Source organism: Ambystoma mexicanum, chromosome 2q (genome assembly GCF_040938575.1).
Source record: "Ambystoma mexicanum isolate Mex_15411 chromosome 2q, UKY_AmexF1_1, whole genome shotgun sequence".
NCBI lineage: Eukaryota > Metazoa > Chordata > Amphibia > Caudata > Ambystomatidae > Ambystoma > Ambystoma mexicanum.
In genome coordinates this window covers 1094828840-1094973018 of record NC_090924.1, presented here as the reverse complement: position 1 = coordinate 1094973018, position 144179 = coordinate 1094828840, and positions in this window count along the sequence as shown.

Here is a 144179-nt window from a genome sequence, read left to right as displayed (position 1 = left end):
CATGTTCATCCTCTGACAAACTGGCCTGCCGCCTGCTCCAAAGGCAGTACCGGCTCTCCGTTCTCACCAAGAAGAGAGCCCTTATCCAAGCCCGCATCTCTGCGGCATCAAACAACTCCACCGAACTCTTTAAAATCTGCAAGGAGCTGGCCAACCCTGTTGCAGTCTCTACCTCTCCTGTCCCCTCCCAGGCCCTCTGCACTGCACTGGCCTCTCACTTCATCTCTAAAACTCAGGACATCCTGTCCTCGCTCTCCTCCTTTCACCTCCCTCCCTCCCTACCCGGCCCTTCCTCTGGCCCTTCTGCGGTCACCCCTCCTCCCTCTTTCTCTGCCTTTCCACCTTTCTCTGCTGACGAGTTGTCCGATCAATGAAAGTCTCGTCTAAACAGGTTCACCCCTGTTCCTCCAAAACTATCAAGGACCACATCGACTCCCTGGCTCCTGCCCTGGCTGACTTTTGCAACCACTCCTTCGCCTCTGGAGTCTTCCCTTCCCCCCTCAAGCACTCCCTTGTGCACCCTCTTCTCAAGAAACCCTCTTCTGACCCCTCCTGCCCGGCCAACTATCGCCCTATCTCCATCACTCCCTTCCGGGGCAAGCTCCTGGAGAAACTGGCCATCTCCCAGCTTAACCTCCATGCTGAATCTGCTGGTAGTCTTCATGACCATCAATCTGGCTTCAGATCTGCCAGAAGCACGGAAACTGCTCTCCTGAACATCCGTGAAGACCTGCTCTTGAACCTCGATTCAAACACTCCGTGTGTTCTCATTCTGCTCGATCTCTCCTCTGCCTTTGACACTGTCAACCATGCCATCCTGCTCAACCGTCTCCGGGAAAACCTGGGTATCACTGGTCAGGCTCTGGCGTGGCTGACCTCTTTCCTTTCAAATCGACCCTCCCAGGTCCAACTGGGGTCCTTCCTCTCCGACATCTTTTTCTCCACCTGTGGTGTCCCCCAGGGATCTAATCTCTCTCCCTGGCTGTTCAACCAGTATCTGGCACTCCTTGCCCACCGCATCGCCGCTCTCTGCCCTAATTTCCAGTGCTATGCGGACGATACCCAGCTCATTTTCAGGCTACCCTCAGCCTCCCCCTCTCCTTCCCTCATCTCTGACTGTCTGTCTGCTATCCAAGAATGGTGTGCCGCCAATGACCTCTGCCTTAATGCCAGTAAGACTGAGATTCTACTCATCGGTACTCCCACTCCCTCCTTCCCTGCAGCTCTCTGGCCTGCCTCCCTTGGCCCCCTCCCTGCTCCTACCTGCAAGGCAAAAAACCTTGGGGTCATCTTCGACTCCACACTCTCCTTCTCTCCTCATATTTCTGACATCGCCAAGAGGTCACACTACCAGCTGCACCTCCTCAGAGGTATTCTTCCCTTCCTCTCCTTCCCCCAGAAGCTCACTGTCTCCCGAGCCCTGGTTCTCTCGAAGGTGGACTACTGTAACAGCCTCTATCTTAATCTGCCTGCCTCCACTCTCCGCCCTCTGCAACTCATCCAGAACAGAACTGCGAGACTTGTCCTTGGCCTCAAGCCCAGGGACCGTATCTCTCCAGGACTGAAATCTCTACACTGGCTCCCAGTGGCTGCAAGGATAAAGTTCAAAACCCTCTGCATTGTCCACAAGGCCTTCTGGGGCCTGGGTCCTAAATACCTTCAACTCTCTCTTCCCAAACATCTTCCCTCCCGAGCCCTTCGCTCATCCGCCTCCAACTCCCTCAGGGTTAGCCGCTTCTCGAAGCAACGAGCTGGGGGTAGATCTCTCTCCGCGGCAGGGGCCTCCCTCTGGAACAGCCTTCCTGCCTCCCTGAAACTTGAGGAGAATCATCTCCGGTTCCGGAAGCACCTCAAAACCTTCCTCTTTGCTTCTGCTTTCTCTCTCCCTCTCCCCTGCTGAACAGCTAATTAATTCTTCACTGAAACTGCACTGATCCTGCAACTGGACCACTCTAAACGGCCTCGGTCCTGGGCCCAGCCACTCTCCACTTGCACTGATGCCCTGGAACCCCTCTGCACTGCGGGACTGTCTCTGTATCCCTACAGTCCCCCCCCCCTTCCCCAGCACTTGTTCTGCACTTATCTTGCACTTGCCACCAGCTGGCCCTATTTATTTATTACTTTACGCCACTTACCTTGTACTGCACTTCCCCCCCACCCCTTCCCCTTGCACTTTTCCCCCTCCCCCACCCCTCCACTTGCGCGATCTGAATGACACCTGGCCTAGTAGGATCGTTGTCTGTCTCCCCTTGTTCCTCCCCTCCCTGCCTCGTCGCGCCTTGAAACACCTGTGTATAGGCGCGTTACAAATACCATATCATATCATATCATATCATGCTAAGTGCAAACGATTCAATGTATCTGCATCCAGTCTGCTCACACCCATTTATGTTATTGATTTATTATGGTATGTTTTTTTCAATCAGTCTTAGATTTTTTTCCCAATGATTACTATGTTTCAAAGAGAACAACAGTATTCACATATGTTGTATCTTATATAGTGCATATGATGCACTACATTTGAGGGTAAAAAGAAAATGACTGTATTTAATTGTATTTCATAAAGTGTGTTCTCTAACTAATTATGTTTTCTTTTATTTACAGATAGAGATAGGATAGAACTGCCTCTCATTTTGTCAACATCCACTCGACTTCTGCCCATCCTCAGTATCCTATCCATTAAGTATACTCTGCCCTCTTTATACTCGACTAATGTATATAACCCTATCAGCAGCCACTTATGGTACTGTCACTTTTTTTTACTACCATTGTATTGCTGCTGTCTCTTCCCTTATTCATACACCCTATTCACGTTTTTGTTGTACTTTTTTATCATAGCCGTGGCTATAGGAAAATGGACACGATTGGTCTATTCATGAATATGCCTAATAACAGCAACAGCTGGCGTGTTGCCTGTAACTGCGGCTACAAAGTGGGCCCTGTGCAGCAGCGGCTACATACTGAAAAATTGCACTATGTGTGTTTGTGGGCATGTCATACCTGTAGCTTTCCAACATTTTGGGTGGAGCAGCATCATAGACAAATGGAGTGTTACAGAGTATTTGGAGAGAGCGGGGGAATGGATGAGGACCTTGGGGAGGAGGAGGAGGGCTGGTAAATATGTTTGGGGTAGTGGGAATACATTTTTTCCACTGTTTTCACGCATAGCCGTGGCTATCAGCAAACGCTCTGAAGGGGTTTTTCTATAACCACGTCTATACGGCACACATGCATAGGAGCATGAACGTTTTTGTGTTTGTAATTTTATTTGCATAGTTGTTCCCTTGTCTTATTTGAACTTTTGATTGTTGGCTTAGTTCAATTTGAGTTTGTATAAAATGTACATGTAGCCGCGGCTACAAGGCCCTGTTTGTAGCGATGCCGAATAGCCACAGCTAGAGATGAGAGATGCTGGACAGTAAAAATTAAAATTCAGTTTGTTTGATTGTTTGTTATTGGTTGTTGTTATTGTTGTACCTGTGTACTTGTCTGTGATTGGTTGCAGTGAAAATGTGTCATTCATTTTAGTACTTTGATTACTAGATGTATGGGCCTCATCACAAGGTTGGACTCAGCCCTTAAATGCGGCGGTAACGCTATTACTGCCACATTTAAGGGTTGGCCAAATCTCGAGTTGGGGGGTAAGTGTCAGTTTTACCACCAGCCTTTTGCTTGAGGTAGAAATCTGCACTTACAGCCTGTTTTCAGTGCTATTACCACTAGCTCAATTACCACTAGCAGTAATAACGCCTGCCAACCACATTGGGTCCTATGGATCCAATGGGGAATGGGGATTTACCGCCCTCTGCAACTCGGCATCTGGCAGAAATTGTGCCAGACTGAGTTGCAGTAACGCAAATTGTGTTGGGCGCCATCCCGGCGCAGTAACGCAAATTGTGTTGGGCGCCATCCCGGCGCAATTAGCGCCCAATTGCCAGCCAATTTGTGATGAGGCCCATAGTCCTCTTTTTGTGGTTTTGATTTTGGAAAGTATCAAAGCCACCATTTTGTGCAGTTGTGTCCTTTTGAATGCAGAACTCACTCTGTACACATGCTTAGAGTGTGGCTGATGTGAAAGTGTCAGTAAATATCTACATGTTTGAAGATGTATTTTCGTTTGTGTTTGTGTTACTTATATGAACTACTGCTATCAGATGGTATTTATTGCCACTTTTTTCCATCTGCTAGATTAAGTGACAGTTCATTTTTGATGTATTATTTTACCTTTACTAACATGCAGATAAAGATTTAAATGTTTCAATCAATGGTTTTATATGCAGCTATTTCATTTTTTGTATGCATGTTAGTGAGGTTTTAGCTTTATTTGATTGTGCGTGTTGTACATTGTAATGCACTTTCACTATAAAGTACCTCCATCTGTGTCCAGTTTTCTGTGAGGTGGTACAATTCATGCTGTTTTGGAAGTTCATCTGAGTCCCTTTTTTATTTTTGTACTTTGTTGTGGCAGCTTTTTTTAGCATATGTTGAAAGAAAGTTGGATTCTTTGCATATATATTCTCATTGGGTCTTTATTGTTTCTATGGTGGGCAGGTGCTTATAGGATTCAAGTATTTGAGGTGGTCTGTGGCTACTGAAGAAGTTGTTCAGTTAACTCTAGTGAAAGGCCAACTCATATTCAAAATGTAGGGATGGATGAAGAAAAACAGAACAAATAACTTGTGAAGTGAAAAGAGGATTAGGTAAAAAGTAGATGTTCCTCTGTTCCAATGTTCTGTTGTTGCAACTGTTATGGCAACCCATTTGTGGCTTATGCAAAACTTTATTTTCTTAACAGATACATTGGGTGCCTGTAGTCTATCAAGTGGTGGAATGGAAGCAGCACCCACAGATGTTGAGGGTTGAATGTTTGTTGGAGGTGTCGCACTGCTGGATGGAATTGCTGGATGAGCTGCTGATTGTCAGTGATGTAATGCATAAGGCCATTCATTTTCATTTTGTGGTACTGATGTGGTTTTCGGTAGTCATCATCCACATCGTCCCAGTGGACCTGCAGGAGATCATTTATTAACACTGATGTTACCAAGCTTTGAAAAGGAACATTTGAAATCTCATGTCTCAGTGTCTATTTGTTTCTACCTGCTTGATTGTTTTCTAACCGTTGCTCTCAAGTTCTCCAAGTTTACTTAACCTCCCCATCCTCTGTACTGCAACCACCGAGCATAATGTCCCTTGTTTATTCTCAACCGGTTTATCTGTCCCTGTTTTTTGATTGTAGTGACATTTTTTTAACCTTTATTGTACCATACTGTGTTTGTTAATATATCATATTAGACGGTGTGCTCTTTTAGTGCAGTTTGTGTTTTATTTGTGGATATTGCCACTATTAAAACGTATTCAGCAATGGCAATGCACCTGATGTTGGGAGAGAATAATTTCTCAATGGGTTAGTGTGGTATCTCCCAGGACATCCCAATTGTGGCATATTGTGTAAACAATTTTAAAATCTGCACGATTGGGTGCTGGTAAAATAGGAGCATGCAGGGGTTGTAGGCCTCTTCAAGAAGTTGTGCTTTGAGTGGTGGTGGCTTGAGTTGAAGGTGAATGAGTTGTAGAAGAATAGGTAGCTGGAAGTGATGACAAAGGAGATGCTGAAGAAGTAGACACACCTGTGGAAGTACGATAATGCATTTTATGAGTTCCATGCATTTTGATCTTTTGGTGTTCATGGGCTTTTCTATACTTGTTATCTACTCCATTCCAATGTCCATGTATCAGGTGATTTATTATTATAGAGGTTCTCAAGCTCTGTGAATGGATGGTTGATGGTTTTTCGTTGCAGAAGCTTTTTGCAATAGGTGTACTGCACGTTCTCTATCTCCAACAGCATATAAGAAAGGATCTGTTCTCATGGTACAGAGCTTTTTCTTGGTGGCGATGGTGTTGGCACTCATATAATGATATTGTCAATGCTATCACTTCTGCTAGATATGATGGTCATATTTTGGGAAGGGAGGAAAATGTTAAAAAAAGAAAAATGCAGAAAAGACAATACCATACAACTGAAAACGTTTAAAAAAAGATGTTTTCCATGTTGTCCAAGTTTACTTAACCTACCCATCCTCTCTTGTTCTCCCAGGTTTACTTACCCTACCCCATCCGTTCTATTGCAACTATCTAGTATAATCTTCCCTGTTTATTCTCACCCAGTTTATATTTCCCTGTCTGTTTATTATAGTTTGTATACCTTTATTGATAGTCTATTGTGTTTTATTATAGTTGTAGTATCTCCACATCCTGTCTACCCCTATCTAGTCTATCCATGTGTGCACACATTTTCATTCCTGTAACCCTTTTATGTGGTGGGTTTGGATTTGGAACCCACACTATTTTGTGATCACTCCTTTCAGTTGGGTCACACATACCACCTCCTACTGTATCATTACCTATGCATTGTACCCTTACTCTCTGTACTGCTGTGCACTATTCTGCATTCTTTGTGTCCAGCCCAGGCTAATTGGATTTGCGTTGTTTTATAGGACTACAAAGATTAATAAATGCCATGGTGTCATACGCTGAGGAAAATTAACTGGACATTAACACTAATAAAACGGTCATATTGAGGCTTTCCTCTCATGCAAATAAGCCCAATTAATGTACGCGGAACATCAATGACTTAGTAGTAACACCATCACCTGAAATTAAATATCTAGGGCTATCTTTCATTGTGAACCCGAGGTAGACTGGTGTTCTTGACAACCTCAAAATAAAGGCCTGAATAGGTTTCTCCCAGTTAAAATGGTTATATGCAAGGCATTGCAGATTCACTATCAAGCCCCTTGTCGAAATAATATGCATCACTTGTATACAGCCAAGAAATGTTATATCTGATACAAGATCTAAATTGGACAATGATTGAAGGGCTAATTAGGAGAAAAACCCGTGGGGTTGCTTGCTTGTGTCCCGATAGCTGGTTTACGGTTTGGATTGGGCATGGTTTCACTCAAGGCTTGGTATCAATTGAGGGTTTTGACTTTTTTTGGGACATTGCTCAAACCTTCAAGGGGCCCTCTGTTCATTTCTTTTGATGGATATGTGACAGCAATTAACATGCTGAGTCTGATTGGGTGATTCTGTCTGTATGCATGTGACATTTTGCGTAAGATTCGAGTCAGCACTGAATTACTAATAACTACAACACATCTTGTAAAGATATTCCTTTTTAGACCCAACTTGACAAACTCAGTGCCAACCCATTGAAACTCTACTCTGCTCTTCTTATTCACGCTATATGAGCTGCGCAATACCATCCCAGATTACTCCAGCGCTCAGAGCAGAGCTCTACATGGGGCATTTTCTTAACACTGCAGCACTTTCTATCTAATCTAATCGTTGCATTATGTACCTCAGCTATGCACAGTTTCCGCACTAACAACATATGAAATTGAGTCTAGCATTTCAGTCACAGATTAAAGTATGTTGCATCACTGCATTGCATCCAGAACAGCATATGTACCATACTTGTAAGCACCATTGCATGCACCGGAGCACAACATGTGTGGTAAACACAACACAATAATGTTGGTAGTACTTCATAAAGAATAAACAGCAACCATGTCTGGCACTTTCACAATCTGCTTGGAAATTGTGTGCTTTGGAGGGGCAGGGACCCACTTGGGTTCCATACTGTGTGATCGCATATGCTGTTACACAATGCACAGACATAGGGGGAAGTCAAACGAATGGGGGTGTATAGCAACTCCTACCATCAAACAAGCAGCATACCTCTACCCTTGAGCACAATGATTTATACAAAGGCAGTCCGACTGTACTAGACTTCTCTATGCTTGATGTTGAGTCAATAAACAAAAGCAGTGAAGGTAATTTACAACTATCTATTGCAGAAGGGAATAGTTTGTCTGATCATTAAACTATTCATCCTCTACACTCATGTGAAGTCATTGGCGACAGTTTAGAATTGTATCAAATGGAGGCAACGAAAGGTGCGCCAATAAGTGTCTGGGAAACAATGTTAGAAGCTTGTTGTTTCCTTATGCTTTTTCCTACTGGTACAGGAGGCTGATTGGATGATCGGAAAATGTTCCAATTTCTTCTTCATATAATCATTTTACAAGAATGTATTCTGAAGATTCCCGATTCCTCACTAATGTTGAATATATTTTTCACTTCTTGTATGAAAGTGAATTTTCAACATTATGTTATGCTGTTTCTCATACACTTCAGACCATAACTAGATTTCCAAATCTTTCTTCATCTGAGATGCTGCAACGGGTGAAAGAAACAAATGAAGTTTTAGAGGGTAAGTTTACCAATATTCTTGCCACAATGAGAGGAACCACGGAATATTGGTATAGGAGATGTTAGGTGTTAGCTGCATGATTGGAAACTTGATCCCTCCAACTTGGTTTGAGACTTTAAGTTGCCCTGAGTATGTTTGGGATGATCTTCCAGAGTAGATTTGTAAAAGTAATTCACAGAAAGAAGACATAGAAAACATGACACCAGAAAACGTATTTTCTATGGAACTTGTATGTGTATCTTGGTCCTTTCATCACAGATTTTTAGCCAAGTTAAACATTATATGTAACATTTTATATGAAACATTTCTTTTGGAGGAAAGAGTGCCAGCCATGTGGGGCTTCACATATACATATGATGTTGTGGATTAAAGATGCTCGTCAGTTTGGTGAGCAAAGGGATGGCTGTGTGATTTAGTTTATGGAAAAATATGTTACTTGTTCCATTCCTTCTCAACATGTGAATGTTGATCTATGGAACAAGATGGAAATATTTCAAAGGCCCTCATTTGGTAAGTACTGTCAGAGAGAATACAAAGGTAAAGACAAGTACTACACTAAGCGCATTCAATTCGAAGCACTCTGCATCACCCGCAAACCCTTGCACAGACAAGGAACTGAAATCCTCCAAGACAAGATTATCCGGTATCCCCCGAGAAGGTCCAGCAACTGCCTACAAATAGAGGCAAAACACTATGAAAAAAACAAAATTCAGTGGAACAGAATAATCACGTCTAATTGCTAATATCGGGAACACCATGCCAAAAGAAATCAGAACCACAAAAGACCACATCACCTTCAGGAAACAGCTAAAAACATGGCTATTCAACAAACAATGACAATCTTGAAGGACACCAGCAAAAACAACACCACAGACAAACAACTACAGTAGAGATCATATTGGCCAAAGAACCACAACCAAGAACAGGGCTAGATACCATCAAGCAGCAACCAAGAGCCGCACCAGAGGCTCCAACAAACCGACCGATTTACTAACCCACTCTCCCCTTCCTGCTCTTCCAACATTACTGACACCATACCAGACCAGGGGCTCGCCACACTGCACATAAACAAACCAAGAATCAATTCTACATTCACACCCAGCATCTCTAGATGCTGAAGCACACCTACAATGAAACACTCACATAGTCTATAAAACCATCAACAACGCAACTACACACCAAGACACCGGATAACTTTACAGCTACCCCACCAATGACTCTGGATCCCTTATGGGCAATATCTAACCAGTGTGCATAACGCACCACAACCCTACACAACACAACAAAACCAACACAAAACACTACTATATACCCGAGTCTCTGATTCTTGCCAATACGGTTACAACACAAGGCCTCCCACACAAACTCCCACATGCAAAACAATACTCACAGATGCCAGTGCCTCCTAGTTCAGAACCTATCCTCTCACCCTATCCTCACTAACCTCCCAACCGCCTAACTTGCAGAACCCTCAAGGCTGCCCATGAGTGGTAGCGGTGCGCAGTATAAATCAACATAACATAACTTTCCAAGGACTGAGACACCAGTTAGTTGAGTGAATAGTTTGATGTCATCTGTTCGACACCATGTTACTGGTAAATCACCAAGAAATACCTATCATTTAAAAATAGATAAAGAATGCCAATTCATTCATAATTACAATCCTGTCATTACTCAGCTTTGGAATGCAAATACTGATGTACAGTATATTTCCGATGATAGAACAGCTGTTGATCGTTATGTTACATTACAAAAGCTGAAAAAAGCAATGTAGCTGAAGTATGGGCAGACTTATCAGCAGATAAAAGTCTTAGGGTCTCATCATGGGTTGGGTGGAGTGGTAAAAATGAGGTGGTAATAGCGTTACCACCACATTATCGCTCTGCCCAATCCTGAGTTTGGGCAGAATGTTGGAGATTTACCTCCAGCTTCGAGCTAGAGGTAAATCTGACCAAATTTCTGAGAGAACTGCACCTTTTAGAATCCTGGCGTTTCTTTAACCCACAGAAGAGGGCATATACCCACTGCTCAGCGGTACACAGGGGTTACTACTCCCGTATCGATATGATACTCATCTCCGAAACAGTTGTCCCACAAGTCACAGGCTTAGAAATTGGGATGTGTTGCCTCTCGGACCATGCCCCAGTACTCCTGAATGTAGAATTGGCTTGCTCACAACAACGGTCTCACAAACCCTGGCGACTGAATGAGGTAATATTTAAGGACCAACTGGTCCGGACAAGTATTGAACAAACCCTGCAGAACTATTTCCGGGAAAACAAGACCCCAGGGATGGATTGGTCAACCATTTGGGATGCCAGCAAGGCGGTAGTAAGGGGGGAATTCATTGCGCAAACCTCAAACTACATTAAAAGTCGGGAGAGGGTAAGGCACAACATGGAAGCCAAGATACATGAGGCAGAGGTGGTCTACAAGGACAAAGGTTCACAGAAGGCTTGGCGGGATTTGAAAAAAGCCAGAGCCGCCTTAATAACTCACTTAGCAGATGACGCAGCACGCCTTTTGGTACAAACTAAACAATTTTATTACATACACGGGTGCAAAGCTAATCGGTTTCTTGATGCCAAATTGAGACACCAAACCCTTATGAATCGAATAACTCAACTTCGTAATGGCCAAGGGGAGGTAGTGAGGGGAGAAGGAGAAATAGAGGAGGTCCTGATCTCATATTACACCAATAACTTAAAGAAGGAAAACTTAAAGGAGGAGGAGCAGATTGCATTCCTAGACCAGATAGACTTACCACAGATTGGTGAGATGGATAGGCAGCAATTGGAAGGCCCCAAAACGGAGGGAGAGGTGGGGGACGCTATAAGAGCACTGAAAAGGCATAAAACACCAGGCCCAGATGGCCTCAGCAATGCATATTATAAAACCTTTAGAACCACGCTGATAGGCCCCCTTACCTGCCTATTTAATTTGATTAGAGATAAGGGGCGTACATCTGGAGATATGAGACAGCAACCACAGTATTATTGTTGAAACCAGACAGGGACCCATTGGACTGTGCTAGCTACCGTCCGATCTCTTTACTAAATGGAGATGCAAAGATATATTCCATGACATTGGCCCGGAGACTGGCAATGATATTACCTGAAATAATTCACTCAGATCAAGCTGGGTTTGTGAGGGGGCGGCACACATACGATAATATCTGCAGGGCCATAGATGTAATCGAATGGGGACGGAGGACAGGCCAGAGATTTTCAGTGGCAGCCCTGGACGCCTCCAGAGCTTTTGATAGTCTACACTGGGGCTTCTTACACCTGACCCTTGAAAAGTTCGGGTGTGGCCCACTCTTTATCCGCATGGTAATGGCCAACTTCACTGACCCATCCACTAAGCTATTGGTTAATGGAAATCTCACAGGGAGCATCCCCATCCAGAGAGGCACGAGACAGGGATGCCCATTATCGCCTCTGGTCTTTGCTATGGCTATGGAACCGTTTGCATGCCAAGTTCGTAGCCATCCAGATATCCAAGGAGTTGAAGTGGGCAATATAGGTCCGCAGAAGGTGGCACTTTAAGCGGATGACATTCTCTTATTCTTAAAAGATACCGCAAATTCTCTACCAGCAGCCATACACCTACTGAAGAAATTTGCCAATGTCTCTGGGTTCCACATTAATTATCCCAAATCTAAAGCTCTTAATATTACAGAGAGGCCAGAGCAACCTATACCCCCTGAAATGGGAACACAAGGCAGTTAAATATCTTGGAATTCAACTGACCCCCAAATATGACAGGTTATACGGAGCTAATATCCCAGACCTCCTGAAAACATTGGCGAAAGAATTAAAACATTGGCAATTACAGGAACTGTCCTGGTTGGCACGCATTACGGCAGTTAAGATGACCCTACTTCCTAAATTCTTATATGTAGTCGGCGTTCTTCCAATACGAATCCCAAACCCAGCCATCCAAACACTACAGAAAGAGGTGATGAATTTCATCTGGGGGGGGGGGGAACCGAGAGTTCCCAAGAAAATATTCTGGACCTCCGTAGGTACTTTTGGGCAGCACAGATAGCTCCTATGCTGCAATGGTCTGCGGTGGAAGCACCAAACCAGTGGGTTATACTTGAAAAATTGGCAACTAAGATAGCCCTGGGAGGTATCGGCTTCCTCGCCACACGACATAGGGAAAAAGGGGGCCAAATGTTGGAATCAACCAGAACTACCCTGTGGTACTGGGACAGGGTCCTCAGAAACAAGAAGATTAAAGGAGGGGAGGGCCTCTTACGCCAGTAGCTTAAAACCCAGAATTTACCCCTGGAACACATGATAACTTCTGGGCTAACTGGGGTGGCAGGAAAGGCAGCATGGTCCTAAGAGCTCTTTTTGCAAACGGAATACCCCTGACATTTGAAGAATACAAAACCAGATTCAATATCCCGGAACAGGAACAATTCCACTATGTTCAACTCAGACACTGGGTCTCAAATGCGAGGCTGAAGGAAGGGGCAGCTAGGAACCCTACAGGAGTGGAGTTAACCATACAGGAAGGCCACCCAGATAAGTGAATAACTAGATTATATCGACTGGTGGGAGAGGGGGACCCAGAAGAGAATCTCACTTATATGCGGAAATGGGAAGCGGATCTGGGAAGATCAATTGACTGCGACACATGGGGCCGAATTTGGCATAGAGCCGCGAAAAGTTCTAAATGCACCTTGATTAAGGAAGCAGCATATAAACTTTGTCTTCGTTGGTACATGACGCCCACACGCATGCATGCCATTAATCCAGAATACTTGCCTGAATGCTGGAGGAATTGTGGACAACCTAGGGACCTTATACATATGTGGTGGTCCTGCCCATTAACGGAAACTTACTGGAAAGAGATCCTAAGTCACATTAAAGACATAACCGGCGTAGAGCTCCCTCTTGACCCGCTAGTGGTGCTCTTGGGAGAAGCAGTGGAGGGTTGCTATGCAAACTCAGGGCCGACGGCCACCTTAATTACACATATGTAAAGTGCAGCCAGAATTACAATCGCCCAGGCATGGAAATCTAAAGATGGGCCAGTGGTGGCCATGTGGTGGATGCGGCTATGGGGGGTGATGGCCATGGAGAAAGTGACTGCTTTGGCCCACGGCTCTTATTCCAAATATCTGAACATTTGGCTACCATTGCATGAATTCACAGACGACAGAGAGCAGATGTACTTCAAGCCCAGATTGCTCCGTGCAATACCTGTTATCTGATGGAATCGAATACTGAACTTGAAAGGATCCATCTGACTGAAATAATTAAACAGATCAAACCACTTCTTCACCTTAAGTTGGGGAGATAACTTTGGGGGGGAAAGAGGGAGTTCAACATTTATGTTATTCTTTTATTCCTTTCCTCTTTATTGTTATCATAATTGAGCACTGGCATTGAAACGTGCTGAAACCCCAAGTAAGGGGTAATGAGGAAGCGACATGTAAGAAGTATTACATATATGCTATTGATCGGTTTATTATTAATGTATGCATGTCTATGTGCTCCAAAACTTAAATAAAGTTGGTAAAAAAAAAAATCAAAGAAAGGTTCTTATGTGAGAGTTATTATATTCTAATGTAGCGCCGGACATCAATGAAGACACATATATTGGTATTATTCCAAAATTGTTTATATTTAAAGAATTGCTCAAGATTGTTAGATTTGTCTGGTTACCTACGGTGCTCTAGAAGCCCTTTGTGATGAACATGTGTTTCGGCCAGCAGGCCTTTCTCAAATCCGGGTTAAGTTTTTTAATACATACGTCAAAATCTCAACTCAGTGGTTTACATTTCTAATTATCCATAAACATACAACACAAATAGAATAGACAAACAGAAATTTAGGATTGGTGTTTAGTAGGATTGGTAGGGAGAGAGAGACAAAGAGGTTGATATCTTGTTAGTGATACATTCTTAATGTTAATTATTTCGCAATTCTTATTTCAATGTTCACATTGGTCTTGCTTCTGAATTATTATTGGGTAGTTTTGTGATTGAAATTGTTTTTTCCATTGAAATTGTATTTTAGATAAGCAAGTGTGCTTGCATGATAATCACATTACATAATCAGCAATCTGGTGTGTATCCAAGTTTGTCTACTTTAATTCTCACAGTTGCTCGCAGGTATCCTGGGTAGTTCCCATTCTAAAATAAAAATGTTTAATTCAAATTATAGGATCTCATATTAGTCTGCATATTATAATATGAAGTAGCGACCCTTTATGATCACCAAACTGCATCATTCCAGAAGCACGCCACATCCGTTTTAAAGTTCCCCTCTAGATTATTTAAAGTAGGGGGACAACCTCTATGCTTCACCTGCTATTATTAATTAAGCAACCCTCCATATTGGGGTAAAGACCCCCGCTAACATATTCTCTCTGTGTGTATGGATTAGGCAGAAAAGTACTTGCCTTATTTACACAGCGCAGTCGCCATTTTGAAAGCATCTTTATACTATATGTCATTATTAAATACTTATGTGTATATGTGGCCAAACACAGGATGCACATAGATTTCAGAAGTATGAAGCTTGTGGTAAGTGTTAATACATTTACACACACAGAAGCTTTTATTGTCTTCCTATTATTTGAAATATTGGTATAACTAGAGTTTAAAAAGATGTATACTCAAAATAATGTTACAATGTTGCAATGTTGTCGTACATTTAATTGTAAAACTAAATACATACATAGGTTATATGTCTTGGGTTCCTGATTGAGGTTGCATACATTAATCTGCAAATTTGACATCATTTGATACTAAATGTTTTTACAGAATTGAAATTATGCTTCATTGTGTATAGTTACTTTAATTATAATATTATTTTTTTTTTAAAAATTGGAAAAACAATATAGTGAAACACCTTTGTAGGTGACAAACTATTGACATTGTGGGCAATTCTATTTAGCATTTGCTGATGCAAAACAAAGTTCGGAGTTACTTAAATGATTAGTGTTTTTGAGGTAACCATACTGCATTAATTGTAGCTATACTACACTCTAGATACAATAATCTAACTGTACTATGGGCTTATGTCCCACTGCGCTGACCACCCTCCTAATCAATTGAACCGCTCCTTTGTCAACCCTGGCACGAGTAGGCTGCAAAGGATTTGGAAAGTTCATGTCTTCAAGCCCAATGAAGCTAAATAAATGCAATATTAAACAAGTTTTCCCATTTGCGCCAGTGCCTGATTCATAATCAGCAAAACACTAATGGTGAATTTCAAAACCACTTAAGCATTGTCTTAAAATTATCTTTAATTTTCAATTTTCAAATATCAAGTGGACTTTGCCGACACGTGTTTCAACCTTCAAAACAGAGATCCTCCTCAGGGCTTTTGCCACCACAACAACAATGATTTGTCATACAAAACAAAAAATTATAATCACAGTTTATACAGACCATTGGCAAACCAGTGATGTGTCAAACTAGATACCCCTTCTCTTTGAAACTCTTATTCTTTTAATCTTTTTTTAACATACCATTCATTTATACAATTTTTAACATTCCTACTAAACCTGTCATATAGAGATAGTTGTAGTAAGTGAGATAGAATTTAACTTTGTAAATATATATTTATTGTTAAAAGAGAAGTTATTTTCCTCTGTAGCTTGATTAATGCATTCAACTCTATTGGTTGTGTATTAGGAATATATTCAATATTCACTTAATACCATTATGAAAAACATCAATATTCTTCTTTCATTTTATTATGAAATACATTTCATTCTGTTTCAAAATTTCTGTTATTCAACACATATGATACAAAGGTATTAAGTAAGACATTTTATAAATATAATATATATATATATATATATACATATATATATATATATATATATTTTTTTTTTTCAAAAGAACCGACTTAGCGTCAGTCATTTAAGGAGCACTCTCCTTCTCCTTCATACCAGGCTTCAAAAAATAGGCGGTTATCTTCGTGTCATTAATGGCTTCTTTATTCGTTTAAAATACATCTTCCATGCTTCCCAAGAGACGCGTTTCGCAGCATTACTTGCCGCTTGTTCACAACACCGTTTTACCACCACCATATTGTTTAAATACAAACATGTGCCTACAGACATAGAAATGGGACAAGAGAGTTCTACTACAGTAAACATAGAAGAAGGGACTTAATGTTGTTAACAATGCTGTCGGACATCTTTAAAGGGTTTTAAGTCCCTGTCCTTTTGAGTTGCATACATCGTGATCAAGTGACCATGTCGACACAAATGCTAACCTCCAAACGAATTGTCCTCATAATTTGAGCATTGCATTGATTTTAACCAAGGTCCTTCTTTAAAAATACTACGCTTAACAGAGTTACCATAAATCTGACGACAACCTTTGCCATTCTTTGAAATGAGAATGTGCCTTTTCTTCACACATAAAGTGCATAATGCATAATAAAGTGACTAGTGCTAGCAGCTCACTAAAGTGCCTAGTGCTTTAGTGTTTTTCAGCCTCTAATTTTTTATAAAGTGCTTAGTGCTAAGACTTGTATTGTATTCAGTGTGAAGATCTATTTCAATTGTATGGACTAAGTTGCAACTCTAATTTATTTCATCATTATCAATAGTCTGTGGCTATGTTTATTTTAAAAATACAAAACTTAATAGATAAAACTACACCTGCGTGGCGAAATTTAAAAATAGAAAAGTGCCTATAAACCCAATAACAGCATACAATAAAAGTGCAATTTAAAATAAGCAACAATCCAATTGTTTGCACTTATTTAAACCCAATTTATGAAATCACTAATTTGCATAAGTCAATCCTTACAGGTAAGAGGTGCCAAGTTTTCTTAACGATGTTTAGATTAGTGCCCTAACAAAGTGTACAGTTCTTCATCTATGTTGTGCCCTTTTGGCTGTTTGGTTTCGAAGTCTAAAATACAGCGGGTTTCTTGTTGTCTGAGCCTTCTTTCACGATCCCCCCCTCTAGGGTCATTCTCAATTGCACAAATACCAAAGAAAGCAAAACTATTCATATTGCTTTCGTGGCATTCAGTAAAATGTTTTGCCATAGGATAGTTCGCATCTTTGTTTTGTATGGCTCTAACATGTTGTTGGACCCTTATTTTCAGTTTACATTTAGTACTTCCAACATACCACTTTTTACATTTGCACATTAAAACGTAAACTACATATTCAGTGTCACAGGTAATTTTTTCATTAATATGTTCAGTTGAACTTGTTACTGGATGCTTGAAAGTGGTACAATTCATAGCAAATTTACATACATTGCATCTTGTGCATTTATGAAAACCTTTCTTCCGATTACTTAACCAGGCACTTGCATCTTTGGTTTCTTCTTTACCCATAAAACTGTGGACCAATTTATTTTTAATTGAAATGTTTCTTCTATAACTGATCTCTGGGTATTTCTTAAGCAAACCCCCGATATCTTTATCGATGGTTAGAACTTTCCAATGTTTCTGTAACACACGTTTGACCTCTGTTGTTTGACTGTCATACGTTAGTATGAGACGTACTTCCTCATTTGATTTATTCGTAGTTTTTTGTTCTTTGTCAACCAAAAGTTTAAGTCTATCATGACTTCTGGCTTTTAAATATGCTCTTTCGATGACTCTTTTAGGGTAACATTGTTGTTGAAAACCTCTCGCCGTGATTTTGCTTTCTTCATCATATGTTTTGAGAGTTGTACTATTTCTTCTTATTCTTACAAACTCTCCATACGGTATACTCCAGATTAAACTCTTTGGATGCCCACTCTTGGCATGTAGTGGCGTGTTGGATCCCGTGGGTTTCCTGTGTAATTCACACGTTAGATTTTGTTCCACTATTCTTAAATTCACATCCAAGAAGGTTATAAATGAATAACTGTGGGTTTCTGTAAATCTGAGATTGTTATTATTTTGATTCAATAGTTTCACAAAATCACACCAGGCATTTTCAGTCCCTTTCCAGATTACAAATAGGTCATCAATATATCGGAGCCAGATAACCACATTTTCGGTTAGTTCACGATTTTGTTCTGTCCATATTTCTTCAGCTTCCCAGGCACCCATAGTCAAATTGGCATAAGATGGGGCAAAAGTTGTGCCCATAGCCGTGCCCTGTATTTGCCTGAAATATTCTTCATTAAAGACAAAGATATTGTTGGTAAGACAGAGGTCAATCATAGCTATGATCATTTGTGTGTGTTCTAGATAATTGAGAGATCTAGTATTTAAATATTTCTCGCATGCTTTTTTACCAAAATTGTGGCCGATTGACGTGTATAAAGACACCACGTCCATTGTTGCCATCATGAAGTTGGATTCCCAGGGTATGTTGTTAACTCTTGATAGAAAGTCCTTTGTGTCTTTGAGGTAAGAAGGTAGTGAAGAGACGAAAGACAAGAGAATTTCATCTACAAATTTCGACATATTCTCCAACGCTGACCCTACCAGGGAAACAATTGGTCTTCCTGGTGGTTTTTTGCTGTTTTTATGTATTTTCGGTAGAAAATATATCGTTGGTGTAATGGAGTTAGTCGTTTGTAGAAATTTGCAATTTTCTTCGGTCAGCATGCCTTTAAGTTCCCAAATCTCTGTGAAATTCTTTATTTTTTCTTCTAATGCTTTTATAGAATCTTTTCCACATCTTTCATAGCATTCTTTGTCATTTAACTGTTTATAAGCCTCCTTCACATAGTTTTCTCGAGTCATAAGGACTATATTGCGTCCCTTATCTGAAGGCTTAATCACACAGTTGGGTAAGTTGCTCAGTTCTTTGAGAGCCATTCTGTCCTTCATAGTCAAATTGCTTTTTTCTTTATGGCTTTTCTTTCGTCTCAATTTTTTTAAATCCTCAATTACGAGTGTTTGGAATGCTTCTATATTATTGGCAGTATTTACCATAGGATTGAATTTCGATTTTTGTCTCAATCGACTCTTTACTGTCCAATCAGTTCTTATATCTAATTCTTCGAAATTAATAGATTCGATCTCTTTGTCCTCATTCGCTCCTCCACCTTTTTGGAGCTCTACTAGATCGGCAAGAACCCCAATTTCAGCAATGGTGATGTCAGTTTTTCCTTCAGAAACCGATTTTTTTTTTGTGTCTTAAAATCTGTGCTGGCAAAGAATTTTTTTAGACGCAGTTTTCTAATAAAATGGTCGAAGTCTATCCGAGTTTGGACATAGTTGAAAGTGGCTGTTGGGCAAAAGTTGAGACCCATACTTAACAACTTGGTTTGATCATTGGTTAAAGTGTGATTCGACAGGTTTATGATTTTGAAGCTTGTCCCAATATCTTCACTTTCTTTTCCTACTTGCCAGAGCGTAGCGATCTGCCCGGGGTAGTCTTCGGGGCATTTATTTCCCCTCTGCCCCCTCCTCGTTTTCTTCGACTTCCTCCTCCTCTGCCTTTTGCTGATATTCCACCTCTGGCTTGTTTTTGTTTTTTGCCATCTTCGCAGAGCAGTCTCATTTCGTCTAAAAAATTTAGCCTAATACTTGGCTCTTCATTTTCACTACCAGTCACATCTGATTCGGATAATGAGGAACTGGATCCACTATCTCCCTCTATTGTTGCTGATGTTGTTCTCACGACAGGTATTGATGTCTGTCTTAGTTGTTCAAATCTCTTGGCGAACGTATACACTCTACCTTTTTCATAGTCTTCCTTATCTCTCAAGAATTTCCTTTGTTTCCTCTGTTTTATCTCTTCTTCATAATTAGCCATGTTTTTCATCATGCTATTTTTTAGTTTTTTTGCCTCCTCACTTTCAGGTATCAACTTTAATTTTTCTTCCAATTCCTGAATTTTGTCCAACAGTGTAGCTCTATCCGTGCCGGCATACTTAACTAATAGCTTGAGAAAATTTTTAGAGCATCCGTTAGTTGCTTCACTCCATTCAAGCAGCATTTGCGGATCCTGTTCTTCAAAGGAAGGAATTGTTAAAATCCTTAACCCCCGTGGTATTCTTCCGACTTCAATGTAATTTTTCAAGGAATGCTCCTCCCACCATTTGCTAATCTCTTTCTTTTGTAGCTTTTCAAGTTCTTTGAGTAAAATGATTTCATTATTTTCCACAGCAGCCGGTGTACTTTTGGGTTGTTTATGACTTATGCTGAGTTTTTCATTAAATAAATCTAAGGCTTGTGCCTTTCTTGTTGCTTCTTTCTGGGCTTGGGAAGCCGCCATAATGTCCTTGGTATTTCCGAATTTAATTTATCAGCTGGTATAAATGGTATAATCAATTCCAAGATTGTCTCGGAAAAATATTTGCTTTTATGTTCCGTGAAGGATCCAAATGCACTTCTCACAATTGATCGTGCTGGTTGTGGGTTTATGCAAGGCTGAATAGTGTTATTTTAAATCTAGAAGTGTATCGTGGCCAAAAACAGCATTAGGGAAAGGGGGTGTGGGACTGACTCACCCGGCTTCTCTTATCCAGCGCGTTCTCCAACGTGCAGGTCAGTTTCACAGGGTGCGTTCGGCCTCCAATCCACCCACATCCAATGCTGCGTTTCAGCCTCACTTCAGTAAAACAGCCCGAGCCGCTCCGGGGCAATCGCCTTTCTTCTCGTGATGACAACCGTGCGCTCAAAAGGAATTTGCTTTCCCCACCGGTGCTTCCTCAACGTTGTCACGCTGCAACGTGAAATATATTTTCAAAAGAACCGACTTAGCGTCAGTCATTTAAGGAGCACTCTCCTTCTCCTTCATACCAGGCTTCAAAAAATAGGCGGTTATCTTCGTGTCATTAATGGCTTCTTTATTCGTTTAAAATACATCTTCCATGCTTCCCAAGAGACGCGTTTCGCAGCATTACTTGCCGCTTGTTCACAACACCGTTTTACCACCACCATATTGTTTAAATACAAACATGTGCCTACAGACATAGAAATGGGACAAGAGAGTTCTACTACAGTAAACATAGAAGAAGGGACTTAATGTTGTTAACAATGCTGTCGGACATCTTTAAAGGGTTTTAAGTCCCTGTCCTTTTGAGTTGCATACATCGTGATCAAGTGACCATGTCGACACAAATGCTAACCTCCAAACGAATTGTCCTCATAATTTGAGCATTGCATTGATTTTAACCAAGGTCCTTCTTTAAAAATACTACGCTTAACAGAGTTACCATAAATCTGACGACAACCTTTGCCATTCTTTGAAATGAGAATGTGCCTTTTCTTCACACATAAAGTGCATAATGCATAATATATATATATACAATGCACATATGTACCCACACAGATCTGTGTTTTTTAAATTTAAATATATATATAGCCACGGCTACGGCACGAGCCAACGGTATGCAGGTATTTGTAAACACTTCTAATGCCGGAACGACTGGCAGGATCCGATCCATGGCTACAGGACCCATCCAGCAACTGTCACGACCTTAACTCCAGGCCAAGGAACTCGGGCTCTCTGGCCCTCGCCACTGTATTTTAACAAGGCCCGAAGGGCCCAATTCTGCCCCTCTCGGGTGCCCTGGAGTCAGTCCTGGCGCCATTGGCATCAGGCTCACTTGGCAGGTGTGGATTCCAGTGGGCAATGGATTAAAATGGCTGCCCCCACAAGGATCAATGGGGAACTGCAACATGCAGTCTAGCATCCAGGGCGGGGCGCGCCCCGAAGGCACCTGGGATACCTGCTGGATATTTAAAACATGCCCGACTCGAGGCACGTGCTTCGCGTTATTCTGCTCTTGCAGCGTGACGTTCACCGGTCCTGCTTAGCATCTTGGCCTGCGCGGGCGAAAGGAGAAGAAGAAGAACCACTTTAGTCATCCTTACCTGCTCAGCATCCAGCTCCGCCATCCATCCGGAGTCTTCTTGGACATTCGCTGTCATCCTACAGCAACATCCCTGGGAAGAAAGACAAGAATAAGACAATTAGTAAGCTTACTTACCAAGCTCTCCTGGAAGTCCATCGCCACACGAACATCGTCCATCCGGCGTCTGGTTCCTTCGACCACTTTCTTCCAGGATTTCTTCCGCGACCTGCAAGGAACAACAGCACAGGTTAGCCAACTTACAAGGACGCTCACATCGCCGTGCCTTGCGCACCTTTACCTTCTCAAGCTCAGCCTCCCGTAGCAAGTCGACTTCTCCATCATCCCTTCGGCATCTGCAAGACAGAAGGTGAAGGTAATTCGGGACATCTACAATTACAGACATTCATTCTAAATACGAAAGACTTTCCTCAAAAGTGGAGTCGCAGCCGGTCTGGACTCCAGGCCCACGCGAGTGAAGTAACTAGACGGTATGGTGCCCAGCAATGACGCGCCCCTGACCAGCAGGGCAGGCCGGAGAGCGCACCTTAACGAAACCCAAGGTGAGAAAAGTCCCAAGGGGAATCGCAAAGGGGACACGGGAAGGTGGGCACCCGAGGGAAGGTGTAGTAACTAAAACCAAACTCCTGTCTTCTAGAACTGGCCCTTGGCAGCCCGAATCCCAGAGAAGATGCAGTGTTCCCAGAAGCGTCCCAGACCAGTCGAGTGGCGTCCCTGTGGATACAAGGTGAGCGTTACAGAATGCAAAGCCATACAGAATAATCCACCCAGGCGCCTAGTATGGAAACCTCGGAGACCGATCTGTTGGCCAAATTGTTGGGGCAGTTACGTGCAGAGGTCCCCTCAGACCGGCAGGAAACCAATGCCTTGCGGAGAGAACTAATAGTGGCTAAAGAACGAACTGATGATCTTGGCAGACAACTCCTTCAATCGCAGGCCGGGCAAGCCCAGTTGCCTGGAATCGGCTCCTCAACCCCATCTCCAATGAGCAATCCGGTCCAGATCAACCTGCCTGGAACAGTACCATTAGCTCCACCGGAGCATTTCTCGGGGGATCCTCGGCGATATGCGACCTTCATGAATCAGTGTCACCTCCATTGTTTGTGCAGACCTGGGGCGTTTCACAATGACCAATCGCGTGTGGCCTTTGTTTTATCCTACCTGAATGGAAGTGCAGCAGGTTGGTCGGTGCCGTTTATCAGCCGGGATGATCCCCTGTTAGAAGACTTCAGAGGTTTTCAGCAGGAGCTGGAAAAGCTCTTCGCCCGGCGCTCCCATGGGCAGGCTTCGGATAACGAACTTTTGTCCCTGCGTCAAGGAAGCCAGGATCTGTTGGCATACATCGCCACTTTTAATAGACTAGTGGTTGAAGCAGATTGGCCGGAGGACAAACAGACTACCTTGTTCCACCGGGGCTTGCAAGGGGAGCTAAAAGACATTTTGGCTCAAGTGGTGGATCCACCCCAAGACTGTGCCGAGTTCATTAACTGCTGCAACTGGACCGGCGATTGCAAGATAGGAAAAATGACCATAGCAAACCAGATTCTTGTCCCATGTACGTGCGTCCCAAAGATCAAGCCCAGCGGGGATCTGAAGCCGCCACTGAACCCATGCAGCTAGGAGGGGTTAGACCTCCCTTGACCAAAGCCGAATGAGAAAAGAAGAGAGAGCAGCAGTTGTGCCTGTACTTCGGGAAGGCCGGCCACTTGCTTAAGGAATGTCCTGTCAAGCCGCCAAGAAGAACCGTCAGAGCTACAGACAAGGAGACCTCTAGTGAGGAGTAGAAAAACTGCCAAGCCCGGCAATTGTAGGGGTCCAATTGTCGAGTGAAGAGATTCAACTACAGACCTCCCATTTTGCTCTACCCCTGATCTTAATCACCCACCAACAGCCATCAAACATGCATTCATTGGAAGCTTATATTGATAGCGGAGCAGTGGGGAATTATATAGATCAAGATCTCGCAGCAAAGATGGGGCTACCACTCTGCCCTAAGCCAACCACCGAGACTGTAACTACTGTCGATGGCACTGAGATCGCCTCGGGTCCTGTGTCCGAATGCATCACAGAACTCACTCTCCTGTGTGATGATGGTCACCACGAAATCATCACCTTTGATCTTATCAAGGCACTGCAGTTCCAATTAATCTTGGGGATGCCGTGGCTAGTCGCACATAACCCACGGATCAACTGGCGTGCCCGCAAATTGGTCTTCACCCATGGCTGCACGCACACTTGCTATCCAAAAGGACGGAAAGGGAAGCATGCTAGTTCTTCCGTTCAAGAGGGTATCGTAAGTGTCCTAGGGGGTGTCGCTACTCTACCAATGCAATACCAGGACTTTCAAGACGTTTTCCAAAAGGAGCAAGCAAACACCTTGCCACCCCATCGGCCCCATGATTGCCAGATCGACCTGCTACCTGGAGCCCGAATTCCATGTGGGCGAATTTACACGCTCACTGAACCTGAAAACCAACACCTGAAGACCTACTTGAAACAATACCTAACCAACGGCTTCATCTGCCCTTCTAAGTCATCGGCAGCGGCTCCGTTATTCTTCGTACCGAAGAAGGAAGGAGAATTGAGAACGTGCATCGACTACCGTGCATTGGACCAAATCACCATCAAGAACCGTTATCCCCTGCCTCTGATCCCAGAGTTATTAGATCTTGTCAAGGAAGCCCATATTTACACCAAGCCGGACCTTAGAGTTGCATACCATCTAGTGCGCATTAAAGAAGGGGATGAGTGGAAAACGGCATTCCGCACCAAGTACGGCTTGTACGAATATCAAGTGATGCCGTTCGGCCTGTGCAATGCCCCAGCAGCGTTCCAATACTTCATGAACGATGTTCTGAGAGAGCTAATTGATGTCTGCACTTTGGTTTACATCGATGACATCCTGGTGTATTCGGCATCTGAACAAGATCACATTAGGCACGTTTGGACGGTTCTGACCAAGCTCTGTCAACATCATCTCTACGCCAAGCTTGAGAAATGTTTGTTCCATGTTATGGAAGTAGAGTTCCTGGGCTTCATCCTTTCACCTAAAGGCATACGAATGGACGTTCACAAGGTCGACACTGTCCTCAACTGGCCACACCGAATTCAATCAAGGGAGTCCAGAGTATGTTGGGCTTTGCAAACTTTTATTGCGGTTTTATTCCCGGGTTCTCTCAAATAGTACACCCGATCACTTCACTATTAAGGAAGTGCAAAAAGACGTTTCGATGGACAGAAGAGGCTGAAAAGGCCTTCCAGGAACTCAAGGCAAAGTTTACCACCGCTCCAATCTTGCGACATCCATGCCCAGATCTTCCTTATACAGTGGAAACGGATGCTTCCACTATGGCAATGGGTGCTGTATCATCACAAAGGAACTCACACACCGGCCAATTACATCCAGTGGCCTTTTGGTCACGAAAGTTCTTGCTGCCGGAGCTCAATTATGCCATCACAGATAAAGAGTTACTGGCCATTAAAGCCGCCTTCAAGTCTTGGCGACACTTCCTGTTGGGAGCCAGACACACCATCACCGTGATAACGGATCACCGAAATCTCCAATATCTGAAAGATGCAAAGGCTCAATCATCTCGCCAGCTATACTGGGTCCTTTTTTTTTGCAGAGTACGACTATGTGATCACGTACCGACCCAGGGTTAAAAATGGCAAGGCTGATGCTCTCTCTTGCATGGGCACCGATTAGGTGGCGCATATACCTCCGGACCCTGTGGCAATCCTTCCAGGGGACAGAATCTTGGCCATCACAACCACCATGAATGCTATATGAAGTTTGGCAAGTTTTAACCCAGGAGCAACTACGAGAGTGGGCTTCCAAGGAGAACACTACTGTATTAAAGACCAACTGTCTTAATACAGAAATCGGCTGTTCGTGGCGGTGAAAGAACTTCAGGAACAGGTCATCTCGAGTACCATGACTCCCTCATGGAAGGCCACCCGGGGATTGCCAAGACCTTGGCTAAGGTGAAAAGAAGTTACTGGTGGCCGACGTTGTGCAAGGATGTAATTGATTTAATTTCTTCTTGCAGTATTTGTACCCAGAACAAATCTTTCAAGCAAAGACCCGCTGGACTCCTACAACCTTTGGACATCCCACCAGCCCCGTGGCACACGTTATCACTAGACTTAATTACCGATCTACCCTCCTGTCAAGGTTACAACACCATCCTGGTGATCGTGGACTTGTTTTCCAAGATGGCCCACTTCTTCCCATTCAAGGGTCTGCCTACTGCATCCGGTCTCGCCAGAACCTTCCTCGAACACGTGGTACGATTGCACGGATTCCCATCAGTTTTAATCTCGGATCGTGGTACCCAATTTGTGTCCAACTTCTGGAGAAAGTGTTGCTCGTTGGCCCAAATATACACTCAAAAGTCAACTAGCCATCACCCCCAAACAGACGGTCAAACGGAGAGGACGAAGCAGAGTCTCGAGCAATACTGGCAATGCATGCTCCAACAGGTGGAAGGGAATTGGAAGGATCTCTTATGGATCGCTGAGTATGCCTATAATAACTTGTTACACAGCAGCACTGGGCAAACACCGTTGTTTACAGTATATGGGAGACACCCTTGCACTTCCGAACTAGATGTCCCTACGACCCTGGAAATGCCAGTCGTCACGACCCTCCACATGACCATCTCACAGGCTTTCACGAGAGCCGAAGAATACCTGCATCAAGCCAAGGCGTGCCAGAAGAGGTACGCGGACCAGCATCGCACCAAAGCCCCCGACTACCAAATAGGGAATATGATGTGGCTAGCTTCCAAACATATACCCCTAAAAGGTACTTGGACATTTCAGCCATTGTTTTTAAGGCCGTACCCCGTTGAATCCATCATTACCCCAGCTGCAGTAAAGCTGACGCTACCAGCCCACATGCGGATACACTCGGTATTTCATGTATCCCTTCTGAAACCAGTGAAGCCGGGGACTCGAGTAACTACTCCACCTGGGCCCGTAATGATTCATGGGGAACCTGAATACGAAGTAAAGGACATCCTGGACTCCAAATATGTGAAGACAAAACTCTACTGTTTAGTAGACTGGAAGGGATACGGTCCACAGGACAGGACGTGGGAACCCATTGAGTATATCCATGCTCCGCACCTAATTCAGCGTTTTCACAAGAGCACCCCACCAAGCCGGGACCGGACAAGAGAACCACCCCGAGAGGGGCCTTAGAGGGGAGTACTGTCGCAACCTTAACTCCAAGCCAAGGAACTGGGGCTCTCTGGCCCTCGCCACTGTATTTTAACAAGGCTCGAAGGGCCCAATTCTGCCCCTCTCGGGTGCCCTGGAGTCAGTCCTGGCGCCGTTGGCATCAGGCTCACTTGGCAGGTGTGGATTCCATTGGGCAATGGACTAACATGGCTGCCCCCACAAGGATCAATGGGGAACTGCAACATGCAGTCTAGCATACAGGGCGGGGCCCGCCCCGAAGGCACCTGGGATACCTGCTGGGTATTTAAACCATGCCCGACTCGAGGCACGCGCTTCGCGCTATTCTGCTCTTGCAGCGTGACGTTCACCGGGTCCTGCTCTGCATCTTGGCCTGCACGGGCGAAAGGAGAAGAAGAAGAACCATTTTAGTCATCCTTATCTGCTCAAAATCCAGCTCCGCCATCCATCCGGGATCTTCTTGGACATTCGCTGTCATCCTCCAGCAACATCCCTGGGAAGAAGGACGAGAATAAGACAATTAGTAAGCTTACTTACCAAGCTCTCCTGGAAGTCGATCGCCACACGAACATCGTCCATTCGGCGTCTGGTTCCTTCGACCACTTTCTTCCAGGATTCCTTCCGCGACCTGCGAGGAACAACAGCACAGGTTAGCCAACTTACAAGGACACTCACAGCGCTGCGCCTTGCGCACCTTTACCTTCTTGAGCTCAGCCTCCCGTTTCAAGTCGACTTCTCCATCATCCCTTCGGCATCTGCAAGAAAGAAGGTGAAGGTAATTCGGGACATCTACAATTACACACATTCATTCTAAATACGAAAGACTTACCTCCAAAGTGGAGTCGCAGCTGGTCTGGACTCCAGGCCCACTCCAGTGAAGTAACTAGGTGGTACGGTGCCCAGCGACGATACGGAGAGCGCACCTTAACGAAACCCAAGGTGAGAAAAGTCCCAAAGGGAATCGCAAAGGGGGCACGGGAAGGTGGGCCTTGGCAGCCCGAATCCCAGAAAAGGTGCAGTGTTCCCAGAGGGTCCCAGACCAGTCGATTGGCGACCCTGTGGATACAAGGTGAGCGTTACAGCAACATTATAACTGTGGTTTTAAGTGAACATTTTGAGCGGGTTTTAGTGTTCGTGCAATTTCCAAGATGCATCTTCCACATCTTCCCAGTGGACTTGCACCAGATGATTCATGATCAATGATGTTCCCAGGATTTGTGACAAAACATTTGACGGTCCACGTTTTAGTGTCTTCTTGCACAACGTGCATTGTACGTCATCTACCTCTTTTTTAGAACAGTGTTCATTCACCTTGAAATATCACCATCTGACTGAAGTGGTACTCATTGCAGTTGCTTTCTTCCCGGTTGGCGATGGATGGACAGACAACTTCATCATCACTGATGGTAGTACTTTTAAACATGTTTAGACAAGGGAGGGAAATATAAAACAACAAAATGGCAAGACTAAAAAGACAATGGGCCTCATTACGACCCTGGCGGAGAGGGTTTTACGCCAGCGTAGTGCATGGCGTACCTCTCCGCCATACTACGAGTTCCCGTAGCGCCATGGCGGCCTTTTCCGCCTGGTTTTACCAGGCGGAGAAAACCATGGCGCTACGGGACCTCGTTGTTAATTACGCCACCGTATTTTACGGTGGCGTAATTAACTCCTTCCCCACTCCCATTATACCCTATGGGGCGAAAATGGGAATGGGGAAGGGCAGAATGGGGATTGGGGATTTACCGCCCCGCCAAGGTCGGAATGGGGCGGTAAATCCGCCAACCCCCATGGCGCTATCAGCGGCTTTCCGCCATGCTTCGCGGTGCATTTAGCACCGCGAAATCCGCCTGGGTCGTAATGAGGCCCAATGCCACAAAAAATGAAAACAGTTCTTAAAAAAAGAAATAAAAATGGATTTTGTCATATGGCGTGGGAGTAGCCATATTGATACACAGCAGCATGCGATTGGTCCATTTGTTTACTGTTAGGCAGAATCCTGTGCAGTTCCCTTGGGGACCACTGCAAAAAGATTAAGACTACAGGAGTAAGCAGTAAACCCAATTGGTAGCAGTCTGTATCACCCATATTTACCTGGTAGCTGGGGCTGAGCAGTCAGACTTCTCTCAAAAAGAGTAAGGCAGTATGTAGAGTATACACAATAGGGCTAAAAACACAGTGGAACAAGCAAACACTGACCAGAGCTTTGTATCAAAAGTATATAATTATTTATTTAACACACACTTTAAAAACACACTAGCACTCTAAATCAAAAGCAAATTCAAACACAGTCAGATAAAGTACAAACACCTCCCTTGATAACTATTACACAAGTCAGAGTTAAAACACCACTATTTGTTAAAACAGATGTGAGCGCGTAACCTAGATGGCACTCCAATAGTTAGGTTAAAGGGAGAGAAAAAGGCAGAGCATAAAAATAAAACAGTTCCCAACACTTTTATAAGTCAAAAGCAAGTCAGTGAAGGCAGTGAAGGCAGTATACACTGTAGAGTCAAAGTTCATAGGCCAGGCCCACTGTAAATGGAGCAAAGCGAAATGTGCCCAGGATCACACGGTTTAAAATGCACTAAAAGTCTTTCAAAAGAGGTTGGGGTGATTCGAAAAGGAAAGTTAGAAGGTCTGGAGCCAACCCAGTTGGAAAGCCAAGGATTTAAGAGTCACCTTTAGCAATCCGAAGAAAGGGAGGCAGGTGGAACACAGTACCTTAAAGAGAGAGGAAGCTCCAGCGGCAGCAGTTGTTCCTGGCAGTGGATGCAAGTTGTGGATTCGACTAGGGGAAGAGAAGATCTCGTCGAGGAGGAACCTTGTAGTCATTGCACTGCCCAGCAAAGAGACCAGCCACGGAGTTTGTCGGTAAGAGGTGCGTTCCTTTTATTTGCGGTCAAAGTGGTGAAGCTTGGCTATCCATTCGCCGGGGTGCTTGGCACGGGCGAGTCAACCAAGAGACGTCTTTGGAAGGTGAAAGGGGCGAACTGGTTGATCCCACCAGCTCAGAGGGAGAAGACTCTTCCAGCAGAAGATCTACTTTTGTCGTCGGGAAAGTGGTGAGGTCATTGCAGCAGGGTTCCACCAGTGGTGTCGTCGTTGCAGATGGCTCAGCTTCTTCCCTCTTCGGATTTCTTAGGTCCTGTGGCGACTTCTGAAGTTCCAGTCCCAAAAGCCCTGCTTTTATGCAGAAAACCCCCCATTCAACAGCCTAGCTGTCACTCAAACATGCTAAGTGGTGAGCCGGGCGGCTCACCACTGGGCCAATCAGAATAGAGTGCGACTTGAGTTGCTAAGGCAACTCAGTGCAGGGTGCCAATTCCCCCACCCACACATCCTGTGGAACCCAGACAGAGTGGCACCATTTGGAGGGCTTCTGTGGAGAAGCCTGCCAAAAAGTGGAACAAAGGGCTTAACCTTGGTCAGAGTTACAGAGACGGACACAAACGCCATTTTAGAAAAGAGTTCTGGCAAAAAGACCCAACCGTGGATTTAATATTAAATAAATAAACCGGCGGTATCTTTAATATTGCACCAAAAAGTGGTGCGTTTAAAATCAATGGGAAAATCCCTTAGGAAATATTCTGGTGGAATATTTTGCGTGGTAACCACTGCCACCAGCCAGAAACTCAACAAGGGGAGACTGGACAGTGCCCCCTTGAAAACAGACCCTGGGGCAATCGAATTAACCCCTTCCAGTACTTCCACAATATTTTGGTTTGTACTTTTTCTATTCACAATTTTGGACTAGTAAAGTCAATGTGATTTTACATGCCCTGGGAGACAGTAGTCAGTCCCAGGGTATGAGTCTATGTTTGGGGGTCACTATGACAACCCTGTATTACTGCACTGAGGGTGCTGTGTAACACATACCCAAACATTAGATGATACCCTAAGGAGTAAAAGACCCCATAGCCCAAAATCACACAAATAGTCAGAGACATGTCTCAAATCATGCCTAAGAGTGGGAGTAAAAGAGTCTCACTCTTAGGAGAAAAAAACAAACCCCAAAAATCCAGCAAAGCTGCTGGGGGACTCACTAAGTTGGGGAAATTATCCTTATAAGAGAATTCTCCCAAACATTTACGCAGCTAGGAGTCATGTGTAGGCGCATAGCCGCAGCGCATAATCCGATTGACTGGCACAACAGGCGCAAAGACACCTAGCCGCGTCAATGATACTCGCAATGTGATTGGACCTTTTTTTGATGCAGCTATGGCCATGTGCACTAACTGACCACCAGCTATGGTGTTTGGTGATGGCCAGTGACCACATCATTCATTTTGACCAAGTACATATCCTAAATTGTTATTAAGAAAATCCAAGTATTTATGAGCTAACTTAATGATGTTATGTCTTATGCCATGATTGATGTTATACGTTATATAAAATGTAATCAGTGTTATCACCAGTGGTGTCAACAGTCATGCAATTTGTGATGTCATCAGTGTTCTTCTACAACATGTTATTAGTGATGTGCTCAGTGATGGGATCTGTGATCTCATCATTATGATCATAGGCTGTTCAACTGGGGACGTGAAATTAAGGGGGCTTTAGCTGAATTTGCAGGATGCTCACCTTAACATGCCTGCAACTAAAGATTTTTATATTACAGTGCCTGCTGTGTTTTGCGCTCTCCAAAGTCTGCGAACAGTTCGGCTGTCCGGGCCAGCCCAGCAATATTTCTGCATTACAGTGTTGCTGAAAAGCAATTTTTGGATGGCTTGTAACTTTGGCGCTACTCAATGAAACTGCATGAACATTTGCAACATCATTTTGGACTTGACCCTGAATGGTTTTGTAAAGTTTGGTGCTGTTTCACCAAGAGGGAGCAAAATTTGAGTGTGGGTCCCAAAACATTTGAAAGGCTTAGAATTTTGGTGCCGTTTGACGAATCTGCACAAACATTTTGGGAAAGTCTAAATGGATTTTGTTAAGTGGGGGCAAACTTGTATGACTATTTTATGCATGTATATTTTGACACTTTTGAAAAAAATAAAACATGGACGGATTTGTAGCAAACTCGTACAAGGAGTATTGGCAAAGACCTGAAAGCATGGTTTTGCAAATGTGTATGTGTTTTATTTTTTTTAAAGTGTTATAATGTAAGTACACAAAATAGTGATATAACTTTGGTAACTGAGGTATAGCCTGTGGACATGGGCAGTGGCCAGATTGTCCCAGTTATGGCCAAAGACAATGGGGGTCATTACGACCCTGGCGTTAAGGGTTTAACAGTGCCGTAAAAGGTGTCGGCGCCGTTAAACCCTTAACGCCTGATTACGAGGTCCCTTTGCGGGACCCAAAGTAGGGTGCCGCAAATGGACCTCGGTGCTAATTAGGGTACCGCACTTTGCGGTACCTATTTAGTGCCTTCCCCAGTCCCATTGAGCCCTATGGGGCAAAAATGGGAATAGGGAAGGGCCATGGTGAAATGGGGAAATACCGCGCCGCCAACCTTGGAATGGGGCGGTATTTCCCCATTCCACCATGGCGGACTCGTTACAACACCGGCACCAACCATGGTGCTAATAGCGTCATGGTTTAGCGCCGGGGTTGTAATGAGGGCCAATGACCTGGACAATCTGGCTACTTGCCATGACCATGAGTGACTGGCAGCAGGGTTAAAGTGGGCATGGGCATCATGGACCAGATATGTGTTACAGTTCTTTGAAAGATTCTGCTTGCGGATACAGCAATGGATACGATTGCAGCAAACATTTGTGAGGAGCATCAGCAAGAACCTCAAAGCAGGGTTTTGCAATTCTGTTTCGTATTTTATTTTTTCTAAAGTGTAAAAAGTAAGCACAAAAAATGGTGATATTACTTTGGTGCCTGGGCAATGGGCCTGGCCCTGAGCAAGAACACATTTGTAGTCTGATTTGCTTACCAGGGCATGCAGCATGGCCAAAGCTATAGGTTTGAATGGGAAAGAACATTTTGCTTGTGGCTACAGCTTGAAATGTTGGAGTGGAGTTGCACGAAGAGTATCAGCAAGGACCTGAAAGCATGCTTTTGCACAGTTGTCTTGTGTTTTATTTTTCCGAAGTGTCTAAATGTAAGTATAAAAAATTGTGATATAACTTTAGTGCATGGACAGTGAGCTTGGCTCTCGGCAAGGATGAATGCCTACTCTAATTTACTTATTGGGGCATGAGGAAAAGCAGTGTGGAAATATATTTGAGGATATTTAGTGGATGAAAGAGGGTTTGGAAAGGGTGGAGGAGTGGACAAAAGTTGATATAGAGCTCTTTTATAGGTAAAAAATGTTGTGTAGGTGATGATGTGTGTGCTGTATATTTTTATGTCCATGGACGTTATTGGGATTGGGGGCGGCGGAGGGGTCTGGGTGCGTTTTGTTATTCAAAGGTTTATTGTACAGACTTGTTATATAGTTTAATTGTATTGTGGTAGTTGTGGCCAGTGGCCAGATTCTACGGGGCATGGCCATATGTCCTCCTAACCCCCATGAGGCTAGAGGTGAGGGGGACGCTAGATGGCACTAAGTGAAATTTGGGAGATGGAGGGGTCTAGGGATCGACTTTGCAAGACAAAGCTAGCAAATAGCCGACATCTGAAAGCAAACTGCGTCACAGAAACAGCACGTGTTGTGGGGGGCTAGATAGAGGGTAGAGGAGGTGAGGATGCCATGTGGGGGGTAGGTGGAGCTGGCACAGATGAGGGGAACACTTGGTCAGGGCCTTGGGGAGTATGGAAAGCATATCTGTTGCTATTTTCCTTATAGTTGTGGCTGTGTCAGAGGCTATGAGGGACTGCAGACACCCACGTGTGGGGGTTATTCCGTGACTGCGGCTGCATATTTTGGGGTGTCAGTGTTTTAAGTTATTTTTATAGGTACATTGATGTCGGGGGTAAAAATTCACTGGGGAGGTATTTGTCAGTCTCTTTTTATTTTGGGTGTGTGTTTTTAGAGTTTTGTATATGTGGTACTTTAGTTTTAGATGCCCCATACAATGTATTTTAGGTTGTGTATCCTCACTCATGGTATTATATTGCGTGGCTGTGAAATGTGTGCCTACCCAGTTTACTGTTAAGTACTATTCTCTGCTTTCTTTATCTTTAGCTACTTTACATAAGTACATCAGTAGTGTTGTATAGTATTGATCTTTTAAGTTGTATTGTATTATAAAAACCTGAAGGGAGCACCTTTTTAACAAATTTATGTAACCGTGGTTTTAATAAAAGTCAATATAACAGGTATAATAAAAAATGTTTTGTTTATTTAATTGTATTTGTGTATTTATATGTCATGAGTAGTCCTTAAAATGACTGCTTTGGGTTACACTGAGTGTAGTATTTAGTACATCTAGATTACTGTTTTGATGTACTGAAAGAACACTGCATTTCCTTCATCAGTTAGGTGTACTCTGTCATGTGTATAAAAAATGGTCATGTAGAATTGTATGTTGTTGTTAGAAATCTATAATTGGTTGTGATCTGTCATGAATGTGTGTGTTTTTGAGTTTGTAATTGGTTGATGGTACTGTTGTAATTATCCGTGGCTATACAGCCGCCACTAAGTGCGCACAGTTGCTACTCTCGGGTAAGTGTGGTACCCTGTGCACCCACGGCTACATTATGGCGAATGGAACGTTGTATGTTTGTGGACGTGTGGTAGCGGCGGCTATCTGATATTTTGGGTGGAGTAGCAACATAGATGCATTGAGTTTTGGGTGGGATTGTGAGAAACCAGGGTAGTGGAGGAGGACAATGGGGAGCAGATGAGGCTGATTTACGTGTTTGGGACACTTGTTTGGAGTTTGGAGGACTGGAAATAAAAAAGTTTTAAGTGTAGGTTTTGCGAATAGCCGTGGCTATTAGCAAATGCCATTGTATGGCTTTTTGATCACTGTGTGTATAAAAAGCATGTGCTTAGGCGCATTCATGTTTTTTGTCTTTTAATTGGGTGTGTCCGTATGCACGGTTATATTTGTATCTGTGTCTGTTATTTTGTGTGCTTAGGTGTTGTCTTGTAATATTTGAAATTTTGAAAGTTGGCTTAGTTTGGTTTAAAGCTTGTAGAAAATGTACGTGTGTGTGGCTGCGGCTAAATGTAAGCTTTGTATCTGCGTTGAATATCCGCGGCTAGTATTGCCGCTGGGCAAAGTTTTGTATGTGTTTCTAATTTGCTGATGTTAATGTTTTAAATGTGTACTTCTTTGTAGGTGTCAGGCATTTTGTTAGTTTTCTTAGAATATAGTTCTCTTTTTCTGGTTTTGATTTTGGAAAGTATGAAACGCCCCATTTTGTCTACTTTTCTCATTTTGACTGCAGAACTCACACTGTGCAGTTCATGTTACCTGTGACAAAATATGATTGCCATTAATCAGTTGTTTGTCATTGTTTTGTTGAACGTTTTATTTGATAATATGTTGATAATGTTTTTTTTTTTTTTTTTTTTTTACTGTATTTGTTAACAATGAAGTGGTCCTGCTGTATATGTAGAAAAGGGGTATGAACAATTATTGGAAGTTGTTTATTAGGAAAGAAAATTAATTTCAATGAGGTGCATGATATAGACTGCAGCTCTAGCAACTGATAGGACATTTTTGGTTGACAGGCATGGTTTGACTGCATTGATTACTTTTGTGGTGAGGGCAGCAGAGGAAGCTATGGCGCTGACCTGGCTTGTCATGGACAAGGAGGCGTCAAGGTCCACTACAAGGGTTTTTACTGCTGATGAAGCAGTGATAGAGGTATTGTCAATGTTGAAGGTGCTGTATTGAGGGGAGAGTTTATTGAGTGTTTCTTTGGTGCCTACCACAAGGATCTCTGTTTTGTCTCAGTTGAGACAGAGTCCGTTGGCTGCCATCCATGCTAGTTAGGGCCACAGAGTCTTGTTCGTAGATGCCGGTTAGGGGGAGTTGGTCTTGTGTGTCGTCAGCATAGTTTGTGTAGGCTATGTCACGACGATTCAAATCTTTGAATAGAGGCAGGGTGAAGATGTTGTACAAGGTGGGTGCAGTACAAGATCCTTGTGGGACTCCACAAAGTATAGTGGTTGAAGAGGCACATGGCGAGTCTGAGAAGATTCTCATGAGTCTACCATTGAGGAAGGACGCACTCCAAGCTATTGCTTGTGGTGATAAGAGGGCCGCGTTTTTTTATTGCTTACCGAGAATATCATGGTTGATGAGATCAAAGGCAGCCAACAGGTCTAGCAGGAGGAGGAGTGCCGGTTTGCCTTTGTCCATGACGTTGCCAAGTTGTATTTTAAGATCAAGTAAGGCGGAATCTGTCCCGTGGCCTGGGCGGAATCCAGATTGCCATTTGCCTAAGATTTGTTTTCTTCCAGAAATTCCTGGATTTGTGTATAGGCAACCTTATCCTAGATTTTGAGCAAAAATGGGACGGTGGTGATTGGCCTGTAGTTGTTAGCTATTTCCGGGTCTAGTGAGGATTTATTCAGAAGTGGGCGAACCCACGCTTCTTTTAAGCTGTCAGGGACAGTGAGGGAGTTGAAGAAGGCGTTGATGAATGTTTTCAGAAAAGGGGCTAGGGTTTCTGCACAGTCTTTGGCTAGTTTGGCTGGGCAGGCATCTCCTTTACAATTGGATGGCCTGATTTTGTTGACAATGTCTATTACTTAGGACTCAGTAACTTCCCTGAAGGAGAAGGTTTTTATTTTGTTATTTGTGACCTTAATGCCAGCGTGGGATGCTAGCCTGATATGTTTACAGTGGTTTTTGTGATGCTCATGGACCTTCTTTTGCAAGAGCTCATTTTTTTTAACAAGGCTGTTTGTACACTAGTACACCTGCTTTGTCTTTATCGATCTCTTGTGATTTGGTGGCTGGGGTGGAGAGCTCTTTGAAGATGGCAAAGAGCTCTTTTGATTCGGAGGTCGAATTAGAGATTCTTTCGTTGTAGGAGGAAGATTTGGCTGAAATGATGGCTTTATTATATTGAGAGGCCAAAGTTTTGTAGGCGTATAGCATGGATTGCTGGGGGGAACCTAGCCATTTGTTCAGGGCTTTACATTTTTGGGCATGTAGTTCTTTCAGTTCTGCTGAGAACCAAGTACTGGAGTGTTTTATTGTTTTGCTTTTTTGTTCTGTAGTGGTGCAATGGTGTCAACAGCTGTTTTCAGTGTTGTGTTATAGATATCCGCCAGCACCGATGGTTCTGAGGAAGCTGAGAGGTTGAGCGTTAGAGTTTCTAAGTGGGGGATGATCCTTTCCTTGGTAAGGTTCCGTGCACTTCTCGCTAACGCAGGTGGGATGGAGCTAAGAATCTTGGGTCTGGGGGCGCAGGTCAGTATGAGGAAGTGTATAAGGTGATGGTCAGACCAAGGGGTAGGGGTGTTGGAGCTGATGTCTACATCACAGTTGTGGTCTACTACCCAGTCAAGGGTGCGCCCTTTGCAGTGGGTTGGTTTGAGGATTTTTTGGTGGAAGCCGAGATCTTGTAGAGCTTGGGCCAGTGCTTTGGAAGGCCTATCTTTTTGGTCATTAAGTCCCAGATCGAAGTCACCTAGGAGAACTACTTTAGTGGAGTTTTTTCGGTTTTCACCTAGGAGATGGTCTGCTATTGGGCCTGGAGGGCGGTAGGCTAGGGGGATGGTGAGGGTGGTGTTGGGGGAGATAGAGATCTTAACTGCAAGAAAATCGATGTTCTCTCCTAGGTGTGAGGTGGTTTGTCTGACCGCTAGACAGTCTTTGATTATGAGGGCTACTCCCCCACCTTTGGCTGAGTGTCTATGTGGCCTATAGATGAAATGTCCTTGTGGGAGGGCTAGTGAGATGGCAGGTCAGGAAGCTTCATGTAGGCTGGTCTTCATGATAGCTAAAATGTCGAGGTCGAGATTGGTAATGAGGTAGTGGATTTCTGTGGCATGTTCTTGGAGGGATCTAGTATTAATCAGTGCACATTGCAGATTGGTAGGTGCCACGTTTTTTCTTATTTTGCCTTTACTTGCATGAGTGGTCATGGTGGTTCCTAGGTCCTTGGGCAGGATGAGTGGTGATGGGACTTTGGCAGTCCGGGTGGCCAGTTGTCTTATTAGTGCCATGGTATGCCTGTGGTGGGTTGGCGTTAGGCATATAGCGGGAGCGTAGGCCAATGAGTTTATTTCTGGTGTCAATAGATCTGGGGCGTTTAGTAGGTTTGGATGTTCTGGAAAGGTTGTCTGGCAAGTTGGGCTGGGTTAAAAGAAAATGGGAGGAAGTGTGTTGTGGGATGTTTGAGAGTTTAGGGCGTGCTATTGTGGCCGTGCTATGCACGGTTGCGTGTCTGTGTGGGCTAGATTAGCCATAGTGACCACCAAGCTAGGTAGGCTTATTGCTGGTATGTAGTAGATAATAGGAGTAGTCCACTGTAGTGACCCTAAAAGTGCTGCTCGATGGACTATGGCACATTTGTTGCAATGTCCCTACAAATTTGGTCTGCTGGGATGAGGCACTATATATATAGGGATGAAATCCTTATATATACCTATATAGGCACTGAAGAGGTACAGAGTTTTGAATAGAGGCATACAGTAATTGGAGCAGCATAGGTAGTGTAGGAATGCATAATTTGGCTAAATGGCGGTGCAGGGTATGGTTGGCACAGTAACAGTGTAAAATACAGCTGCAAGGTGGCACAAACAATAGGCTAAAATATTGGTGCAGGGTACCGTTGGTAAAGTATCAATTGACAAATGCGCAAGACACGGCAGTGGCAGGTATTATACAAACAAAGTAAAGTATATCGCTGCCTACTGTGGAAGGCGTGTGTGGAGCTGCTTCATAGAGTGCAGGACAGGAGAGGCAATACCAAGCAGTTACTGGTCATAAATGTATTGGTAGTCCAGAGCAATGCCTTACGGGGCTCGTACGTCCGCAGGACTGCTAATATGCTGGCGGCATTCTAAGACATATGAGACGTTGCCATGTGAATGGCACGTGGGTGCTAAAAAGTAATGTTGTGGTGGGGTTGAGGACCTGGGTAAACCAAGAAATTGTAGCGTACTCACGATGGGAGAGCCACAAGTGAATCCAGCAGCCTGATCGGCTGACAGCACGGACAGCTGAGGACAGACGCAGACCGGCCCTTTTGCTGCGGCCCTTCGGCTGCGGTGTGCGGGCTTCCGCCTGCCGGCTTAGTCAATGAACTTTGGCGAGGTAATGGCCCAATCAGGGAGCAGCAGAGGGCGTGAACTGTAACTGCACCTACAGAGGTGCTGCGGGTGTGGCGGCCATCTTTAAGTCGTGGAGCTCATATGATTTAATAAAATACAAGGTGCTGTGTATTTGTGGAGCTTCCTTTGGAGCGGAGGACAGGGCAAGCAGGAATTTAGAGTTGTCAACATTCTGGTCTGGTTCGGACAGGCTACTTACTATCTGGCTAAAAAAAATGTTGTTAAATTGAAGTGCCGAGAAGTTATAGTGAGGAATATGAAAAGGGCATGTACTGTTTTAAAGACTGGATCTCCATATTTACTGTTGTAGCAGACAGAGGGCTTTGAGCCATATTCAGATTGTGTGGCCCCTGGGTTTGCAAATGCTCTAAACTTCCAACTTTGTACTAACACTCTAAAGGTGGCAACATTTACTGCAAAATGGTCTAGTACCTCAGATACACAATGCAAAGTTTGTGGCAATCCAGAGGAAACATTCAAACATTTTGTACTTTTCTGCCTTGGTTACCATGGCCTTAGGAGCTGCTATTTGGTTTCTTTTTTTAGTTTAAAGAGCATTTTGTATTCAGAAGTGGCCATGTAATATTGTAAAAGTACTAATGATGTGAATAAAGTTTTTTTATATTACCAAGTTTCTTCACATGGCTTGGTTAAGTAGAGCAAAACTAATATTCAAGTTTTGTTTTTAACCATTTGCTGATATTACTATATACTTTTTGCATGTTTCTTTTTCGGAGTTGATAAATTATAATGATGGCTGGTATCTGTTGCTCAGGAATTGTATTTTAATTAATTTGTAACAAATGTTATGATGCTTTTATGCTTTTATAGTATTTATTGCTGAATAAATCTTGTTTTTAACAAAAGTACTAAAGTAGTATTTTAGATGTAGTTAGATACTAGTTGGCATATTCTGCTTATTGTACTATAGTTTAGTGAGTAAATTTGGGGTGATGGAATATTAAGTAGGCATGTGTTAGATTTGGTGGTTACATTGGCGTATTGTAATTATATTGGATAGTACAAGAAGTATTGCACTAACAAGAAATGTGATGGCATATTTGAAGTGTATTGTAATTGTCAGGGTACAGACCTTGCGGTTGTGTGGTAAGGGGCCAGATATGGGCTATAGACATGGCCCAACAACAAACACCAAAAGGAAACACACACAAAAATTAATCCAGCCTTATAGAAGGCTTTTGTGCCCTCTCTGCAGGAGAAAGAGCCTGCAACCTACATTACCCAGAGGACGCTGGGCTAGGAACTACAAATCTCACCCACGTGGGTTGGGGCACGCATGAGCACGAGAGCAAAAGCACAGGGCTTGTGCTCGAACATCCGACTGAAGCGGACGTGTCTAGCGGAGCTCCGAGCAAGGGGGAACTGTCGAGGGGCCACGCCCCAGAAAACCTTCCTCCAGGCCCCTTGCATGCCTGAGATAAGTACCGCAAGTGCAGGGGAGCCTAGACAAGTGCTGGGAATGACGCGCACGCTGCAACGAAGCCGCGTTGGGGAGACACCAAGCAGGAAGCATACCACGCGAACAGGGGCACATGCAGGGGGTGTTGCCCATACTCTCAAGCCCCCCTGCTCTGGAGAAGATAAGTCCAGCACGCAGTAGCGTGCCTAACCTTAACTAACTACCGTGCAAGGGGGCATCTAGGTGCGCTGCAACCCGCAAGCAGTGCACATCATTAACATGCATAATTAGCCATGTGCGCTATTTAAGGAAGCCGCAATCAACATAGCGGCGCGATTTGTACTGAAGTCGCACCTCGCCACGTGCGGCTAGCAGCACATCACAAACATTTTACGTGTGCTTTTTAACACGTGAATCAGCAGATACTGCGGAGCCATGTGTGGCGATTTGTCCACATAACAGTGTTTAACCCATCACGGGGGGCATGCAAACTAACACAAACCAAGCCTGAGACGAGTGGGTCTGCATGGGGAGGTGTCAGTAATCCATAGAATGTACAGTGTTATGTGTGTGTGAGGAAACACCCACAAGGTAATAACTCAAACTCTCTTTGCAGCATTGAACTGCTCTGGATACCGGACCTGAGAGTGCGCAGGCCGGAGGCCAGCACTCACCACAGAGATAAGTCTCTCTTTGACTCACTTTTGAGATGGGTTGTATCATGAGCATGAAATATGTGTATTTTGTAGAGTGAGCGTGTTTACTTTTCAGTATTGTATTTATCCTATGTTCCCCCTGCCTTTCCACCTACCCTCTCCTGACCCTCTTTCCGGTTACCCTGAAAACCAGTTCCTGTCCAACCAACGATTCGCTAACCCTCTTACCCCACCGGGGTCTCGGAGGTCTGTGTAAACTGTGACTTGCAGGCACCCAGACCGCGGAGGGGGTGGTTGGTGCGTGCCACTCCTGCGTCTGGAGACCAGAGCTGCTGACAGCAATGAAGGATATTTTTGAAGTAGTTAGATACCTGTTGACGTATTCTAACTGTCTTGAGTTTTAAAAGTACTATTGTAGTATTATGGATGTAGTTGGATACCCATTGGCATATTCTAACTGTTTATTGTGCTATAGTTTAGTGACCAAATTTGGATTCAAGGAATATAAGTAGGCATTTGTTAGATTTGCTGGTAACCAATTGTTTTTGAGTAACGGAGGTGTTGTTACATTCAAACTAACCACTGTAGTATAGTGGCCTGAAGTGATTGTAGCACCAGTTTGGTAGATTATGCCTACTGTTGTGAAGGTTTTCTTGACAACAAAATGCTTGGCCGTGTCAGAAGCTAGTAAGCTTAAAGTTGTTTTCGGTACCATCTGCTTTGTACCTTAGAAGCCTAATTATCATATATTGGCCATGTAAGTTTATTTGTATGTTGGAACGATTGTCAGAATTACAAAAAGGGCCTACTATGCTATGATTTGCATTCTGCAAAAGCTGGTGAAATGGAATGGATTCAGAATTGTGTATGGACACAAGTCATTAATTGGGGATGTGCTCTTGGGAAACATGGTTGCAGAGAGTGCATGTATGTTTCCACATGTATGAAATCTGGAAGATTTCATTTATAGGGATTTCTTTTGGTTTCCAGTACTTGTAGTAAGTACATTAGGAATTCTTGTGGATCTTCCTGTGTGTATGGGGAATTTACCATTCCTGTACAGTAGTCCAATTATTGCCTTATACCTGAGACACTGTAAGGGCTGTCAGGATTATTTGTGGGATTTCTATGAAGGATGAGCAGTTTAACTAAATGTTGCGAACAATTAGTGGAAATTTGGAAGAGACGATTGATTGCTACATATGTATAGCAATGCACTCCAGTTGTGTTGCTGAATTTAAATGAACCAGAGACTTGTGCCTCTGTATTCTTTGATCGGCCTGCAGTTGTTTTTTGAGAAGAGACATTTGTCTCTTTGTCTTCTGATGGACGTGCAGTTGCTTTTGGACAAGACAGTTTTGTGGTTGTGTTATTTAATGGAGCAGCAGTTGTTCTTTGTTTCTTTATCGGTATTGTTGGGAGATCTGCTATAGGTTCTGCTTGTATTTGTTTTCTTTTTAAAGCTTTATTTTTTGAGGTACAGACTACATATCTAGGAGGGGGTGTACAGTACACATTGCCTGTTGTATTCTAGGATGCAAGGAATGTCAGCGTTGACTTTGTTTGCATCAAAGTTAGCTAGTAACTCAAACCTTCTTTAAAGACTGAGCTGCCAATGTTAATCAATGTGTGATTTAGGATTAGACCTTGCAATTTGTGAATAGTGACAGCATAAGCAAGATATAGAGAGAATTGTTCTTTGTGTACGTGTATGTCTTTGAAAAGAAGGAAATGTGCTATTGTGCAGCCTATTTTTTACTTATGCAAGTTTTTCAAAGTTGATGTTGCAAAATGAATGTTGTTGTCATGTGGATATGTTTGGAAGCCAACAACTAGACCAATTGCTCCATTGACTAAACCTTGTTCTACGTCAAGTTTACATTTTTTAAATACTCTACAGTTTAGCCACAGAGTTAATACTTTTTCTAATCCAGCTGTGTTGGAGATACATTTTTGTAAGCTATTTAGTTGTGTTGTTGCTTTTTGACACATAGGGAGTGTCATGCCACGCACTCCCAGTTTGTCTGTGGAGCTGATGCGGTATGGGTTGCATTTCTTATTGACTACAACTTGCAAGGGTTGGCATGAAGGACATGCATTTTATATTTTGTTAAGTTAATTGTTCCATGACATAAGGAGCAGATTTGTTCTGCCCATATTGCTCATGGATTAGTCTAGTATTTAAGATGGATTTTGCATCTTTAGTAAACAGACCAGTTCTAATGCTTTTTAAAATGTTAGCATAGGTGAGATCTGCAGACTAATGCTTGTTTTGAGTTACTTCTCAGTAACAGAAATGTTGCCAGAGATTTATATTTCCAATGCTGCCGAATGTGTTATGGCATTTTTTATGCCCTAATGTTTTGAAAATAAGTTGAACCTTTTTCTGGTGTTAACTGTAGGAGGTCTCCGAACACAATAACCTGTTTTTCTCCATACAGTTCTTCGTAGTCCGTTTTTAGGACTTGTTGCATTCTGAGATGATTTAAAGGCAATATAATGTTGGAAACCATGCTTACTTCATCTATCAGGAGTACTTTGATTTGTTTCAGAATTCTGCGTACTTCAGTACCATTTTCTGATGATAATTTGCAGAATACTAATTTGTTTTGGTGTTCTACTGAGAGGAGCAATAGTCAGTGTAAAGTTGCACCACCTATGTTGTAGGAAGCCATGTAATAAAGTTCTGTATGTTGCAGAGATTTAACTGATAACTTTATATGATTAATTAGGCTGGGTTTTGTAAGTTTTGCTAGCCTTCCTTCAGAAGTTGAGACTGAATATTTGCCAGTTCTCTCATCTGGTGAGAATTGTTCTTGTAGGACTAGATTTGGGCTATGTCGTACAGGCACATGTTTTCCAAAGCAGTACTTATGTTTGAGTAGTATGTGTCAATTAAATTATTTTTAAAATATCCTGGCTGTTGGGATCATTTGCAGCTATTGTTTCTATGTCTTGGTAGGATTTTAGTACTCTTGTTCAGAATGAAGCTGGACCGAGGTTTAGCAAGACCATGTGTTCAGGTTTGCCATGCTAGGCTGTACCTGTTAAACAGTCTGCAGCTTCGTAGCTCCCGCAATATCTATGGAAGAGCATTTTTATACCAAAGCTGTTCAATTTTTTCTGACAGTGTTTTATCAGATTATATGTAATCCCAGAGGTCTTTTAGCTCTGTTTTCTCAGCGTTGGTGGGATAGGCTGCGACATATCTTGCAACTGTAGTGGAATTGTTTGCAATGTATTGTATGTCTATATTTGCATTCCACAAAAGGGCACTGATTGGATTGTAATCATTGATGTACTTGTATGCTTCGTCCCTTTTAATGTTCTATATGTTTATAGGGGATTTGCCTTTTACACTGTGTCTAACAGAAGACATCAAGCTATTTACTTGTCCTTTTGTGCAATGTAGTCTAGGGAAGCCAAAGCGACATTTGGTATAGTATTTACCTTTGTTGTTATATCTACATCCGCACTTATTTTTTGGGAAGCATAAGATTTGTGTACGCAGGTCACTATGTATGGTTTCTGAAGGGATGTTGCAAGTAATGTATTTTTCATTAAAAAGTAAAACAGTGGCATTACTGTCATGGCCAAATTTGGTAGCATCTTTTATCCATAAAAGCATGTGGATGTGTAGTGCTCCTCTGGAGTGATATTCTTTTCTCCAAACAAAGTGTTCCACTTCTCATAGCAGAGGGGTAGTTTTATTGCAGATGAAATGCAGCATGGCAATGAAGCAATAGTAAAAGTACCCTGATACACTGACTTGGTCAAGAGAACAGAGTTATCCTTGTGTTTGTATATCTATTCCTGCTTTATTTTGGTTTGCAGTGCTTAAGAAGCTGTGCAAGTCATCCCATGCGTATTCTGCACAAATTAAATTAACAAACCATGTGGGTGGGCCTATGTTCCTTAGCATACAACGCACATCAGCATGACATTGGAACCAGTATTCTTTGTACCACACATGTTTGTCAATATATTTGTGATATTTGACTGGAAAACTTCATCTTGTCTTTAATCTTTTGAAGCAGTTGTGTAGCTGACATGTTTAAAACATTGTAGCCTGTTTTTAATGTGTGTGCAACTCCATAACAGAGAACAGGGGGTCGAAAATGCATTCTACATTTTGTCTGAATCTGGGGTCTTCAGAATACATTCATAAAGAGCTATATTCTTATGCAGTAATTTGCGTGGATCTTTCATCATATCTTCCTCATTTTCCTGTAGGAAAAAGTAGAGGAAAAGAACGTACTTCCACACTTTTCTTCCATATGCTCATTGGGGATTCTTTGGCTTGCTGCAGTTCAAATGTTTCTAATGAATCTTCTGTGGTGTCGTTGGAGTGTAGTGGGTGAATTGTATACTGGCCTACATTTTGCCTGCAGTAACAGGATCTACATGTTCAAATTGGCCAGTTCGTGGTGAATCTCAAATTATTTGGGTGGTTTCTCTTAAGTTTTCCTAAATGTTTATATTTTTGTAGTATTCATTGTTTTCTTTTAGATATTGTAGGGCTTGTCTAACTTTGTTTAAGTTGACTGGTTGTTGCCAAATGTACACTATTAACAAGTACAATCAAAGATTGATCTATTGGCCATTGTACTCCTTGAGTTTCTACATTTTCTTTAAGATCTAATGGCAAATATACTACTTTGCCACACATGCCTTTTAGTAACTCAGATGGAGGCCATTTGACTATTTTTCAGTGTAAGGCATATAATAGCTTGAAATGGGTGTACTGGTTGGTTTATAATGCTCTCATACAAGTTAAGTTGTTGGAGAGCCTTTGGAAGGTGGAATATTTTTACATTATTAGTGATAGCATGTGATGGCATGTGGTTATTGTCAAGCTTTGTATTGCAGTACGTGTAAACTATTGAGTGGTCAGTTATTTTGTATTTATATTCTGTTGTTAGATATAAAGCTAATGAAACCATTGGGCTTCCTCAATGTCCTCTATTTTGTATGCCATATCTACAATTTGTGTGCTCTTTTTTATAAAATGCTCTGTGACAACAGACACATACTTTGTCTACTATTTCAGCAGATGTGGTTTGAAACTTAGCAATTTCTTTTGTGAATGTGTTTGTTAGAAGGTTTGTGTTTGTGAGACTGCTGCTAATGTTTTGTGAAGTTACTGAATGTTTTAAGTCAACTTCAGTTCCAAAACATGTACATTGGATGTGCTTTATTTCCCAAAGGAGTTTTTTTAGCTGTTCCATGTAGTAGATTGTTATTTAAATGTTGGAGTTCTAGAGCAGGATTTATTGCATAGTACAGTCTATGAACAAGATTTCGTATAGCGGAATGGTGTATTTCTAACATTTTTGATGTTGTGTGAGGTGCCTTTGCAAGCAGTTCCTGAAATGCAGGCTAACAAATGTACTCGCAGTCCTGTCAGGCTGCGCACTGGGCAGGAGGCTATGGTTTATTAAGTTTTCATTCTACTTTTGTCTTTTAGTTTCACACAGTGATTGAGGAATTATTGTAAAGATTTGAAGGATTCTTGTCGTACGTCACTGTGTATTGTCCATCGAGCTATCCAGGGCCTAGGTGCTGAGTTTCTTCAAACCAAATTTGTTCGGTATATCCCAGAACGCAACCTTCGTTCCCTGAACACCAATCTTTTGGTGGTCCCTAAGTATAACCGGGAAAGACTCGGTGGCAGAGCCTTTTCCATTGCTGCGGCAAGGCTGTGGAACACCCTCCCACTGCCACTCAAGTCTATCTCCAACCATTTGGCTTTTAGGAAAGCCCTCAAAACTACTCTATTCTAACTCTCTGACTATTACTGTTCCTCTTGTTTGATAGCTTCCTCACCAGCGCCATGATGCCCCCGGGCGACCGTGCGCTCTACAAGTTCAGGTAATAATAATAATAATAATAATATTGAGCCACATGTCCATTTGTACACTGGACGGTCTGATTTGGGCAAAAGGAACATTTGGTTGAAAGTTTGTTGGGGACGTTTTTTCTATAAGGGTTTCTTTTGCCTTTATGGTATTTCCTACCATTACTGTCTATAGAAATTGAGTTTTTTTGTTCTTGTTTATGATATCATAGGTTATTTATAACGCGCTTATAAGTCTCTTCATTAAAATATGGTTCTGTGCTGCTTGTTTGAATCCATTCACCTTAACAGAAGTTTGAAAATGTATTTATATTGGCATTGCACATGATTAGTAGTACTTTTCTTAATCTATTAATTCATTTAGTCAGTGGTTTCATTCTGTTTCAAATCCATATAAACAACTTTCTCTCTAGTAGAAATTCGCTGTTAATTAGAACTACGATGATTCATCTTCTGCTGTAGTTTTTAAGGGTAGATAGTGACTTTTGAGCTTTTTTTGTATTTAATTCATTTTACAATTTTTACAAAATGGTTTCCTTGCTTTGAAAGTTTGTGCCGTCCTTATTCTTGGAATAATGAATGGTGATTTACTCTGGCATGTCTGTTTTTTTCTTCCTATAGAGTTGGTGCGTTAGACTTCCCTTCTAAATCCAAACTCTCTAGGAAGTTAGCTGTTGCCAAAGTCAGAGTCGTAGAATCTCCACTCATTATCCTATTCCACCAATCCTCTTCGCTTGATGTCAGATATTTAAGTCTATGTGGTCATAGATAAGTTGTTCTTGGTTTGTCTGTTCCTGGGCAGTGAAGGAGGAGGTGACGCACTGTTTCGATGTCTAAACTTGTACAGTAGCGATATTTGTTATCCTTTGATTGCTTCCTGAGAAATAGGATTTCCTTTGTCTTCAAGACATTCAGACGCGCTCTTAAAAAGATAATTTGTAGTCGCTTATCTGGAAATTTCTTTAAGTAACTCCTGACCTTATCAATCCTTTGTGTGTTAATTGTCTGATGGGTCAAGGATATAAACTCTTCTGCTTTTTCCAGTGTCTCGATCCAGTCTTGAATTTTTAACTTTTCCTTAAGTTTCCCAGGAATGCGTTCATTCTCCCATTCTGAGCAGCCGATTTTTTCTACCTGTTCTAATAAGGTGTTATGCCATGTTGTCAGCATTAGATTTTTCTTGCTCGTCATTTCTTTAAAAATGATATCAAGAATTTTGGGACGTGGACTCCTTAGAATTTCCCCAGGAATAACAGGCTATTTCTTTCGACCACAGACTTCATTGATTGGAGGCTCAGCTCACGTCTGATTACTACTATGGGAGTAGAGTTGGGAAATCTTAGTACTTTACGCCAAAATAGGCCCTCTAGTTTTGCCCATAGTGTAGATGGAAGTTGTGGCATTGACTCAGCACCGTAGGTTATTGCTGGCATGGCTTTTTCTTTAAAGAATTTTATTATTGGAAGAATTGTGAATTTGCCAAATTTTCTTTCAAAGGATAAGGCTTGTGCTGCGAGTCTCTTTGTCTTGCTGTAGAGATGCTCTTGCATAGTAATTTCTATTTGGCTACAAGAGATTTTCACCCCCAAGTATGTAAAACTTTTCACTGTCTCTAGTTTTTCCGAGTTTGCAAACCAATGTGGTCTTTTGGTTGGTTTCATGGACTTTTCCATAATCATTATCTTGGTTTTGGTTGTGTTGAGATCCAGGTCATTTCTCTTCAGATAGGTTAAAAGACTATCTATTTGCCGCTGTAGGCCTATGGGCGTTTGGTCCAGCAGAAGGATATCATCAGCATAGGGCAGACGTGTGACCTTCGAGTCTCCTATTTTGGGTGGGAATGAACAAGCATCGTTTGCTGCATCCACGATATCAGCCATGTACGCCTTGTATAGAGCTGGTTCCAAGGGGCAGCCTTGCTTGACCCCCCTTACCGTCTTTATGCTTTTTGACAACAGTCCCGCTTCATTCAATCACACTTGGATTGAGGTGTCACTGTACGGGGCTTTAACAAGGTATAGCAGCGACGGTGGACATTTTAGTTTTTCTAGTTTTCCCCACAATTTCTCCCTGTTTACGCGATCAAATGCTTGGACCAAGTCTATCGATGCTATGAAAATTGTCGGGTGGCCCTCAGAGACTCTCGCCTTCAAAATGCTGATCACCATGATATTGAGAGAGGTGCCTAGGTTCTTTTCAAAGCCAGATTGGAACGGATCTGTTGTTTTTGCTTCTTTCTGCTAATCCCGGAATTTGTCCAAAATCAGAGATCCGAAAAGCTTTCCAAGCACATCCAATAGGGCTATGGGTCTGTAGTTTTTTGGGTTGTCCCTAGGGCCTTTCTTATAAATTGGGACAATATTAGCAGTTTTCCAGGTGGCAGGGATGGATCTTGTGACTTGGCATCTTTTGAAGATTTCCGTTATTAGTGGTGCCCAGGTTACCGCGTCCTGTTTGAGGTGGACGTTTGAAATTCCATCAGGACCCGGGGCTCGGGAATTGTTCAACTTCTTGATCTTCTCCAAAACGGTCTGCTCGTCACATGTGATCCATTTACCTATGCCGCGCTTAGCAGTTTCTCTTGAGTTTAGCATTGGGTGTTTCAATAAATTTGCGAAATGTTCTAACCATTTGTCTTTACTAACAATATTAGTGATAGTCATCTCTGTAGATGTTGATTTTTTCTTCATTATTGACCAAAAATCTTTAGAGTTTCTATTGCAAACCGCTCGTAGCATGGTCCCTGCATCTTCTTGATACAATTTCCATCGGAATGATTTTAGCCATGATTTGTAGCTTTTTTTCTGTGTATTTGCAAGGTCTACATTTTCTTGTGATGGTTTAGTTTGGGCCCGTCTTATGGCATTTCGTAGGTTTGATTTATTTAGCCTTAATTCCTCGTTGTATTTGTGGAGGTGAGAATTTTCCTGTCCAGTTTTGTGTTTCAGACGTAAATACGTAATGAGGATTGGGCAATAGTCCAATTTGCTGGCGTTTGGCTGATGATATTTTGCCTGTTTTTCTGGTGGTAGGTTGCTGTGATGGAAATTATTGCTTGTGTTGTCAATTTTAACCGATTTCCTTGCGAGTTGGTTTCTACCTGGTGCTGCATTATCGTGGGCATGCGTTTAAATGAAGACCATGTCGCTGTTAATAAGTTATGGTTGCTCCGAGTGGTTTTGACTACCTCGAATCTCTCGATTAGTGAATATAATCCCTTAGAGGCAAAGATGTAGTCGATGGTGCTTTTGTTGCCTTCAATTTCCCAAGTTGGAATCCTGGGTAGGGCTGTGTCTAGCGAATTGACGTTGTACAGGTCACGGGACTCCATCAGTTCTAACCATGCTAGACCCCTTTTTGTTGCTTGCGAACTGTGATTTGTTTTAGTTAGAAATGTGTTGTTTTCTTCATCAGAAGCTGGACAGATGGCATTCAGATCGCCACATACCAGGATGTGGTCCACACTGTTGATTGTTGTGGCTTCAGTTAGTATTTTTTCTACATCATTTAGAAACTCTTTTGTTGTAATCACCGCAGGATTCCAATAGATGTTCAGTAGTAGTATGACATCTTGGCTTGTGCTCGCCTGTTGATTTCTGTTTTTCTCCCATTCCAGCAGTGTTGCTTGGATTGCCGAGGATGATACCAGGCTGTCAGCTATTCGCAAACACCCTCCAGTACGTACGGCTGCTAAAGGGCCTGATGTCGGACAACCTTTTCTCCCTTTTTGAGCTGGAGACAGTAGGACCTCAAAGCCGTCCATGCTGGGCGGGAAAGGCAGCCAAGTGTCTTGCAGACTTATAGGATCAAATCGGCCTAAATTTATCTCACCCGTTTCCGTGAGATGAGTATGGCCTCTGGTGTTCCATTATCCAATGATAATGTTTTGATCAATGTTTTGATCGACAGTTTGGATCCTCGCTCGTTCCCTTCCAGTACCAAATAGGATGTTGGTTGGTTGCTATTTTCTAGTATAGCGGGTCAGGACCGAGGGGATCCACGCCCATCTTTTTGAATCCTTGTCGGCCATATCTTGCTGTCCCTTGCTCAAGGAATTTTCTCTCGGACTGCCTCTCTCTTTTCCTCTGGCAGTCTGCGAATAATTCGGGCCCTTTGGTTTACGGGTTGGGTTTTTTTCTGAGTTCTTCTCATCGTTATCTCGGTGTCCTTTAATAGGGGAGTTTTCTCTCAGGCTGACTCTCTCTTTTCCTCTGATGGTCTGTAGATAAATCGGGCCCTTTAATTTGCGGGTTGAGGTTCTTTCCACCTCTTTTGTTTGATCACTCTTCTCTGGTGTTTGATGACTTTTTATTTTCTCTCCCAAGGAGTCTTTTTTGTTTAATGTTTGCTTTATCCAATCTCGTCTTTCTTTTTCCTTAGCCTCGTAGTTCTTGTCTATTTTCATTTTGTTTATATTTTCTGTCTTATGGCCTCTTTCTTCGGAAGTTGTTTCTCGTAGGAGGTATCCCCTCTTTAACAGCTCATCTGCTGTCAGGAGCAGGAGTTTCCTGACTGTTTGGGACGTGATATGTAGAAAAATACTGTCCATATGCCCCTTGTGTGCAAATTCCACTATATTTATATCCGAGCTTCTGATTTGGTCTCCTTTCGTGATTCTATCAAAAAGCCTCAGTGTAGCTCTTCTGTTTAGAACGAATTTCTCTCCAGTGCTAACTCGTTTTTCTAATTTCAGCGTTCTTGTCGAATTACTCTTTTGAGTAAAAAGAGCTGATGTTCGAGTCTGGTTCGACTGTGAAGTTGACGGAAAAGTTTTTTGATCAAATCATTTTCTTTATTCAAGAGATTTTTCTCGTCGTCTACTGCCCTCTTCAGATTGGCCAGTGTGTCTTTGATCGTATGTGCTATCCAGTTTTCCATTGTTTTTCTTAGTGATCAAATTGTTTTTTCTGTATTTTCTTTCGTTATTAGGAATTCTTTCTTCAAACTTTTGACCTTTGGGTGTTCGTGTTTACCCTTTTTTTGAACTCTTTGAACGATATCCCTCATAATCTCTGTCTCTAGGTTCGGCTTTATTTATCCTCATGCCTGACAGTTGAAACAGTGTTTGCCTTTCTGGAGTGATCCGGTGTCTTTCGTTTCTTTTTTCGTGTGTGTTTTTTTTTCATTTTTTGGGATATGCTGTATGATCCTTATGTTGGTTCTGCATAGAATCTTGCGATGAACATTTATCATCCGCGAATTACACCTTTCTTTTTTTCGCTGTCGGACGTGGTATTTCTGACTGATGTTGGATAAATCGATTGTGCTTTCTTCAGATATGTCATAAGACTCTCGTTTGTCAATCTTCTGTTGAGGTCGTCCTCCATGTTTGAAGGTTTTTTTTTTATCTACAACAGTTGTCCACTTTGTCATTAGCTCATTTGTATTTACAGTGTTCTCCAGTTTCCTCTGTATGTGTTGCGGTTTTCTACTTTTATTTTCTTTTGTTAAAGTTTGTTTGTTTAGTAGTGTCTGCTCCGATTCTTGCAGATCCTTCACGTTGTTGTGTGCTGCAGGGCTTGGATCTTTACTTTTGCTTCCTGGTTTCTGTTCCAAGTTTTGTTTATTATTCTCTAGTCTATTGTCTTTGTGATCCTTTTCCTCATCTCGGTTTTGTGTTGGACCCCTGGGCTTACTCTGTCCTTTCTTTAGGGGCTTCAATTTCGGCTGCTCTTCCTTAGTTGAGCCTTGTGTGGTCGTTACCTCTTCAAGTGGTTTATCCTTCAAAGTTTTAGAGATTTTTATGCTGCTTAGTTCTCGTGATTTCTCCTCGGTTTTGTGCTTGTTACACGCAGCTACAGATCTCGTATTTGGTTCCTCTATTGTCACTATTTGATCTCTGTCTTGCGATTTTTCTAAGGCCTGGGCCTGGTGAGTTTGGGTGCCAATGTTCAGTGATTTCTCTTAAGACTGGAACACCTCTTGCCTGTGTTTTTCTAAAGGGTTTGTTTGTGTTTCAGTTTTGTCTGTCATTGTGTCTTGATCGCTTGTATTCTCCTTCCAGGCTTCTGTGGTCATTATATAGCTTTCTAGATGGATCAGCTTCGAGCTAAGAGATGCTAGTAACGATGCATGATCCTTTAGAGTTTTGTTAATGGAGTCATATAACTTTCCAAATGGCGCTAAGGCGATGGTCACTGCTGACATAACAGCCAAGATATCAAACTTTTTCCCAGGCGAGTTTTTTTCCTTCTTCTTGGGGATTTCCCATTCCGATTTTGCTTTTTTTGGGGTAGAGAGGAGGGATCAAGATATATCCACTGGGTTGTCATCCTTGCTCGGGTGTAAGGTCAGTTTCAGGTGAGGAATCGACTCTCTTTGGCTAGTCGAGTTTTTTTTATCTGAGATGACTTCTGCCAATTTGGCTTCTTCGTAACCCCTTATATGGGGAGTTTAGACTTCAGTGTGGTTTCTAGGTTTGCGCCCCTTCAATGATTTTCACTTCTTTTTGCAATTCCTTTTCCCTAGCATTGTCAGGGACTGTTGGATTTGTCTCTGAGATTCCCCTCTCACTGCTGGACTTAATTGTTTCCGTTTCAAGTTGGGGGGTCTTAATTTGTCTGAAATACCAACGTATTTGGGGTGTTAAGCAACTACTTGTAGATGTTTGTGCTAACGCCAATTGTTTAAGGGGTTTTCCTTGAGGTGATGGTGGAATTCCTTCAAGCATTTCGGCATCTGATAGTTCAAATCGATTTACTGTAGGGGTATTCCCTAGTTTTTCAAAGAACCTTCCAATCAAGTTTTTAGTTGGAGTTGCCGATTTGCCTAATTTTTTAGGCTGCAACTTCGTTGTCACTCTTAAATTTGAGGTTGAGGAGCAAGTTGTGGTAAGTTTTGTTTCTCTTTGTCTTTGAAAATTTTGGTTTACTTGGCTTTCATCAAGATTTGACTCAGAATTTTTTTCCTCTTCTTTGTGCCCAATGAGTGATTGGTTAAGTTTGTTTTGACTCAGTTCCTCATCGTGATTTTCTGTTGCTGAGTAGGTATGAGTCTTGGCCCGGTTATGTTCTCTCAGGATGTTGAGATCTTCTGTTTCCTGTTCATCTGTGTCTTCCGTGTTTGATATAGTTCCGCTAAATGAGATATTTCTCTAAAATCCGTTAAGTTTAATTGAGGGCTCGATAGATCTGCCCTTGCTGTTACTGGATGCACCTCTGTTTGTGCTTGCAAGTTTAAGCTGGGTACAAAAGTTTCTATCCTTTTTTCATTGTTTTGAATATTCAGTTTAAAAAACTTTTTTTTGACCCTTTTCTGGGTTCAGACATGTTAGATTTGTTTGTGATTTGTTCACAATTCCATTCAGTATGTTTTCGGTGTTTCCTGCTAATGTCAATGTGTTCTGCCGCTGTTGCACAGGATCCTCTTCTTTCTCTCCCAAGTTCGCGTGCCAGCACAAGTGCTTCCCAGCAGTTTCACAGAGCGGGCCACCAGGGGGTGGATCGCAGCCCGCTTCTGCATCGCTCGCCCCTCCTCTCTCTCCGAGGAGCTCCGGCAAACCGATCCTCGCCCATCGGCTAACCCACTCAATGGCGCCTCCCCTTCCACACCTTCCCCTAGCTCTGGGGCCCGAGAATCACCCACACCCTCAGGCAGCCCACAACCAGGGAGCGGACCAGCAGCCCCCCGCTCCGCCGCTCCCTGCTCCCACATCCTCTCCTCCTCCGGCGGGCCCCCACTCTCCTCCCGCTCTCCGCCATTCCGAGGGAGACCAACTGCGGGCCGCTTCCTTGGTGGGATCCACCTCAGAGAGCCCCGAAGGAGAGCAACTCGAAAGGAACCCCACATCTAATGGCACAACTCCATCCGACGGTAAGCCATGCATGTGGGGGATATAAGTGGGGGGGGAATTAGGGGAGAAGACTTTGTCATTGGCGCGTGATGTGAGTCAGATCTTTCTCTCAGGTTGTAGTTTTCAGAAATTTTCCGTACTTGATTTTCTGATGAGATTTTCACAGTTAAGTGGCCACTTCTCAACAGGCGATCCGTGTCTTCCGGATCAGTTGCCAGGGGGGCTTCTGCCGGGGGGCACTCCATGGTGGTAGGGCTGCCCATCTTGAAATTTTTATTTTTACAGCCATTTGCACATTACTTTGGGTGACAGTTTTTTTGACCTGAATGTCAATGCGGGGTGCCGCCATCCTGTCAGCCGGACTGCCAGACTGCACCTCCTCGCTCCACGGCCAAAATGGTTTTTTAAACCCTGTGCCTCAATGAAAGGCAAAAAGACTTCACTGTGGAAAAGTTTCAGAGCTCTCTGCCAGACCTTTTTAGCTGTCTTTATAAGATTGTGAAGAACTCTACGGTGGAACATTTTCAGTAAAACATTTTTTTTTAATGCTTTATTGTGGCTATGTTGACATTGCTAGATATAGGGCTTCATTATGAGGTCAGCGGTATGCCGCCGGTGCCACCACCGGGTTGCCTCTGACCCTGAAACACTGTTTCTGGCGCCTGACTTCCCGGTGACACTGGGGCATTTCAAGTCCCAGCGCTCAGAATGTCAGGAGTCGGATTTGGTAAGTCCCCATTCCCATGGAGTCCTATGGGAATACATGCATACATGCCAACATGGCCCATTCAAATCTGCAGGTGCTTATCAAGTCTTGTCTTTTTCTTTGCATTTTGTGAATTGTAATTCAACTTCTCTCATTACAAAACTTGGGTTATAAGTTCCAAAATGAAAAAAAACTGGATGATTCGAAAGTGTGACATTTATATGGAATGAAAAATGGAAAATGCAGTGCATTTAAAAATGTTTCTTTTTAGAAGCATTTTCATGAAAGTTAAAAAATGCATATGTGCATTTAGCAGCCCTGAATGTAACATTTTTCTAAGAGGAAGAAAAAGCAGATGCAAAAGATGTGTACAACATTTTTAAATGCCACTTGGTGTGTGGAAGTTTGATATCTTGACACTACCTGCATACTTGTTAACATGACCCGTTTCAATCTGTATTTTCAATTTTTCAGTCCATATAAATGTCACAGTTTCCAACCTCTCTCATTACATCCCTTATACTGCCGCCATTCTCCACCTGCTCACACATATGTGTATACTCCCCAAGTATCTATATACAACACTTCACATTACATATAAAGTACTGATCTTTCTCAACCTCTACTATAACACACCAAACACTGCTGCAACAACAATCTGCCATTGCATTACCACTAGCCACAGTTTCCCTATTCTTTAAAGACCCTGCAAAACGTTACAAATAGATTGCACCACAAGCACATCACTTCTTTTATGAAAATCACCAGCACAACAATAACCTAAATATGCATCTTTTTTTCACACCCATTTTTGCCCTGTTTCAAACAGTACTACTCCTAATCGAATTGTTCTAACAATATAGTTGACATACTTTACTACACCACCCAAAACACAACTCCATTAACTCTTTTTCCAACAACTACTCCTACCTTCATAAATAACAACCTCTCTTACTAAAAGTACTTCACCATTACCACATACACCCACTAACTTTCTTTTACAATTACAGGAAAAAAGAAGATTGCTGAAAACCAAAAAAAGAACACTCTTCAAATCCGACAAAGTAAGTACATTAATAAAGCATGTATATCTCACAAATTGTAACAATGTACTTTCACACTATGTCAGTCTAGAGTATTATTTTCGAGTCAACAACATTTATTTCACTCTTACTCATTATATTGCAATATTCACACTCTTTCTATTCCCAGCTAAACATTGCTCTTTATTCAAAGCACCGCCCATTCTTTACTGGCTATCAACACATTCATCTCTCATCAACTTCTATACCACAATTTGACTTCCTTATTATGCCATATCCCTATCCACATGAGGTCTAAATTACAACACAGCAAGTTTAACACTCATTCAATTCCAAATCAATATCACACATTACCACACATACACACATGTCCTCGCCCATTTTCCATTACACCCACACTACCCTCATACCTATGGACTAAATCACACCATTATAACAACCACTTTTTTCCTTAAAACATCATAATGCCCCTGACCCAATCACACCACTGCTCTCTTACTCACTAACCCAAACCCATCACACATGGACAGACTCATACTCTTACAACCTTCCCAACCACACCTATCATCCCACTACACAATCACACAGCAAGCTATTCATCTCTACAATCACACCCACACAGCCATGCACATTAAATGCATATACCTTCCACAAGTTTCAACCTCAAACTTTTTTCCCACCAGACAGAACAGAATACCTACTAAAAACCAACTCCGTAGAAAACAAAGAAAAAATAGAGCACATATGAATACTCATCAACAGCAAGCTATTCATCTCTACAATCACACCCACACAGCCATGCACATTAAATGCATATACCTTCCACAAGTTTCAACCTCAAACTTTTTTCCCACCAGACAGAACAGAATACCTACTAAAAACCAACTCCGTAGAAAACGAAGAAAAAATAGAGCACATATGAATAAAAGCAAACCATATAGTCATCCACCTCTAAAAGAATTAATATAAAACATTAAACCAAAACAGCTAGTAACCTCACTCAACCAAACTAAACCAGCCACCACTAAAAAACCAGCCCCTCTTGCAAAAACTAAAAGTAAAAAAAGATATACAAACAAAAGCTGACCTACTAATGAACCTATGGGCCTCATTACGTGTGTGGCGGGCCACACTTACCAGAACCCCTATTTCCGGGCCGGCACACCGCAAGTCTGCCTGCAGGGGCCGTCACACCGAGCAAGTCTGACCCTGCCAGGCGCAACCGCCCCAGTAGGCAGAGTTGTCACGGAAGCACCGGCACCGTTAGCAACAGTGCCGGTGCTTCTGAGTCAATAACATTTGTGATGTCATCTTTGATGTCTTCAGTGTTAGTTTTAGCAGTGCACGGTGGTGGCACGATTTATGGTTGCTTAGCTTATCATAACTGGTGAATTTTAAGGGTTTTTTGGTTTTACTTGAAACCATAATGTCCCTTTAACTAAATGGTTTCACCGAATTTAAAAGTTTCTTTATTAGTGCAAATTAACCATAACATCCCTTTAACAACGTATTTTACTGAATATATATAGCATTTCAAATTAAGTTTATACGTTACTAGTGTATCCCTGGGGAGGGAGCTGCACTTGTATACTTACAATGCAATGGCATATATATGTGCACAGTTAGAACAACAAAAATATATATATGTGTCAGCTATTTATATGAAACTTGTGTCTATTGATACACTGAGCTGTCTGTGGCCTTGTAGTTAAGTGCAGGGCCTTGAACACTGGCAGTCCAGGGTTCAGGACAGCACAAAACCTATTTTTATTTATTACATTTTAAAACGTTTTATCAATGTTGTAATCTTGTATTTGCTTCTGGCTGCTCCGTCATTAACACTCTGTTGTTGGTATTTTGTTTTAACTGCCCATTCCTGAATCTGAACCTGTAACTCATCATGTTACAGGTGCAGGTTCAAGACGTTTCATCAAAACATACCTGCGCTGAGAGGTCCGCACCCTCTACTGACTACGGCATACTGAGTGTGCCAAAATGGTACCTGCAGCTAAACGGCTGAGCAATAATGTGCTGCATCAAACCGGTCATGCAGAAATGGCCTGCTCTGCTCTCCCATACAGGAGTTCAAATGGGGAATATCACAGAGAAGCTTGAGGGGTTTTTCTGGCTACGAACAAAGCCCATGAAATCATTGCATGCCAGTTTTTCCCATCAGCCACTGTCAATTTACATAGTATCCTCTTCAGAGTCTGGTTGAAATGCTCAACTAAACCATACGTTTGTGGGTGGTATACCGATGTTTGAAGTGTTTTAATATTGAGCATTTCCTTCACTTCTTGCAATAAACGTGATATAAAGGTGGTTCCCTGATCTGTCATGATCTCTTTTGTTAAACCTACCTATCAGTTCTGTGGTGTTAGTCGGCAAAGGGAAAGCTTCAGGATAACGTGCAGTATAGTCCACTATTACCAGTATGAACCAGTTTCCCACTTTTGATGATACTGGTGGTCATAAAATATCCATAGCTACCCTTCAAAACAGGACATCAATGATGGCTAGGGTTGCAGGGGAGTTATGGGGACCAGGGTGGTGGCTTTTTCTGGACACATTTCACATGTTGCCACAAAGTATTTTACATATGCAAATACCCCAGGCCAGTAGAATGTTGGTATAACCGGACTTTGAGTCTTCCTGACTCCCTGGTGGGCTGCCATCAAATGAGAGTGGGCTAGCTATTATAGTACTCTCCTGTAACTTTTCAGAACAACTGACTGGATATGAGATACTCCTTCTGGGGTCATGTCACATTTATAGGGTAATCCTTTTTTTAAGAAGAAGAAGAAGGGACAAGCATAGTTTTAACCTTCTTCTTCTGTTACTACTTTTCCAAAGGATTCTGTAAGTATTGGGTTGTTCCTTTCAATGAACACCAGATCAGGCAGGAAGTCTACCTCATCTTCTTTTTGGGGAGGTTTCTCCTTCATGGGAAGATCTGCTTCACCACATCCCCAGGAGCCTCGATCGGTATCATCTTGTAGCTTTATGCCTTTTTCCAATATGCCCTGAGCTATCTTTTTACCTTCTTCCATGGTATAGGGATTACTCCAGTGATTGTGGAGGAGGACTTTAACTTCACCCCTATGATCTGGGTCAATAATCCCTGCCATCATGTCTCACCCATGTCGCCAATATAACCCTGACTTTGAGACTAATAGAATGTCTGTTACTTTGGGAGGGGCTAGGGTAAGACCAGTAGGGATTAGGCATCTTTCACCTGGAGGTATTAATATCTCAGTAGTAATTTGGAGGTGAACGTCAATGGATCTTGAAGTAGCTATCGTGGGTGATTTGGCATTGGGACTTAACCTGGTAAAGCGTATGGCTCTCTAACTTTTATCAGTTGGTACCGATCCCATCCCTGACAACATATGTGGGGGGTCAGAAGAAGGACGTGTACTGTGATAAAACATTTCACTTTTAGATTTATTAAATTAAAGGAATAATTATGAGAGTGTGCTAGCTCTAATACCACCCTCCTGTAACTTTGCAGAACAACCAACTGGATACGAGATACTCCTTCTGGGGTCATGTCACACTTAAAGGGTAATCCTTTTTTTAAGAAGAAGAAGGGACGAGTATCATTTTAACATTTTTCCGTTGCTACTTTTCCAAAGGATTCTGTAAGTATTGGGTCATTCCTTTGAATGAACACCAGATCCGGCAGGAGGACTACCTCATCTTCTTTTTGGGGAGGTTTCACCTTCCTGGGAAGATCTGCTTCACCAAATCCCTGGGAGCCTAGATCGCTATCATCTTGTAGGTTTACGCTTTTATCCAATATGTCTTGAGCTATCTTTTCACCACCTTTCACAATATAGGGATTACTCCGGTGATTGGGATGGAGAACTTTAACTTCACCCCTTTATTCTGGTTCAATAATCCCTGCCATCATGTATAACCCATGTCTCCAATATAACTCAGACTAAGAGTCCAATCATATGTCTCTCCCTTTGGAAGGGGCTAGGTTAGAACCAGTGTGGATTAGGCATATTTCACCTGGAGGCATTAATATCTCAGTAGTAGTTTGGAGGACAAAGTCAATGGATTCTGAAGTAGCTATCGTGGGTGATTTGGCCTTGGGACTTAACTTGGTAAAGCGTATGGATCCCCAACTTTTATCAGTTGGTACCGATCCCATGCCTGACACCATATGTGGGGGACTGTGATAAACTATTTAATTTCTATATTTATTAAAGAAAAGGAAAAATGCCTGGCATTCCCTAGTCTATAAGGCTTCCCTGCCTAACAAAACTAAGTACTCATCAGTTGTCAGTGAATGTTTTAGCAGAAACTGTTTCCAATCCAAAATTAAACTAACTGACCCTACCACTATAATAACAACTAAAGACAGGAGAAAGACTCTCTTCTCCTGGTGCATGTTTTGCTTCAAGCATCCTTTTATTTCAATATTTAATTGTCAGGTAGCCTATGGTCACAGATTTGATTATTCCATTCAGTTAATATATATGACTTGGTTTTCTTCGGCATTCTGAGATGATTATCCTTGTCGGGTCTATTACTCTCCTCTTGATTCTCTCTACAGAGATTTGTTTCCTAAACTGTTATCAACCCAGACTGTTTGGAGAGAATAAAAAAATCCAAACTGAAATATAAAAACTCGGTCAAAAACCACTGTGCATTAATGATTCAGGCGAAGGCAGAGGAAATGCTGGGTTACCTTTGAAAGAAAGACTCACATTCCTTCTGGGCATTGATGAATAATAAAAACAAAGGTTTTGCTGAAAGTACTATTAATGCTGTTGCTGAAAGTTATTGGGTGAGGCCTTTTAAGTCACTTATGGGGAGTCAAAGTTAGATAATTGCATAAATGGGTACAATAGGATTGAAGACCCTGGGTTAGCCGGGGCTATGACTTATGGGTTGGAAGACATGTTGGAAGCCATTAAGGGAGCTAGTGATTCAAGAGTCTTAGGACCAAATAAGACCCTGAATAGGCTGTTTAAGGGAGCCCCATTAGAATAGCAGGGATCCTGAAGTTCCTTTTTTATGACATCCTAAAGAAAGCCATATATCCACCAACTTGGTAAACAGCCTGTATAATTGCAATTTATAAAAAAGGGGAGTAGATTGGAGCCTAAAAATGATCGACCGATCTCTATCCTGGATAGTAAAACATTTGTGAGTTTGATATTGAAACATCTGGAAACCTGGGTAACTAATAATGATCTGAGATCACCATTTTAAACAGGCTTCCGTAAATCACATGGTACCAACCTGAATGGCTTTTTGTTGGACAGTCTTCAGTACTTGGTCATCAGTGGAAAATATCTTGTTGTCCATTTGGCGGCATGGGATCCATCCAATGCCTTTGACACAGTCTTAAGAACTAGACTGTGGGAGAAATTAATGCATTGGGGCATCCCTGAGGACTTACTTAAATCTTTATCACAAAAGATTCCCACATGTAATGGTTTTAGAAAAGGGTGCATATTGGCCCCCTGTCTCTTCTATATACATATGGCAGATGTGGATATAAAGCTGGAAGCGGCCTCGTTTGTTCCCCCTAAAATCGTGAATTTGGCGATCAGTTGGATGGCTTACGCCGATGATTTTGTCCTAATTGATAGTACACAAATGAGCTGTGTCGGCTATTAACGGCATTCAAAGGCTTTGCAGGGTATAATAACCTGAAGAGGAACTAATACAAAACTCAGATTATGTCCCTAGTAAAGAGAAAAAAAGTCCACATTACGTTGTTCTTCAAATGGCATAGCCCTGGAAAGAGCCAACTCTATTATTTATCTTGGATTCTTATTTACGAGCTCCCTGGATAGATCATACCTCAAGAAGTATTTGAGAGTCAAGGCTGAATTCCTATATCCCACAAATGAAACGCACTAAGTACTGATACTGTAAGTTCTCAATGGTTCCCATAAATACATTTTTTGAAGGAAAGATAAGCCCAGAACTGTTGTATGACAGTGAGTTGCTTGATGACTGGTCATTAGATCACGTTCTCTGGTTGGAAGTTATGATCTGGCATACGGTATTGGGGGTTTCAAATTCAGTCCCATTAGCTGTCATCAGACACAAATTTGGTTTATCATCCCTGAAAGCAAAAGGCCAATGGTGCGTCTTATCACTATATGGGAAATTCTTCAGCCCTGTGGAAAAACCTTGTATCAAGCTATTGCAGAGGCTATGAATCTTGGACAAGCTCCCAAGTTGGATGGATTCACTGAATGCTGTGAGATAATACTGAACAATCTTGAACTCACTAAAGATGATCTGGTGAATAATCCAGCTAGGACTAAATGAAAGTTGTTTGAACAAGACTGGTATACCAATGCACAAAACTTGCACGGTTGTATCCCTTAAGCAACTTCAAAATCATTATAAATGCACAGGGACTTTACCTCCTAATTATTAAGGTTTCCTATTGATAGGATCAGAAATGACTTCCTACGGTGCCGTTGGAATTTATTCTTAACTAAATTAGTTCTGTTTAGATGGAAAATGGTGAATGAGAGTGATGTCCAATGTAGATTCTCTAATTAGTATGGAAAAATTGAAACTTTGCGCACATTTAACAGAATGCTCAATCCTTAGAACTAGGAAGTGCCTGCATTTTCAGAGATTCTTTGACACATGTAATAGCATAGAACAAGATTCTTTTTGGGGGCAAATGTACCCTTTGTTTGCAAACATCTCTGGTGGGTTCAGTAGTAACAGTTTGAATTTAAACGTGTCCACTTCCCATGCTTTAAATTAGAACAGAGTCGCTGAAGGTTAGTGAAATTTTGAGAAATGTGTAGTTTTCATGGTATTTATATTTTATATTTTATATATGTTTTAACCTGTTTTTCTTTTATAGAGTGCAAGCAATTGTTTATTGAGTGCATTATGAATAGTTTTCTTTATATTGACTTGTTAAGGTTGACTTTATTTTAACCAATAAACAAAAAAAACAAAAAGGTTATGCACCCTATAGGCTAACAGGCTTTACTGCTTTGAATGTGTTATTGAAGCAAAGCTGAGAAACAGACTTAACCTTCATGCAGAAGTAATTCACTGGAGCTCGTAAATTTAATTAAATAAATAATAGGAGCTTTACCATAAAGATACAGAAGTCTATTACATGCATAATGAATACAGATAGTTATACTGCATCAAAGCACTCTTTTCCCCTCTTCCAATTCCCATCCCCGGACTCCCCAGATGAAAACAATGGAGCCATGAATATCAACTTGGAAGGCTGGCCCCATTTGAGGGGTCAGAAAACCCACTCAGTATCCAACCAGTTGCCTCATCTCCTTTTCATGTGTTCAACATTTTCATCTGTGTTAGAGAGAATTCTCTTATAAGGCTAATTTCCCAAACCTAGTGAGTCCCCCAGCAGCTTTGCAGGATTTTCGGGGTTTGTTTTTTTCTCCTGCTAAGAGTGAGACTCTTTTACTCCCACTCTTAGGCATGATTTGAGGTATGTCTCTGACTGTTTGTGTGATTTTGGGCTATGGGGTCTTTTACTCCATAGGGTATCATCTGTTTTTTATGTACGTGTTACACAGCACCCTCAGTGCAGTAACACAGGGGTGTCATAGTGACCCCCAAACATAGACTCCATACTCTGGGACTGACTACTGTCTCCCAGGGCATGTAAAGTCACCATTGACTTTACTAGTCCTAAATTGTGAACAGAACCAGTACAAACCATCACATTGTGGAAGTACTGGAAGGGGTTAATTATATTGCCCTGGGTCTGTTTTCAAGGGGGCACTGTCCAGTCCCCCTATGCTGAGTTTCTGGCTGGTGGCAGTGGTTACCATGCAAAATATTCCATCGGAATATTCTCTATGGGATTTTCCCATTGATTTTAAACGCACCACTTTTTGGTGCAATGTTAAAGATACTGCCGGTTTATTTATTTAATATTAAATTCACGGTTGGGTCTTTTTGCCAGAACTCTTTTCTAAAATGGCATTCGTGTCCGTCGCTGTAACTCTGACCAAGGTCGAGCCCTTTGTTCCACTTTTTGGCAGGCTTCTCCACAGAAGCCCTCCAAATGGTGCCACTCTGTCTGGGTTCCACAGGATGGGTGGGGAGGGGAATTGGCACCCTGAACTGCGTTGCCTTAGCAACTCAAGTCGCACTCTGTTCTGATTGGGCCAGTGGTAAGCCGCCCGGCTCACCACTTAGCATGTTTGAGTGACAGCTAGGCTGTTAAATGGGGGGGTTTCTGCATAAAAGCAGGGTCTTTGGGACTTGAACTTTAGAGGTCGCCACAGGACCTAAGAATCCAAAGAGGGAAGAAGCTGAGCCATCTGCAACGACGACACCACCGGTGGAGCCCTGCTGCAACAAACTCACCACTTTCCCAACGACAAGAGAAGATCTTCTGCTGGACGAGTCTTCTTCCTCTGAACTGGTGGGACCAACCAGTTCGCCCTTTTCGCCTTCCAAAGACGTCTCTTGGTCGAATCGCCCGTGCCAAGCACCCCGGCGGCCGGATAGCCAATCTTCACCACTTTGACCGCGAATAAAAGGAATGCACCTTTCAACCGACGAACTCCGCGGCTGGTTTCATCCCTGTGCAGTGCAATGACTCCACGTTTCCTCCTCGATGAGATCCCCTCTTCCTATGGTCGGAACAATGAACTGCAACCACTGCCAGGAACAACTGCCACCGCTGGAGCTTCCTCTCTCTTTAAGGTACTGTGTCTTGCCTGGCCTCCCTTTCTTCGGTTTGCCCAAGGTGACCCTTAAATCCTTGCCTTTCCAACTGGGTTGGCCCCAGACCTTCTAACGTTACCTTCTTGAATTGCCCCAACCTCTTTTGAACATTCTGCAAAAACTTTTAGTGCATTTTAAACGATGTGATCCTGGGCACATTTTGCTTTGCTCCATTTAAAGTGGGCCTGGACAATGAACTTTGGCTCTACAGTATATACTGCCTTTTATTCCCTTGCTGAGAACTCCTAAAAGTGTTGGGACCTGTTTTATTTCTATGCTCTGCCTTTTTCTCTCCCTTTAACTGAACTATTGGAGTGCAGTCAGGTTATGCGCTCACATCTGTTTAACAAATCGTGGTGTTTTAACTCATCAAGGGAGGTGTGTATACTTTACCTGACTGTGTTTTAACTTGCTTTTGATATAGAGTGCTAGTATATCGCCTAAAGTGTGTTTTAAATGTTTTAAATAAATAAATATATACTTTTTATACAAAGCTCTGGTCAGTGTTTGTTTGCTCTACTGTGTTTCTAGCCCTATTGTGTATACTCTATATACTGCCTTACTCTTCTTGAGAGAAGTCTGACTGCTCAGCCACAGCTACCAGGTAAATCTGGGTGGTGCAGACTGCTACCAATTGGGTTTACTGCTTACTCCTGTAGTCTTAATATTTTTGCAGTGTTCCCCAAGGAAACTGCACAGGATTCTGCCTAACACTGGTGTACAGCGGTGGGATTTGTGTTGAGTATACATTTTAGGGTGCTTCAAAATACTTCAGTGCAACTAACCACAAAGCTTAGCAAAGTAAAAGCTATTTTTTTAACAAGTCAACTATGGAAAGTTACAGCCAGGAGTCCCTTTCTGCAAAAACTGCTGATTGTTTAAGAGTTCTAGACATAAGGATATTCCTATAAAAGGCAAGCAAGAAAATGGAACTTATAGAAAGATTGTTAGAGAATCAAAGTCTGGGTAGTGGTTCAGAGGAGCCTACCTCCCCGGCAAATGGAAACCACAGTCATGAGGACGATATGAATCAAAGTAATGAAAGTATTGTTGAAGAGTTAGAAGAGGAAGAGGAAACTAATGTAACTATTCCCCCTGGCCCTCTGCCTGCTCTAGCACCTCAGCCTGTGTCTACTGGACCTTTGTCAGGTCCCACATTAAGTCCTGCATTCATTGAACTGGAAAAAATGAGACTTGAATTAGAGTTCAAAAGAATTAGTGCCCAATCTGAACAAAAGCACCAAGAACTAAGGCTCAGAGAAATGGAGCTCAAGCATGAGCTAGAGATGAAGAAATTGTCTGTTGAAAATACTTCTCTCCCCGGATGCCTAAAGAGATTGTGGGTATGTATGAACCTAAGTTGGATGTGTTGGATTGGTTGGCTATGTTTGAATATAATCATGGGCTCCAGGACATCTCAGGGAATCAGTTGCTTCCTTGGTTGTTCTCTAGGCTCACTCCTGTTGCATCTGACGTGGTAATGGAGTTGGGGGATAGATTGGACTATGAATGTGTGAAGCTAGCTTTCATAGCTAGATTTGGGAAGACCTCTTCCCAGTACCTTAAGAGGTTTAGGACCCTCAAAAAGCAGGTTGGTACCCCTTGGGCTACCTGGGTGAGTGAAAGTTTGAAAAACCTAGAGGGATGGATTGAGGTTTACAGAATGAACACTTATGAGGGAATGAGAAATCCTGTTATGTTGGAGTAAATTTATGATGCCTGCTCTCCTGAGCTCAGGCAGCACTTGGCTGATTCAAAGGAAATAGATTCCAATAAGCTAGCTAAGGCTGCTGGCGTGTGGGTTGCCAACAGGGCTACTCACAAGGATTCTGGAGTAACTCAGAAAAAGGATGAGGGAAAACAGCCTAAAAAGGAATCCAAAGAGAATTCAAATAATTCCAATTCCAAAGAGGGCCCTAAACAGCACCATAAGGGTAAGCCACATGGGAAACCAAATCAGGCTAGTGTACCTTCTGGTCCCAGACCAGAAGGAGGTCAGAACAAGCCACCATTCCAGAAAGCATTTGGAACATGCTATATTTGTAAGGCTACTGACCATGTGAAAGGGGATCCCAGATCTAAGGGTAAACCTTTAGGGGTCCACACTGTCTCCCTAGCCTTCGCTCCAGAGGAGGAAGTGCCAATGACAAGTGGAAACTTTCTACTACTGGCTGATGATCCCATTGGAGTCTCAGACAGTGTTTCTTTAGTGTCCCTGGGGTTGTGGGAACAACAGAATTTAGATGTCTATAATTCTATCCCAGATAATACTAAAGAGTATTTTAAGGACAGTGTCCAGGTGAATGGTCAGGAGTCTCCTGCCATTAGGGACCCTGGGGCCAGCATAACTGTGGTGGATGAATCTTTTTTCAAGGCAGGGGAGGTTCCTAGGGCACCCAAACACCTCACCAAGTTTGCTGGAGGGCCTGTGCAGATGTGTCCCCAGTTACCAGTTCTCATCCAGTGCAATGATATGACTGTGCAGATACCTGTCAGTGTACAATGTGAGGTACCAGGAAGGGTTCTGTTGGGAAATGATCTGAAAACTAATGGAGTTGTGTCACATACCCCCAGACCTCCTAGTAAAAGGTTACAGGAACTAACCAGACCTGCAAGGGAGAAAACCTTGAGAGGTTCTCCTAAGGAGATGATGGAAGAAGAAATCACTCCTACTCCACTGGAGCTACTTACTGCTATAGCTGAACAACCAGAAGCAAAGGGGAAACCCAAGACTTCTAGAAGGAAACCAGCAGCAAGCACTCCAGTGCTTCCAACAAGGACTTCCCCTAGGTTGTCCAAAGTTACACCTATAACTCCACCTCCAGCTGAGGCTGAGAGGGAGGTACAGCCCTGTGTGGTTGAACTAGACTCTGAAGAAGAGCTAGTAGGAGGCCAAGAACTTATTGGAGATCTGGACCATGATGACCATCCTGAGCTGCAGTCGTTACTGGCAGAAGGTAGACACAGCAGGTCAGCTTTTCGTAAGGGACAAAGAGAATGTCCAACTCTGGAAGGTCTCCGCCACCAGGCAGCTTCTCAGGCTGATGGGCAAGAGCCTGGGAAGTATAGGTTGCACTGGGAAGATGGCCTCTACTACAGTGAACCGACTGAGTCTGCACCTGGAGACTACAAACGACTTGTAGTCCCTCAAGAAAACAGACTCCAGTTCTTGCAGTTAGCCCAATAGATTCCTTTGGCTGGTCACTTGAGTTTCAAGAAGACCAAGGAAAGTCTCTCTCTCTACTTATATTGGCCAAAGATGGGGGCTGAGGTAGATAAGTTCTGCAAGAGCTGTCACACCTGCCAAACTTCTGGTAAGAGTGGTTCCAAGAATGTGGCACCTTTAGTGCCACTTCCAGTAGTGGGAGTCCCATTTGAGAGGGTAGGGATTGACATTGTTGGCCCCCTTGATCCCCCAACCTCCTCAGGAAACAGGTTTATCCTTGTTGTAGTAGACCATGCTACTAGGTACCCTGAGGCAATTCCTATGAGGACTGTTACAGCTCAGGCTGTGGCTAAGGCCCTCCTTGCTATTTTTACCAGGGTTGGGTTTCCTAAGGAGGTAATCTCTGACAGGGGGTCAAATTGTCCCACTACATGAAAGCCATGTGGACAAACTGTGGAGTTACCGACAAGTTCGCTACCGCCTACCACCCACAGACAAATGGCTTGGTTGAAAGGTTTAATAGAACCATGAAGATCATGATAGGTGCTTTAGAGGAACCCCTTAAAAGAAAGTGAGATTGTCTACTGCCATGCCTTCCCTTTGCTTATAGAGAAGTCCCTCAGGAGGGAGTAGGTTATAGTCCCTTTGAACTTCTCTATGGCCATCCAGTCAGAGGTCCATTGGCCCTGATTAAGGAGGGGTTGGAGAGTGCTCCTACCCCCAAGCCAGTCAGAGTGACTGACTATGTGATAGGACTCCGGAGGAAAATGTCACAGATGATGGCCCAAGATAGTGACAACTTGAAGGCTGGTCAAGCTTTGGTCAAGCATTGGCATGATCAAAAGACTAACATGGTTGAGTTCACACAAGACCAGCTAGTTCTTGTTATGATTCCAACAAGGCAGAGGGCCTTGCAAGACAAATGGATGGGACCCTTCAAGGTTGTGGGAAAACTTGGAGAGGTGAACTATCTGGTGGACTTCGGCAATCCCAAGGAGGCTCCCAGAGTCTTCCACACCAACCGACTAAATGCGTATGTCTCCAGACCTGAAGTAGGGGCCTTGCTTCTAGCTTCAACAGAAGAGGAAGAAGAGAGTGAACCTCTCCCTGATCTCCTCAGAGGCCTACCTTTGGATGAAAAGATTGAAGGAGTTAATCTCTCTTCAAATCTGACACCTGAGAAACAAGAGGAGTGCAAATCTATGTTAAATCAGTTTGCCTCCCTGTTCTCACTTTCACCAGGCTTGACCGCTTGGGGCCAGCATGACATACTCACTGGTGACTGTCTGCCAGCAAAAAGTAGAGGATACAGATTGTCAGAGAATGTAAGAACCCACGTCAAAGGGGAGGTCAGCAAGATGCTTGACATTGGGGTAATAGAGCCCTCTACTAGTCCATGGTCTAGCCCAGTTGTGTTCGTACCAAAGGCAGGATCCAAAGAATTGAGATTCTGTGTGGACTATAGAGCTCTTAATGCAGTCACCAAGACTGATGCCCACCCTTTGCCAAGGACAGATGAGTTGGTGGATAGACTTGGCTCAGCCAAGTACCTCAGCACATTTGATCTGACGTCAGGCTACTGGCAAATAGCCCTAACAGACCATGCCAAGGAGAAAACTGCATTTTCTACCCTAGTTGGCTTTTACCAATTTAAGGTTATGCCTTTTGGACTGAAAAATGCACCTGATACATTCCAAAGGTAAATCAGGTTCTGGCTGGGATGGAGGACTTCTGCATGGCATACTTGGATGACATTGCAGTGTTCAGCCAATCCTGGGAAGAGCATGTGGACCACCTGGGATATGTTTTGCAGGCTATTGAGAAGGCCAATCTGACCATAAAGGCAAGTGAATGCCAGATGGACAGAGTAAAGTGGTCTACCTTGGACATGAGGTATGAGGTGGTGAAATAAGGCCTTTGCCCAGCAAGATTGAAGCTGTGCAAAATTGGACAACACCTACTACTCAGACCCAGGTGAGAGCCTTCCTAGGCCTCACTGGGTACTACAGGAATTTCATAGAGAACTATGGGACCATAGCTTCTCCACTGAATGTGATCTCCTCTCCTAAGTTCCCTGAAAAGGTCACATGGAATGAGGAGTGCAATCAGGCCTTTGAAAACCTGAAGAAAGCCCTTTGTCAAGCTCCAGTGCTAAGAGCTCCTGACTACCACCAAACTTTCATTGTACAGACAGATGCTTCTAATGCAGGTATAGGTGCAGTCCTTAGTCAACTGGATGGGAAAGGTAGGAACACCCCATTTGCTTCATCAGTAGAAAACTGAAGGATCCTGAGACAAGGTGGGCAAGTATTGAAAGAGAGTGGGCCTCATTACGAGTTTGGCGGTAACCGCGGTGGTAAAACCACCTGATTACCGCCGGACTCGTATTACCATTCCGCCTCTGTGATTCCCGGAATTACCGGAGCACTACAACTCCGGTTTTCCAGGAATCACGGAGGTGGAATAGTGTTAATCCCCATTCCCATTGAGTCCTATGGGACTTTATGGGAATGGGGATCATGGAAACACCGGCAGCATCTCGTAATGCTGCCGGTGTTTCCTCGTCTGCCTGCAGGCGGGAGGTGTTAAACCCGCCAGGTCAGACCTGGCGGGACATCACCTCCCGCCTGCAGGAGTTGGGATCAGGCGGTCTGGAAACAACGGTGGCGGCGGGTTTACTGCCACCGTTATTTCCGGACTGCCTGAGTTATAATGAGGCTCAGTGTTTTGCCATTGTGTGGGCTCTGAAGAAGTTTAGGCCATACTTGTATGGTTCTACTTTTGTTATTCAGACTGACCAACAACCCTTGAGATGGTTAATGCAAATGAAAGGGGAAAACCCAAAACTATTGAGATGGTCAATCTGCCTTCAGGGGTTTGATTTCACCATTGAGCACAGGTCAGGGTGTCACCACCAAAATGCTGATGGTCTCTCTAGGATTTTTATAACCGACTAGAGGTATGAGATTCATCCAGGAGTGGATTCAATCCTCCTGTCCCTTAGTCTGGGGGGAGGGGGCGAGTGTTAGGGAGAATTCTCTTATAAGGCTAATTTCCCAAACCCAGTGAGTCCCCCAGCAGCTTTGCTGGATTTTTGGGGTTTGTTTTTTTCTCCTGCTAAGAGTGAGACTCTTTTACTCCTACTCTTAGGCATGATTTGAGGTATGTCTCTGACTGTTTGTGTGATTTTGGGCTATGGGGTCTTTTTTGCCATAGGGTATCATCTCTTTTTTATGTATGTGTTACACGGCACCCTCAGTGCAGTAACACAGGGGTGTCATAGTGACCCCCAAACATAGACTCCATACCCTGGGACTGACTACTGTCTTCCAGGGCATGTAAAGTCACCATTGATTTTACTAGTCCTAATTTGTGAACAGAACCAGTACAAACCATCATATTGGGGAAGTACTGGAAGGGGTTAATTATATTGCACCTGGGTCTGTTTTCAAGGGGGCACTGTCCAGTCTCCCCTTGCCGAGTTTCTGGCTGGTGGCAGTAGTTACCACGCAAAATATTCCACCGGAATATTCTCTATGGGATTTTCCCATTGATTTTAAACGCACCACTTTTTGGTGCAATGCTAAAGATACCGCCGGTTTATTTATTAAATATTCAATTAACGGTTGGGTCTTTTTGCCAGAACTCTTTTCTAAAATGGCATTCGTGTCTGTCTCTGTAACTCTGACCAAGGTCGAGCCCTTTGTTCCACTTTTTGGCGGGCTTCTCCACAGAAGCCTTCTAAATGGTGCCACTCTGTCTGGGTTCCACAGGATGGGTGGGGAGGGGAATTGGCACCCTGGACTGCGTTGCCTTAGCAACTCAAGTCGCACTCTGTTCTGATTGGGCCTGTGGTGAACCGCCCCGCTCACCATGTAGCATGTTTGAGTGACAGCTAGTCTGTTGAATGGGGGTTTTTCTGCATAAAAGCAGGGCCTTTGGGACTGGCACTTCAGAAGTCGCCACAGGACCTAAGAATCCGAAGAGGGAAGAAGCTGAGCCATCTGCAACGACGACACCACCGGTGGAGCCCTGCTGCAACAAATTCACCACTTTCCCAACGACGAGAGAAGATCTTCTGCTGGATGAGTCTTCTTCCTCTGAACTGGTGGGACCAACCAGGTCACCCTTTTCACCTTCCAAAGATGTCTCTTGGTCGAATCGCCCATGCCAAGCACCCCGACGGCCGGATAGCCAAGCTTCACCACTTTGACCGTGAATAAAAGGAACGCACCGTTTAACCGACAAACACCGCGGCTGGTTTCATCCCTGTGCTGTGCAACAACTCCATGTTTCCTCCTCGATGAGATCCCCTCTTCCCCTGGTCGAAACAATGAACTGCAACCACTGCCAGGAACAACTGCCACCGCTGGAGCTTCCGCTCTCTTTAAGGTACTGTGTCCTGCCTGGCCTCCCTTTCTTCGGTTTGCCCAAGGTGACCCTTAAATCCTTGGCTTTCCAACTGGGTTGGCCCCAGACCTTCTAACTTTACCTTCTTGAATCACCCAACCTCATTTGAACAGTCTGCAAATACTTTTAGTGCATTTTAAACCATGTGATCGTGGGCACATTTCGCTTTGCTCCATTTAAAGTGGGCCTGGCCTATGAACTTTGGCTCTACAGTATATACTTACTTTTATTCCCTTGCTGAGAACTCCTAAAAGTGTTGGGACCTGTTTTATTTCTATGCTCTGCCTTTTTCTCTCCCTTTAACGGAACTATCAGGTTATGCGCTCACATCTGTTTAACAAATCGTGGTGTTTTAACTCTGACTTGTCTGATAGTTATCAAGGAGGTGTGTATACTTTACCTGACTGTGTTTTAACTTGCTTTTGATTTAGAGTGCTAATATATTGCCTAAAGTGTGTTTTAAATAAATAATTATATACTTTTTATACAAAGCTCTGGTCAGTGTTTGTTTGCTTTACTGTGTTTCTAGCCCTATTGTGTATACTCTATATACTGCCTTACTCTTCTTGAGAGAAGTCTGACTGCTCAGACACAGCTACCAGGTAAATCTGGGTGGTGCAGACTGCTACCAATTGGGTGTACTGCTTACTCCTGTAGTCTTAATCTTTTTGCAGTGTTCCCCAAGGGAACTGCACAGGATTCTGCTTCACAATCTGTCCTAAAATAAATCATCCTTGTGGACAGATTCTCTTTCTCTAAATAGGGTTTGGCTGCATACAATGGCATCTATTTAGTTTGCCAAACTTTTGCCTATAGTTGTCTCCCAATGTCTTGACTGCTCCCAGACACTATGACAATCTACCTTCCCCCACAACACATGAGAGAATCAGGGTGGGCAACATTTGCTGAAAGTTTGGATTACCTAATCACTGGGTAGGTATCAAGTTAAAAAGTGGTAATGTCTTTGGGCTGTCCCTGTTGTTGGAAAAAGTGTCTCACGATACATCTGACATACTTACACTGTGAAACATGAACAATTAACTTTGCAAAATGTAGACTATCTTGGCCTCCCAAGGAGGAGTATGCACCCGTATTGGTTCTAAATGCTGCTCTTATGTTGCTGACCATTCAAACAGTATATCTGATAATATTAACCACATTTGCAAATCAATGACTGCCTTAAATCGAGATACCAAACTCATTGGTAGGCCCTTGTTGAAATGGCTCACTGGATCTATAGGCTATTAAGGAGCTTCCATAATACATGGTGTACTTACTTTATTTACAAACATGGTTGTAGTTTATTGTGCTACTGTGAAGTATGCCCTCAACTGCATCTGCAAAATGCCTCCAAAGCAATTTCTGCTCAGCTTACTACAACAGCTGTATTGAAAGTTGTATGAACATGTGCAAATATTATGATTTGTTCAAATGGGTTATAGAAAATAAACAATGCAAAATGAAAGATGTTAGCCATTCTCATCACTGGATACTGTTAATTCATTTGAACTTTAATTCTCTTTTCTCTGAAGAATACCACCTTTATATTGGTTGACACCTCACTGTGCATTCTAAACCTCATTGGATTGGGACACACACTTTAACCATTTTCCCCTGGCTTCCACCAGTTGTTTCACTGAGGTGCAAAATGTCTGCCCCTGGAGAATCCTAAGTTGGCTCAGAAAGAATACACCAAAACCTTTGAATGCACATTAATTAGTTATTTCTATTTTTGTCTGGTAAACAAAGTATCAAGGTTACTTATAAAATCAGTCTGTATGTGATGCAAGGTGTTATATTATGTTACATGTGTGTGTAATTCTCATAATGAGGTCATAGCATTCAGTCTAAGTACTCTTTTTTGGGCACAATCCATCAATAGCTTGTAAATCTGTTCAATAAATCACATGAGACAAGATCTGAGAAGCATTTGACAGTTTATTGGGAAAGTGATACAAGAGACAGGAGGATCATAAGGTTTGCAGTGAACAGCATAGAGTTTGTGAGCACAAATGCCAACAACAATAGATTGCCCAGAAAGGCAGACTGGAAGATGACCCATTTATCATCCTTCTATTGATGGTAGGGCCATGGCTGGAATGTCACTGGAAGAGAGAAGAACAGCAAATATTGAGTAGCTTGTTGTGGATAAATGAAGAGCATTCAAAAGCATAGAACACACCAGTCATTGTTTGTTGAAAGAACATCCTAACAGCTCTTTTCTCATAAGGGAAGTGCACTTCAGTATCCAGGGTTATGATGATTACTCATGTATCCTCTTGGGCAGTTTGCAAACTGATGCCACATTCCTTTTTCAGCATTCCTCAAAAGGATACTTAGGTATGTGCCAATCATTGCGCATATTGCAGGCACATACATATGTTTCTCATCAAGGTAGCATGCTTTCCTCCATTGGATTTAATACAAAAGATGAATAACTGCCTAGGTGCAATAGAGGCATCCATGCCTTCCCCAAACTATGCATCAGTAGGGTAGGGTGCAAGCAGGGTAGATTTGTCATAGTCCAAGAGAGTATACTGCTGTGGAAGACCCAGAGTCAGGCAGTCACCCATGCCAACCATTCTCAGAAGTGAAGTGAGGTAATTCCCAGATCCCGCTTTTAAAGTGGGAGAAATATTTTAGTGATATGGCTTAGTAAATCCACTTTGGTATCAAGCCATAGCAGTAACTATTCTTGATCTATTTTCACTATACCAGTGAAGAGCTGTGCCTTTATGACATTTATCTACTTTAAGAAGTTATAGTGGAAACAGGCCTGGCCCTCTGTTCCACTAGTTAAAGTGAGGCAGATTCTCTTCATTTTTGACAGTTTTGGTTGTGTTACAGTCTGTAGGTGAGTGGTGCAGCACTGACGGGCCTATGCCCATTGCTGTCAAACCTGACTCTACAGGGGCACAGAGAACCCATCCTCTAGTTTTACAAGAAGGTATATTGGACTCGTGCTTGTCTACATAGGACCCTAATGCCTTCATGGTAGAGCTACACGGAATGTGTTAGTATTCAATGAGGGAAATGTATTTAAATTGATATCCGTATCTGGACGTCTACTGTATGTACATATCCTAAAAAGGAATGATTACATTTATGAATGAGCCTATTGGAAATAAAGAAGGTCACAGATGTGTCCCTTAGGGCATCAATTCTTAGACCACTTCCACTTGGCTTTGGATACCGATACGCTTCTGAGGATGTACACATCAATGGATCACCGTTATTTGCATTTTCACTGAAAGAATATGTGCCGTTTGATATGTGTTGTGTGTTATTTTTCATATTAGCAATTGGGGTGACTGAACCTACATTATAAAGAGTAACATCCATTGTTTTCAATCAAGAGCATATTTGAGGGGAAATCCACTAAGTGCATGAGCCACTACATACAACCTGCCAGCAATACGCGATATTCAATACATCTGTTATACTTATGATCTGAACACAATAATATTTACGTGTCTAATGATATGTTGTAGGTGAGGTGAAAAACAAACAATAAAACCATCAAGAAAATATTATAGAGGTGTCCATAAAAATACAAATGGTGTGGCACTTTTGTCTCTAACAGTAATTGGGCTCTGAAAAAATGTGGGTGTCCTGGAGAAATATTCCAAGTTAAATGAGCTTGAGTTCAATGTCAAAAGATAGAAATGCTAGTGTTTGGGTGGTATAAGATCAACTTAATATGTTTTTTGGGCATATCTACCTTGAGGAAGTCAAATAATGTGCCTTCCTGGATCAGAGAGTGTTGAGACTGACCACTTGGAAAAACATTGCTGTGCCCACCAGGTACACAGGTGGTCTATGTTGGCCATTGACGCACCAAGCCATACAGTTCTGGGAGGACGATCAATTAAACAAATGTAACAAGAATGCATTTATTACTGGAAAGCTGACATTTTTCTGCTGAGTCAACTTCTTACCTGAACATCCTAGCTGAACATCCTATCTGTAAGCAACCACAGTGCCAAATTGCATCATTGCATTGGGCACATACACACAATCGCTAGAAGGAGAAGGAGAAAGAGAAAGAGAGAAAAAGCGGGAGGGTAATACAGCGTGGCCCTGTCTTTACTTTCAAGTAGGATGTGCCCTAAGCAGAACAGTGAGGGGCTTTCAGCCATCAATCTCTTCTTTTTACTCTGTAACAGATTCTGCACTGTGGCAATATTAATTCTAAAATGGCTGCCGACAGCAGTCAATTTGAGTGCGCATTTGGGGATAATGGGCCTCATTATAAGGTTGCCGGTCCGGTAACAACGGTACCGGTAAGCTTGCCGGTACCATTGTTACCGGACCGGCAAACTATGAGGTCTGCTCGCTGGTGCCTTTTCGACCCGCCAGGTCTTACCAGGCTGACGGAATGACACCCGCGAGCACACCATGTCGGATGCACCGGCACCATTCATGCATGGTGCTGGTGCATCCGGCCTCCCCATTCCCATTGAGCCCTACAGGGCTCAATGGGAATGGGCAGTAATGCATTCCAGAGCCTGCCAATGGGGAAATACAGGGTCTGCCAGGGCTGTAATGCCCATGTATTTCCCCATTGCCAGGCGCCGGAATAATTCGCAAGTTCTGCGGCAGCCTGCCGCTTTTACCGGCAAGGCTACCAACAAACTTGTAATGAGGCCCATTGTACATATTTACAACTACTCAATTGGCAATCAGCAAGGTACTGCTGATGATCACTTTAGTGGTTTTAAAGAAAACATATGCACTATCTCATATATTGATAGAACGAAATAAACAATTTTTTCCAACATTTGCAGGGATTCTGATATAATTGGCAAGTATATAACGTAACGACTATACTGTTGTGAGTAAGGCAGGGAAGCCAGTTGGGTGTTTGATCAAACTACCAGGCTGCAAGGCCAGAACAAGTTTTCGTTTGAACAACATTAAGGTGGAACACTTTACAATGTGTATGTAAATGTATGAATAGGGAGGAGATTATTTTTCAAGCATGTGTAGAGGGCACACTGGATACTGGACGTGTATCTCTACTATATTAGAAAATGAATACCCCTGGCAATGAATACCCCTGGCACGTGTCCATGGAAGGCTCAGATGATCTTGATGTCAGTGAGAAAGAACGGTCATTCAGTAAACAACATGTTAAATTGTATACCATCAAGGCATACGCTACATAATTGTGAGAGCGCCATTTAGACCTTGAGACTGTGTTTTCTAACTTCCATCGCAGAGACGGCTCAATTGTTTTGAATGTTGGTATAAAAAAAAAGCATTGTGCTAAAATATGAGTTAGAAAAATTTGTTGCTATTTCCTTGATGTTCAGAATATTGATACATGGTCTGCGCGTGTGTACAATTGAAATAGAAAAACATGTACGTTACCTTAGCTCATTTTCCAAGGCCACCTAGAAGTCCACCTCCAAGAAGGCCTCCAGTCAGATGGCTAACTGCATCGGTTATACCCTTGAAAGGAAGACCACATAATTATGATTATGCACTCCAGAGGTTATACCCTTGAAAAGAAGACAACCTGATTATGATTATCTCACTCCAGAGCCACACATGCAAGACAAGCTTTCAGCAATGCATTCACATGCTCTTTGCAGGTATGTAGGGGACACTGCTACAGGTGGGTGCTCTTTAGGCACTAGCTAAATGCAAGGCCCCTACAGGGAAGAATGTGAACTGTGTATGACTATATCTACCTGTAACTGTGAAATCTAGAAGAGCATGCCTAGTGCTTGTGATAATGTAGTGTAAACATAGGCACACCGGGCCACCCACTGGGAGGCACTAAAACTGGGGCAAAGCAATGGTAACTCTCCCTACAAGAGGGCAAAGTGCCCACTGTTGTTATGGAACATTTATAGTCATAGATTGTCATCATATCTGAGGCCAGTATTCAACGGAGCGAATGATGTGCTCTCTTGAGATCCACAGACAGCTGTAATTCCCAGGGCGGGCACGTTAGATCTTAGCCTTGTACAACGTAGGGTCTGATAAAGGGGAGACCAGTCATTAGCGTTTTATATAAAATTGTCGTAGACATAGATTCACACCAAGGTTAGGAGCCTCGGAACTGTCATTTTTAGTGGATGTGGTTCATGTTTTCATTGTCTGTAATATTGAACTATTGGTATGATACTCCTCATTTATAGATTTCCCCAAGAACAGAGTGATAGAAAAGATCCCTCAATATAAAGCGCCTGGCCGCCAATCATGCAACTATGTGGATGGTAAATGAATCTCCTCTGAACGCTCACTTTCCATGAAAAAAAGGTTGTGGACAGCTATTAAATGAGTCAGTCATCTCAAAATGTCAAAATGAATGTGTACATGATGGCTCATTGCGATGGAGGGTCTTCTATTTTGGCAAACGGAACGGCATGTGTCAGCTTTGATTACAAATGTTGACAAGTACTAGTTAGACACTGCAACATGGAAAGTGGTTCTTTTTATGCAGGTAATTACAGGTGCAAATACTTAAAGGCACTGTGTGTGCGGGGGGGGTGGGCTCCAAACCTGACTCCCAGACTTGTGTAAAGGCACAGGAGGTTATTTAGGCTACAAAGATGACAGTATTGTGCTAGTCGCAGAATAAAGTTGCACACATCACAAGAGGGAGAGACTGCAAAAACAGTGCATAAAGTTGCAAAGATCACATGACAATACTATGCAGCGTAGCACAACAAAGCAACATATTGAATTTCAAGGCACATATGCAGCGTTTGCCTCTCCCTCTCGTTCTCCCAAGTAGATGCAATAGAGACATGGTACACAGTGGGGCAACACTGGCAGATGGAGTAACTGGTTGCCCCCTGGAAACTCCTGTCATTTCCTCAGCGCCATGCTATGGGCTCTGGGAGGCACGGATGTGTAGGGAGAGAGAAAGGACTCCAACAGATGTGAAAAACACAAACACATACCTTTCCTTTCTTAATGTACAGGGGACAGCAGAGAGCAATCTGATTCCTCACACTACCTTCCACGGGCGCTGCTCAGAGGGTCATTCTAGGTCCTTGACAGCGGGTGCAAAGAACACCATTTGTCAGACATTCAGGGCTGGAGAAAGGAGCTGTATCTGCTCCACTGATTTTAGCAGTGACAGGTGCAAATTGGCAGACCCCAGGAGTCGAGCTAGTAGGATGTCAATGAATGAGTAGAAAGCTGGCAAGGGACAGAGCATGTGATGAGGGATCATAGTCTGACATGCATTGGCTTTATCCAGTCTGTTTCCTGTATGTTTCAATTCCAGCATTTCATGTATTGAAGGATTGAACCATTGGTTACTTGCATTGAAGGTTTGACATTTGCACTCTCGAGATATGAGTTTCAAGTGAGTGGTCTTGTTACCACCTTCTGAGCACACAGTACCAAAGAAGAGGTCTTTGGTCCTTGGAGTATGCAATTGTTGGCTTTGTGTCACAGGCATGTCACTGTAGTGCCCCTTTAAATACAGCGTGAGTATTGTTTATACTTAAGGCAGTGCCCGCTTTGTTCTTGTGCTTTATGTTGTTAGGGGTAGAGAGTTTGAACCTATTCATAATGAATATTGAAAAAAGTTCCCTTGCATTTCATGATCTTAAAGGACTTGTCTTGCAGAGCTGTGCTCCAAGGTCATGAAAATCCACAGTGGCATTTTAGACCCAATCAATGCCCATTTAGCTGAGCGCACATCGATCTGAACAAAAGCCATTCTTTGTGTTTCAATGGTGCAAGAAAGACTGTCTGATCTTGTAGAACGTTCCTTCCCTACCAGATAAGATCCCCCAGACACAGCGGTGGCTGCAGCAGAACCTGAGATCTCTTCTTCTGCCACACATTGCTCAGATTCTAAAGTAATCATACCTCTGCCTGTTCACCTGAACACTCACACATAATGTGTTACGTTTGCTGGGATTTCATGTCCTTGATGTATCTAGCACACAGATGCCCCTGAGCTAGGAGCGCTCTACAAATGGTAAATACATAAATACATGTTGTAATCTTTACATTGCTCTGGTTTATTTTCAGGAATACTCGACCTTATGTGAATATGAGCAAGAACGGTTTCATTGACTTACCCCTAACTTTAGCTCGGCTGTCACGTTCTCCTAAAGGAAAAATAAGAAGATTGTGTTTGCCATGAAAATCTTCAGATGACTAGAAATGTGTAGCAAGCATCCCACAGCAAAGAAAGCAGGCGCTATGCTCTCTATAAAGTGACACGCGTTAGGAATGCATGAGCTTTAATTCAAATGAAATTAAGTCCCATAAAAGTTTTAGTTATGTTAATTAGCTGAACCTCTTAATTCTGCACTGCTTAATTCTGCATTGAATGCACATAATAAATGCATACATAATATAATACATAATAAATACATGCCAATATTACATTACAATATTATTATTATTATGTACTCATTAGTTGCTAAGCGTGAATGCAGCAAAAGGAAATGTGTAACTGGACCTACCACCAGGTCTCCAAGCTTTAGCAGAAGATCTCCCTGAAGGAAAAAACAAGCATTAAGCTTTTTGCAGTAAAAGAGGGTTATCATGATTACAATAGCCACACACCAAGTGATATGGTCGCTGAGTGTCAACGTTATGGGAAATTAACCTCCCAGGTTTAACAAAAGGCTGCCAAAGGGATTGCTCAGAAACTCCATGCCACATCCAGTTCTGAGTGCAGAGTGCCTATCTGAAGCAGAGCTTCATCAACACTGTGCTACCTTTCACAACCACTTTCCTCAACACACTCAGAGCCAGTCATTGGCATGGGGGAGGTGGCCATCTGACTGGGTAGCCAGCCAGATATGTAGCAGCTGGAGCTTCCCATACTGCATTCTCTCCTTTCTGTCCCCAGTGCCCCTGACACCAGCCAAAGGCAACTAGACTGCTTCCTGGTAGCTGTCTGAATGACAGCTGAGTGGAGAGTGGGCAGAGTCTACCCTACCCAGATGTCCACCCTTAGCCCCTCAATCTCCTATTGCTTATACTCATGTGTGCGGTGCTGGACTAGGAGTCAGGGAACGACGACTGATGCAGGAATGGAAACAGCCTGCTTTCCCTTCACGTCCCAGCATCATGTGACAGCTCACTCGACTGGGGAGACCTGGAGTGAGCTCACAGATGAGGGGCACTGCCAGCTGGAGGATAGGCGCTTGTTGTCCTAGTGATGTAAAGTATTTTAATGTTTTAGGCATTAGCACTGGTAAGAGCCCAGCCAACAGTAAGTCTTAGTGCTTCCCATGCACTTCCATATTGTTTAAGCCTCTCCCTCTTTCCATAGTCAGCCCTCTTAAAAAGGTCTTATATTATGTGTCTTGAGACATGCCCCAAATTAAAATCCTATCATGATGTTTTATGGTCCTTACTGTATTCATCCAATTTAAGGCAGTATCCTCTGAAACCACACCCTGAGGATGGAACCTTTGTGCAGGCAGCAGGAATAGGTAATTCATGATGATTACTCTGGCAACCCCCTAGCCTCACCCTACCCGCATGAGCAGATCATGGTCCAGTACTGCACGCTTGAGAAATCATCCCAGGGAAACCACTACTGCTCAAAATAATAGACCAACAGCGGGCTCCCGCTCACATGATATATTTTCTGGATAATTGACCAACAAAACACTAACCTCTCATTCAGTCATGTGCCCAGTCCTTCTGCAGGATGTTTGTTTACTGAAGTTAATGTGCTTAGGGGCCTTAACCAGTCATGTCCTTTAATCCCATTGATTACAGTTGATATAGAACAATCCCATGTGCGATAGGTACAGATAACGCAGTCTGGCAAAATGTTAGACAATTGAGTTTGAAGCTGGACTGTCCTTCTTCAGCTCTTGTAAAATCACCCAGAATAGTTGTTCCTGCTGATATGCTGATCCCTAGGACTGTTAGTGATCCCACTAATGGGACTGTTCACTACTGTGATGTCCACTACATTCCAGATGTGATTCAGTCTTCCCATTCCTATGCGATTGTACTGAGGATATGGCATGTCTTCCTTATTTTTTCCACCGTTCTCCCTCCACACGATTTTCACTGTCATTTCAACCTTACTTACCCTCTCCAAACCCAAAACACACGCAGCACTGATGATGAACGGTGAGAGAAGTAAACTCAAAAAGGAGAAGTAGTCACTGCATGATCTACTCCCAAGGCCATATGAGGAGAAAGACATACTTACGATAAAAAAATCAGTCTGATGATGAAGGACTCTATGATGGATATCCACCAACACAAGAATATTTCCCTTGTTAACATCTAAGTCAGGGAGCTGTGCATTACCTCAGCTTCTTTATAGAACACACTGGGCACAGTTCACACTAGGGGCCTGATCACGACTTTGGCGGTAACGCCGGTGGTATTACCGCTGGCGGTATTAGCCCTACCGCCAAACTCCCCGGTGCTAATAGCGCCGGATCACGAGTTTGGCAGTAATGTTAATCCCCATTCCCTATTGAGCCCATTCGGGAATGCCCATTTCCCCATTGGGTTCAATGGGGAATTTTCGCGCTCTTACCGGCGGTAATAGCGCAAATTTTCGGCGGATTTCCCCCCAGCTCAGAGCTGGGGTGAAATCCGCTGAAGTCCTGATTTGGCGGACCCTTAAATCCAGTGGTAATAACGCTACCGCTGGATTTAAGCGTTACCGCCAAAGTCGTGATCAGGCCCTAGATCTGTTGCGAGCAAGATGAGGCACTCCAGATGTTTAAGCCTACACCTCCTATGATCTTTCAGCCTTGACTATGCTGTCTAGGGCTGATGGAAGGTGTAGTGAAGTTCAAGCAAAGCAAGAGGTATTACAGAGGGTTGTTGGCACGTACAAGCAGATGCATCCAAGCGACTTAACTGGGCAGCACACACATACTGCAAATTTTCCATGGACATAACGGACAAAACGGGATTTGTCCCACTTTGACGGCTACTTCCCACAATCTACAGAGCAGTGTTGGACAATCCATTCCAACCATAGATAGTGCAATTCAATAGGTTAATGGTCTTGTTTTAAACAAGTTTTCAACGGTATTTCATGCAGATAAAATGGGGTTTCATTCTTTGCGCTTCCAAAAAATCAGGTGTCCAGGAAATATTAACGACTTTAATCAACAGAAAGTTCGGGATCCTGGGTATTGCTTGAGTATGAGGCGTGTCACAGGCTAATGCCATCTTACATTAGGGAACAAACACAGAATAAAGCATAGAGGGTTGTCTTACCAGCACTTTACACACCACATCGAAGAGCGGCTCCTCAACACCGAGCTGCACCTAAAATAGTTTGAAAAAGAAGATAATTATTTGTTAATAATGAATACAAATGTTGATGACATCATACTTTATTAAGCATCATCACAAATGAGAAACCGTATCAATAAGGATATGTGACACAGATGCCAAGATAGCCACTGAATTCTGTGTTTTTACGATATCATCGCCAAATAGTTCGTAAAACGCATATCACATCCTTTGTTGTGATTATGGAAGATTTTGCATTTAAGTTGTGGCAATTTTAATGTTCTCCAGTGACATGTGGATCTCGGATTATCTCAAATAAATAGTCCCTTCAGTCCACAGTCACTCTAATGTCATTCTAACAATGTAACCCCTGGGCGATTTTTGAGGATAGCCCCGTTTGACAGCTCATGTCAAAGGAAACACTTCACTCTCTAGTGGTAACTCATACATTTTCCTAGAAAACAAAACAGTCATAGTGGCAATAATTTGGAAGCAGAACACAATGTCATTCCAGCAACGCTTCACTATCCCGAACGTCTGCGCTCTGCCCATGACACCAGGCATAGCTTCCGGGCCCTACACAAGAGAGTGAAAGGAAACACATAGTGAAATATCACTTCCTGGCTGCCTCATTCACTGCCATACTGCCAATGTCCATGACACAGCAGCAGCGCAGAATTCATTCAATCTGTCTAACCCCTGCTTTGGCTTATGCGAGTACATCCAAACCCCTCGATGGGGAGCATCAGGGTGCTATCTAGAGGGGGAGACAGTAATGGTCACCTATGAATATGCTTCATTACTAATGTCTACCAAAATGAGATGCAGTCCAGCAGGGTATGCACTATTATGTATCACTATTATCTATGTGAAGTAGTGCATTCATATTTATATTCGTATTTTATTTATTTGCGTAGCGTGCAGGGCCCACAGGCATTTGGGCGGCTATCTTAGGTTACAGAGACAACCTTTTCAGCAGAGAACAGGTAGATCTACAAAGTTTACAGACAGAGAGCAGGTTGATCTGCAGTATAACATGTACAAGCATGATAAAATATACAGGAAGTTACAAGAGAATGAGTCGTCTAAAAACAATGGGGATTACAATAATTATGTACAGGTAGAATGCATAGAGGCAATCACAGTGCAGGTCAGGAGGGGGCAGTATACGAGATGCAGTGGTAGGTGTCTCAGATGTCTTGGGCGGCTGTAAGCCACAATTTCGTTTTACCCTTGAAAGATTGGAAGGAGGGCTCAGCTCTAATAGAGTTAGGTAAGGTATTCCATAATTTAGTGGCTAAGACCGGGAAGCTCACCCCGCCAGCTTTCTGAAGCTTAAATCTAGGAAGGGATAATCTGTGTGCTTGGGCAGCTCTCAAAGGTTGGGTAGAGGTGTGAGGTGTGAGTCGGTTGGCCAGATAAATAGGGGCCTGGATTCTTTGCGTGACAAGGAGCCAATGTAGATTACGTCTGTGGTCAGAGATGTGCTGATTTCTGGGTATGTTTAAGGCAGCTCTAGTTGCATTGTTCTGTGTGACTGGCAGTCTATTTAGGTTAGATTGGCTAGTCCCTAGATATAGGGTGCTGCAGTAGTCGATCTTAGACATGACAAGTGTTCTAGCCAGGGTGGTGCAATTGGCAGTGGTCAAGAATGGTCAACAGGCTGTAATAAGTTTTCATGTATACGCAGAAGCTGAGTAAACAGAGTTGGTTTGTCTGGACCGTAATAGTGTGGAATCGAGGTAGATTCCTAAGGTTTTGGTATCCTTGAAGACCTTAATGTCGTTGCCATCAATAGTGAACGTCATTGAGGCAGAATTTGTGTTGAGCCATCCATGCCTGAATAACCGTGTAGACGTTGTTCAAGGATTTAGTGTCCACCCCGTAATCACCCGTGATGGGGATGAGTATCTGGGTGTCATCGGTGTAGTTCGTGTACGAGACATCCAGATTGTCAAGAACATCAAACAGAGGTTTGGTGAATACATTATAGAGTGTCAGTGACACACATAATCCTTGGGGTACACCACAGTCAGTGGGAGAAGGTACAGCAGATGCTGACAGGGAAAATACCAGCATAGATCTGTTATCTAGGAAGGATCTGCTCCAGGCGGTGACAGAGTCTGAAAAGTGGGCAGCTGATATAAGGTGCTAGCAGAGGATTTGGTGGTTCATCAGATCAAAGGCTGCTGATAAATCTAGTAAGAGTAGCAGGGCTAATTTCCCGTTGTCTTTCAGCAACTCAATCTGAGTTTCTAGGTCAATGAGGGCGGTTTCCGTCCAGTGTCTTGGCCGGAAACCAGATTGCCTAAGGCCGAGGAGTTTGTTAGCTTCAAGGTAGTCTTGGATCTGCAAATAAGCAGCTCGGTCCAATATTTTGATCATATAGGGGACTGTGGTGATGGGCCTGTAATTAGTTGATATGCTAAGATCAAGGGAAGGTTTTTGAGCAAGGGGATGACCCAAGCGTCCTTTAGGTTGTCTGGGACTATACCTGTTTTGAAAGACGAATTTATAAAGGCAGTAATGAATGGGGCTAGATCATGTGGCGCCTCTTTAATGATAGGGGCTGGGCATGTGTCGCCTTGACAGTTGGACGGTTTAAGTTTATTAATGATGCTTTCAACTTCAGCAATAGTGAGTGGAGAGAAGCTGAAAGGTTTATGGTTAAGAGTGACCCGGGTATTTACACTCGTGGGGGTATTCAGTTGCTGGTCAGTCTGCAAACTATTTTGGTTAGCTTTGCTTTATATCAATAACTATGTATATAGCGCTATAAGCATATGTAGGTAGTTATTAATGTTATAGCTATGGTGAAACATCATTGACTTTAGGAAAATGATATTGTTTATAGCTTGTGAACATAATCACCAATCTGCATGAACCTTTCCAGAACTAGAAGCAAACACCTGGAAACTGTAATGCAAATCCGTCCAATGGTTCAAAAGCTAGGAAACACATAAACCAAATGGCAACCAGCATCAGCTTTCCCATAATGCACATTCCATCATTTGCTCTCAAGTGGACAATCCGATCCTGCAAACAGATGTTCACAAAAATGTTTGGTGGGAAAGCAGTGGAATAGGGGCATTTTCTTGGTTGGGGGGGGGGTCCAGCTGTTTTTTTTTTTAATTAAGAATGCAGCGTGGTGCCTTAGGGCCTGTGAATGCGTCTGTATCTCCCATGATGATTTGCAGGTGCAGCGTCTTAACAAATGTAACATCTGTATTGTGGAAATAAAAAAGAGAATATTTGGTGAGGGAGAATGTGGGCTGTCAATATCAGAAACAACTGGGAAGGTTTGAGGTTTTAAGCCCCGTGCTCGCCGGGAATGCTCTTGAGAATGTATTTGCCAATTCAATAAAGGGTTTTAAAATATGTGAAGGTTAGAGAAATTAATCCAAAATTGCATCTGTGCTCATTAAATGGTTTGTTAGACATAAAATGTATTTAAGAGAAGTCAGTCTGTAAGAACATCCTAAAACAATAAAGAGTGAGGATTGCTTTCCAAATTAGAAAAAAAGGTGTTTAGGAGGCTGCTAGACGCGTGTGCCAATATTTTTGAACGATTTAAAGGCAATCGCATTTTGTTAAAAGCTGCAGCTTCTAGTGTGTGTGGAACACAAGTGCACAATCTGACTTGCAGGCGCACTTGTTTGTGACTGGCTGATAAATGTACAGTGCTGGGCTACAAATGTTTATGAGGAACTCAAGAATCTGAATGACGGAGAGGCCACTTTATATTACATTACATTCCTATAGAAAGGGTCGGAAATCACGCACCTTCAAGCAGGCCCCCTCCCATCCTCAATTAGGAACATCCCAAATCCTCCTGATAAAGAGGCGTTTGCTGAAGCCTCCCGGCTCATGTCCACCGGCCACCCTGAGTCATTCCTTCAGCCTTCCAGCATTCAGAGTCCTCATTGGCTGTATAGCTACTCTTGTGCTTTATAAGCACCAATAGCGTTGTGTTCTGCAGGGATGATCTGTGTGTGTAAAGCCCTTTAATTGTTCTCTGTGTTGCATGGGTGTATGACATCACTCCATTTGTATGAACCGAAGAAGAAATAAATTGACAAACAGATATAAAGACAATCGGTTGGGTTTACCAGCAGGTTTCTGATAGGGTCACGCAATTGTTTCAGAACCTCGCCAATTTTCATAGTAATTTCTTCCTAAAAGAAAGTTCAGAAAATGTTAATGTAGTAAAGGTGAGATATACTTGAGCAGTGAGCTTTTTAACACATGTCTGTCTAGCAGAGGACCCTGGTTAAATAGGTGGTCCAACGAGAGTTCAGATTCGAACACTTGACCACCAACCAATTGTACACATTAATCTCACTATATTTTTTCCCACCTAAATATTGTAAGCATATATTTAGTGCAAAACACTGCTTTCTTTTGTCCTTACTACAAACAAAATGCAGTTTCTATTTAGATAGCAGGGTTATGATTCGCCGACATACGCAGGCTGGTTCCCCAATGAGTCCCTGCTTATGGCGTGCCCCCCTATTTAAGTAGCTGCTGCCTCATTATAGAAACTTTCCACTACCCAAGTGCAATTTTGCATGGCATTCACACTAAAGCAAAAATTGTACTAGTGTAAAAAATGCACTCGTCCCATGCAGTTTTGCACCAGGGAACAATGCCCTAGTGCTAATAAACATTGCCCTGGGACGGACACACATTGACATAATACATTTTTTTAAGGTAGGCACATTTTTTCTTTGTTGCTAATGCCATGCAGAATTTTGCTTGTTCTGCTGCAGAGTTCTGCCATGGGGCCCATGTTGTTCCACGAAGCAGAAAAGTGTCAGACGAGAGGTGTTTAGTCTGGAGAATTTCCAGCCTTCACAAACCAATTTCTATATCATTTATGGCAATCTGAGTTGCCTTGAACTCAATTCCAAACCCTAAAAAGAAGACCTTGGTAATCACCCCGTTGACCTGCAACTAGCAGGTTTTCATTGAATTATTGCATTGTGCCTTCCTTGTGTGAAATGTACAAAGAAAAGGCAGACAGCACTTAAATGCCATTGTAAGTGTTATATTGGATGCTTGCAGCAAGAATACTGAACACCAGATACACCTGAAACATGGGAAAACGTGTAGCAAATTAGATCATTTGAAAACACCCCAGCATGCATTTGAATTTACTGTACCTCACTTTGGCGATGCCCACCCAATTAATAGATGGAAAATTATGTAAAGCACTGGCCGAAAAATGACATCTGCTCTCTCCAGCCCCTACTTTGGCATATGTCCACAAATCCAGGAGAACCAGCATGAACAGATGGGCTTCACATGACATTCCGAGAGTCGCATGGTCTCACTTGAGGGTCGGGCACTGTGCCAGCACTGCATTGTCACTATATATTGACTACCATCGAAGGAGGTTCACCCTGAGAATCTCTGGCAGTGATAACTTGCCGATAGTGCTACTTGTAGGACCAAGAGTGTGGTGAAATATTTAGTGAATTAGACAGGACAGACCACCAGGAGGGGGCGCCTGCTCTACCCACACACAGAAGCACAAGTGTCATCAGCACTGAGATGAATCTGCTTTTAGAAAGTTTTTCACCATTAAAACACAGCAACTTTAGGAAGACGGGCGCATCATCAGGATGGCCATCAGGTGCTATATTGCAAGTTCCCGAGAGACTTCACCACAGACAGGCAGTAAATTAAAAACAGAGCTTTGAGCAGGCATCCTACTAGAATGCTAATCAAGAATATGAAAATGCAGAAAGATTCAAATAAGGTTTTACCACTGTGGGATTTCCACCTAACAGAAGATGATCCAGGAAGCATCCAGTGTCTTTCTGAAATGCAAAATAAAAACTCTTAATATCCACTTTTCCTGCACAGCGAGTTATTGACAACTGTTTCTATTTACGGTATGCTCTGATCATTTCTATTGGACAAACACAGAAGATACATGTCTGGCATTGAATATATATTTTTGAGAAAACACATTTTCCCTTCCAGCGATTTGATCAATCTATAGACAATCACATGAGCATTACCCTACACAGGATCTATGGGGTCCGAAAGACCTGTGCCCACCACCAGCTTCATGTTGTTGTCTTGCCCTAATAAAAGCTATCACGCCAAACAGAATGGACCAAAAAGGGTATTGACAATCTTTATCACTGATGAAAAAATGAATTTAAAAAGTCCATTTGCAGACAGATTTAAAAACACAGTTTAAATGTCCACATTTGAAACAGGAAAATTGCAACTGTTTTACATTCTTATGGAACTGGCTGGCTCAGAAATTGTTTTAATGCATAGAATATGATTGTAATATACAAAGAAGCCTGTGGGGGAGTCAAGGGTGTGGGTGCCAGTGTTTGAAGGACTTTCTCGGTTGCAGCTGCGTTAGCAGTTTTTGGCCTCGCCCACCTCCCGCACACCAGAGCATTCAATTCCTGCTGGCCACCACGCAGGGGTGAAGCTGCGGGAGTCAAGGGTGTGGGTGCCAGCGTTTGAAGGACTTTCTCTGTTGCAGCTGCAGTAGCTGTTTTTGGCCCCAACCACCCGCCCCACACAGGAGAATCGAAATCCTGCTCGCCTCTGCGCCCTACAGGGAGTCAAGGGCATGGGTTTTGGCACCCGCTTGGGTGTTAGAGCTCTGCTACCCCTGTTGACTGTAATCAGACATTGCTTCTACTATAGCCTTTTGAGTATTGGTATATTTGTCTTTCTGGGCCGATGAAGACGATGAAGTGGTGAGCAGACGTAAAGGTGAGACACAGTTTCCTTGCTGCACATTATGGGAAAAAGACAAGATGAAGTGGGCACAAATGTGGATGGGAGCCAAAATAAGATCACCCGAATGCTTACGCCCATCAAGGTGGTGAATTCCCTGATCATGGAAATGAAGGACTTGCTGATTGACATTAATGGTTTGGGCAGCACGAGTCCCAAAAAACACAGGGGACCCCCTTGGAAGTCCCCGCTCCAGTCTTCAACCTGAAATCTAATTGTGCCACTCAGTCGGCTGATGCCGACCTAATTTCCTTTTGTGACTTGGAAACTCTATGAGACATAGGAAACAAAGGCCTTCCAATCATCCCCCGGAAAGGGAACGGACCACCGTGCCAATCTTTGAAACTGCTACCACCCCAGTCAAGAGGCAGGGAGAACCTTCACCATCCCAGTGAACCTTAATGGTTAGGCACTAGTGGGCAACGGCCCTATTATCATTGAGGTGGGAATGCCTCTGCCAGCTCTGTTCGAGTAAGTTGGCAACATGGGTGAACGGGAGCTTGCCCCTCACTCAATTGGCACCAGTGAAATTTACATTGGTGGTACTACTGATGCACCTCTTGTGGGTACCAGGGGTGCTGAAGGTGCATCTAGTTGTGCTGGAGGAGTCGTGGAGCCAACTGTCAAGGGTGTCAAGTGTGGTCCGGCTGTGGTAGACCCGCTCCCTCCATTGCTCACTCTAATCGGTTTGAATGTTTTCAGAAGATACTCCAGCAGTGCCTGCTATTACTCATGACAATACGGCTATGGGTGTCCCTCCCTGGACCGGTGTTTCACATAAAAAGAAGAGAACGGCAGTGGGAAAACCCATCCCAATCAAGAAACATTTGCACCTGGCCCCACTTCCATTGGTGAAACCACTTCAGGACAAGTGCTGCAGTGACGGATGGATCTTTGAAGTTAGAATTATCCCTGAACATTGAAAAACTGTTCATTGATCTGAAATAGCTGGTCCTTCAGAAGGTGGAAAACCTGGTTGAGTGAGGTGGCAGATCTGTTTAAAGAGATAAAAGACATGTATTGTCTCAGGAGGACATTTCTATGGACGCAGGTGTTCATCTGTCCGCTGGGGACCCTGCCATATCATCGCACATTGGCACATCAGAAAAGAAGGTTATCTGCCGTCTTCCCCTCCGTCGGTTAATTCCGACCAATGGAGGGGTCCCTCCCATTGCTGGTGGGGCCCGACCTCCTGCACGATTACCCCTCTTGAGTCCGTATTGTAACCATGGTTCTGTTTTTACAGGTATTTTGGGTCCAAGATTATCTGGCCCCAACTCAATGATATTGGCGGGGTCAAGAGTGTTTGAATCTGAAAGTAACCATCAACGGGGAGTGGAATCTGAAAATGATCAGGGTGTTCTGTCTACATGGTGGCTGTAACTAGACTAAAGAATGGAGCTTTCGAATCCACAGAATCGCTGAAAAATAAATGCTCGCATTGGAATCGGCACAAAAAGGGTTGTCGCTCCATTCTAAGGGATGACATTCTGAGAGGTTGGCAGGGTGCGATTGCAATCTCTGGCCTCGGTTTTATTCAAGTTGTCTTAACAACAGAATCCTTTGCTTAAGGTCTCCTAGGCATTGATTGTAGAAGCTTTCAAAGTTAAAGAGTTAAAGAGTTAAAATTGTAATTAGATCTCCTGGCCTTTTTTTATTCTGGATATATGTTCCCGTCGTGCCTGCCGGCACCAGGGTCCAGAGGGCAACAACCCAGGGATAGAACACTTTGAATTTTAGGAGGAAGGATCCTTCTTAAGTGCAATCCGAGCATAGCAGCAACTTGGAAGCAGTTGATTAACTGACTGAGGAGTTGACAGACCCCCTATGGCCTCCCAATGTCATAGACTTCTCCATTGGAACATTGCAGGGATTTGTAAACCTTTGGATGCACCAGAGTGGTGTTCTTTTTTCCGCAGGTTTCATATAATTGTGCTCCTAGAGACCTGGGCAGTTGACCCGGCAATGTTTCAGGGATATCAGTCCTTTCAGATTGCATCAATTAAGGGCCCCAAATGGTGGCCGTCTGGCGGTTTATTAATATGGAAGTTCGAGGTTGTAAAAAGCAAATCCACAGAACTCTGAATACTGCTTATTGTTGGTTAGGAGGAATTGTTTGGTTTGATTAATATTTATAATAGGCCCTTGTGACTGCATGGTTTGGCAACCCTGGAATGTTTACAGGGTTTAATTATTACAAGGTTTGCACCGATAATAATTAAGGAAAAATATATTACCGTGGCCGCGGATTTTAATCTTCAAACGGAACCCCTAAGGGAGATTATGGGGCTCTGGGACGACAAGGACTTAGCCTGGGACATCCCATCCTGATGGCTATTGTACCCCCGGAAGACATTGTCTTGCAGTTGAGTCCACTTGTATGATATTTAAATTAAACCTGAGGGCCTGCGATGAGCAGTTCCCAAATGGCCTGCATTTTACACATTGTATGGTCCCAATGGGCGCTCTCTCATAGATTATATCTTTATTTCAGCTACAGATTGGGCCAGTTAGAGATTTCCAGATACTACAGAGAGTGGAGAGTGATCACTCCCCCCTGTCGATCTCTATCTCAATTACCAATTTATATTGGCGGAAGATTTGCCTGCCCTTTGTGAGCAAAAGCTAAGGGTAGTAGGTAATTCCCATAAATCCTTCCAATGGTCAAATGTAATGAACCGCGATGTGTGACCCCACATCTACAATGCCATTTACCCTATTTTGGAAACAATTATTGAGGCAGGTGTTACCGATAATGCAATCTTGGCTGGGTTTGAAAGAATGATGGTCAAGATTTGCCCATTTGTGACCGCTCCCATTAGAGCAATAAGAAAGGGTACCGTAGGAAAGGTTGGTTGGTATGATGATGTGTGTCGCCTAGCGAACAGAGAAATTGAAAAGTGTGTTGGTGTTACTTCCGGGGTGGCCAGGAATAAGCTACGCACCTTAAGGACCAATTACAAAAGTCTGCTTCTGGCTAAGAAGAAAGAATTTGCAGATGCAAGATGGGAGGGGCATTGTGTAATGCCCACAAATCAGGGGATATTCTGCTCTTTTGGAAAATGGTTTCCAGCAGAGAATTTAAATATGACCAGCCCCTGCTATGCTGTATTAGTGGTGAGTTGTGGAATAACCACTTCTCAGGCTTATATTGTGACACTTCACATTTTTTATTTTCTGGTGCTTCTTCTCCTCTGATTGATGTAGCCCCTTTGCGCATCACCGTAAAAGTGGTGGAAGTAGCTCTGGCAATGTATAAAGGTGGCAAGGCCCTGGGCCCAGACTTCATGCCCCTAGATGTATTCAAATATGAAGTCAAAACCTGGGCTCCACTTTTATCCAAAGTTTTCAATGCTATCCTCACCATAGGGGTCACCCCTGACTCCTGGCATAAATTGGTGATTGCTCCGATTTACAAAAAAGGAGACAGAGACAACCCCGCATATTATCACCCGATTTCTCTGCTAGATGGTGTAGGAAAGTTATTTGGCATGATCATCCTAAACCACCTTCAAGGTTTGGTAAAAAGCAACAATATAATAACGGATTTGCAGGCATGGGTTTAGAAAAAATAGCGGTACGATGGACCAATGTCTGATTGTATTTTCGATAATTCAAAAGTATACAGCCATTTGGAAAATTAACCTTTATATGGCATTTCTTGATCCAAGAAGTGCCTTTGATTCCGTTGCAGGAGGAACAAATCCTGTTAACCCAGGGGGCTCCGTCTAACTTGATCCATGTTTTAACTAATTTGTATTCAAACACAAACGCTTGTATCCCTTATGGACTGGGGGGAGATACAACCGATCAGTTTGAAGTGTCTATGGGTGTTAGACAGGGCTGTGATAATTGATGTTTTACTGAGTTGATGTCAGTACTGTCCGAAACTAACCTCCTCTAAATATCCAGCACCCTTTTATGTGGATGACGCGGTTTTAATTTCAACTACCCCACAGGGTTTTGAAAAATCTTTATCTATTTTCTGGGCTAAATGAGCTTTGTGTAAATCTGAATACTGGTGAAACCAGATCGATGGTGTTTAGCCCTCACTTCTCCAAGCACAAAGTGTCCCATCTAAAAGTGGAAGGTGTTTTAATTGAACAGGTGGACCACTCTGATTATCTTGGGGTGAGGTTCCAGGAGTATCCTGTTGGGCAGATTAGGCTGACAAGGCAGCAATGAACTCCTATTTTAATAAAATCCTATTTCTTAAGCCATTGTAGCAGTGCTGTGTCTTCGGTTCGCGATTGATACACCAAGCAAGTTCTGCCAGCTGTACTATAAGGGTTGGAGTTTTGGAGTTACGTGAAGGCTGGTCCACTTAACATTAAAGAAAAGAAATTCCTGAAACAACTCTTATTGCTCCGTAAGAGCGCTCCCATTAATATGATATGATATATGATATGAAATGGCATTTACAACACGCCTGTACACAAGTGCTTCTAGGCACGATAAGACAAGGAGGGGGAAACATAGAGGGGGACAAAACAACAATCTTACTAGGCCCTCTGTCATTCAGATTTCTCAAGTGCAGGGACAAGCTGGACCTGGACCTGCGAGGGTTGATCAGTGAGAAAGGAGGCCAACCAGGCCAGGGCGTGATTAGTGATAACCGGGTTATCACAGAGGCGATTGAGAAGGATGGTGTGGTTGACCATATCAAGAGCAGAAGAAAGATCGAGGAGAAAGTTTAGAGTCACTGCATCGAATGCAAGACCATCGAATGCCTTACTATAGAAAATAACACATACAAAAAAATGCATCAAATGCATTATTTTTCTTTTTTTATGGGGGGTCCCCGGCAGACCCCCTTTTTTTAACCTTTATAACCCATTACAATTAAAATAAACCCTTTACCTTTAGAAAAAATGCATTCAATGCTTTTTTTCGATGCATTTTTTTCTATGGTAAGGCATTCGATGGTCTCGCATTCGATGCAATGACTAGATACCGAGGAGAATGAGGACAGAAGGAAGGTTAGAGTGCAGGTCTTCACGAATGTTCAGGAGAGCAATTTCCATGCTTCTGGCCGCTCTGAAGCCAAACTGATGTCATGGAGACAACCAACAGATTCAGTGTGCAGATTAATGCAGGAGATGGCCAGCTTTTCCAAGATTTTGCCCACAAAAGGAGTGATGGAGATCGGGCGATAGTTAGCCAGAGAGGAAGGATCGGCAGAGGACTTCTTATGGAAGGGTTGTACAATGGAGTGCTTAAGGGGGCAGGGAAAGGTTCCAGTGGCAAAGGAATGGTTGCAGAAATTGGCCAAGGCTGGAGCAAGGGTGTCAATGTGGTCCTTGATGGTTCTGAATGAACAGGGATCCTAGATCGGACTTGTCTACAAATGTCATCAGGGGTGAACAAGGGAAAGGAAGAGAAGGGAGGAGGAGAAATGGCTGCAGGCGGGCCAGAAGTGTAGCAGGAGGAGGAGGAGGAGGACGAAGTGAGTTTTAGTGATGAAATGAGAAGCCAAGGCCTTACAGAGGGCCTGGGAGGGAACAGGAGAGGTAGAGACTGCAGCAGGATTGGCCAGCTCCTTGCAGATTTTGATGAGTTTGGCCGAGTTGTTAGATGCCGCAGACACTTGGGCTTGGATGTGTGCCCTCTTCTTGGCGAGGACAGAGAGTCTGTACTGCCTTTGGAGCAGGCGGCAGGCCAGTTTGTCAGAGGGTGCACATTTTGCCCTCCACTTCCTCTCAGCCACACTGCACTTGCGTTTGAGGGTGATGAGGTCAGAATCGTGCCAAGAGTTGGGGCAAATACATCAAGAGTGTCAGAGATATAAAGATGGAGGTTAGATAGGGTTGTGTCAGGATGAAAGTCTGCCAAAGGAGCAGAAGGAGGAGAGAAGGTGGCAGTGAAAGCCTCAACTGACACTGCATATACCCATTTGGAGTATGATATTATTCCTCTATGTACTCTGCCAATGATTAACCCAGTATTTTTCTTGATAAGGGTCTGGTATCAACCAGGTTTGGAAAAGTGCAGGGATGCATTGTTACACCTCATGTCTTTAAATGGAGGCAAAAGCCTCAAATGTTTTGTTCACATTAAAACCTTGCTGCAAAATCTGGATGTAAGCGAGCTGTGGAGTAATTTAAGGGCTAGTTGCAGTTCTGTCATGAACAAAGCCATCATTTCTGCCAAGCGGAGAGCTAGGGAATACATTTTTGCAGACGCCGGCAAGTGGAACCGTGGCCGCATATATATTGCTCATAACAACGAGCCCGGTTTCAAGCAATATTCAGATGAAATGATGCCTCCATTTGATAGATCCTTGAATATGCACTTGAGATTGGGCATTTTTCCAGTAGCTGTGTGGACTCATGTCTGATGTACTTCAGCATCTGAAATGTGTCCTATGTGTGGGAATGCTAGAAAAACAGTGTCACAGAGGTTTGAGACGATTTTATTTGAAACCGCTTTTGAGAAATGCTGGAATTTGTACATTATATTCTGCTCTGTCGTTTTGAACCTACTCTTTGTCTCCCGCTGTGACATTTGCAACAGCTTCATAAAGCTATAGGACGTGGCTGCTGAGAAAGAAGTTTCAGATTGAATACTAGGAAAATAGTGCCCCATGGGTCCTATTTCCTAGGCTGCGAGCTTTGCTCTCCTTGTATTTCTTTCTTTATTTTCCTTTGTACATTTATGCAATTGTTTTAAGGAAGGTTCAGAATACTAAAGTGCACAGTTTTCATCTGTTTTTGAGATCTGTATTTTATGAAATGTATTTTGATGATGATAATCCACAAATTGGTGTTTCAAAAACAAATAACTTGATGCAGATACAAAAATAAAATCCCCAGACCTTTTTTGGCATGTCAGAGGTGAAGTGTTTCTCAGGTTACACCGATAAAACATTTCAAAATTATAAATAGACATTTTCTATGAGATGTCATTTTGGATGATACATATTTTACTATTCTCGAAATAAACAAGTGATTCTGGGTGATCTGTTAATCCAGATGCTGCTTGATTACATGGCCTACTCTGAATCTCCCTAGCACAGATATTAAACACTGTCTAAATATCCTCTAAAAACGGATATAATGTACATTACGTCTCCCTCTACTAGTTTTCACTAGCCCTTATAGGTGTGTTTCTTTTTAGCATCTTACTTGGTATGTTTTGAGGACTTGGCATGAAAGAAGTCTTGTCAGTGTACTAGTGACAGCTATTTTATTTGACAATTGCATTTTTCTCTGTTTTATGCACTTTTACAGGGTGGCTCTAGGGAAACAGAAGAGGTTAGTGTCATAAATGAACATATTATTCAAATGTGCAATACCCATGAGCACACAAGATTAACACAATACTGTCTTTATGGTACATTGCACAGGATAATAGTGTACTTAAGAGCAATAACGGACAGCTTTAAATCACTGAAGAAGGATGGTTCGGTACTGTACCATTGTCTGCTTGAACTCCTTAAGAAGTGCTGTCCATTCCTCCAGGCTGCAGTCATTGCCTTTCTCCTTCCTGCTCTGAAAGGCAAGATGAGAACTACATGATTAATTGAATCTGTGAAACTGCAGCCTATCCGAATTCACGATGGGCATAGATTTCAATGGGTAGCACATTGTACACATGTGGACTCAGACGATGGTGGGAGGGGAGGTTGGGGAACTCTTTGACCAAACATTACCATTTTAGAAGGATCTAATTTACACAGTGATGCATAATGCGTTCACTTGGTTTACCCAACAACATTATTGCCTAAGTTAAGTATGGACACCTGCACCGCTACATATAGCAGGCCATTATCATACCTTAAGTGCTTCATTGCACTTGCTTTGAGAATTCTTGCGTTGGTGAATGAGCACACATTGTATTTTTACATTGCTTTTAAGAGTCTTTCCTTCATATGAAGATGCCCTGATTATGCTGTAATGATTAGCACTTGGCACAATATTTAGTGCCTCGCAATGAATTCTGACTACCTGACAGCCAATCAGGACCGTTGTTTTCAAGGAAAGAATCCCCGGTATTGATCTGACATTTCAAGGATCCTGGTGATAGTGGAGGATTGTGCCACTATTCTGGGATCCAACCCACTCCTCTTATCTAGCCGCACTTACCTGTTAACAGCTTTGATTCTCCTAGCATCAAGCCCAGTGTTCCTCCTGCAGGCTCGCCTTGTAATCCGCAAAGGTAATGAGGTGTTAATACAAAGGGGACTCCTCTCCCGCATAGCTGACATAGCTCCTTTCACTGGTGACAAACTCAGACCTTATTTTAGCAGTCATATGGCAGTTGTGAGAGTAGAGCTGTCCCGTACGAGATTTGATAAATCCAGAGGCGTGGTCCATTGAAATAGGCCAATGAGCTACTAGCCATAAAGTCACTGCCTCTGGTTACATTAGCAGTTATTGATTGAGCTCTCCTTATCCACCCGTGCTTCACAGAGGCATATACGCCCTGCTTCCAGGCCCATAACTGCAGATATTGCACACTGCTGCAAGCTCTGCTGCTTAATTACAATGTTGATGAACAATGGACCATCTTTTAAGTCACCTCATCTCTAAGCAATAACATTAGTGTGGTGCTGCAGTATTTACCACTAGCGGGGGTGAACACTGGCAGATCAAAAGTGTAGAAAGGCTGAGTACTTCAACTGTCAACACATCACCTGCATACTCCCACAATTAATGGGGTACTGGGGCTTGGAAAACTCTAGAATCTCAAAGACATGCCGGATGAAGAGTGGGGGGACACTGATATTCCCCTAATCCAATGAGGAAGGATGAAAGGCACCGCTTGCGAAGTGAACGCCATTGGTTCCTTGGAGGGAAGAAGTTCTTAGCTGGGGTCAGTAAAGTGAAATTGAAAGTCTGGTGGAGGAATCCCCCAGGATGTGATATACGCTTGAATGTATTTCAGTGGAGAGATATGGCAACATATTTGTATTTTATTAAGTGCCTTAAAACAAACCACTGTACAGAGAATACGAAATGTTACAATACAAATGAGTAAACCATGATATACAGAAAACAATCAATGAAGGATATGGAGTAGTCGAGACTTCAAAGAACCACGGAATAAGGAGTAGACAGAAATAGAATGGAGAGGGGCCAGAAGCGGAAAAAGAAAAAAGTGTACTAGAAGCGCAGGCCACAATACTGTTTAAAGTTGGCACAAGGGGCACCTACGCCCGCAGTCACCCCCTAATTTACAACGAAAAATGCATTGAAAAATGCAAACAATAATACTGTTTGGTATTATCACAAGGGGTTCAAAGGCACCTAGGCCTGCAGTCACCCCCTGACCTACAGCGGGAAAAATGTACTAGAAGTGCAAACCACAATACTGTTCAGTGTTAGCACACGGGGTTCAAAGGCACCTAGGCCCGCAGTCACCCCCCAACATACAGCAACTGACACCTATAAGCAAATTACCCTATACTTGGGTGAGATTTTTCCAGCCACTTCTCGCCATCAGGTGCTTTAGATTACAGCAAAAAATACTACAAAAGTGAAATGACCCCGCACATCATGAGGTTCAAGTTCGTCAAAGTCCAGTGTGCAAGTTCACATGCTACTATTTAAACTCCCTTGTGCTACCCACAAGATAACCAAATAGTCATTCAATAGCATGAAATGCCATAGAAGCCAACGCAGATGCAGACATGTTCTACCAAGCAACCATTCACAGTTTAGGGGGAATCAGGCGTTGTCAAAAAGTTACAGTTTGTGCTGTGGAAGCTGGCTGAAGAATACAAACAATTGTCCAGGGCCAGCCGGTGTCGCAGAATACGAACAGCCTGGTAAGTTTCGTAATTAACAGACGCAAGAGACTCACCAAAGGCAGGGTTGCAGTGTCCTCTGAAAACAATCCTACACGCCACCGCCTCCACTCGCCCACCGAACACCAAACACACTACTAGCATTCTGTGCCACGCTCCGTGCATGCGCTGTGTGTATAAAGGGTTGGATGTGGATTGGCAGTGATAGAAATAGGACTTTCAAGGTTTCCAGTAGTCAAAAGGAAATCTTCCATATAAGTCACTGTTGAATGCAGACAGTAACAACAACTCCAATTGCAGGACGGGAGAGGCACCAGCAACCAGCCTCCACCACCAGTAACACCAAACACACTACTAGCACACCGCTCAAAAGAATGAAAACGAGATTGAGCACAAGTAGGGCGAGGAGCTACCAATAGAAAATAAGAATAAGAACATAAGGAGTGAGAAGGAGTATAAAAGGATATCAAGGCAGTAAGATAGCTAGGATCAAGACCATTAAGGGATTTTAAAACAAGACAAAGAAAAGTAAATTTAATTGAGTATGAAAAGGTAGCCACCCGAGAGTTGCAAGTGAAGAAGAAATAGATTCCCGATAAGAGAGGAGATACAAGAGACGGATAGAAGAGTTGAATACTGATTTAAGAGGAGAAAGACGGGAACTGGGGAGCCCAAAAAGAACAGTGGAACAGTAGAAAAGCCTAGAAAAAATTAAGAGGAAATTAGAAGCTTAATGTTTGAAAAGTGATAAAGGGGAGAAAAGTGAGAAAGGGGTGGGCTTTGTGAATGTTAAGAAGATGGAAACAGCAGGAGCAGGTTGTTTGTGAAATATGGTGAGAGAAGGAAAGATTTGTGTCAAAATAAAGGCTGAGCTTATGGGCCGTAGGTGGATTTGAGAGCCTAGATGGAGGAAAGAAAATAAAAGAAGGGGAACGGTGAGGAGGAAGAGTGTTAGCAGGAAAGAACAGGACTTCTGTTTTCCCTGCATTAAGTGTGCAATAGTGGGAAGACATCCAATACTTGATTGCAATTAAACAGGCAAAAAGAGTATGGTGAATTTCAGGAGGAAAGGAAGAAAAGGAAAGAAACAGTTGGGTATCATCAACATAGAAATGGTGAGATAACACAAAAGAGGGAATGATAACAGCAATATAAGAGGTATGCAGACAGAAAAGAAAAGGGCCCAAAACGGACCCTGGGGCAAGCCATGGGCAAGCGGGAAGCATTTAGTAGACTTGCCAACCCAAGAAACTGAGAAAGTTCTATGAGATAAATATGAGTGAAACCAAGATAGGACAAACACTGAGACCAAAGGAGGAAAGTGTAGCCAGAAGTAAAGAGTGATCTACAGTATCAAAAGCAGCGGATACATCTATAAAGATAAGAACAGATGAGTGCTTAGAGTATCGCACAGAAAGAAGAGGCAAAAACCAGACTTGAATTGAGCAAGAATAGAAGAATTAGATACAAACGTGGAGATCTGAGAATAGACAAGCCATTCAAGTAGTTTAGAGAGATAAGGTAATAGAGAAATAAGATGGAAATTAGAAACAATCAAAGGATCAGCAGTGGCTTTCTTTAAGATTCAGATGATAGAAGCATGCTTAAAAGACGTAGGAAAAGTAGAGGTAGAGAGACAGACTGTGAAAAAGGTATAGCATCAGCGAGGTGCTGCACTATTTACCTATCCTGGAGGACTCTTTAACAAATAGGCAGTGATTGGATACCAATCCTCCTGCCGCAGGTACTAAAGGTGTCTAAAGTATATGGAATAATTCCACTAAAAAAGACAGGTGATGGCAGAGAGGTTATGTGTCTGTATACTATGAGGAAACAACAACTTAAGTAATTAACATAGCTGCTTATTGCGTAAAAGCAATTATTTATTATGCTGTGTCTGTGTGCATGAAAGCATATGAGCATTGTTCAAATGCATTTCTTTTTAACAGTATTTAGTATTACAATTTTTCAATCATTCGAGGAAATAAATGAGCACTATCTCTGTGAGTGTTGGACTCTGTTGTAAACTCTTGTGTGACTGTCTATAAACCTACCAGTACATATGGACAAAAGAAAACAAAGTGATAATAATGAATCCCAGTAATATATACACAGACAAAATAAGAATTGTACATAACCTAATTGACGGACAGATACAAACTTACTAAAATAGAACGATAAATTCATTCAAATGCTTAAACAATCATAGAATGAACATTATTTCCAATGAAAAACATACAGAAAATGTTCACTTGACTATAATCTGAGATCATTTTGAAAGCTCTGTGTGACAAGCATTGACCGGCTTTAATAATGCCCCTTTTCTGGGCCAAACGTAATTGAGACGTATGTGAAGAGATAATAGAGACCGCCCAATGTCTTTATGTGTAAGTGACGACCCTGTGACTCCAGGGCAGCAAGGTCAGAAATTCCTTGTGGATTGTGGACCAGCCATACATTAAATGAGTTTTGCTGCAAGGAGCTGGAGCCAATGTGCTCAGTTACGCACCTTCGTTCTTGAAAACATGGAAAAGGGTGCTTTTTGGTTTTCCTCCGTGAAATCCTGATAAAGGGTTGTTTCTCTTTGCATATTTCTTTTAAGTCTTGTCTTTTATTAGTGGGCCGGGGCAGACACAAGTGTGAAATGTATCGTGTTGATGGCCCATTTCCCTGACAATTCACATCTCACTGGGAAGGGGCCATTAGCACCCCAAAGCCCCTCATTCTGGGTATATGTCACAGTAAATGCCTGCAGCACATAAGCTTGATGTTTTCCTAGCAAGTCAGCGATGTGTCTCCGTTGACATGAAAACAGTAAGGTAATAATGCATGAACACTTGCAAGTTTTATTTAAAAGATGCTTGTGTGAAAATTCTGTGGTGTAAAGACAAGTAGGGCAATACACAGATGTGCGGTTGTCTTGTGCAGGTTAGAAAATGTCATGCATCAGGGTGTGGTAATTGTTTTACAGGCTCCTTGATATTGGGAGTAAGGCTTGTTTAAAATTACTGTTGAAAACAAGGAAATGTTTTTTGTTGAAGAAATGGAGACGAGCATGGGCACAACTTTAGACTGAGAGTGCCAAGACCAGGGAAGGGTGACAATGGTGATATTGACACCCATTGGCTAGAGATGGTCATAAAGGAAACCATGATTGAAACTGATGTCCTGCTAGGCAGGCTCTCAAGGCTAAGGCTCTGATGGGAAATTGACAGTCTTTGGGTAAAGGCAATAATAGTGGAAAGAAGTCAAGTAATCCAGTGCTTAAATTGCTTCCCTGCTGATATACATCTTCCTCTGCCTACAATAACTCGAAATAATTTAACATGAAAAAGACTGTTTCTTTACCTTGCAGTTTTCATATGAGCAAATGAGTCGTTGAAGGGCAAACACAAGATTTTTCAGATCAGTTTTCTGAAAGAGAGTTAAAGGGCAGTTACTGTCTGTACAGTCATAGATTCCCTGTGTCTTGGTCTGATGTCCATAACTCAAGGATGCAGCCCTGCTCGATCCCCTGCAGATGCCCATTTCTATATAATCCATTCACCGAGTGTGAGCAGAGGTGTAATGTGTCTTGTTTAGTGCTTTTTTGTTCTCTTTGCCTCCTGGAATATCCTAGCCTACACTGGAGACTGCATCCTGAACTGTGGTCTGCTCCAATCATTCTCTGTGTATGGAACCTGCTAGACGAACCATGGCCCACACTGTCGTCTGATAGCAAGCCCCTGGTGATACCACACTCTCCTTTCTCCCCCCTGCTCTCAGTGACCCAGCTGCTTTAATCCACATGCTGAGATTTAATCCATGGTATGTCCCACATAAAAGGTGATGGCAATAAACAGAAAACTGATTCAGTTGACCAGTGTATTTGTCCCACTGCAGTAATATTGACATGCAAAACAATATGATAGCAATATGTTGAGAGCCCTGAAACTTTCCCAATAAACATACCACTCCATAGCTACCCACAAGTGTGTCTATGCCTTTGTCACTTCCAATTTGCAACAGGATAAGATACATCCATGTCCCAAGGATAGTAATATGATTATTTACAATAACAAAAGACGGAACAGATTTGGTGACAAGGGAAGACACCCAATTGAGGGTCATAGAATGATACACAGCATTTTAATAGCAGATAAGTACATGCACTGGGCTCGCTCTTGGTGACTTTGCCCACTCTTTTTTATTAATCCCTAAAACGCGCCTTAAGTATTAGTGCTGACTCACTCTCTGCTATATCTAGAAGCATCTGTTGAAACCTGCATGTCGCCAGCATCTCATCCTGATAGAGGTTTCCGAAAAGGAACGGCGCAGTGCACTTATAATTATAGGATGTGAGTTGAAATAGAGAACATTTGTGAAACATGCATTGCAAGAGTATGAAACACCTAGCCTCCTGTCAGGAGTGGGGCTAGCCTAGGCAACACTACCAGAACTGTTCATGCAGGGGCTAAACTTACCAAGACCACCTCGAAACAATTAGTGTTAGGAACTCCGCCAACAATGGGTGGGTGAACATGGCCGCCACTTCCACTGGGTGTCTGCACGTACCCACCAATCCCACCACTCAACTGTTGAACATATCCTAGAATAAACAAATAATCATAATGTAATCAAAGACCTTACTCTGAAGAAGGTGTCCCGTAATATTGCACAATGAGCAAGAGTGGTACGCGCTAGGTGTATTTCTGATCCCAGACCTCACTTCACTCACACACCAATTCATCGTAATGTCCTCACTCGTTCACTGAGTGAGTCTCTCACTCTCTGGATCACTGACTTTCTCCCCCATTTTCATACATACGGGCATACATACACATATTCATGATTTGCAATGGGCTGGTACTGTATATTTCTCTATCTATACAGAGCTCCATTCAAGCCACTATTCTGAAATCCTCTAGATATCTCGAATGGTCTTGATGCAAAAAAAAAAAAAAAAAAGACGAACTTAGCAAATTCTTGCAATGGATGCATTGTTACAGCCTAAAACTAAAATAAATGGAAGTAAAACATCCAGTGTTACAATAACTAAGCAGTTGTAGAGATGTAAACTGCCATTAGTTCCACCTTGTATCACTGTGCACTGTCTTTGAGTGCATTTCTGCTTAGGTCTAGGTTTCTGGTAAATTGCTGTCTGACATAACAAGATAACAGTGTAGTAGTGCAAAAAAAAGGGCAATATTAGAAAGCCTTTGCACCATGACAAGTGCAATTTTTCATGGAGTAAGCACTAGTACAATAATAGCCCTAGTGCAACAAATATACACTTTCAATGCATTTTGAACCAGAGAAAAGGTTTGCCCTTGTACGAATACCATTCCATATTAGGACTTTGGCAAACTTTGCCCTGGTGCAAACATTCCCTGAAAGTGTATGCTTTTGCACTAGGGCAAGTTTTGCCCTGGTGCTAATACCGTGCAACATTGTACTTGCACCTGTGCTGTTTCTGCAATATGGCCCATGGATCGGTTAGGTCCACAGAGCGCCATTGACAGTGCAGTTAGTGCTGTGGGCAATGTTATCAATGCGCTGTGAAATGATTTCAAGGCTACACAGTGCATTGTAAATCATTCATAAATGTGATGTAGGTGGTGACATACATTTTAAGTCCTAAGCAGTACACTGAGAAATCTCTAACCTTACAACATCCTTAATTTGATATTTTGTGAATTTTCCAATCCTGCATTTTAACTCTAATAGCACCTCCACTTCCCTAGTGTTTTTAAGGATTTTCTTTTGGAAATAAATATGTTACAACTTAGCTAGGAATTGAAACTTAACATTTCCTAAATTATTTTTTTTAGTGACATGAAACATATTTTCATGATTGGTTTGAGAGTTTCTAGTGGCAAGATACCTGTATCTTCTCACCACATAACTGTTCCCTCAATCATAATGTAACAGGTGATGCAGTGGCTTGACCTTTAATTGCACAGAACCTGTAACAATGTAGAACAAGGGTGAGCTCTCTTTTTTACAATGTTCAAGGCACTACAGGTTCATTGGTTGCTGGATCAGTCCGTACAAGATGACATCAACCAATGGGCCCTTTCCCACCTGGATGATGACAATGCCCATCTGGACGGACTTGCAGCGATTCCCTTGTCACCCGTGAGATGTGCCCTGCATGATGCAGCATGACTCATCAAACGTCTCCACAAATTCGATCACAGCACCCGACCTTCATCGAACTGCACTATCGCCCGCTGCAAGCACATATCATCTTGAAACCCTGCTGCATCTTCTAGAGGGCTGTCACCCTAAGGTCCCCAAGCTACCTCTAGGAGAAACTCAGCATTTCTGGAGGCATACAATCCAACATAAGTGTGAATATGTACAGACTTGAACACCGCTGTTGTAGGAACAAAAGACCCAGAAGACAGGCCTTCTCTGTCTGTGACCCCAGACTAAGGAACCTCCCACTGTCAACACCAGATTTTCGCTCTCGATTTTACATTTCAGGAAGGTGCTCAAGACCCCCCTATTCAATGAATGGCTCCTTGGTACACACACCCTCCACTCCCCATCTAATCTGAGACTGGGTGATCTGCTCCCCCTGTTTTCTCCATTGGTTTGTTGGTGATGCCCTTGTTGCCAAATTGCATGTCCTCCCCCGTTGTTAAATACCTTGTCCCTTGTATCTCTGCTTCACCCACCGTGGGCTTTCCCTTATAACCTGTAAAATGCACTGTTGCTTCCTGAAGCAGGATATGTGCTCAATAAATACCATCATAATATTAATAACAATAAAGTTGCTGACTACAACCAAACCCCTAAGCTTCTCTTAATCGCCTCATTGGTAAAACTGCACAATTCAGTGTATTCAAAGTGTTAGCTGGGAAACAACTAAACATTGCTCTGTCATATAGCGGCTACTCTACATGGATTCGGCTGATTGTAAGAAGAAGGAGAACCACAGAGATCTTCACTTGCAGTAACTTCTACTTAGAGCCACCAGACATAGAACCACAGAGATCTTCACTTACCGTGGGCACTGCTGAGGGCCACAAGGAGCAAGGCCACAGTGATTTTCATGACTGAGAGATGGTTTTCGATTCTTCGTCTGAAGACCTCAATTCAAGCACTTGGTGAATCTACCCAGGCAGAGCGGTTATATTTATACTAGGCATATCCACCCAATCTCCTCCTAAGGGGTGTCACATGACCAATTAGATGACAGCTTATCAGGTTAGATCTTGCCAATGCATTGGAGCAAGGATAAGTTTCTCGGTGCCAGTGTTGCGTGCCCGCACCCTCTCCCCTTCCTTCTTCCATTAGGCCAGATAAAGCTATGACTGGCATGTCTCTATTTGTTGTCCTCGGAGGAAAGAACACAAGATTACAAACAGAAAAATGATCACCATCAGACATCTCAAGTCAGAAAGTACACATATTCCTTTTCAGTTTTTCTTTTGTTATCATCCTGTTTTCTAGTGGAGTTAAAATCTTTTACAGCCAAAATGTTCAGATGAAGTGTCTGTAGTTTTAATGTCAGGAATTGTTACTTGTTTATACATTATTGTCGTTTTTTAAGGCAATTACATTTGAGAAGGTCTTGTTGCTGACTGAATCACACTATCATACTCAGCTTAACATTCCAACAGTTATACATCAATTCTTCCTTGACTAACCTTTTAAAGTCCTTTTGCAGCTACTGTGTCCATCTGAGGGTTGGTTAGTTCATGACTTGGCATGTGACCCTCCACTCTTTGTCAGAATCCCTTTTGAAAGGTTTTGCATGCGAAACACACCATATTCTTGTTTTTGCTACTGCATAGTCTGCACCTCATTAGAATGTTCTGCGCAGCTGGGTAACCCCACATTTAAACTCTGTGGCTGCTAGTTTGCTGCTTTTGAAGCTTGCTACAGAGAGAGGGGCACCCACTCGAGCTCTGCTGAACACATCACCTTTGACATTTTGATACTATGCAGTGTTGCCAATCTCAATCCCAAAGTTTTGGATACTCCGCCACATATCTCCAAATTCTGACCGAGCTGCACCCTTAAACTGAAACCACATGGAATCCATTCCCTCAGAACCCTGACCTTGAACCAAACACTACTCACACTTAAATCCACAATGCCAACCCAAATCAGTAATACAACCACAAAACAAATTCCACAGTGAGGTTTCAGCCACTGGAAACCCTGAAATACTGCATTACTCAGTACCCAATCAATCAAAACCAAATAAAAAATACAACCATGAGAAAATACCACAGAGAGAAACAAACCACCACATCCTACAACCACAGCGAGGCAGACACCGCTTTGTGTTTCAGCACATTGAAATATCCCCTCAGACCAGGAAAGCAATCAACCCAGGAGGGATCTTGCCCTGGAACATATGACCCTATTCGAGACTGCAGAGAAAATGTATAATAAAATAAGCCACCACAACCTACAACTGCATATCTCAGTACCCCAAAAAAAAAAATCAAATCAAAAATAGAACCATGAGAAAAAACCACAGAGAGAGACAAACCACCATAATCATACAACCATAGCGAGGCAGATACCACTCTGTATTCCAGCACATCAATCTATCACTGATACCAAGAAAGAAATCAACACAGGAAGGCACCCGTGCCTGGAATATATAACAAACCTGAACCCAAGATCAAGAAGAAGAAGCAAGCCACCACCACAACCCTACATCCACAGTGAGGCACACACCACTGTTACACTGGGTTAGAGCACATCGACCTACCACTGAGATAAGAAAAGAAGTAGTCCCGGGGGGGGTCTCGTACCCAGAACAAAGAGCAAATCGACAACACGTGGGACAAAGCAAGCCACTACAAAACTAGTACAACAGGGAGGCACACACCATTGCACTAAATCCCACAACAGTCTGCCAGCCAAAAACCACTTAACATCACAACTCACCAGTCAGATCAAAACCTACAGAAACCAACAACATCAGAGAGCAATAACCAAACTCGCCATACAACGCTGGGGCACAACAGTACGACACATCAAGACCAAAAACATGCCACGATACATGAAGGACATAGAAACAAGAATGGAAATCAGAACAAGAAGGAGGAATGAAAGCACCCCCTGTCGAACTGGAATCACCTACCAGAATTTGCAACAACTCAAAATTCCCACCAACCACCACTAAACTGACTTAAGATACAGACTAAAAGAAAGAACAAAAACAGCATACATCTCCTCAATATCTATTCACCTACAATCCTACCATAATGGAAAACAAACAACCCACAACTAGAGACCCAATTAATCTTAAAGTGGACCCCACCAGACTACCAAACCGCACACCACAACATACAGAACCCAGAAACTCCCAAAACATTTTCAGAAAAACCCCAACAAGAATCAGAGCTAAGCTAGAATTCAAAACCCTCTGCACCTCTTAGATAACAAGAGACTGGAAAAAGGACCACGCAGACAACCAAACTTTATGAATCAGAACAGAGAAACCCATCACTCAACTTAACAGAACTCCCCTACGAAGGGATAGAAGCCCTAATTATACAACCCGCAAATAACAGCCAAACCCAAGAGAGAAACGAAAACCCGACAGGTACCACACCAACCGAGATGCGAGAAATTATACGCAACAAAGAATAACGAAAAACCCACATTCTAAACTGAAGTCTACTCAATGTATGATCCATGGCTAAGCACAACATGGAAATGGATGACCTCTGAAGATTGAAAAATCACTCTTAATCAACATGAAGCTCAACAACCAATCCAATCTCCTGTTCATCTTACTCCACAGACCCCAACTTCCCCACAAATCTCAATGACACCATTGACATTTATCATAACAACATAGTCGTCCTGTGGGACTTCAACATCGGGTTTGACCACAGCAAACTCCTTTAGTGCCCTACTAGAAAACCTCCACTTCAAACAAATAGTAAATGGTTTCACACACAGTGCTGGACACACCTTAGATGCAGTCTTCTGCAAAGATGAATTCTCGACCACCGTCCGACCAGTACAAATTATATTGAGCGATCACCATATGATCCCATTCACCGTCAATACCCCCAGGTGCATGATGCCCACAAACGAAAAACTTGCAGTAACAAACAACAAATTTGTAACAGTCTTAACCTGGAAACGCAAACCGATCTACTGGAATCAATCAAACACCTCCCTGCTATGTAGAATGGCACCAGACTCAGTGGAAGAGCAACTTGATACCTGGACAAAGAGGCCCTAGATCAATTAGTACCTGCAAAACCCTTCAAACCCACACCAAAGAAAATTGAAACAAGATGGTTCACATAATTACTGAGGACATTTTAAAAAAAAGCAGAAACAATGGAGAAAACACTACAACCAATTGAACAAAAACAAATACCAATGACAAATCCGAATGTACAAATCAGCGGTCCTGAAAGAAAAAAAGGCATATTACACTAAAAGAATACAATTGGCAACAGACCAACAAAAAGAATTGACCACATTTATCAAGGAAATTAAGAACCCAGCCTAGTCCAACAAATGCGCCGTACCATAATAATCAATATGTGGCAACATCACACCCCATCTAAGAACAAAAATGAAAGAAATACAACGTACCATCGATGCAAGACGACCTACCAAAAACACCCCCCCTGAACCGCCAGAAACCAGCGTGCCACGAACCACCACAACTTCCAAACGATTCGAACATATAAGTGAAAACATTTTCAACAGGCAAATAAAAGAAACCAACCTTGCTGGATCCCCCAGTGACTCATGCCCACCGGGAATTTAAAAAAAAAAACTCAACCACAGAACTCCAGCTTCTTACTTTCGCTTCTACTAATTAACCTATCCCTAAACACAGGAACAGTACCTAAAACTTTCAAATCAGCATACATCAAGTCCCTCCTAAAAACCTAAACAGGAAACACTGAAGCCTCTACTAACTACCGACCTATATCGAACCTACCTTGACAAGCGAAAATCCTTGGGAACCACACCTACGAAGAACTACTCAACCATGTAGAAAGCAATGGAATACTCGACCAATCCCAAGTCAGCTTCATACTCATGAGAGGAACTCAATCAGCAAATCTCATATCGGGTGACGCTAAAATAAACGCAGACAACAGCACCCAGTGGGCCCTCGTGCTACTAGGCATATCAGCCTCCTTCAACACAGTCAGACACACAACCCTAATAAAGAGACTAGAGGAATGCAGCATAAAAAACTCTGCACTAGAATGGCTGAAATCTGTCCTCACCAACCAAACAGAAAGAACACACTTACCACCATTTACATCTAACACAAAAAACATCACTTTCGGTGTAGGACAAGGATCAAGCCTTTCCTCGGTCCTCTTCAACATCTACCTGTCCCCCTTATTGAAACTCATTCAAACCCATGGACTGACAGCCTACAACTAGATAGACAATACCCAACTCATCTTCAAGATCACCTCAGTCCAAGACCCACAAAACACCTTCAACAAATGCCTCACGACATACACAGCTAGATGACAAACAACAATCTCAAGCTAAATCCAACGAAAACAGAAATAATGATCTCCCCACCAGAATGTAATGCAACACAGACATACCTGAGTTGGCCACCATGCATAGGAACCCAACCAGAGATATTGCCAGTGTTAAAAAATCCTGAGACTCTCATGGACATCAGGCTTCTTCTAGAACCATAAGTAAACGCAAACACACACAACAACTCCTGTAACTAAGAAGAGGGATACTCCCCTACCTCAACTTCCCACACTGAACCCTCGCAATTGTCTCCTTGGTACTATAAAGACCAGACTACGCAAACAGCCTCTACCTTGGAGTGCCAGAACCCCTCAGAAGAAAACAACAACGCATCAAAAATACCACAGCAAGACTACTCCTGAGACTAAATAGAAGAGACCACATCACACCAGCATGAAGATGTCTGCACTGGCTCCAGTAAAAAAAAACACATTGGGCCTCATTATGTCTGTGGCGGTAAGGCAACAACGGTGCCGGTAGTGCTACCGGCGCCGTTGTTACCATGTCGCCACATTACAAGTTCTGCTTGCGGGTGCTGCTCTGCATGCCTGGTCAGCCCAGGCATGCAGAGCAGCACCCGCAAGCAGTACAGGATGGTAGCAACGGTACCGTTATGAACGGTACCGCTGCTACCATCCTCCCCATTCGCATTGAGCCCTATAGGGGCTCAAATGGGAATGGGGACGTACCGGCTCTGGGTCCCGCACAAGGGAAATTACCGGGCCCGCAAATGTTGGAAGGGCCCAGTTATTCCCATTTTCCGGGACCCGGTGCCGGACCCGAGTTTGGGGGTACCCATGCCCTTTTTAAGGGCATGGCTACCTCCAAACTTGTAATGAGGCCCATTAACTTTAAAGCCCTCTGTATTGCCCACAAACCACTTTACGGGCAAGGAACCATATCTCTCCAAGTTAAAATCAACCATTACCAACCAGGATGAAAACATAGATCGAGAACCAATGTCCAGAGGAATTGCATTTGCCTACTTTATAGCCAAACCCTGGAACTCGGTACCGAAGGAAATAAGGACGACGGACAACCACCTAACTTTCAATAAATTACTATGAACCCAGCTATTCAACTCGCTGAGACAAGCATAAAAATGCACAACCCCACAAACCTTACATTGGAAGCAAACATGGGACAATACGGATGGAAGAACCAAGAATAAAACCACCAAACAACTGGAGTCAAACAAAAACCAACTGACTGCCCCTCTCCTTTTTTCCACAACAGCATATCTCTCACATACTACTCACACCCAAAAGGGTCAGCAAAATCTACACACTAAAAAAACACGATATCCACACACCCACTGCTAACCACGCCACAAAACCAAATAGTTGCAAACAACAAACAACCCAGACACTGGACAATACCCCTGCGGACACAGCAAGACCAGTGTGCACAACAAAGCTCACCCAGACATCTCACACGCACAGATGCCAGTTTCTCCTGGCTCTGCAATCACCAACATAAGAGCACAACCTCTATCCTATTGCTCTTCCCGTACTAACCAACCCCACCCATCGTTCTTACAGAGCCATTTGAGTGCTCGGAGACGATACAAAGGGCAGCGGTGTGTGGTATGAATCATCATAAAATAACATAACAATGAAGAACTGACAAGTGCAAGTTTTATTTACAAGGGAGACTTCTCCTTAAATAACAATCATGAAGAATATGAGGCGGTCATGGGGCTATACAGTATTTTCCCAGATGTTTCATGAAAATATATGGTAGTGGGGAAGTATACTGGCTAAACTATAAGACTATGTGTTCTCAGCACAACAGTTGTGATGTTAAAACAGGTCAGCATATGCTATTGTGACTGAAGAAATATTTTGGAAGATGGAGAGTTTTATAGCACAAGTGTAACATGCAATGCCTGTGATAGATTATTTGCACTATTTCCCCAAAGGATGATGCCATTGCAGTGTTAGTGATTTCCCCCTGAATTGGGACGTTGTGTGTCTGCCGAAGGAGACATAATGCAGGGGATTTTGAGTAAGAAGGGTGGAAAGAGCTGAAGTTGAGGAGAGTTTGGACGCGAGAATAGTGACTCCATTACTGTCAGCATCTGGTCAATATCTTTGCCCGTTTTCAGCAAATGTCCTGCCTCCACGCTCCCAGACTTTTACCAGTGCCATCATCGGCTGAGCTCCTGAGCTCTCCTGTTCCGTGGGGGCAGGGGGCATATTTGCACACAGCGCAATTGCTCTTCTAGCTATTCTAAAGGTACTTGAAGCACTGAGAAGTGACCATGGCCCATAGTAGGGACTGGGGTTTTGCCTGGTGCAATCCTCTGCAGATGGTAAACTAGCAGAGCCTACCCAACGTCAACGCTAGAAGAACCCACTCAACTTCTCACCCATCACTACAGCTCTTTCTATGTGAAATAGAAAGACAATTCTGCTCTCAGTGTCTCAGTACACCACTCACCCATAGGTCTGCAGCTAAGACACTGCTCGACAGCTCCAAAGACCTGCTTGATGGTTTGGCAATGATGGGCGCAAACTTAAAAAGGTGAATGGCTCCCTTAAAACTTATCAGAGTTTGATGATTCCAGCATTAGGATATAATAGCACTTGGACATAGGCAAGACAATGGAAGCACAAAAATGCCTTCCTACATCTGCCAGTTCTAAATGTCTGTTAATGATCATGCTTACAAAACCTTTAAAATACATTTTAAATACGTTCAATTTCTAAAAATGGGTTAAGTGTACAAAGAACAACAAGCAGCTTCAAGGTGCATTAGAGATGACAAACAAAACAATACAAGCATGGCAGTACAACTAATGTTCAGGACATACATCGACCAATATACAGTACATATAGTACATATATTCAGTAACAAATATAGATGTGTCCATAATCACATATTAATCACTTGGCCTGAGATGCAATGGGTGGCGTATGAACCGATGAATGTAGTCTGTGTCAGTCAATCACTCCTCAAGCTTGAAGACATGTTCCACTCAATGCTGGTTACTGAATTCTGAGCGAAGAGACCTGGTGGCTCGATACACTACTGCTAGGTCTAACAGATCGGTGGGTAATGTAATGCCATGAAAGAGGGACCACTTTGAGTTTCACCTGTTTGCTAATGAGAAGCCAACCTAGTGTGGATCCCTTGGATAATACATGTTTGCTTATGCGAAGACCCCAAATAATTCTGGTGTCATGATTTTGAACCATCTGTAGTTTATTCCACAGTAGACACTGTTACAGTAGGAGAGCTGGAAAGGGCAAGAGCCTGGAAGTTGAAGTCTGATGTTCTGGACTGAGCAGGGAGTAAAGTTTAGAAAGGAGGCTACGCTGACAATAAGCAGTCTTCACAGCATAACTGTGGCTCAAACTAAAGTACATGACTGAATCCAGACCACTCATTCAACAAGACCATGTTCCTTGAGCATGGGGAGGAGCAGGGTGTATGGCGTATCATGAACACCTTTGAGCAGGGCGTCCATTTGGCTTGCGTTTAGGCAAAGCTAATTGTCTGCCATGCAGGCCTGAAGTTAAAACCAGACAACCGGCTACCCTAACTGTATATCCCAATACCGAGACAAGATTGCTGTGCAACTGGGTGTCGCTCACTTGAATCTGAAAACTCAGACCCAACCTCTCGATCAGCCCTCACAAGAAATCTCAATAGGCTGTAGGTCACCTGATAAGGGGGTGAAAAGGTGGGCATCAATGATGCCCATCTAACCTCTTTTCTATGTATTGCTGAAAAGAGTAAGTATTGACCCTTTTCTGCATAAAGAAATGCACTTTAGCTAATTTTGATCATCACATTGAAAGTGGAAATGGACAAAAAAAAGAAATCATTTAATTTGTATCTATTGTGCATTTGTAAGGCACTTATACATCAAGTAAATTGTGTTTCAAGTGCCCACAGGGCAACAGGGAGGGAACATGGGAATGAAATGAAAAATAACAATGAAAGATAGAGGCAGTCCTATTAGACCTTGTGAGCATTCAGAGCGTGCAAGTGCAGAGAGAGAGAAGGGATGAGGCGTGGGGGGTAAGTGTTAGGAGTATCCCGGAGGGAAGTGCTAAGGACTAAGTTACTTGCTGTGAGTGGTCAGCTGCCAATAGGTAGGTAAGTGCAGGCCTCTGATGGCCAATAAATAAGTAAGTGCAGGCCAGTGGGTTCCTAGGCAAGTGCTAGGAGCAGGTGGAGGCTGAAGGTGATTGGGTGTGGGAGGCCAGAACCCAGGTGGACACAGAAGGGCCCTGGTCACTAATCTCAGCAACTGTGCGTTTTAGCAGAGTAGAGAGGGAAGAAGAAGGTGAAAAGGAAGGTCTTGAGGAGCTTCCGGAATTTGAGGAGATCTGGCTCAAGACGCAGAGGAAGGAGAGACTGGTCCATAGGAGGGAGCCAGCCGAGGAAAGAGATCCGCCCCAGCTCGCTGTTTAGTGAACTGTTTGACACACAGCAAGTTGGTGACAGAGGAGCGCAAAGATCTGGAGGCAGAGTATTTAGTGAGATCCAATTCTAGGTTGCCTGGTCCCTGGCCACAGAAAGCCCTATGGACGATGCAGAGGGATTTGAATTTGATCCTCTCAGCAACCAGGAGCCAGTGGAGAGATTTTAGGGCTGGAGAGATGTGGTACCTGGGGTTGAGGCCAAGGATAAGTCGTGCAGCCCTATTGTGGATTAGCTGGAGGGGTCATAGAGAGGAAGAGGATAGATTAAGGAAGAGGCTCTTGCAGTAGTCTAGCCTAGAGAGAACCAAAGCTCTATAGACATTGGGCCTCATTACGACCCTGCCGGTCTGGAAACAACAGTGGCGGTAAAACCGCTGCTACTGTTGTTTCCGGACCGGCTGATTCAGAGTCCTGCAGGCGGGAGGTGTCACTCCTGACAGGTCTGACCTGGCAGGATTAACACCACCCGCCTGCAGGCGTACATGGAAACACTAGCTCTGTCATAGACAGAACCGGTGTTTCCATGGTCCCCATCCCCATGGAGTCCTATAGGACTCCATGGGAATGGGGATTTACAGAATTCTGCCTCTGGAATTACCGGGTCACTGGGGTTGTAATGCCCCTGTGATTCCGGCAATCACGGGAGCTTGCCGATTTTTCCGGAGCGTCTACTGCCGGACTCGTAATGAGGCCCATTGAGCTTCTGGTGGAAAGTGAGGAAAGGAAGGATTCCTTCGAGGAGGTAGAGTTGAAAGTGGGCCTTATTGGCAAGGTCCTGAATGTGAGGGAGGAAAGAAAGAGAGGAGTTGATGATGACTCTGAGGTTTCTGGCTTCAGATGATGGAGCAGCGGAGCACCCATTAAGGGTGGCCAGAGTGAGGGGAAGAAAGAGGGAGCAGGTATCCCAATTGGAAGGATCGCAGTTTTTCTGGCATTGAGGCAGAGATCATTGGAGGCACACCTGGACTGGATGGTAGATTGGCAATCAGGAGTGATGGAGGAGTAAGGAGATGATCGGAAGGAAGTTTGAAGAAGAGCTGTGTGTCATCTGCATAACACTGGAAGATAGAGGAGAAAGTGGAAATTAGGTGTGCGGGAAGAGCAAGATAGGTGTTAAAGGGCCAGGGAGAAAGGTTGGAGCCCTGGGGGATACCACAGGGGGATATGGAGCTGGGGAGGAGAAAGAGCCCAAAATAACCTGGGAAGGATGGTCATTGAGGAAAGAGGTCAGCCAGTCTAGTGCCTGCTCTGAGATACCTAAGGTATTGTGCATCCATTTTTTGAGGATGGAGTGGTTGGCCATGTCAAATGCAGAGGAGAGATCAAGACGAATGAGAGCAGCTGGGGATTTTGAATGAAGTTATGCAAACAATTCTTCACAGGTGTTCAGAAGAGCAGTTTCCATGCCTCTGGATGCTCGGAATACAGATTGATGGTCGTGTAGGCAACCAACAAATGCAATGCGCTGGGTCAGTTGGGGGAAGACAAAATTCTCCAAGAGTTTTCCAAGGAAGGGCGAGATAGAGATGGGGCTCTAGTTAGCCGGACAAGACCTGTCTGCAGAAGGTTTTTTCAGGAGGGGGGGCACAAGGGAGTGCTTGAGGGAAGAGGGAAAGATCCAGTAGCAAAGAAGTAGTTGCATAAATCAGCAAGAGAGACAGTCTTTAATGGTTCTGGAGGAACAGGGAGAGACCTGTTTGGAGGAGTCAAGTTCTTCAAGGAGGACACAGTTATCTGCAGAGTGTTTGATGGCAGAATGAGCATTAAGCCTGGCTAGATGCAGGGGGTCAATCCCTTCAAAGGTTTTCTGGAGAGGGGTACAGCAGCTCGGTACACCAGTCGGAGGAGGGGGGCAAGGAGAAAGGAAGCAGGAGAAACAGGTGTGGGAAGAAAGTTGACGAGGGAGGGCACAAGCCCTGCTAAAGGAGGAGGAGGTTGGGTTGAGAACCCTGAGCCGTGATAGTGCCATTGTGATAGACATTAATGATACACCTGGATGATGAGAAGCCTGCCAAGACTACTTCCCATCTAGTGCCACCATTAATGGGTGAATATGTGAAAGGGGAGAGAGTAGAGATAAGATGACGAGTCAGAGATCTGGAGAGGGGACAGAAAAGAGGATATCAATAAAATTCTGTCTGGAGGTTGTACTGACATAGGTGTCTGCAAACTGTAGGCTGGAGTTAGTGGCCAGGATGTCTTTTCTGAGCTTTTAATCTTCCAGACTTTGTTAGAGAGGGAGGGTAGGTGATAGTATAGAAGTTAGAATAGATAGGGGAGATGGTGAGTGCCATAGGTGCCTCAGAGGATAAGATGGAAGATAGAGGTGGGACTGCACAGCACAGCACAAGTACAAACGTATCAGGGGACTAATAGCCAGAGAAGCAAACAACAGATGCAATGAAAGCACTTTAGTACCAAAACATCGGTTGCAGAGATGTTAAAAACACTCCAGGATTTGACTTTCCAAAACACACAATATCATGCAAAATGGGGCACTGAGATGTTAAAACACCAGGATCTGAATTCACACAAGCACAGCACAATGCACAATGGGGCGCAGAGATGCTAAAAACACACCAGGATTTGAATTTCCAAAAAAACCACAGCACAATGCAAAATGGGGCACAGAGATTTTAAAAACAGACTAGGATTTAAATTTCCAAAAAAGCACACCACAATGCTAAATGGGGGACAGAGATGTTGAAAACACACCAAAATTTGAATTTCCAAAAAGGCACAGCACAATGCAAAATGGGGGTAAAACATACACAGAAATGGATGAAGGAGATAGGATTTGGTTACGAATGAGGCGGAATGGAGAAAGACACACCCAGGTTTAGACAGCACCCGTGAGATAGTTAAAAGGCATAACCATGTTCAGGCCAAGACTCATGGTAGGTGAACAAAGTACCAGAGCCCACGTTTGTGGGGGTGTAGACAGCATGCTGGTGGCTGTTCCATGGGGCTACTAGGTACAGGATAAAAGATGTTGTGTGGACAACAGGTTCAAATCCCTCTGTGCCCTCCCAGGCACAGATAGCGGCCTTGGACGAGGGCAGGTCAGGGGCCGACTTCCCCACCTGCCGTCTTCTGATTGGGCCACAAGAAGCAAGGTTGGGCCAATTGCCAACCTTGTATACAGGGCTCTACGGCAACCCTCAGAGGCACTCCGGTGCCGAGGATGCAGGCAGGCATTTTTGAATAACTAAAAACTAAACGTGCACAGAGGCCCTGACACGCGTTGGCGGATGTTGTAAGGAACACCCAACGGGGTTTTCAGAGCACTGCCGTACGAAATGATAAGCTCACCGAATGAAAATGATCAGGCACAGCTGATTGTGCGAACACCAGCCAATTGTTTGTTGCTGGAGAGATGTGCTCCTCTGGTTCTTCCCAGGCGCAGGAGGCTCTGCTGAAGGGTGGACGGGGGAGAGGGGAGGCAGTGCCCAATGCGCTTCAGATGAAAAGAGGGGAATGAGGGACAGCAAGCGCCGGTCAAGGAAGAGGATGTTGGGTTGAGGACCCTGGGCCATGATAGTAGCAGTAAGAACCACTAGCGCATATTATCCATTTCGATCATCACATTGAAAGTGGAAATGGACATAACAAAATAAATTAATTCAGAGGTTACCAATGGCAGATGTTATATTTACAGAATACCATTGGAACTCTGACAATGGTGATCTCTGAATAGGGTGGACTTGCAAAACTGCCATATACAAAGGAGGTTTTTGCTGCTAGCGATATTTCTGCAAAAATGTCCAGCCAACTCAAAAAGAGTCCCTAGAAATCATGTGCTAACAAGCTGCTGCATCATCCATATGGAGTTTATAAAATAGAAACCTCCCCACCTTCTCTCCTGGGACCTCGTTATTTGCTGATTGGTGAGTGGTTAGCAGGAAGTGATTCACGGCAAGTCACGGTCAAGACTTCTATCATAAAAGCCTCAATTGCTGCCAAAATGTCCAATATTCCTCATGCATACGGTCATGAACCTCCTGGACCTGCTTAACTAAACAAGGATTGGCAATACCAACAGTTTGGGCTTGTGTATGGGCATAGAAAAGGCACTTGGCAGGCAGTGCCAAAGTGGTATTAACTGGCCATAGATGGTAGCAGGTGCAAAATGGTGCCTGGGCATTTAATACATAATTTATACACATGCCAACACTCTGGGCTTTACCAATGCTTGTTTTTTTTTTAAATAAAACATTTTTTATTGATTTCCATCACAAGGAACAAAACAGTCTCAAACCATTGAAACCACAGGTCTATCATTGCATGTTCATAATCAATGCATCCCACCCTCTGCCCCATCCCCTCCACAACATCCTCCCCTTCTCCACTGCCCTCTTACTACCCAAAAAGACACTTCCTGCCCTTCTACCTCTCCCTTCCCTCTACCTCTCACTTCCCGTGTGTCCCCCACCCCTGACTCGTGAGAGCCTATCCCACCTCTAACCATTTTCATTTTGCCCAAATGTTTTTATACTTCTGGGGACAGCCCCTGTGCCTGTATACCCTCTTCTCTAGTTATGTGCAATAGTCCATTCCTTCTAACCATTGTTGGAATCTAGGAGACGCTGGGGTACCCCATTCTTTTGACAACATCTTTTTGCCCAGGGTTAAGGCTGTCCAGAGCAATGATTTGTCCTTGATGTTAAAACCTGAGTCTCACCACATGTTTAGCTGGATCAACTTGGGGCAGCCAGGTATAGTTTCACCCACCATCTCAGCCATTTTGCCCCTCACCTTGTCCCAGAAGGATTTTACCATGGGGCATTCCCAGACCAAGTAATAGAAGGATCCTACTTCTGTCCTGCACTTCAAACACAGGGGGTCGGCAGCCTGGCCAATCTGGTGCAGGCGGACCCCGCTATAATATACTCTGTACAACACCTTATATTGTATCAACCGTAGTCGTACTGTGGTGCTTGCCTCCTCAGTGACCCCAAGACCTCCACCCAGTCTTCTTTTTCTAGTGGACCCAGGTTCCCTTGCCATGAGTCCCTCAGCTTTGTCAGAGGCTTGGAGGTGAATCTATTTAGCATCTGATATAATCATGTGATCCCTCACTCCCTGATCTCCCCTTCCATGAGGTTGGCCTCTATAGGTGATCCATCTGGTATATCCCACATGTCCCTCCCCTCGGGACTTTACGTTCTGCAGTCGAAGGTATGTGTATCTATGATATGATATGATAGGTTATTTATAACGCGCTTAATACCCAGAGGTTTCTAAGCGCGGACCCGGGGATCTGTCACCCTCTGCCAAGTCATATCGCTCCTGCAACTGCTGGAAAGGTGGGGGCTGGTTTTGTGTCACAATGTTGCCTAGATGTGTATTGCAACTCTCCTGCCACCTCCCCTATTTACCCAGTTTCTGCACTTCCAGCAAGTAGGCATTGCCCCATATGGGTGCCTCATTGGTCACCACCCCATCCCAACCCATTGCTTCCAAAGTGGCCCTTCTGTAGTCTAGTATACTGACCCCTGGACCCAAGAGCTTGTGCTCCACCCTGCTGCCATATATCACCTACAAGGGGGGAACAGTGCCCATCTCTCCCTGTTTCCGTTGTATGTGTGGCCATCCTCTCCCACCAAACAACCACTCGTTAATCACCACTAACTGAGAGGCCCAGTAATAGTGTTCTACGTTCGGGACCCCTAAAACCCATCCCACAGCGATCTAGACAACATTGCCACTGCAATCCATGGGGCCCTTTCTTCCCACATGATGTCCCTCTGGAACAGCTCAATGGTGGGGAAGATCCCGGGGGGAATCCTGGCTTGGGAGTTTTGCTAGACATATAAAAGTCGTGGTAAAGACATCATTTTGAACAGGCTTGCTATTCTGACCAGAGAAAGCGGCAGATTTGTCCAATGTTTTGCATCGCTTCTCAGCATGTCTAACACCGGGTCCTAGTGGTTCTTGAAAAACTGTGCGCTCCCTAAACCTACTGTGCCATAGTGGTATTAACTGCCCATTGATGGTAGTAGGTGCAACATGGTGCAAGTACCTGGGCATTTAAGTGCTGTGCATGTCATATGCCTAATACCTATGCACAAGCCAACACTGTTGGCTTTGCCAACGCATATTTTTAACATGACTACCGTGAAGGACAGGCATAATGCTTATAAAATTGTTGGCTGAAGGCAGACTTGGTTATTACATTTGTATTACACCATTAGCACATTTACACCCACAAATAAGTCATTAACTCTCAGAAGACTTCTTTTGAAAAACATTGGCAGTCACCTAAACTGCAATGTTTAATGGTAAGGATTGATTAAAGTGAGCACAAAGAATTCCCGTGAGGAGGTGTTTTAGGCGGGAGGAGCAGGAACTGCGTGGGAATGGCCATAGGGGATTAGCAGAGCCATGGGCAGTTAGTGGGTGGGCACATTACCAAACAACACCTACAAGCTGTGTGTCCCTCCTCATATTCATGTCTCCCTCTCTGTGCTCTATTGCAATAGTTTCAGCATATAGGTGGCGCAAGTTCCACCTAATATCCTAAACTTATTAAATTAGGCCATTTCTCATGGAAGCAAAGAAACTGCTTTGGATATGATTTTTGTGGGGGTATGTTTGAAGTTTAGTAAGAATCCCAGCAGTCATACTTAAATTAACACTATCAACAGTGATTCAAGACTTTGGGCCTCATTACGAGGCCGGCGGTAAGGGGTTAACGGCACTGGTAAGGATGCCGGTGCCGTTAACCCCTTACCGCCACATTCCGAGGTCCCTTTACGGGTCCCACTAAGGCCGGCTGCTTTTACCAGCCGCCCTTAGCGGGAGCCGTTAAGGGACCTGGGAGCTTATAACGAGCCCGCTATTTGCGGGCCCGCTATTAGCTCTTTCCCCATTCTCATTGAGCCGTATGGGGGCTCGAATGGGAATGGGGAATGGTTTTCGAAATGGGGACTTACCGGGTCCTCCAAGGTTGGAATGACCCGGTAAGTACCCATTCCGGGAACCCGGACCCGGACACGACTTTGGAGGCAGCCATGGTTCTAATAGCACCATGGCTGCCTCCAAAGTCGTAATGAAGTCCTATGACATCATTCTGTGCCTCTGTATGGAATTATTGATGCTAACATTTCGAAATGTCTCATCACGTGCACATACCCACAACGTTTGGGAATGCTTTGACTGTGGGGATTCCATTTCTTAGCAACAAAACACCTATTATTTCATTTTTTATTGTAATGCTTAGAAGCAGGACAAATAATATCATGCAATAATTTTAAAGTTATATTTTGTATTGAAAAAGGACTGAAGGGAACATGGGTCAGGAGAGGGTGCGGGGCAAATATGATGAATGTTTCTTTCTATCTGCACTAAGTCTATAGCTCAGTGAGTTAAATGCTCAACTCTGACATGTGTCTCTCCTGCATTTTCCAAGTTCAAATCTTGGCAGCGTCTCATCAGCCCTTCATCCTTCTGAGGTTGATAAATTGAGTACCATTACATTTGGTAGTAATTCCACCATTGTTACAGCACTTAGAAGTGGGGGAGTTCAAGCATGAAGCGCTCTACATAAATATGTGATATAATGACACATTCTCTTAGCATTAGGGAAAGCTAGGCCAGAGAAAGATAAAACAGTCAAGCCGATTCTATATAAGAAGCTCTTGAAGTGGAGCATCCAGTCTGCCTGACCTAAATATACAAAGCCTACTCTCTACCTGTACCCTTGGGAAGAAAGCACATTAGCCACTGGAAGAAAGCCGAAACGTATGTGAAATGAGGAAGATTCCTGGCAGGGGGAATTGTGCTGCGATTGTCAAGCTATAGCCTGCATTAAATGCATTGTCCACACATTTCACCTGACTAGTGTCTGTAACAAACACAGTTTTTGTGTGCTGCACGTCCCCAGCACCAGGCCTCCTGTTGCTCAGTGCAGGGAAGGTTAAAGGGGATGAGGACAGGCTTTATGGAAGGGGTTTGCCCGGCCCTTCTTAGCGACTCCACTCCATCAGCAACAGCCACTACTGTACTCCAAAAACTAGACATATTCCAGAAACCAGTTATGCTCAGTCACCAAGCAACCAGCCTGGTGAGATTACTCACATGGCGATAACAGGGCATGACTGACCCAGAGGAAGCCTACGGATTCTGGGTCCCTGCATCCTGAATTGCCAGACTCTGGAAATCAGAGTTTGAAGATAAATAAATAGGATAATAAGGTGATTCAGAATCAGATCTGGAGTCAGGGCATTTCTAGCTATTCAGTTAGAATGGGACTCTACTCTTTGTGGGAGCCCCCTTCAAATTTTACAAGAAAGCTTAATAGATTTTCTATAGCTGTCGTGTGGGAGTTAAATCTTCCCTGCTGGCTACCTTTCTTTGCTTTGCTATGCAGAGGCCAGTAAACCTGTCCTGTGATAGTCTCCGATTTTCCCATCCTCGCTATTGCTACATAGAGGGTTTGCCACAGGATGAGGTCACAGCGAGAAGCGGAAGTTATGCATATATGCCCTGAAGAAACATTAGTCCTCACAAATTGACGGCTGGTGCACTTTAATTGTGCCAGAAAAAAATGAAGGCAGTAGAGATTTGAATCAGCTGCGCTAGGTATTACAGTATGACCGCTAAGGGTTATTCTTACTTCTCAAACAGCCTGCAGCACATGTCCCGGTAGAGAGAAGGTACCTAACCAATTTCAACACAGAAATGGATAGAAATACAAACAACCAGGACTTCTAGTGTGCATGGTTCATGGATGCCAAATAATAAACAAAGAATGTATCTAATGATTATAAGAACACCCAATGGTGCTTTAATCAATTTCACACTTGGAAAAATAAACACATACAAAACAGCCAACACATGTTTCTACCACAATGTTCTTTATCAAGGCTGTACATATCAATTCCTTTCAAATTAGCGGTGATATAAAAATACCCGAAATCAGTGAATATCACAAAAAAAAGAAAAGGTCCATAAAAACACAGTTGTCAAGTGGTTAAATTGCATGATCACATGATTCACATACACACTTAAATCCAATTTGATTTGTTGAACTTCAATTAATTGTGCAATGTTAGCCAAAGACAGACCTTTCCAAAAACTGTTCAATAATCACAGACATGTTTCACCCTTCTTTTAGCTCTTTGGAGTGGGTTATCTAATACGTTGGGAAATGTATAAACTTCAATAGTGGAACAGCGGGTCCAAAATCTGGTACAATGGGAGAATTTGGTTACCAAATACTAGCAAGACAGCAACCATATGTATGTAATGTTAATGAAACATTGCCATTTTTATCATTAGATGCTGATCTTAATTACATTGAAGCCAAACCCAAACTTGTGTTCACTCGGGCACCAACAATTAAGAACAAATTATGTCCCTCGTTCCTCAAACCGGACAATGACAGAGCAACTGGGAGCGACTGGCTTGGTTCATGCATAAGGGTTTCCACAAATGTGGGTCATGTAGTGTCTGTAAATATATTCATTCAGCTACTACCACATTTACATGCCATGGAGGAATGACAATGGAAATCAAGGATTTCATTAACTGTAGATTCAAATATATTGTGTACATGATCGTTTGTATATGTAAAAAAGTTTACATTGGTAGCACCATTCGCGAACTACGTGTACACATTAGAGAACATCTGTCCAGCCTAGGAAGCCAAGATTTGAAACTGTCATTAGTGCTACACTGGCAAGAACAACAACAGATGGGAAACAAGGCAGACATCTAATTCATCGGCATCCAAAAAGCACACTGTAACAGAAGATGTGTAGACCAATGACACCGCCTGAGACATCTTGAATCACGGATGATCTGTAGACTCTGATGTACAACTCAAGGCCTGAATAAGGAACATGCAATATTAGTACCCTTATGAAGGAATGACATTGGCAAGCGTCTATATTCTACGATAACTAACCTCCCTAACCTTCTTTTGCGAAATTGTATGAAACTGTATTATCATATATCGTTGTGATCTTATATCATACAGTAGGCCGACGTATGGTCCTCTATATTAGCAAATGTCTCTCGCTCACACACAACTAAATTAAATTAATGCTTGATCATGTTGCCAGAACACTTTTTCTCAATATCAAACTACATGTAAACCAACCTGATCAGCTCCCTGATCTGAAGGCAGGATCCTTCACAACTACATGTATGTTAGGCCTGCAGGTCTTTTCACTCACACATGCATCAGAGAAGGGCCACTAACGTAGTGCCCACACTACAGTGGTGGATAATATGTGGTGATGTGCTTGGGCTTGCACAGCCCACAATGTCAGTATCCGGTATCCCCAATCATTACTTGATCACAGGCGAAACAAAGAGACAGACCAATTTTCTGAGGAGGATCATGATGTGAAACAAGGAGCAAGCTTCAGGATAGAGAAACACTGTATACACATGTGTGTTTACAGTGATGCAACTCAGACACGACGCATGCTCCGGGCATGTGATGTGTCATCTCAAATATTAACTATTTCCTAAACTGCCATTTAATCCAATGCAATCATTACACACAAGATTTATTACAAGTAGAGGTCTTAGGTGAGAGACTCTTCTCAAATATTTGATTGTTTACAAATTAACAAATCCGTCATGACGTATGCAGCGTGTGTGTGACATCATACTTTCAATATAAATGAAGGTTAAATGGCAACTGCGAGCAACTGCATGCAGACGCCAGATAGAGCGTGGGTCCTCAACTTGAAGGAACCCGACATGACTTTGAGGATAATACTGGTTACTAGTAAGTAATACCCACCCGAGAGATATTTCAATGGAAACAGTCTAATGACATGACAGTCCCATGTGCTAACAATACATTATGGCGAGTCCAACATTTTATAAGCTGTGACATTGTTTACCTTATTTACAGGGTCTCTCATTTGAGGATATTACAGAGATAGTGTATAATCTCGTGATGGGCATTAAACGAAAAAAATAGAAGACGATCCTTCCAATCACCTAACCTCACACAGGACCACATCTCACTGCAAATGGTGAGATTTCTTGACATCATTAATTCTAGCTATATGGTCGAGTTAGTAGGCAGAAGCAGCCGAGCTAACACTAATGGCTTCTTATTGTTTGCAGTATTTCTACTCTGGAGGCCTAACAGGCAGCATTTATCGAAGTGGTTTACAGCCACCAGTTTGCTAATTACTAATTCAATTCCCCAATCAGGTGAGTAGCTAATTGAATATTTTATTGAAGGGGTCTGGCTTATATCGCAACTAACCATTTAAGTTGGGCATAAATATAGATAGGGGAAACAACTTATTATGGACAGAGACATACATTATCTGATCAATATCAGCATTCTGTTTTCAGACCTGGAGGGTTTCAGGTTGGTCTACATAAGGTCCATTGACCATTAATTGGTGCAAATGTAAGCAGTCCCATCTGATAATTGGTAGACAAAATGGTATGATGATTAGTTATTCCAGGCTGGTATATGATGTATGGACAAGTTGTTTTAACAAATCACTGCCTAGACAGTGCACTGGCATTTCGTATCACTTATATAATGATGACCATATTCCTGCATGTCTCACAATTGACTCCTAAATAAGGAACCCATGGAGGGTTCTTGCAACAATAACCAATTCAAATCTATCTCATCACTGTTATAACATATTGAATGAACTAATCATTTATTATTTTCTCTCCGCCCCACTTTTTTTTCTCCGCTTTTGCCTCATTTTCTACTCTGATAATACACTGATTACGTTATGGTTTTAGTGTGATGTTAACACCCTAATGGTTTTTATGTTATGCTAATGCCAATATTGGCTCCTATGTATCTATGATACATATATTGTCATATCAAATGGAGATTTAGGTTGTTAATTTTGAAATGTTTCCTTAAAAAAGACCACAATGGTCGAAACATGTGTTGTCAAAAAATCCTGCAGAGGCACAACTGTTTCAATAATCTGTGCTAATACATATTTAATTTGTGACAACATGGATATCAATATCCATTAGCAAAGCTACACGTTGTACAAGTGCATAAATACTGGCACACAGTGTTTTCATCATCACACTGTCCAACCTTAAAGCTAAAAACAGGTAAATCACTCAATTTGCACTAGGAAACGTATTCTCCTATCATAATCAATGCACCCTACAGCTGCTGCCTCCTCTAACAGAAGTCTTTACCTAGGCTGCACCAAATTCACTGAATGGATGTTGTGATCAGATATGTGCTCGTGGGTTTTAAAAGAAACATCACCAACTGAAATTGTTTGAGCCCCAAAAAACATGTATACCATTTCTTAACTGCCCTTATGCATTTTGAAGCCTAAGACTACACCAGATCAATGCCTTTTTATTATGAACGTACACAGGCAGGTTTTCACAACTGTATGTAAGAGGGCCTCCACCCATAATTTTTTCGTATTCCCCACTACTCCCCACTCATCCCCCCTGCACAACAGGTAGGAATGGCCCGGTGGGAACGATGGAGGCTGAGCTTCCCTGTGGAACTTCCATTCCATACTGCCGATGCTTGTCCAGCCTTAGTTAATTTGGGCTTTTTAACAGGACTTCAGTGAAGGACATGCAGAGTGCTTCCAAATCGAGTACTGAAGACAGGCCTGGTAAGATATTGCAGTGTGTTTACAACTCTAATTAAGTCATTAACTCCCAGAAGACTGCTTTGAAAAAACCTGACAGGCACTTCCAGTGCAAAGTCTGATGGTAAGGCTTGAGTAAAGCCAGCTGAAGACGTTCCCATGAGGAGGAGTTCTGGGGGGGGGGAATGGGTGGGAATGGCAACAGCGATTAGCATGGCCATGGGCAGTCAATGGGTGGGATTATAACCAAGAAACACCTATAGAATATGTGTGTCCCTCTTCACATATCATTCCTCTTTGTCCCTCCTCATATGCCATTGCTCCCTATCTGTCCTCTGTAGCAATACTTTACAACTATTGGTGTCGCAAGTGACACCTAACAGCCCAAACTAGAACAAGTGTTGATCAGACCTCATCAGGCAGGAGAAGAGGCTCTCACTGTGTGAACAGGAAAACTGTCCAGGAGTGTAACACAAGTGGAAGAAGAAGGAATAATAGCAGGGGGCAGAGGATATAGCATCTTACAGTGTTTGAACAGGTTCAACCACTAGAAGCAACTTGTCAAAATAAAATAGCTAGAAAGCTCTGGCAATGTCACGAAAAAATCCTGAAAGAGGTAACATTTTCTATCAGTCTACAGTGCATAATGTAGTCCACGATACAATGAAGAACAGCTCAAAGCAGCAGACACTGGGAAAACTAGGATTCAAGGTTTAACAAACAGCAAATGATCTGTTACTGACATACCCAGAAGCAAAGACAGTGAACAAACTGATCGCGGACTAAGTGGGTGCAACGTGGGCTGTAGCTGGCCCAAATGCAAATACTTGTCCAGCCAAAATCCTACTCAAATATGGTGAACAATGATGGAAAACATCAAATAACGAGCCAACGTGGCTGTGAATCAGAGATGCTGGATGACCGTTAAAATGAATGAGCAGATGTTTGAATGCCTCCGCCTCACCCGACAGTGCTGCATACAGGTCCCATAATAAAGTCTATGAGGCTGTGTGAAAAAGCCACATTCGCAAAGCTTCTGATTTTGCATGTAATTCCACTAGGAAACTCTTTCCACTATGACTACTCCCCTTTCATATGTTCACTCACAAAATTAGCATCATGAGGAATAGGATTAGTGTTGCTCAATGTTATCTCTGTTTATCAACTTACCGCACAACTGCCAGAAAAACCCTCTGCACTCACCTTTACTTTACAATTTTTTTCTCATTTTCAACTTGTAGATTTTATTCCCCTTTGCAAGGGTGTTTTATGTCTGGGCATTTCTTCATCGCCATTCGTCCCTTGCAACACCAAGATCTTCAAGGCAATTATGATTCATATTTTACCTGACTCACCAACATCAATAAATCGTTCAATACCGCCATTTACCCTGTTCTATAATGATTTGCTGTAAGCCACTTTTGCCGAAACTGTCCTGCACGCTGAGTTCTTTCATGTGGCTCGCCTGTGCGTTTTCCTCCACCTTTAGATCCTGTTTGCAAGGGAGAACCCTGCAGCTAACCTCATATCTGCAGGCCCCATTCCTACATGGCAGGATTCCAGACCTTTCATAACTTCGGTAATGCTTCAAAAAGTGTGGGGCATCAGGCAGGAAAAGGGCCAATATGGCTAAGGCAAAAAAGGCACTTCCTTTTATCCCATCTCCTGCAAGCACAGTGTGATTGCAAAGTTATTAAAAAAAACTCATCTCATCCAACACTATAAGACCATTGACACTGTATCAACTACCTCTGTTGGGTCCAGTGACGTCATTTAGGGGTCGACAGAGGTCGCAACTGCGACCTCTGAGGTCTCCCTTGCGACCTCTGTGGTCTCCCTTGTGACCTCTAAAAAAAAAGTTTTTTTTTCTTCTTTTTTTGTCATCCAAACTCCTGGGCTGTGGCCAGCACCATGTGGCTCTTTACTTCTGGAGTGGCTGGCTTTCTTCTTCAGGTCCCTTAAAAAAAAGGAATAAAAATAAGAACAGGAGTGCCACAAGTCTAACACTTTCAGCACTGGCCCTAAATAAGAAAGAATAGGAATACCAAATAATGTGTCTTCTGGAATTCTATACAATAATTGCTAGACTCATTAAAGGTTTATTTCAGGCACACTTCAGGGGGTGAGTCACTGATTTAGTCTGTTCTTAAATGCCTCAACTCAGCCTTTCATCCTTCTGAGGTCGATAAATGAGTACCAACACTGGTTGGGTGATATTGGGTGTATAATTCTTCTATATAAAGCACTTAAGCGTAAGTGCTATATAATAACACATCATTATCATTTGCTCATGGACGTCTGCTTGCATTCACAGTAATTTGGTAATATGGGCCTATACACACTGATCTTAACGATACATATGGCGATCCATTCTTGTATGAACTGTACATCATATTATAGTGATATCGTAACCATATTTTTTGTAGTGTACAATCCTATGTGATGCCACTTCCTGTTTCATCAATGGGTGAAAGGTTGTGTTCTATAGCGTCCCGCGATATCACTTTGGGGTGGGGTCAAATTACATAACTTTCTTTGATGTCATCAGGGGTCAAAGGGCGTATGATGTCACGCTACCCCTGACATTTTGGTGAAATGACGTCCCTGGTTGGGTCATGTTCTGGAAAAGATCGGTGTTCTTCACATTCACCTCCACTGCAAAGGCCACCAAAATGTTTGCAATCAGCAATGAGGGATACATCCAAGGTGGGGGAACCGAGACAGCTTTCATGGACATAAAAGAAACATGTTCATGAGCAGGAATACAAGAGCAAGCAGGCAGAAATGATTTTCCTTAATTTTTCCACTGAATTTAGTACCATAAACCATTAGATTCTTTTTGACTGCCTTGCGTTTTGTGCTGAATTGCAGCAGATTAGGTTTCCAAAGCACAAGTCAGAGGGTACCGACATTCTTTTTTACTCTATTGAAGGGAAGCATCTGCATTAAAATTCTCCACAGGAAGAACAACACCTGAATCTCTGCCTCCAATTCCTAGGTAGGCAGTATTTTTGCACTTTAGTTAGCTTGGGAGTTACCCTCTCACCCTGAGTATAAATTATAGTAGGTCTAGACAGGGCCATTCCCGTCATGGACATGGTTATCAACCCACACTGACTTCCACAGATAATTATCTTTTTTATTCCTCCTTGCCCACATTACATTTTTTTCATAAACAACAATGTATTTCTCCTGTTCACACATTTCCTTCAAAGAACTTTAAATCCCAGACCCTTTCTAATTTTCATAATGGCCAGGAACAACTTGTCCTTTAATTGGTGAGGGGGCATTGACCAGCCAGTGACCTCACCCATTGTAGAGGAGCTGCGGGTTAAACGGTCTAGTGACAGATGCCTAGTAAAAGATGCCATGCCACAATAAATGCCTAGTTATTACATGGCTAGTGTGGGATTTTGATGCAGCCAGTCTACTCATGTCGTACTGTGGCATGACATTTTGTACTGGCACCTATGATAAAAACAAGCATGAAAAGCATAATTAATGGCTAAACTGACATTTTGGTGTAGACAATCAAGACATTTCTTCTGTGGTATGGCATATACACTTGCCACCTATGATAAAGCAAACATGATAGAGCTCATTAAGTTCCCGGAGCGTGTATGAAGGTGCAAAAGACAGGTGTAATGTTGTTGCGCCTGTCTTAATGCCTCCGTTCATGCTCCAGAGAGTTTTAATAGTTTTCAAAGGTGGTGTAATGGGAGTTACACTTGCCTCCTTTTTACCCGCCACCTTTAAAAACAACTAGGTTTTACACTAGCGTGCCATTTTCATGCTGGCATAAAACCTATGATTCTCTATGTAGGCATCGTTTTCTCATTCTGCTCTGCAGAGTCTGAAGGAGAGGTGTAATGAGGCATATGCGTCTCTTTACACTTCTCTTTTGCACGGCACAGTACAAATGATGAAAATGTATTTATTTATTTATACAGCGCTTATACACAGGTGAAGTGCTTCAATGAGCTTCAAGGAGAGAATGAAACATGGGAAATACAGTAATCATTCTTACCCTTGAAGATTCCGAATGATCTAAACAGAAAAAAACTAGAGTACTAGGCCTGATAACATTTCTCCTAGTGAAAGTGCAAGAAGTGTTACAGTTGAGACCGGGTGGGGGGACAGGACAGAAAAACTGGTCCTAGTGCATTTAGGTAATGCCTACGTGCAGACAGAGGTGCAGGGACAAGGGGGTGGGGCGGAACAAACGAGTCCGGTTAAGTGCATGGGTTGCCCTGCTCATGGAGCGTAACCTGAAAGTGCAGTAATGCTGAACAAAGTGCTGCTGGCCAAAGGCAAGTGCAAAAGACTGGCGGGGGAGCCTGGGACCTGTAGGCTCTGGAGTTGAACCAGGCAACCAGTCAGCAAAACTGAACAGAGTTAAGGGGGAGAAGCAGGGTGGAGAGAAAAGAAAGGAGGTTAGCAAGGGAGGGGGAGCGAGAAGGAGGATGAGAAAATGAAGGTCTTGAGTAGTTTCCGGATCATAAATTGCTCTGGCTGAAAAAAGGAAACAGGTAGGGAGGCTGTTCCAGAGGGAGGCACCTGCATAGAATAAATATCTACCCCCGAATCTCTGTTTGTGAAAGCGGCTCACCCGCAGAGAGTTGGAGGGGGACGAGCAAAGGCCTCTAGGGGGAGAATATTTAGGAAGAGAGCATTGTAGATAGTGCGGGCCCTGGCCACAGAAAGCCTTGTGGATTACGCAGAGCATCTTGAACGTGAACCTTGCAGCCACAGGGAGCTACTGGAGGGTTTCAGCACTGGAGAGATGTGGTCCCGGGGCTATAATAAGAATAAGTCTTGCAGTTCTGTTCTGGATGAGAACATTCTGAATGAACGGAGGGGACCTGGTTGCAGATAAGTGCAAATGTAAGCAGTCCCACCAGCCAATTTACACCTGGGAGTGAGACATGGTCTCTACTCCTAGCCTCACTCGCTGTCTGGGCACACCTGGGTAGCTAGAGAGGCAGGGAAATAACCTGGACACAATGAAAAAGCTTGGGAGATGGACTCAGTCACTACTCGCCTTACCCTGTCTGAGCACCCCTGTTACACCACGGAAGCTAAGTATAATGCTGCAAAGAATTGAGCTGGAAGCTAGTCCTTGGAGGTGGAAGAAGAAAAGGGGACGGTAGGGGGTAGGGAGGCAGACGGTGGTGGTGGAGAATGGGATGACATTTTGCAACCTTAACATCATCTGTGCAGCTGACACAAATAGGGCTGTGCATTGCCTTCCATGCAGAGGTGGACTTTTTTGAGAAAGCAGCCTTGTGCTTCACCTGACTGTGTTTACCTGATCAGCTGGAGACAGACAATCTGTCCCTGGCCTCTGTCTGGCCACCCATGAGCATCTAGAGAGGCAGGGGACTACCCTGGCTAGCTTGGGTAAGGCTCTCTATGCCTTCTCACTTAACCTGCCTGGCAACCCCTGGAAGCTTTGGAGAGAAGATCTCTGTCCTTCCCTTCACTCCCTGACTGGCCTATGTTTCCAGCTCGATAGGTGGACACTGCCCATGCCCCTCTGCTTGCAAGGCTGTATGTGGGAAGTAAAGAAGTGAACACTGTCCTTGGATTCAATACTCATCCCGCCTGGGTCAGGCAACACAAGAGTCAGAGACCCGGAGAAACAAAACATTCTTTTAATGCATTTTTGCACCAGGGCAATGTATTTTTATCCATTGTACAGGTCATTTACGTTGCGCTTAATGCAGGATTTCCCATCTTCTAAGCACTAGATGTGGTGTTGGCATTTGGAAATCAATGCCCTGTTTCAAAATGCATTCAAAAAGACTTATTTACAATAGGCTAGGGTAACCTTTGCCATAGTGCTAATACTCTTCAAATTGCATTTCTACTAGCATTGTTCCAATGTTGCTGGAATGAGACCCCAAGTCTTTGGATGCAAAGATGCCTTTTGCCTTTCAAGTTGTTCTCATCCTATAATGCCAGAAGTGTAATTGGTTCTTTCCTGTTCCATTATAGGTGGGTCTTGTACACCCTCTGTGGGTCACTGGCCGGCGTCGCTTGAAACTGGAAATATCACATACATGCAAAGAAAAGAATATGGCGCACCCGATCCAGTGCAGAAGATCACCCCCACACCCCCGCTTCACAAATAAGTGGAGCAAGAGAATGATTTACGTTTAGGTCGGAATTAGGAAGCACACCTTGGGATTCTGGAAGATAAAAAACACACTGTGGAAATGTTCTGTAATGACCTTTGGTATAATAGAAAGTTTCACAGCATTAACCAAATCTGTCATGAGAGTGGGATGAGAGGGGGGAGTCAGCTACTATTTCCAAGTCAAAGAAGAAATGTCCCTAATTTAAGAACAATGTTAAAACGCAGCACAGGTACGGAATCAAGGACATGTACTGTGCAGTATGGGGGCGTTGCTCAGACCCTCGCCAGCGCCTAATTGAAGGGGAGTAGAGGAAGCAATGGCCAGAAGTATTAAATTCATAACTATGTTCCATTCAAGTGGAGATGGTGTAGATATTGGCATTATATCGTTTGCTTGAAACATTATAAAATCAACATGCTTTGTTTGCTTTCCTCCTTATGGCCTTTAGTTAATGTGTGTATTTGTTGGATATTGGTTTGCCTAGCTTTTTGAGCGCGACAGGATTATGTACACATGATAATCCTGTCCATTAAATGAATTAGAAAGTACATGAGCAACTAGATATTTGAAAACATATTGAATACACAGAAACACTTACTTAGAGCAAAGATTCAATTACAGTTCATTCATACAGTTCATTATCAATAGGGAATAATACGGTTGGGTGCTGGCGCCTTCTCCAGCATTAAGAGGCGATAGGGACTGGGGCTGGTCAAGAGACATTTATCCTGCTGTGCATGGGTAATTGGGTTGACGATCTGATAAATTCACATAGAGAAATAGGGAGTATTTTCCAGCTCATCTAAAGATAAGAACAGTAAATCGCTTTTCATTTAGCAAATCAATTATTTTTCAGAATATTGATGTTCATTTTTCGAACCAGTACATTTGTTTTTGTCACAAAACAATTACTTGATTTTTTGGAAAGGCACTTTTTTAAAATAAACAAATTGATTTATTTTTCTAAGAAGTTATTTATTTTAATAACTTGATTAATTCTGGGCCAAATGTTGGTGTGGGTTCATAGTGCTGCATGTATGCATGATGTAACAGACTGTGCGAACCCGACAAAACTATACTTGTTGCTTTTTAATATGACATTTTCGAATGGGTATGAAAGAGAACTAGGTGAAGGGTGGAGAGTGTCACCAAGTGTTTCACCAAGTCAAGGTAGAAATTAGGCTTACGTGGCAATAACTAGGATGAATGTTAGAGCTAGGGGCAGCTGAAAGGAAAGGTAACCCCATTTTTGCCTTTAAGAAAAGTATTAGTGTGAGTGGAATTTTTAAGAAGAATGACATTAGACAAAAGACATGAGGGACAATCCATCAAAGTATGATTACTGAATCGTATGGTCTAGCACCTATAAGGGGACATTATGCATGTGGCAAATGCATTATATGCAGCCTAACCAGATGCACCAGAGAAATTGGTTTGCCTAACTTGTGGACACAAAATAAGCTTTCAAACTGTAATCGATTGTTGGGATGCACGTACAGCTTTCCAGCCAGGCAAAAAGGTTCAGGTTGAGAAAAACCTATTAATACGAACTATCGTGGGAATAGACTGAGATTTGCGCAGCAGAAGGTGCATGTATTGTTTTTACTTAGGTTTGACACATATTAGATATTCACATATAGCAACACAGAAAGAGAAACACATGTATTATTGTTGCAGTTGCAAAGGTTATAGCTAGGGCAGTAGTATAGGCCCTGTGTTTAGTTGTCGTATCCAAAGTTATGGTCCGTAGTGAGTTGCGCAAGAAGAAGTGAAACAGGTGGACGATGGCGTCCGACAGGTAATGTGTTAGAAGTGAGGTCAGTGTGTTAACATGGCAGAAGTGTCACCACGTTCGAAGTGAAGGCCTAGTACACCATGAGCAGAATAGAACACAGGCTCTGATGTGAAGCTGCGGCTCTGTGTAGCTCAGCTCCAAAAACCAATCCCCTTTTCCGTTCTCCAGGAGAGAAGCCGAGGTCAGAGAGACCCATGGTGCACGAATAAACGCTAATTGTATACAGCTGCAGGGCCTGAACGTGGTGGGAAAGGTATGTGCGCTGCTGGAAGAGCTGGTAGGGATGTGTCCTTTGAAGGACAAATTCATGAGAAGAGGGTATAAGGTTTTGTGATGCCAAGGGATAAGGAGAAGATTTAGAGCACTACTGCACTCCCCAATGAGCGGTCATCCCATATCAATTACAAGTAGGCACACAACTAGAACAAATAAATCCCTGAACTGTAGATTCAAGAGCAGTGCCCCAGTCACATCATTTCTGTGCACTTGTGGTTTGAAGGAGCTAAGGGGGGATCCGTCTCTAGAATATTCTGTGATTTGGGATAGGAGGAGCAGAGGTAATGCCAATACATTTAGTACAAGGTCGGGGAGGCAGCTTGTGTGAGCCATGGCATCTGGTATAATGAGAAGACCTATTGTTTTAACAAAGCAGAGTTGGCCTCAACACTTTTCTTTGATCGCGCCTGGATCAGAAGGGTGCACATCACATGGCCGTCTCTATTTATTAATGTGTCAATAAGTTTAAACTACCAATCTCACTCATTGATTCAATAGTGATGATGTGGTACACCACGTGTTTAGGGGAATGGGTTAGGTAAGATGTGGCCCATCCGCCTAGGGACTATATGGGGGACATTAGCATGTTCTATAGGTGGTAGCCAATGAGGGTGGTGGGGTAGATTTGTAACTTACATATTCATATTCTGAGGTTTACCGCTATATAACCTTTAACTTTCTTGGAAGTGGTGGGCTCCGTCTCAGTTCTGTGCTACGGAACCTTCTGAGACCTTTTGCAAATAATAAACCTTGTTTTCCCTTGCAGAGAGGTGCAGTGATTATTTGGCTTTTTGGATTATTTTTAATGTTCAGATTTTGGGTTGCTATTTTCTTTACACAATGAACAAAAGAGAGGAAACATTTCTTAGAGACACCCCTTTTTCCCTTTTCCTTAAATGCTCTTTCATCAGTTTACCATCAATGCTACATTTACGGAGTCAAGACCTTCATTCTAGATCCAGTGTTGGGATATCTAATTATCCTTATACACTGGCCTAGCTTTACGCACATAAATGGACTTATTTTTCCTTTCCTCTGATTAGGGTGAACATTGAGGCTACAAGCGGGTGAAATTGTGTCTGAAGCGTTATTACCAGCGTAGAAAGCCACAAATATAATAGGATATCACCCCAACCAGATGTGACAAGCAGACATATTGACCATGGTACATGGGGTCTAACAAGTATGCTCACAGGTGAGGATCCTATAAATGACATTACTACTACTCAAGTGTAGGGCGCCCAGTCAAAGAAGTCCATCAAGGTAAAGTACCATTATTTCTGCAGATTATTAGCAGTAACAGCAAGAAAAAGAGATTGCAAAAGCCCCACTTCACACTCTGGGAGGTTTTGAAGACACCTCTTACCCGATGGTCTATTTTTTTTTTTTTTATTAAAATGGTTTGGTTTAGATATTAAGGGGGTAATTCATAGAATTTAGCACACAAGTGGCGCACGCGGCTGGGGCACAGTGAGCGCGTGCGAATCTCTGCGCCAGCCGTGTGCGCTAAAATCCATTTCCGCGCACAGCGTATTCATGGATTTTAGCTACCAAAACCAGCCGTGGCGCACAGTGGCGCAGCGACCCTGCAGTAGCGCCAGTTACGCCCTCAAGAACACCCCTCGTGCAGGGAAAAGCCATCAAAATCTCCAATCCAGCGCAAAGGGCTGCGCTAACCCTGTACCAGTATACATGGCCACCACACAGCACACGGCAAGCGGGAAACGTGTATTACTGGGGTGCACGGGAAGTTTCACACGTGATTGGCCCTGTGCGAGTGTGGTACGTGTATTACTGGGGTTTGCGGGAAATTTCACACGCGATTGGCCCTGTGTGAGTGGGGTACGTGTATTACTGGGGTTCGCAGGAAGTTTCACACGCGAAAGGGCCTGTGCGAGTGGGTTACGTGTATTACTGGGGTTCGCGGGAAGTTTCCGACGCGAAAGGGCCTGTGCGAGTGGGATACGTGTATTACTGGGGTTCGCGGAAAGTTTCACACGCGATTGGCCCTGTGCGAGTGGGGTACATGTATTACTGGGGTTTGCGGGAAGTTTCACACGCGAAAGGGCCTGTGCAGTGGGGTATGTGTATTACTGGGGTTCGCGGGAAGTTTCACAGGCGAAAGGGACTGTGCGAGTGGGGTATGTGTATTACTTGGGATCGCGGGAAGTTTCACACGCGAAAGGGCCTGTGGGAGTGGGGTACGTGTATTACTGGGGTGCACAGGGATTTTCACACGCGATAGGCCCTGTGCGAGTGGGGTACGTGTATTACTGGGGTTCGCGGGACGTTTCACACGCGATTTTGCTGTCAGAGCGGGTACGTGTATCTAGTGGGGTGCACGGGGAGTCCCACACGTGAATTGGCAGTGTGGGTTCTCCCAGGTGTGCCCTCCACCCCATCCACGGCCCCTGCAGGCAACCCACAACACAGAGGACTACCCCACACCCCTGGGCATGCCCCCCAGCCGGCACACATGTCACCTTCCACTAGTGATCACCAACTCATGTCCCCTTGCTCCCCCCCCCCCCCAGCAGTGAGGGGCACCTGCCAGCAGACCGCCACTCATGTCCCACTCATGTCCCCCCGCACCCCTACCCCCCAGCAGTGAGTGGCACCTGTCAGCAGGCCCTCACTCATGTCCCACTCATGTCCCCCTGCATCCCCACCCCCCAGCAGTGAGGGGCACCTGCCAGTAGGCCCCCACTCATGTCCCCCCTACACAAAATAAAGAAGCACAATCATGGGCTACTTCTACACCAAAAACCACATCACGCCACCCCATTCTTGAGACACAATGATTTCCCAAACCACCCCACACTGACATGCCTATCTCAAGACACAAACCAAAAGTCAACTATGTGCATCAACACATGTCAGCCACACAGATACACTGGTTGGCATTGATTGTGTAAACACACATTTTCAAATGCATCAACCCAATGAGCGAATCCCACACATGGAAATAAAATATGAATATGTATTATGTACACAAATAAATAAATGAAATGAAATCATACAAAAATAGCAAACATGAAATGAAAAGCAAGTGCAAAAGATGAGTGAATGAAAATTATAACCAATCCAAAAAAATTTGAAAGAAAAGCAGTCCAAACTCTCCCTCCACCAACGCAAATCCAAAGGAAAGGTAAAAAAAAAAAAAATCCATTGCTTCATGTTCATAATGAAAAAGAAAATTCAAATGATTCCATAGTCCAACTACTTACAATACATTGTCCCAAAAAAAATCCATTACTCCATGTCCATAATGAAAAAAAAAAATCTAATTAATCCATGATCAAACTATTCGCAATCCATTGTCCAAAAGAAAAATCCATGAATCCATGTGCAAAATCCAAAAAATAAATCAAATCAATCCATTGTCCAACTCTGTAAAGAGTCCATGAGCCCAACCAAACAAATGAAACCTACATAAGAAACTACATAAAAATAAAACTATATACAAATGTGTGTGGCATTGTCCATTGACCACAAATAAAAGGAAAAGGAAAAGGAAACCTAACTCTAAAAACTATTTACAATGGCAGCGGGCTAGTCCGACGGCTCACTTCCCGATTTCCTGGGCTAGGGCATCATCGAACTCCTGCTCGATGTCCCGGAGGCGGCCCTCTTCCATGGCCCAGAGGGTTCGCAGGGACGATGACATGTGGACCTCCAGGTCCCTGTGAATTGCCTCGAGGCACTCGGCCCGCCTCAGAGCCCTACACATGGAGTTCTCCGCCCTGACCATTGTGAGCCATGCCTCTTCTGCCCGCTGCCGCTCGCATCCATAGAATGGCCTAACCGCTGCCACACGGAAGACACTTCCAGTCCTGGGTCCTCCTGCCCTCTGGCCGATGCCTGCCCCTCCGATGTTGAAGGCCCCCAGCCATCATGGCTCCCATCTTGTTGCTGCTACTGCTGTGCCTCTGCCTGTTCCCTGGCTCTTGCTGCCTGCGCATCCTCCTCCGGCTGGGGTGCACTTGTTGAGGTGGCCACCCCTGCTGGACATCGACTCCCAACTGTGGCAGGGATGTGTCCTTCACCAGCCTGGCCGCAGGGTCAGAGGCAGCTCCACAGGGTACCCAGGTGATACATGGGTGGGAAGATGGCATGGAGGATGACTGGTGCATAGGGAGTTCAGGTGAGGAGGGGGTCGGAACAAGGTCCAGCAAACGGAGGAATCCAGCCCTGGTGACCAGTCCCAGTAGGTCAACGTGGTCAACGAGGCATTCGAGATGACGTGCAGTGTCCTCACGAAAACACTGCAGGTCACCTCGCGTGCGCCGTTGACGCAACGCCATCCCACTCAGGACAGGCTCAACCCAGTCCCGGATAGCCAAGTCCGCAGGGAGAGGAAGGCCAGTTGTTGTAAGCGGATCCTCTCCCTGAAAACGGGTCTGGACGTAGGCATCCCTGCTGGTGCAGGATGATGCAGTCACAGAATCGGGGACATGATTACACACAGGCACCTCCGCGGTGGCCTGTGCTGCCTCCTGTCCCTGCCCCTGCACTGCACCACTAGCACCAGTGGAATCCCCACCTCCAGATCCCATGTCTGTCCCTTGCATGGCCTCCTCCTCCACCAAACCCCCCACCAACCTGGATGACTCTGTGCCATCTTCCTCCGTCAGACCCTGTGTGGTCTCAGCTGCCCCTTCTGCTGCCGAGGAGTCCAACTCTGACCTCCGCCTCTTGGACCTACCCTCGGCAGCTGCGGCCTGGGACGCGGCACTGGACTCCTCACTCCCTGACGAGATGACAACCTGGGAGGGGAGCCGGGCCTTGCGTCTCCGGCTGGTGGTGCGATCCCTGCCGCTGTGCTCCACAGCACCCTCTCCACCCTCATCATCAGTTGACTCTGCAGACAGGGAGAGATAGGACACAGGCATCAGGGCACTGTACAATGGACTGATACACACATGACAGTTGCACATGAGTGGCAGTGTCAAACTTCAGACATGGCATCACAATCCACAACACACATGTCATTTCAACTCACACACATGAGCAATTCCACAGCCATATCACAACAGCCAGCACCATCCATACACATACAACAGCATGAGCATCCAAAGGTGAGCCAGACATCACATGAAACTCAAGGAGTTCAGTAGACATGCACACACGCCACCACACTTACAAGCATGTCTACATCTCCTCCAACTGTTGCAGTGATGAGATCGCCATACATGTCAGATCTGCCATCCAGCCTTATACTTATCAGTGTCACATGCATCCATGTTGCATCACAGTTGCACACTTGTCAAAAACACACACATGCACATGTACACAGTGCAGATACATGCATTAGGAACCACCATTCATGCCACAACCATGGCAATGTACATACACAGAAATTCAAACATGTGTGCTCCCACACCTGCATTTGTCCAGCATGCTTACCAACACATACACTGTCAATGTGTCTCACACCTCAGAGGACACACATGTGGCAGCCTCACGCCCATGTTCATACACATCCCTACATGGCCCTACAAAAACACATGTGTAACCTGCACACTACTGGCACACCACGACACGCATAGCATCCAATCACCCTGCATGTACACTTACCGCTCGACTCCAGACGGGTCTGCCTCTCAAGGATCTGGACATAGAGCGCTGGGCATATGCGTTCCAGGACCCTCATTTGGTCGTCCGACAGCTGGCCCCGTTGCCCCTCGGCATCCGCTGCCTTCGCGAGGCGCCGGGCCTTGTTGAGGGTCCTGGACCTGAAGTCCTCCCAGCGCTTCTTGACATGATGTAAGTCGCGGACTGCCCCCCCCTCCGCGTTGATGGCAGTCACATTGTCCATCCAGATCCTGGTCCGTCCTTCATTGTCAGCGTGCAAACTTCCAAAGAGGGCATCATCCTGCCCCAGTCCTTGCTCCACCAGGACACCAACTTCCCTGGCACTGAAGCTGGTGGCCCTCTGCCTCTCTGGCTGGAGGTTGCCAGTGCTGCCAGATGGTGTTGTGCTGGACATGGCAACCCCAGAGGCAGGAGTGGGTGGGCAACTGGGTCCTGGGGCTGGGCTATGGAGCGATGGAATCCCAGTTGGGAGTCTTCGGTTCCAGCAGGGGTGGTCACAGCAACTGCACAGGCAGCAAATGGCAGGCCACGTGGCCAGCAGGCAGTCAGGCAGCAGCAGATTGCAGGTGGGACCGTGCTCGGGGCTCTGGGGGGCAATATTTTGGCTTTCTGGGCAGGAGCGTGGTCTTCCGTGTGTTTTCGCGTGGCCAGCTTAATACGGAGTGATTTGGCACGTGAAAAAATTGCACATCAGCGTGTAATTTGAGGAAAGGCCCTTAGCGCATAAGCGCATCAGCACATGTACGCGTTTTCATTGGACCAAAGGCCCTTAGCACGTAAGCGCTTCTCTGACGTTACGCACGCAGGCGTTTCCCTCGTGACGTGGGCATAGTGGTTCAGCGCACGTGAAAAACTGCACGTCCGCGTGTGAATGCGTGTAATCTGAGGAAAGGGCCTACGCGCATAAGTGGCGCACGCTGGCCTTTCCCTCAGCACGGGTTAAAGGTGAGCAGGGCCGGCAGTTCGCTGTATATGCCTTTCGTG